The sequence below is a fragment of the Electrophorus electricus genome, chromosome 13, assembly GCF_013358815.1.
Source record: "Electrophorus electricus isolate fEleEle1 chromosome 13, fEleEle1.pri, whole genome shotgun sequence".
Lineage (NCBI taxonomy): Eukaryota > Metazoa > Chordata > Actinopteri > Gymnotiformes > Gymnotidae > Electrophorus > Electrophorus electricus.
Window position 1 is genome coordinate 1,065,805 of NC_049547.1, and position 142,364 is coordinate 1,208,168.

The window sequence follows — 142,364 nt, forward strand, 5'->3', positions numbered from 1 at the left end:
CTGAATTTGAGCATGTCTGCAGCCTGTGTGCCGCAGTGTTCACAGGGCTGTTCGGGACGCCTTCCCAGGCTTCGGTGATCACGTTCACCTGTCCAGTGACCCGTGGCTATTAGTCCAGGGCCCTAGATGTGTGGAAAGGCAACAGTGACACTTCCAGGTGTATAACACCTGAGCAAAACCTTCAAGGGTCCTAGACATGTAAAAAGCTCTCAGTTTAGTGGCGTTCGTGATGAATAACTGTCTACTGTGATTTTGGCTCTGCCCCTGGGTCTTCTCCGTAAGAATGCAAAATAAGATCAAATAATCTATAATCATATGGTCTTTTATGATCACTGGATATTCCAGTACCACTAATCCAACTGTGAAAAACACAGTAACTACAGCCAGGGCCAGTGACGTCAAACAGGCGAGGAAGCTGTTACTCATTAAAGATGCCAGTCTGATGCCCTCCACTGGCAGTTTGAGGGAACTGAATTCAATGCAAAGATTTACATTGACTCGGGAAGAAAATAAAAGAAGAAAGGAATTGAAAGTTAAAAGTGGCGCCTAATTTTGTATCACGTGTAAAGTGACAAATACTCTGATAGTATATGTATAAACACTGAAAGGTTGCCTTAGTAACACAAAGATGAACTTGGATTGAGAATTGAAAGTCACCCAGGACTGAAGAGACGCCTCAACAGAATACACGCTTTAAAAAAACTTAAAAAGTGACCACAGAAGCTAAACATCATTAAAATGTCCCTGAACAACCACCAAGCGACACTGTCCGTTAGCACCGTTTATTGACTGGTTGCTAATGAAAACACATCTCATCTGCTGTCATGAGTACACATGTAAGACTGTTGACTCACTTGTTCTTTTCTCTACATATGCATGGAATTGTCTTTTAAGGGAGTTTGCAACCCTCAGGCCCTGATTCAAAGTATTTAACACAATAGTGGGTCTGTTATTCTAGAAGAATAGTCTGGTTTCTCTCTAGAAATCGTGAAGAACTGCTCTGTAGGACGGTACCGAAGCAGCTCCAAAGCTCAAGAGAAGTTGGACTGTTAATTACTGGTTTATCATGCTGTGTTTGTTATTTTCTGTCCTTGTATACTTGGCTTTAACGCTGTCAATGCAGAACACTCTGGAGTTGCCCACAGAGCCTCTATAGTTGTCCAAAACTGTGTCGCTAACGTCCCTTCAGACCTGTCAGTGGTGTGTCCTTCGGGCGTGTGCAGGTTACAAACACACAGCATGTTAGGAACCTTCACTGGTCTGCATGTGCTCTTGGAGGAGTCAGGAAGCTACGGGTTTATGTTCAGACATTCCTGTCACATTAGAAACACCATAAAACACACACACACACACACACACACATACACACACACAGACACACACACACATACACACACACAGACACACACACACATACATACACACACACACACACACACACACACACACACACACACACACACACACACACACACACACAGACGCACACACACAGACACGCACACACTCATTTATCAGGCTGTTCCTCAGCACATGCTATATTTCCACACCAGAGGAGCTGCTGGGATGTTTAGTGTCTCCATGTAAGTCTTTCTGTCTAGATTATTGACCACTCATAAAACCACCCTTAATACTTACATACATTAAATAAAACAACAATATGAACATCTAATTGACTTCTAGGCTTGATTACTGCTGTTCCAGCCCTAAAATGTGAAGTTATAGGAATTTCCCTGTGACAGCATAATTTAGTCAAAGAGGCTAAATTTAACCTGGAAAAATGGCAGTATGGTTTAGTTTTCGGACTGCAGCCAGATTACACAGAGGCGTAATGGGTTTGCTGTGCTGCCTGGAGCAGACTGTGTTCGCTCTGTAATCTGAGTTTGTGTCAATCAGATGCCCACAGAGAAGGCCACAGCCCCAGCCTCGGGCAAAACAAAACCGGTTGGCCCTTTTTTCTGCCGCGTTGCCATGGTCACTGTTGCCACAGTCAGTGTTACCACAGTTACTTCCTTGCAGGGCAGGCTGGGGGGGGTGGTGTTAACTACATCGCCATTGTTGAAGGTTTTGTTTCAGAAAAGAAAAGGTCACATGCCAGCTTTATAGCCTCTGCAGCGCATTATCACGAGCAGGCCTACGGGACAACATCGCCTCCGTGTGGACAGTTTATGCTGTTGCCAACACCAATGGTTCCTCAGAGGATGGGAGCGATGCCACACCTCCACACAGCAACATTTCAGGAGAAAAGTGCATTTGCGTTTAATCGTCCTTGTAAAAGAATTATTTCAGTGCTGTTAAAACAACTCGTGGTGTTTACAGGTATTCTTTAAAATATTCAGACTTTGCCAAGATGAGAGACAGCTTTCCTTTTCAAGATGGAACATAATAACACGCACAAACCACAAGAATTGCAAGGCCTTGTACCTTACAGCAATGTATTATAATCACACACATATCAGGAGGGGATAATAGCTTTGACAAGCTGGTAAAACTGAACTGCTGTACTAGTTGTACGAGTTGAAGCAAAGAAACCTTCGACTCTGTAAAAGCTCTCCTGGATATGTCCTGCCCTGGTCCACAGCCATAGAGCCTAGACCTGCTCCTGCCAAGTTTACTTCACTCCCCAAACCTAAACCCAGCAAGGTGGAGAGCGTCAGGGTCAGGAAACATGGATACGGTATAAGTTTTAGCCTACTTGGTGCTAACCAAAAGTCAAATGCCACACATCATCACTAAAGTCATTCACTATCACTGATCAAAATGTTAAGCGCTACATGACACTGCTAGACTGTTGATGGTGTCTACTGGTAAGGGGATATGCAGCAGTTTCTGTGGCGTTAAGACACATTTTAATAAGCCACATCCGTTGAAGAAGCTACACCACTGAATCGCCCTCTCTCTCCACACGGATCTGTGTTCTTGTCTCTTTCCTTGGACTCAAGTTTGGACCAGCAGTTGGAGAAGGCGTGTTGGGCCTGGCTGAGCACAGCGTACCTTCTTGTGTCTCTGGGAAGGGGAGGTTGGGGTAGAGCTGCTCAGATCCAGGCTGATCACAGACGTCGCCTCGGACGGAAGAATCATGTTGTCCTCCGTTTGGATGCTCAGCTGGTCGAAGCTCCTGTGAGCAGGACAGGGCATGAGCACAGGGCATCAGCAATATCAGGTGTGAACACTAACTAAGACCTGGAATTGCAGGTGACAGCCCTCACAGAAGCGCGAGATGCATTCGGCTAACCTTTTCTCACCCTAGTACCCGTGTTAAACACCTGGATGGATATGGAAACCTGTTTTAAAAGCAGCTGGAGTAATGTGGGTTGCTTAGGCTACCACCAGTCACCAATAACAAATGCTTAATAAGGTCTATATCAAGTTAATATTTTAAGTGACTGCCACTGTGAACTGAACACATTGTACCTTCTTTTAGCCTGTGATTGACATGAACCTTACACTTTTATTTTAGCTTAATGATTCATATTGTTTGAAATGATGATATTTGACATTCCTTCTTTAAAGGTGTGTCACAGGTGTTTCAGAAATTTTCTAAGGAAAGCTGTCACACATTTTACATTTTAAAACAACATTCAACAATGAGCAAAATAAATTTGATGGCTTGTATGTTTAAAATGTCACTTCTATTGTACTGTTTTATTTACTGCATTCGATCTCATTCCCATCACTGTAAAGGACGCCTTACATAACCATTCGTCAATTGAAAGCCATGCTCAGTAGAGGGCACTGGAAGCTTGTTGATGTGTAAAGCACTGCTGTTCTCTGTGGAAGTTTACTGAGGCGTTTCGATGTCATGCTCCTCTGACTGTTTGGCTGCGTAGGTTGAATCAATCCTTTGGACTGGAACAGTGCCTAATTCCTGATGACTTCCACTCTAGGAATTTCTTTATAGCAGTTTAATCCTAACTCTGAATTAGCAGAATCACAAGAGTGTACATGAAAATCCCTTTGTTGAAAATACATATTATTGCTATGTATTATTGCTAGGTAATACAACTGTTTTCCTGTAAAGAGCTACCAGGGCCTCTTAGGAATATTTTGGTTGAATTTATACGGTCGTACGCCGACCCTCCATCCGAGACCACAGACACTATAACAAAACGAGAAATAAAAACTCTAACTAAAATCCGACAGAGTTTGCTGAGAGCACGGGGCTTTAGGTAAGCCGAGCTGTGCGTTAGAGCTGAAAAGCCCTCATCAGGCTGTCCAAGTCTGGCAAAAAGAACAAGTCATCACGTGCGTTTAATGCAAGCTGCAACACCGAAAACCATAGAATGTGTTATCGCAGCAAAATATTGGAATAAGATGCCCCCAAATTAAATGTCAAGACAAGTCAATACTTCAGTCGGCACGTAATTACTTAAATGACATGTTTGTGTGTTTGGTCCTTGAAGCCAATGAATCTCTTCAGAGATGCGTTTCTAGTCTTAGAGTTAAGCATGTTCTAACTCATGAAAAACTTTACTGCATAAGGTGACTCAAGATAATTTCAACTTTTTTGGGGGGGTGCAGTTTCACTTTGAACTTTTTCCTGTTTTGGATCATATACAGGCAATGGCTTGTCAACCTGTCTAGCAGTGAAACACCGAATAGGCGCCATACATCCCACCAGCAGTAGCAATTTAAACCTCTCATTCCATCATTCGGATACCTTAAAGGAACTTAAAGGAACTCCAACGGCATTCTCTGTTAGAATCATTTGATGGCAGCACATGTTGAATTAAATTCAATTAGTTCAATTATAGCCTAGACCCTCACCCCTCATGGGAAACGTTTTCCTGTGTTTATGTTGCTGTGTTCAAAAGCTTGTGTTTAAAAGCTTGTGTTCAGCTCTCTAAAACCACCAGTGTTAAATTAGGAAACAAGCCACTCTGGTAAGTAAATACATCCTTTGAACTGGGAAAGTGGTTAGATAATGACAGGGGTGTAACATAAACTACTGTCGAATTTCAACTGCTGTTTTTGATCAAGTCTCACTTTAAACTGAAAATAAAAGCATGATCTTTAAAAAACTCTTTATTAGTGTCCTGTACCATGCACACTCTCTTTGACTCAAACACGGCTCAAACTTTATTAATCTACCTTAGCACACTCTCTCTGACTCAAACACAGCACAAACATGGCTCAGTCACTCAGTGCCATGCCACAGTGGTCTGGTACCGAAATAGTTTCTTGCCAAATGGCAGACAAAACAGAAAAGCTACTCTCAGCACTCTGTGAATTACAAGTGTAAGTAACAGAACTTCTTTAAAAGCTCTCGTGATTCCCTTTGAAGGAGTCTCTGTTTTTATCATCCCACTCTGTGAATTACAGATGTAGGTAACAGAACTTCTTTAAAAGCTGTCCATGTTCCTCCTAAATGACTACATGACTCCTCAGATGCTGAAATGGACAAAACAGTATAAATGCTGAACAACATAAGACGGCCCTCCCATAACCACCCGGTTACCCCTCGATTACATGGTAATCTCTGACAGGTTTCAATCAGGACACAGAACATAAACAAAAGACCAGGTGAAGCAGTAATACACAGGGCAAAGCTGTAAGAACATTTCGCTGTTCTTTCTATCCACACGCATATCTGAGTGTTATTCACAGATTTGGATTAGTAAATAAAATAGGATGGTCTTAATGATAGAACACACCCACACACGCACATAGAGCCTGCTTTTGTCTGTATAACTACAGATACAGTCAAACATGGATAACTGCTGATGCCGGTTTATAAGCGCGCGCACACACACACACACACACACACACACACACACACACACACGGGTAAGATGCGAAGTAAGCAGAGTTGTGAAACAAGGGCTGGAAGGAGTCCAGGCTATGACTAAGGCTTTTCCAACCATGACTCACCCCATAAAGCTAGCAGGCACATGCAAGCACAACCAATCCCCACTAAGACCTGGTGGGACCTCACCACGGCATTGGCGAACACACAGGCTTTTGTTTATTTAAGATTCTGGCTTCCATGCGGTTGACTACTCCTGCAGACCAGAAGCCATCAAATGCTTGAGGAACATTTCAAATCAGCTAGTGGACAGAGAACCAGGCTCTGGCACTGACAACATGTTACCAAACCGCTTAGACTACCCAGACATCCAACGGACTTGGTCATAATACTCTGTGCAGTAGTACCTGCATGCTGGCATTATTAATCAAAATGTGATCTAGAGTCTTGCTATCTAGATAGAATATCAAAATTCACTAAATATAACGACACAAACGCTACTACATACCATTTACAGTTAAAGAAATAAACACACGCATATAAGTACACAGAGGCTATTTCTGCTATTCTACTTTTATCACTCTTGTACTGACCACTTTGTTAACCCTTTGCTCACTTTAACATACAAACATGAACGTGCACACGCATAAATATGTTCCCACTCATGCACCTGTGAGCAGTAACTTAGAGCAGTGGAGCACAAGCTTTTTCATTCCGTTATCCTTATTTTGGAGCAGTGCGGTTGCCAGAAACACAACTGGAACACAAGCGCTGTTTCAAGCTGTTTTCTTTGGCAGTGTTGTGGGTTTTTGAGCATGGTTTGGGAAGATATGCACATGCTCTCCTGTCATGTCTTCCGTCTTTGTGCACCTCGGGGAAACCATAAGGCACATGACAATTGTGCAGGCGGCAGTTTCACGCGCACACGCATCAGCGTGACCACGTGCAGGTGACCTTAGAAAGGTCACAGTAACGTTTAAAGTCTGACACATTTTAGATTTTGAGGTCAACACCCGATTTTCCATATTTCACATAATCACATTTGACAGAGGTCCCATTATATACTACACCGAACGGTTTGGCTCAGGAAAAATGAGGACAACAATAGCATCTCCGTTCAAAATAGCATAACCATGTGTGAAAATGTGATTTATAAAACAATGAGGCTGAGCTAAAACAGTGTAAAATCCTGAATTGTCTGATATAAACCTTACACAAAACACGAGACCCTCAAGAGAGACCAAGGAGATATCAAAAAAGACCAGTTTTTAAAAAACTTTCCACTGTTTTCCTTTTTTCGATACAGCGTTGAAATTGTTATATACAACTTGAAATTGTTACACTTTGCTTGCACAGCTGATGAAACACCTCTGTCCTAAACATCTTTTATCACACGCTTACCAAATAACTCAAAGTCCTAGTCTGGAACAGAACTACACCCATACACCCACCCCAAGACGTGCACTAACGCCCCCCACAGTTATCCTGAGCAGTGTACCTGGTATAAACAATAAGAACATTGTTAGTACTCAGAAGTATACATTACTGCAGTACTCACACGAGAAGCCGTGGAGAGGGCAGAACCTGCTCTAAGCACAGACTGACATAACAATATGGAATTTTTTTGAGACCACTGTTGCAAAAAAAACAAAAACAAACTGGGAATTTTTTAAAAGTGCAACAAGTATTTTTAGATTAGTTTGCTATACACTGCTGGCTTGCTGGCGGTCAGGCACATGCTGTGTCATGTGACCTGAAATGGAGCCAACCTCCAATGTTAAGATAAATACAAATATAAAGCTTCACAACACATCAACCTTACTGCCGCCTATCACTGTCAGGGAACTCTGACATTTCCAAAACCTAAATGTTAAAAAAAAGAAGAATTTATTGTATCTTTAAGGTATTTACCACTGTAAAGGACCAATAAAATGCTCACCTACAGATAGTCTAGGAAACAGAAAGCCTGACTTACTGTAAATGTGCAACAAGAGAGTCTTTGTTTCACAGGCTTCCCACGATGGTAGGGAGTGTGTCCTAACCTGCAGAGATGTTCTCAGATGGAGTTGTTTTAGGATCTGCTGGTCTGGATATGCCAGCTCCACACATCTCCTTTACTGTAACCAATATGTATGAGTGGTGGGAATGTCACTGTCCATACGTGCAACTCTTCAGCTGAGACAGTGTGTGTGTGTGTGTGTGTGTGTGTGTGTGTGTGTGTGTGTGTGTGCATAGTCCTAATAAGCAATGTAAAGGCATAAATACTGTCACATTTATATCATTGAAAGTGAAAGTTGATTGATTTGGGGACGATTGATTTGCAGATTGTCTGTGTAAATTCCCATATCTCAGGAAAACACGAGCAACACAGGTCAACACAGGTCATTTCACTGTCCAAACAAGGACCCAGTGCAGTCCACTTTGGTCTGGCAGAGAAAAGACAAGGCAACACTACAAAGAGGGTTTGTTAAGTTAAAAAAGTGGAGGAGAATTTGTGTGAAAACACAGCAGTAGCCTGGAGCATTGGAGCCTGATCCCAGCAATGGAGTGTTCCCCGGAGAGCATCTCCTGTCCCATCCAACACACCACACAGCCCTCAGGACATCAGTCAGAGCAGAGAAATCAAAACAAAGACAAATGTCAGTCTCATCACTTCCCCTATATGACCTAATGTGTGTAATTGTAGTGAATGTACACTGTAATATACAGTAGATTATCATAAATACCTTTGAATTTAGTTGATATAGTTGACCAAACTATTGTCATTGAGCTCCGGCCCAGATCTGCCCTAATGTGTGTCATTGGTCAGGTTATGAATACTTTCCCACAACTATTCATTTCTATTTGTCTATTTGTGAGATAATTCAGTGTTTATAGCGATTTACTGGATGACAGTGCACACAAACACCCGAAGCTAAAAACAAAGTCTGGTCCTGAACCATGTGGTTGTCACCAGAGATTTTAAAAATGAGTTCAGATGATTACTGCATGCTATCAGGATTATTTAATTAGCACATTCCGCTTTGACAGGGTTCATTAGTGTGGCCGAACCAGACCGGCCTCAAACAGGTGAGAATAACACACTACTGTGCATGTTTCTCTAGAAGTTCACTGGACTGTCCAAGTATTTATGCAAACTAACCACATTGCGTATTTTCATTGTCACATTGAACTGTTGCATTCTCACCCTGAAGCCTTAATATTTTGAATAGTTTCCAGATGACTTTAATAAGTCAAATACATAATGAATTTATTTGCTTTGAGGTGGTTTTATATTTGAGGCCTGTTTATATTTTAACTGCTGTTTGTTGATCAGGTCTGACTTTAAACTGAAAATAAGAGCCTGATCGTTACAAACACGTCTCAAACACGTATCAAACGCGTCTCAAACACGGCTCAAACGCGTCTCAAACACGGCTCAAACACGGCTCAGTCACACAGAGGCGCACTACCTTACTGAGCTTCTTCATTAATTGCCATTCACATGCTCCACATTTGCCACCTGTGAGAAAGGCAACACCAACAAGCCCAGGCATGTCTGTTTAGACCCCAAACACCTGCATTTCCCTGCTTCAAAGGTCCCTGCGCTAAAAACATGTTTCCTGATTAGTCAAATGGAGCTGGCAGGATGTTTCCATAGCCTGACAGGAGCAGAGACACGCAGGACAGGTCCTACAGACACAACAGGATCTTCAGCCTGTCAAAGCCGTGCCGACATACATCACAAAGCCCTGGAGAGTTCATTGGTACACACAAGGCCATTTTTCCGAGCATTGGTCTGGATGGGTTTTTTTGTTGTTGTTTTTATGGACAGGTAACAGGTTTATCAAAAAAAAAAAAAGAAAAAAAAGAAAGGTGTTCATTTCTTTGTTTGTAACAGACTAACCTGCACATTCACACACACCAGTGCACATGGTAACATTTACGAATGGCATTATAACTGTGAGCAGATGAGCTAACACACTCCACCTCATGACTCCTTGTTTCACTATAAGAACAAAACACCACACACTTCCTGTCTTTCACAAGGCATGTCATCACACAATATTACAGACCATGTTTATTTAAAAAGCAGTTGGGGGTTTTTTTTGTTTTATCTTTTGCCTAGGGCCACAGTGGCAGATTCAGAACCGGTTTGGCCTCCCAGTGTGCCTTGCTGAGTTCTCAGTCCCTCTGCACTGGGCTGATATTGTGAACGGATGATGAAGTTCTGGATAAAGGTTTCATTATTCAGCACTATAACAAAAGACTTTCTGCATTGCGTCGGTTTTGGAAACTGAGAAAACTGACATTTTAATAAACAAAAATGCTTCATTAAACTGCCTCAACATAGAATATATATATTTATCTTTGCATATATATATTTCACATATAGAGAATATCTATATTTCTCTATGCACCCCTGTTTTCTTTTCCTCAGTTTGGACAGAGCACTCTCCACCATTTCACTGCGAGTTATACTGTGTATGACTATGTATGTGACGAATAAACCAAACTTGAACTTGAACTTGGACTCAACTAAATCTCGACAACTGCTACTTACTAGGTACAGAGCAGACCTACATAAATAACAGACTGCTACAGCACCTGGCCAGTATCAACAACACCATTTTATATGAACTCTTAAGTATGCTCAGTGTGAAGTTACAGCGTAACAGAATACCTCATTAATCCCACCTCAATAGAACCTACACCTTTGCAATAAATACATAAATAAACCAATGAAATGTTAGTATAACGTTCAGCATCTTTTGCTTCCATGTAAGAAGCAACACTGCGATCTCTGATAATCTGATGCTGTGTTGAGAATTGCCATCGTTGCCATGATGATTTGTCCTAGCTCAATCAATTTAGCCTTTCTCCGTGGCCACGTTCTGACTAGGACGGCAGCTAGTGGTGATATGTATTAAAGTACTTAAAAGCATCACACCTGATAAACCTGTGTCACCTCAACACCCACAACCATGCTGTTACTATAATTACCATAGTAATGTTAATGCTATGGTGAAGATAAGTCTGCCCTCGAAACGATGTCCACACAGCAGTGGTTCTGTGGTCAGAAACTGACCCAAGATGTGCAGAGGGTGTTTGGAAACTGTGCATGATAACGTGTAAGGTGTGCCACTGTTCATTTATAAAATAGGAACCTATCAGAAACCTAGTGAAAGGAATCCCATTAGATGAATGCCAAGTGTAAACCCAAGGTCTGAATGGAGTGGCAGGTGTATATGGTACAGTGCACAGGTGATCATCATGGCAGCCACAAGAAAGCATCAAGTGTAGTCTTGTATACATTTTATGGCATTTATCTGACACTTTTATGCAAAGCAACTTACAGTTCTGACTGAACACAACTTGAGGGTTAAAGGTCTTGTTTAGTGGCCCAACAGCGGCAACTTGGCAGTGGTGGGACTTGAACTGGCAACCCTCTGATTACTAGTCCAGTACCTTCACCACAGAGCCACCAACCCTCTGATTACTAATCCAGTACCTTCACCACTGAGACACCACTGCCCCGTATAGTAAAAGCCATCAGCCTCACGGTCCAAAAGACATTCTAATGTAATGAAATACTACAGCAAAACCAGGAGACACAAACACAGCCCAATAATGCAGGTAAACACACGAGTCTTCACAAAGTAAACAGACAGAGAGATGCACACACAGATGACATCAGAAAGAAGATACAGACAAAACCGACCGGTGCAAATCCGGACTGCAGTGCCAAGGAACCATTACGTAGCCTACAAAACACCAAACAGAAAAATACTCGACCTCAGCGTACCAGAACCTTCCGCAAAGATGCGTACATTGTCACTTTAAGTGTGCTGCGTTTTAATCCACCACTTTTACTGTTTGTTATGACTCACCCTTATTGTTAAAGGTTTAAAACATTCCAGTGGCGTTATTCTGAAAACAATAACCAGGTCATTTCATTATTTCGAGAAAAAAGTACCATATTGTTATTTTAATGGCTGAAATGTTTTGGCAAACATTACCTTTCCTCCTCATCTACCCTTTCACTGACAAAAGGCTGACGCATTTGTGGAGTAGCTTAACTGGTCTGGAGATGACGGACATTTCTCCGAGACCTCTCTGACAACTTAAATGCTTTTCAGTGTTCTGACCTGTTCGTTCTTACCTGGTAAAGTTAGCACACGTTTGTCAGAGCGCTTCCTTAGAATTTTCAAAGAGGATTTATTACAGAATTTATCATTACACACACAAAATGAATCTTACCCAATTGAAGACAGGTCCTTACAAGTTAAGACATTGTAACCATGTTACTGGTTTTATTGCATTAATTCTATTAAAGTGCTCAAGCCGATCTACTCTATCTAGATTTCATATGCTCATTTAAATCCTGAGGTATTAAGGTTCTGTAAAACAATAAAACTCAAGCATTGAGCTGGATTAGCAGCAGATCAACAAACCTCTTCAAGGTCATGAACACATTTCTTTTTTCTTTTCCTTTATGTCCTTTAATGAAAGAAAGAAAAAGAAAAACTTCAAAAGATTTTGTTGAATATTTGTGTAATTGTTAATGAACTAATAGAAAGTAGACAACAATTAGTAGAAAATAATATGACTAAAAGATTTTGGTAATATTTTGTTACTCCAAATACTTTTCGGATCTCAAGATTTAAATACAAGCAATTAATGAAATAACTTTGGCTCAGGGGACACGTTGGGTTGTTTGAACTGAACGGTTGATGATGTGACCTGGGAGAACCAGAGGTCTGGTAACATGTAGCACACACTCACCCCTGAGATGCTCCACACCTCCTAAAGCAGGTGTGGTTGACAGAGCAAAGACAGTTCTGGCCAAGGAAAATAAGACAACCCCTGAACCTGTAAGATTCTGGCGCACGGACACACACACACACACCAAACCTAGTGAATCTGTTTGCTCTGATTGTTTGTCATGTTGAACCATGTGTTGAACCTAGATGTGCTCTGATAATAGAGATGAATCTAGTGACTAATACAAGTTATGATGTTTGTTGTCCAGGTAGCTAAAGGTGGAGCATTAACGCAGTTGAATTACCCAGAAGGCCACACTTCTCAGACACCATCACTACTTCCTCTGTGTTAATTCAAGGTTAATATGACAGATGAGGCCTCTACATAGCTGAGCAGAGTACTAGCAGGACTGTGCTGGCATTTGTACACTACTGCACGTAAGAAAACCGTCCACCGTTACAGTCACTGTCATTTTAATGCACTGAGTAAACTGCAAAATCCCAGGAGATTGCCATTAAAAATCCTGTTAATTCTAATCTGGGTCAAGGAAACCGCATTTGGACATATTAGCAAATGTGACCATGCTGCACAAAATCTCAGCACTAATTACAACATGCTGGACAATACATTGAGGCATGTTTTATCGCGATATGACACCGATTATGGTTTGACTGTATTATAATGTAACCTGCACTTGATCTGTTCTTGGCCTTTGATGCTGGATTGCACCACATGTTGCAATCGAGCTGAGTCTTGCTGTGGATCTCGTTGAGGTATGTTGCAGATAGAAACACTGAACATCGACAACAACAAACGCAAGCATTATCTTCCTATACTGAAAAGTCAGTGTTCTGAAGAAACCAGACATTCTATGTAGCTTGTGTATTTTGTGAACTCTTTCTATGTAGCTTGTATACTTTGTGAATTTTTTTCTACATAGCTTGTATTGTTTGTGAATTTGTGATTTTTTTTTACTGTGTAACTCTCATGAAGAACATTGTGCTAAATATTGGCATATAAAGAGCTAAATCATCAAAACCAGGCATGCCAAAGTCTGCATGTCAGCAGACTAGGAACGTTTTCCTTGCTAACCTTCCCTTCACAAAGCAGTTCAGTCTGTTTGCAGCTGCAGTGTTTTAATGCGATTGCATAACTGTGCGATACCACAGTGGCCAAGTGGAAAAGATTAGCCTTCGCCCTCAGTTTGAGGGAGAAACGCAACTGCAGGTCCATTTCTGCATTTAACGGCAGTCTCTGATCCTCTGATTTTCAACCCATTACAGTAATTCTGTTTAAGGCCAAGCCTTATCTGGCACCAGACAGTCAGCCCAGTGTTTTTTGATTTGGTCTGTAACTAAAAGTGCTATTACCCCGCCCCGGCTACCTGACAGGTACTCATGAGTGAGACACTCAGTGTGGGTAAGTCTCTGATAAGCCTCCACATGGCTCTGTCATTTGTCAAACTCACAGTAAGTGCATTCCAGTAGCGTGACCGGCTGGCTGCAGATGGGAACATGCAGAGCACAGAGTTCCCCAAAAGACAAAGAGCTGTTTCAGAAAGCACACACCACAAGGGTGCGACCTAGCCTTCTTCCTGCAAAGCTTCTCACAGACAACACTTTGATGCTTGCTGTTCGCTTTGTGCTGAATTCACATCAAAGCATGTCCGTTAAACCAAAAAAAAAAGAAGCAGTTATAATATTACAATTTCAAAAGCACACAGAATTCAACTTAAACCAGCTGAGGCCACGCTCTTGATTACAGGTACCTGACAGAAGTGTGTGGCAGCATGTGATTAAACTATCTGACCTTCATCTAAGCCAACTGCTAATGTACCTATGCAAAAAGACAACGTAGGCTTGCAAGAAACCTTTCAGAAGTGCAACATGTTGGCTCTAGTCAGCATAGCTGACAACCTCTGTCCTCAGGCAAAGCTCAGAGTGTTCAGGAGGTATGCGGAGAGAACCAACACAATTGGCATCCATACAGATTTGGCTTTATTCCCTGTTGTTACCTTGGCCAGCGGAGAACAAAACAAAGCGCTCAAAGCCGGAGCATTTGCAGAGACGTGGGAAAATGTTTGTGTGTGTTTAACAGACACGTGTGAACTAGGAAGTGCTGAAACATTTTTTAATGAAAATCTGTTGGTGTAGTTTGTGCAGGCCTTTGTCACTCAGGGCTGAGTATACCAGGAAATATTTCCTTTTGCATGTCCTGCTTTTTTCATCGCCAAGCTGCCAGAGTCTGTTTATTAGGGCATTTCCAGCTGGTGTGTGCAGTCCCCTGGTGCTGACAGACCAGGCTTTGGGTATTTTTTAATTTTATAGGTGCGTATCGACTCTAGACTGCCCACATATTAAGGCACTGATAAGCAGTGTGGCAGCATGTCCTAAATATGGTAGTCAGGTTTGAATTCCAGCTCTGCCATGTACCTACCGGGGAGGACGATAACTAGGTCAGGTGTTTGACAACTTTTGACAAAAAAAATCCTGGTTTTATCTGAACACACGTGTGTGAATCCTTCTGTTTCTTATTAGTACGTGTTACATTGGACTTCCGTTCCTTTTTGGTGCGCATGTGTTTTCAGGCTTTTGTCTGGTGGCCACTTTGTTCTTGAACAAGGCCAAGGGCTGCTCACTTTCTCCCTGGGGAACATTTGAGCAGTTTAGCCGCTAACTACAGACTGCCGCTACTGTGTCACATGGGTGGACCAAAAAGAAAGAAAGAGAAAATAATTCAATCAATAGACTTTCAATAGACTTTCAAAGCTCGTGTTTGCAGTGATGGCAATGTTTGATTTCTCATTTTCTTGTAACCTGCCAGTATTGTACACATCATACCAGGATAGCTATCTAAGTTTTCCTGAAAGTTCCCCACGTCTCTCCAGGTGTGAATACACTTGTGTTCTTGTAGTGTACTGAGTACCGTTTCCTAACCACGTGGACAGCTAGACAGACAGCTGGGGGGCTGTTATGTTTACACTATAATTCTATTATATTGTGTGTGTGCCACTTTTTTGGCCAGAGACTCACCTGTCCAGCCCTCTGTGGGATGGCTCAGGTGTGTTAGAGTCAAGAGACTCTAACAGGAGAGCAGGTGAAAACCCAGGGTGCATGTGTCAGCACAGATCTGGAATTCCATAGACATCTTGCTTTCGGGACTCACTAGACGCCTTGCTGAGGGATAAATGTGAATAATACTGAGTCTCATGATCCTGAAATTAAGTTTTATTTGTTGGGGATTGGTAAGGACTACATGAAATGCAGGGACTGAATATTACAAGTGAAACATTCCTTGGACATATTGATTGATCTTCTGACTTCAGTAGAGAGATAAGATTACACCTTTTCTCAATGAAGTGTCCGAGCTTCTGCAACTGTACTGCAGTCTGCTCTGAAATCTCAAGTGTCGTGCTGAAGGACCATGTGTGTCAGCGAGCGGTTTAGCAAGCTACCCTCTCGACCTAATCCCACCTGGCAAGGTCCCAGAGCTTCTGGCAAGATCCTGAAGAAGTCAAGCTGCATTTCAGCCCATTCCCCCGACCGCACACACCACCCCCACCCTACCCCCCTACCCCCACCCTAACCCCAGGCAACTCCAACGGTTCTGCCATAGTCATACACTTCTAGAATATTCCTGTCTCTCAGATGTGCATCTGGTGTCTGCTCTGGCAGAAAACTTTGAACAGCAAGGAGAGAATAAGTTTGGCAAAGAGGCACTGCAGGGAGAGTGACTGCACAAATATATTGTGTTTCTCTAAATGACACACTTGCTCACTCTCTCTCTCCCTCTATCACTCTCTCTCTCTCCCTCTATCGCTCACTCTCTCTCTCCCTCTATCGCTCTCTCTCTCTCTCTCTCTCTCTCTCTCTCTCTCTCACACACACACACACACACACACAAGGGGGTGTTTCAGCGGTGTTTTGACAAAAGTTCAAACACTTACTGCTTCTGATACCGTTGCTTGACCGCTTTGCCTTACACACCGGTTCACTCCTAGATAAGTCTCTGTGGGTAGGTTTCTTGAACACTGCTAAAATCTAACAACAGTAACATTTGGGGACACTAAAGGTTGAAGGGCAACCAGCCCTCCATGCAGGTCAGTTTTCTCCATTTCCAAGTCCATCAGATGGAGCGAGGTGCTGAGATCATGCCCACATCTACACTTCATGCACATGTGCACACGCTCACATCCCCCCCCCATCTTTACATGATGTGGCTCGGGTTTTCTCAGCTGGTCCTGGATCAGCCCTATGGACTGCATCATTACAGCAGCAGGTGCAGATTTACAGAGCACTTCTTCCCCAAATCGTCACGTCTGACACAATAAAAAGTGACTACATCCAATACCAGTACACGCAGGAGCAGATGTGGAGAGCTCAGTATTGAGGTGAGCATTTAGCAACATTACAGGCTACAGGCTCCTCAAAGGCTTGATGAAGATTAGGACAGCCGTAGACTCACAACTGAGTTGCAAATTGGTTTAAATGTCAATTCTCCATCCACTTTTATTTAGAAACATCTACACTGCACACACAGTCACATCTTCTACTGAGTGTACAGGTACACACTGTAGTTACTCTGCTGTCATGCACTGTTCCTCAACAGCCAAGGACACCATTCATCACGGGTCAGTTTCTGACCACAGCACCACTGCCCTCTGGACAGTGTTCGGGTGGCAGACTATTTTCACTGTAGCATTAACATTACCATGGTAACCATGGTAACAGCATGGTTGTGAGTGTTGAGGTGACAGGTTTCTCAGGCATGATGCTTTGATTGGGCTACATATCACGGTAAAAGGTAAAGGGTCGGGTTAGGACAAACTGGAACGGTATTCAGTGGGCTGAAAAATACTGAAGTTCTTCTGGATATTGGTTTTTGTCTAAATGCTGTTAATGTAAATGTAATGTAAACAGTATGGACTCAAACTATTCTTCAGTATTATTGGGTAATCCAGTGTTTCTACCCTGTAATGCTATTAGCTTCTATGCACCAGTTAATTGGGGTGAAACCACTCATTTGATTAACTAATTTAATTAATTTAAGTAGTAAGAGCATCAACTAAATGCTATAAAAATGTAAAACTAATGTGAACCAACAGCCTTCAAATTACAAGTCAAGTACCTTAACCACTGAGCTACCACTGCCCACCAAATTACCCAAAGGTGTCATTTGTAATGCAATTTATAGTGTTACTCTACATCAACAATATATTTTAATAACTTACTGTTAACATGGAATGACTTTCATTTTAAAGGGTGCATGACCAATCATAATTGGGATGGCTTCTACTGGACTTCCCCACATGCTCCATTCAGACTTAGCAGAGTTCCAGTGGGTTCTTCTTTTGAACGCATCATGTTTACATTTTCCCTTCAGCAAACATTTGCCTTCAAACTGAAACTGAATCTACCACAAACATCAGAACAATTTGCTTGGCTACATCACCTTCACAGTCCTGGTCCAAAAGTGTAGTAACTGGAAGGCAAGATTAGGTCTCTCAGCAACTCTATGTGAGCATGAGGCGAGCAGTAGGTGAGCACTCAGTGAGACGCACACCGTATACGTTACCCTGCTCTCAGTGTCAAATCGCCCCATATCACTGTACCTGGGATGTCACGGTTAAGTCATGCAAACAATTAAAGAAACGTGATACGCAAACCCGGCATCTGTTTTCAGCGGATCTTCTTCAGTGAACCTTTGTAAACAAGAACTGTGCATTTCATAAACACGCAGTATGCCCGCACAATTGCACAGAAGTTGGTTCAGTAACCACAGACAACAACATACATGGAATATTAACTGCTAATAGTTTTATGAGAACATCAGGAGTTACAGGCCCCCATTCTGCCCCACATTCCACTCCTTTAGCCCCATTCTGAGAATTATTTTGCTTTAAAGATCTGCATATTATTTATGATGCTTCTTTTGCAATGCCACATTATGTTAATTACTAAAACTGTAATAATTATTCATAATTATTCACAAATATTCAGATATTATCTGTGATGGACACTGACTGAAAGCTGACCTCTTTAAAGTCTAAATGCTAAATGTAAACTGCACATTACAGTATATGAATTCCCTCCAGGTGCCAAGTGCCTTATAGGCAGCTCTCCCTGGAGCCCCGACACACTGCTGCACAGAGCTCAGCGTGGAGGGGGACCAGCGGTCTGGGCTTGTCTGCTGTGTCAGAGACGTTAGGAATTTAACGCCAACTTAAGTTGCTTGTGGGACCCAATATCCATGTGTGTTTTATACACCAAGAGACCAAAGTCAGTTTATTTTTCCCTATAGGCTTGACGCGCTTTTTAGCAAGCTTTGTCGAGCCAGAATGCGATTTGTTGACACCTTTCCCTGTCAGGGTTTTTATTAAAAATGCAAATGTAAAACTGTTAACAGCATCCGTTAGTGTTCGTGTTTTGTAGACAGCTATTCTACTGTAGCCAGTAAAAAAGTGGTGACCGAGAGAGATTTCAGTACTCGTGTATTATACACGTTAAGCAAAAGGCTCCCCGGAGTCTGAAACTTATCTCGTCCCACGTGTTTGAGTGCAAAGCGCGTCTCTGGACCACTAACTCTGCGCTCGGGAATCTGGTACCGTTGCAGGTCTCAGCAGGTTACAGATTTACACAACACACAGAGCGGAGCGGGGGAGCTCGCGGCGCCGCCGCAGGCACCAATGCTGGTGGATTCTCAACACATCATCAGACGCAATGGCACAATAGAGCGCGTGATCAGACCGACTTTACGGGGAACCGCTATGCACTCTTCCATTTTTGAGCAGTTGAACGGTTATTCTGCACCGGACACGTTAGGATTTCTCCGGTTTGAAGCACCGCATACGGTCAGATAAACCCAAACCTCTCACGGGTAGAAACAAGTGCGCGGGGAACTGAAGAGCCGGCGCGTGCCAGAGCAGGGAGTTTAGCAGGTGCTCGTACTGGGTTCGTTACAGTATTTACTTTAAGCAAGACATTCCTGTGCCTGAACGCTGCTTCAGGGAGTCGTCACATGGAGTTTCTGTGACCGCGGGCCCAAAGGCGTCTGCAGCGCGCAGCTCCGCGTACGCGCACAAAACACTTCCAAAGGCATCCACCGCTGCTAGAGCCAGTGTCTCGTGCCCGTAGAAGCACTTATTGATTACCTGGTAGTAGTAATGACAGTTTGATCCTCTCATACAACTTCACTTCCTCTATTTACTGACCAAAATACCTACATACGTACAATACATTTTATTGGTAAAAGTTTTGTTTAAAAAACCCCAAAAAACTTACACTTCGCAAGATACGGTATCATACTCTTCGGTGCTGTGGAAAAAAAGACGGTCTCGCGTTTCCTTAGGAGATTTCTTTTTGGAGCGCCACGAGCCGAATCTCCGTTTCTTTTTGTGACTCGGGCTCGTGGTCACGGAGTCCCGGCAGGATGCAGTGTCCGTCGAGCCGCGCGCCTCTGGGCTCGGTTCTGAACCTTCGCGCTTGTAACTCGGTGAAGTCGCCCGGGAGCCCTGGCACGTGTCCGCCTCTCTGTTCTCCTTTTCCTGTGACTTTTTTAGGAAAAGTTTCCTAAATTTGGAAGCCTTGGACAAGCTCATGACTCCGAGTGCGGGCAGCCAGTGTCTGAGAGCGAGATGCGGACCCCTGGCAAGGCAGAGGCGCGAGTATCCAGACCCGTCACAAACCTGAACGTGCGCACGCTTTGACTGGCGCGCGGAGGACGCTCCGGTTTTCCAAAACTTCTGTACAGGCGCGTGCAGTGGGTTGGGTTTTGGCAGCGCGTTGCATGTGCACTTAAACTTTTCCCGCCAGCTGTCTCTGAATACAAGTTCTATTCATGTACAATACGACGGTATGAACAGCAGCCTAAGTCATAGTTTTTATGTCTTTCAGTAATTATGGACGGATCATAATGAGTAAAAGCATTAATCAGTTAATCACAAGTAAGCCACAAATCTTAAGTAGACCAAGGCGATCTAAAATAGGCCTGTGAGCGATGAAAAAGCCCCACAGCACCACCCTGTGGACACATTAGGAACCGCAATTCTTTTAACTTCGCGATTATGAAATTGGCAGCTTTTACCAATTACGACTGGTTAGGTTCATGTCAATACGTTTATGGTATACAGCATGTGCTAACATTTAGGCAGTCCTTTTATGTCAATAATTAACGGCTAGATACGTTATGTAAAAGATAATCGTAAAATAAATCCAGTCTACATGAGTCATAGCTGCCAGCAGTTTATTGTCGAGAGCAAGATGGCAAAGGTCAAACATGCAGCGTGCACATTGAGTCTTATTCCCACATAGGCCAGGGGAGGCTATGAAGTTACATTAGAACAGAGAAAGACACAAAACATGAACATTCTGCATCTCGGGCAGACAGACGGATCAGCAGAAGGGAGGAGGATGCAATCCTGCACGAGAGAGTCGTGGTACCAACATTCTCAGAAGGCACGTGCTTCATAAACAAGCTCATATTAGACTGCCCTCCTTTGCGTGACGAAGATGAGGAGGAAGTGAAGTGAAAGTAAGCTGACATCTGGGGAGAAATCCTTCATGGACACATCAGTTACCTCACTGAACTCAGATCAGCGGCTACTGCTGTTCCTGTCAAGCACACAAGCTCAGTGCACTTCATTCTGTATGAGTGCCAGTCATGAGAACCACAGCTGAGGTCATGTGGGGGTTAGAACCCGTAGAACTGCGGCCCTCTCTGGGTGAACTGGACCCGGCTCCCAGGACGGAGTTCGTTATCAAAGTAAGGGGGGACAGACAGACAAACAGACGGACAGCTTCTCAGACCCATTTAAGACAAAACTTCATTTTTTTAAAGAAACTTCAGACTGTCAGGCTGGGTCACCATGGGTTTTACTCCAAACGGTTCCACGGTTTTCCTCTTTTCCGATGCCATACTTTGTGCACTCTTGAGAAAAGGATTAAGGCCTCAGGATGTGTCTTCTCTTATTAAATCTCACACCCCTAAGAAAAGCCCTCAGTCCACTACAGTCAGATCCATGGATATATAAAATGTACATGTCAGTTTCTGGAAAAAAAATATATATTTACAATTCTGCTATTAAATTTGTCTTAAAACAGTCTTTAAAAAATTACACCAAAGGGGAAACAAAACCCATTCACTTTTGTCTTGCATTCAAACTAAAAATGTATTTTTATAGGTTTACATTCTCTAACTAGTATTCCTGTCATTAAGCAAGAAAATCAAAAACTGATCACATTCAGTTCACTTCCTGGTTCAGAGGTCATTCTCCCTCCCCTTTTGTTGATTGGCCAGTGTTTTAGCTATTAGGAGAAATACTCAGACCAAAACACAAGCACATGACATGAACATCCACTTATTTTGAAAATGGTTAATGCTCCTTCATTTGAATGTCTATGATTGACCTTTGGCCCGACCGTAATTGTGTACTACAGTAAAACGATGTACAAATATTAGACACTTCAGATTATTCAGATCTGACATGAATATGTCCATATGCGATCCTGCAAGATTTATTCTGGTCATGGCTGGATCTTTATGTGGTGTAACTTAAGGTTTCTGCCAGTGTCTCTTTTCTTGAGACTGCCTGTTTCCTGATTGTCTGATGTCAGACCTTCATCAGTTTATTGGATAATGTGCCAATTGGGTGGAGTCTAACAAAACAGTTTGTAACTGTTGAAAACCAAAAGTTGTTTTGAATTTCAATTCAAACAAACATTTACCTTCATGTGATGTCAGAGTCTGGAAGTCTAAAGAAATCGGCGCTCAATCTTGCGCTCTCTGGAAATAAACACTGGCACGTCCAACACAATGCATACGCACGATCAGAAAATTAACCAAAACAAACAAACAAAAAAAACACAGCTTCAGAAATGCAAACTTGGAAAAGCAGTTTCTATAAAGCATAAATCCGTATTAGGAAAAGCAGCTAGCGGAGCCCCTCCCCCACTGCTACAGAGGGTGGATGAGGGGAGAGGGTGGAGGTGCGTCTCCATCCGTGAGCGTGCCGGAGCAATACTGGTTTAAACCAACAAGGCGCACAAAACAGCTCCGGTCTCCTGCATGTAGCATTTCTTGTATTAACTCAAACCTTTCAGAAAAAGTTAACCAAAAAAAAAAATAAATCAAATAAAATGCATGATATAGAAAAGTTTGCCAAGGTCCACTTTTGTGTTACATTCACAATAAATGTGATATCTTAAAGAAATGTAGATATGGGACTAGAGGGGAAATTCATGCAGTGGGGCTTTACTCTAAAGAATAAGAGAAGAGGAAGAAAAGAAGACTTCAAGATTTTCTTTCTCAGTCACAAAAAAAAAGGTCCCAGTGTTGGGACTGGATTCGTCACGATGCCTTATTTGACGAGCCTCTTGGCTACGTCAGCGTATGCAATCTCAATCTCCTTTTCGCTGGGGCAGGTGTTGGTGAACTCGTCACGCGTGTACGCTTCACTCAGGTACTTCCAGATGCCACTCATGTCCTTGGGGATCTCAAAGCCCCGGTATTTCTTAGTCACCACCTACCAGGGAGAGACACAGTGTTAAAGACGGCCCCCCCGAGAGAGACACAGTGTTAAAGACGGCCCCCGAGAGAGAGACCCATGAGCTCATCAGTCACCTTGACGATGTGCAGTTTGGGCAGCAGGTTACAGTCGGCCAGGGTCATGTTGTCACCATCCAGAAACTTGCGGCGGGACACCTTGATGTCGTCCATGCTGTTGTGATCGATCTCATCGGGCAGTGGTGAACACAGGTACTCATCCAGCTTCTGTAGGGTCTTCAGCAAACCTCTCTCAAGAGCTACAGGATGCACACACACACACACACAGAGGAATTCAGACACGACAGGGCATAACAGGAGTCCACACACACACACACACACACACACACACACACACACACACACACACACACTTTACATTGAGCTAAACTGCACTGGTTAGACAGATGTGTGAAACATTTGTTTCCATCATGTCCAAACATTTATTGGACGTCATGTGTGACATTTGTGCATATTTAGTTTGGTCTTCTTTGCTGAAGACACTGAGAATTGCAGTGGGATATTGCCTGTAAAAATGAACTTCTTGAGAGGTAATCACAAAAATAATTAAATACAATATTATTTGAAATGCAAATCTCAAGAACCTGCCCAAACACTGTAAAGCCCCTTATAATACACGTTTTCTCATACGCAGGATCTCATAGTTGCCAGATGAGGGCGCTGTTCTGCAAGGCCAACTCCTTATCCTTTACCTCCACTAAGGGACATACGGTGACGCAGGGAACACTAACTGGGCTGGTGCTGCCCAGACCGCATACTTTTCACAGCTGTTTACGGTCGTGTTTCAGTGCGACGGGAAGCAGCGCCAGCGTTCTCACACTCACCCTCATTGGCGTCAGGTTTGGAGTTCTTAATATAAGCAGAAAATTTGGCGAATATGTCCATTCCGGCTGTGGTGGACTCTGGGTGCCTTGCGCTGAGTTTGGCGTACCTGAAGGAAGACGTGCAGGACACTAGACTAGCAACCAGGCAAACAAACACCAGGGTTGTGCGATACATTGATCATCATTATCGCAATACTAGCCTCTGCCAATAGAATGCTGCGATCTGCAAATGAGCTACACTCACTCACTCACTCACTCACTTGGGTGGACTGAGAACGTCCTCGAGGAACTCCTCAATCTTGTTAACATCGGTTTTCACCTCCCCGTTAAATGTGATGAAGGGAGGGGGTGTCCCAGGGGCCAGGTTCTGAAGATCTGCTGGTTTCCTAAAAGCACACACAACCATCAACAACACACACACACCTGGTCAACAAAACGGCACACGCACACACAACGCTGCCATCCTTCTGAATGGACGTTTATTATTGCAATGTTTTGCACGACACTTTCTGCAGTTGATACAATGCTGCAATTATTCTGACCATCATTCATTTTCTTAATAAAGACATTTTTTTTTTGGTAGCCTAGTCCGACTGAGCCTCGGCTGGATGACCTAATGGTGTATGCATGTAACTCATTATTCTAGAGAGCCCCTCCGACCGAAAGCCCCACCCAGCAACTCATCTCCACCTTCAATGTTTCTGGGCGATAATACAACGCACACAAGTACGCGAGATGTACATGCGAAGTCATCAGGACGTTCTAACGCAGTCATGTAGAGACATTAGCTACACTGTCACATACCTCTCGCCTGTGTGTATGTGTGTGTTGTTTTACGTGACACTGAATTAGTCTCTTCAGGACTCCAGTAATCTCACCTTCACGTTTCTCAGCGGTCTGCTTCTTAAAAACCTCTTATTGTACTACAAATATGATGACAAATCACCCCCAGATACGCAGGTATCACAGTAAACAGCTAACTTGGGTGACCCCGGATGCACCTGAATGACCCAGTCCTGGACTGAGCAGAGATCTTGCAGACTAGAACATGCTGATCTTACCAGCCTGCTTCAGGGCATAACAGGAAATTACCTCAGAGCTCTGGCATGAGCACAGGAAGTTTCCTTGGCAGCACTCAGGAAAGAGTTTTTTTTGGTGTGTGTGTGTGTGTGTGTGTGTGTGTGTGTGTGTATAATTATATATATATATATATATATATATATATATATATATATAAAGAGTAGAAGTGTTAACTCTCGTGCAGCCACACAACCAAACATTTTATATGAAAAGAAAGAAACCCAGCCAATCTGAGCACAGTGCTGTCAGTGCTGTCGGTGTTGTCAGTGCTGTCGGTGTTGTCAGGGCTGTCGGTGCTGCTGTTTACTGTTTCCTTGTCCTTCCCAGAACGGAACTAAAGGATTTAATGGTCGAAGGGGCTGCCGAGTTCCGAACCGAAGCCGCGTCATCTGAGCTGTGAGCTACACAGAGAGACGTTTGATATGAGGGGCAGTAAAACGCAGAAGGGAACAAAGTCTTTCTGTCTGCCACAGCACCATTAATGTCTCACCAACTGCCAGAGGCTCATATGTGGAAAATCTCATTCAAGCCTGAAGGAGGGAGAGAATGTGAATGCCAGAGAGGGGAGAGATACAGAAAGAGGACGAGAGAGGGGTGATATGGTTCTTTACTTGACCCCTACAAACCTTTAAAGAGGGAAGAACATGTTAAAGTTATGGAGAATATCTCTACAGACCTCTTCAGGTCCACAGTGGTTACGTTGAAGACCACACCCTTCAGCCAGAGAATCATGAAGAGACGCTGAGAGAATGGACAGTTCCCGATGCTCTCTCCATCGCTTCCTGCCTGGTACAAACATGCAAAAACAAACCAACATATAAATGGACCAGTCTTCGAAAAGGTCAGAAAGGTCACCAACTAGAACGGCAGGCCCGCGTCCGTTCCTGTTGGTCAGAGGAAGGCCGCGTTCACACACCTTGGACTACATCTGCTCCTTCAAAACGTGCCATCAGCACAGAAATATTCACTGAGAGGAGTCTGGATTGGTAGAAACGTGCATGCGCGTGCGCTGAACATCTGAGGCACAACTTTGTGTGCACACTCAGATGAACTTGAGTTAAACAGTGGTACATTACATCCTACAGCAGAGAGAGAGAGATCTTTGCATAGTCCCACAGGGAAGTAGGAACTGACGTAAAGAAATCGCTAGCTGCAGTATTGCGGTACATAATTACATAAACTATAACCAATATTATTGATAAGAAAGCTCAACTATAAAATGTCATCCAATCACAATACTATGCAGATTTTAAATTTGCCAGCGTAGCAACACTGGTTCTTGTTGTTCATTGGTCCTCTGCGCTGAACCCTGAATGATTAACTGATGTGGTCAAAAAGGCTTCAGTAATATAATGTGACAGAATTTCTCTCACAATTATGCCATATTACCCAATGCTGCCAAAGTTAGTTAACTGAGCGCACACACACACACACCCCAGGGGGGGTTATTGCCAACAGCACCATGTGTGTTCTAATCACTCCTGCATACCTTTGTTATGCACACAGAGCCAAAGAGTCATGTGACGTGACGTGGGTGCCCCCCCCACGGATGGACACTCCACCACACTTTCACCGTGACATGGAATGATAAACAGTAGCATTTACTCTCCTTATTCAGTGAAACTCTGTCTCCCTTCTGCGCTCCCTCAGTGTCCAGTACGCCCCCCTGAGAACCTGGGGCTCGTCCTGCACTTTCGGGAACAAAGACCGACACTGGCTCAGTGCTGCACGCCTGACCTGGAGACATTTGTTAATCTAGAATGTTCTTTCTCTCCCAAGCACCCTCGGAGTCTTTAGTTTGCAAACAAATTCACACACACATGCTTTCCACTGCAGCAGTGGAAATACAATCAGCATGGTATGTTTGAACCTCTGCACCCCATGAGTGTGTGTGTGTGTGTGTGTGAGGGAAAAGAATTAAGAGAAAGTGTGAGTACTGCGTAGAGAAAGAAAAAGGCCCGTCCCGCTCACACGCTCGGGCGAATGGGTTGCCACATTCCAAGGTTCCTTTGTGTATAAATCACCTACGAAATTTCCTGCGTTTTGCTAAACAGAACTGCAGTCCAAGCTGTGTGCGCACACGTGTGCGTGTGGCTGGCTAACTAAAGCCAACAGAAAACTTTTAACCCTGTTAGCAGCAACATGCTGTAATAACTCCAAGCAAACGCTGTCACACGCTGCTGCAGACTTCTCACTCAGATGAGTCACCGTAACTGGGACTGGGACGAGGGCGAGGTTGAATGGGGACAGGGTAGGCAGTGCTGGTCCACAAGCAGCTCCACACCACACAATCTAACCAGCTAACCAGTTTTAACCAATTCAAAACACTCATTTTAAACGGACTAGAGGCTTTCCAGTGAGCTGATGAGATGAGCCAGGTGTACTGCAGGTGTATGGGGGGGGGTCAGTAGCCTTGGTCACACTCCCAGTCCTCCCGTCTGAGACGGCCGTCTGGACACGCAGCTCACGTCACTGGCGGCCTCTCTCACCCCACCCAACCGGCACAACAGCTTCCAAGGCAACCGTTTCCGCGGCAACGCGCATCCACTGGTCTTTAGAACGTGAAAGATTACAGAATTGAACACAAACGGGGCCACGTTGTATGTCCCGCGGGACGGCCGCATGACGCCAGACCAAAGCACAAAGAGCCTGGGAGGAGGAGACAAGAAGAGCGTCAGAGAAGGAGGACGTTGTCCCACACCACCACAGGACAGGCGGGACCGAGTTCGTCTTCCTTCTGTGCGCATCTGTATCCATGGCAACCTCCATTCACCCCCAGCCACCCTGGCAATGCCTCAACTCCCCCCACTCAGCATGTCGGTCTCTCGCTACCACTCCACCTCACCATCAGGCAGCTGCTGTCCTGACTGAAGACGTGCTTTCAGTCCTCCGGTCCAGACTGGGGACTGTGTGAGACTGAATGAGTCATTGGCTTCATTTGCTCAGGGATGATCAAAAAGACTGAGCACAAGCGTACACAGACACACACACACACACCTGCTGAGACCAGACCTAGAACCCTGCACATATTCGACTGCAATGTAACGTCCATCAAGTTTATGAAACTGCACGTGTGCCTGAACTGGAACACGGACCAGAGCCGGGCTGAAGAGCTGAGGGATAGCAGACTGGGCCTCTAGCGTGGACTTACAAAATAATAATATTAGGATTATTTATTGGAAAAAAGTGCATTAAACAGCCGTCACCCGTAAGAGGTCACCGAACACGGCCGCAGCCAGACAACTGGGACCAGTAGTTCTGCCCTCTGCCTCAATCGGCTCTGCCAGTAGTCTCTCAGAGAGAGAGAGAGAGAGAGAGAGAGAGAGAGAGAGAGAGATGGACACCATATTCACACTTCCAGGAAAAGCACACACAAACACTGCCATCTGGAAGGGTATTCATTAGATTATTTTTTTTTCTCTCTCTCTCTCTCTCTCTCTCTCTCTCTCTTTCTCTCTCTTTCATTCCGAGAGAGAGCGTGAGAAGCAGATCTGAAAACTTCTTTATTTTCTTGCCTTATTATTCAGCCTGAATCATTTTATTTATTTTTATTTCTTGTAATAGATTTTTGATGTTCTTTTGGATTCTTTGGTCTTGTTCTGGATACTCGTTATTAAAACCTAAAGGGCGTAAAGAAAGAGGGGGAGAGAGCGCGAGACCCTGGGGCAGGCGGAGGAGCAGAGGGCAGTGTGTTTTTAGGGCTCTGCTCGCCTTATATGGAGAAGACTGGACCAACAGGGGAAAGTTTACCGCCGGTCCCCAGAAATAATCAGTGAGGCAGGAAGGAGGAGGGCTCAAGGAGATGAGGAAAGCGTCTCCTGGAACCCGACACCTCTGTGGGGGTGAGGAGAGCGTTTCATGGATCCTGACGCTTGCATAAGAGGAGACATTTATACCAAACTTACCTGGTATAAAATGTGAAAAAATGAAATAAACACGCAACGAAAAGCCAGAACATCATGAATATGGACGATAGAATGTGTGAGTCAGCGGAGAAGCAAATTCAAATTCCACTTCGATATACTCAGATGGAACACACACACACACACACACACACACACACGGAAATGAAGTCATGAAACCCTGTTGTTGGATGCGTATGCAGCAGAGTACACACTCACACTTGCTCACTCAGCTGTCTGCTAGAGACAGTGGGTCATACGCAGCTGCTGTAGTGTGTGTGCGCGTGCTCTCTAACAAAAGGTGTGAAGACCGAGGGTGTGAGCTCATGCAATCTTCATGACCCCATACAACAGGCCTGACTGGAGAGATCCAAATGATATTGTCTGCTGGGATACTCGTGCACATATTCAAATGAAAAACCCCTGGCAACCACAATCACAGCGCTCCAGACAGGACCACACCACCCCACCGTTCCAACGTTCAAAAGCGCTAACGATGCCATCAAGTTGAGCCTTTAGTGTGTGTTTGAATGAATCATCTAGCAGTGTTTAAGTGCAGCGTTCCTGTGGGAGTGTGCTTGGGAAAGGGGAGGTTTACTGAAGTGTGAGCTAAATTTAGCTTCTCCACCACCAAACGGTTCAGAACAGCTCTACGATGGAATGAGGCAGACATTTACACGGCCGTGCGATTACCCAATAAGGAGAGGGGGAGAAGGTGAAGTGGCAGCATGACAAACACGTGTCCTCTGATCCTCGGAGACGCCCCCAACAACAGCCATGCGTCAGAATGAGTCGGAAACAGCGTTAGCCTTAGTTTCCAAACCTCACGCTTGTGCGCGCACACACACACACACACACACACACACACACACACACACACACACACAGCCTGGCGAGAAGTGGGCGTGTGTGTGTGTGTGTGTGTGTGTAATAGCATGGGGCTGTCAATATACAACAAAGGTTTCACAGGGGCCAGTGTGCATGCAGCTGTTCCCATATAACCCCGATATTTACATGAATAGAACTCAACAGATGTTCTCATGCAGAGAGACTAACTACACTACACTGATGTGTGTGCTGTGGGAGTCAAACCCAGCACCCCGCCCTCCTTCACTAGACAGCTGGTGCAGATCTGCCCTTTTCATTCCAGCAGCAGATTTTCACACACACTCTCCAAATTTTGTTTCCCAGTGCTTCTGCCCAACAGACACCCACCTCGTATAGGGTAGCTGTCGTTCAAATGCCTCTGTGGCCCCACACAGCAGGAACAGGCTCTATAACCCTGTATCAGTGTAGCGCTCGTTTAACGTTTGGGACAAACAGCCCGAGATGTTTAGTCTACAAGTGTGTGGCGTCTGTTGGTCGACGGCACACACAGACGAGGAGGCAGTGAGATCCAAGCAGTGCCTGGCGCGACAGTAGGACTCACTCCTGGACTTCCACCCAGACAGCGAAGCCACACTCAGTCAGCACACACTCCCCAAAAAAGGTGGGAACAACTCCACGGAGGTCCCATCGCACAGTCTGACGCAGAGATAATCACGTGGCAGACAGACAGCTCGCTGACACGCTGCATTCCACGCTCGTGTCCAACACTCACACCCACAAATGACCTTGTCTGAGCTACAACAGTTTGCAGTGAGACCAGCTGAACAAACATCAGGAGAGAGAGAAGTCCTACAAAGCGACCACATGCTGATACAGTGTTTGGGACTTGCAGCTCAACCTTTAACATGACTCCCCCCCATTCACCCATGATGCACTGGGGAGGGGGTGTGGCTTCTGAGTTGGGCAACACCCAAAGCCTACAGGACTGAGCCTGTGAAAAGCAGCACAGTCATGATGACTGACGTTCTGTTGATTATTGAGCAATTACCAAGACAACAAAAACAATCAACCAAATAAAGCATCAGTCTGCAGTCTGTTGGGGCTCTGAGGACACACACAAAGGCCCAGACATGTGTGGTCCCAAAATCCCCAGAGCCAAGACGCCACTGGCATCTACAGGTCATGTGGACTATGGCATTCTGACATTTGGTCTGTCTGTCCGTCTCTGTGTGTGTGTGTGTGTGTGTGTGTGTGTGTGTGTAGTAAAGGAGCATCTTTCTCTTTATATCCCCATATATGCCAGCTCACCGTCAAAGGGACATAAAGGATTTCTGCGTTTTCAGCATTTTTCATAAACTCGCTTTGAGCCTAAGCCAAAGCCACAGAGACACAGCCTTCCTGCAGACGAACAGCAGAGTGTAAAGGTCACACTGTTTGGTTTACTGACTTCCAAACGATCCCCACAGACACAGCAGGCAAGTCATGTGTAGATCACAAGATTGGCAGCAGTGTCACACACACACGGGTCCGCCTGGTTAGGTTAGGACGTGTGGCCCATCACAAAGCACAGCACGCCCTGTTTCAGGTCAACATCACACGTAGTGTGGCAAATTCAGACTAAAAAGGTGCAGGAAAGAACTTTAGGAAACAAACTTGAGAAAATCCAGAAGAACTCTTAAAAACATTTACAGGGAGGCAGAAACTTCGCCGTGTCCGTCCGACGTGACCGGGCCAGGACGAGGGCCACCACGGAACAAAGCTTCTCAGTCTTTTAGAAGGTTGGCGGAGTGGTAAAGGTCAACCGTCAGCCAGCATGTAATGCATGACTGACTGACACACACACCCCCAACCAGAATGCCTGACACACATGCGCGCGCACACACAGCAAACCAGAGCCTGTAGTCTGCTGTCCTAAAGATTAGTCCAGACAGCCTAATGAACCTTCAGCTAATATTGATGCATGCATTCTCTCTCCCCACTCCTTCTTATCCAATCTCTCACCTCCATATTTGATTCATTCACTCCCCCACCAAAGTTCATTTCCTGTCACTGGCTCTACAAGAAATGCCTCATTACGAGAGAGAGTGAGAGATCTGAACGGGGACTTCAACAGGATGGACAGGACACTGAGATGAGATTGATGAAGCTGTCTGTCCTAACACAATCCTACAGCTTGTCCTCAAACGCCAGCACGCACCGGATCAGTCAGGACTGAGTACACGTCACACGTTGGTCTCGGACATTTCAATCAATCACACAAAGTCAATATAAAACAGTGTCATATGGGCACAAAATATTGTCTCTAAACAAAAGACCCAGAAGATGAGAACAGAACGGATCATGGCGGCCGTGATGACAAACACTCAAACTTCAAAGCCCATGAAAAAGCCACATGAAGTGTATTCATAGCAACAGCTGTGACAAAAGAGGAGTGTGTGTGTCTGTGTGTGTGTCTGTGTGATGTTGGCACACTTCTCTAACACACCTGCACCGGGCCCGTCATGACTCTCAGTTTCTGGAAGCAGACGAAAAACTCAGAGAACCTTTAAAGAAATAAGGACAAAACAGATCTCGTGGGAGAGGTGAACAGAGACAGACATCTGGAGCTCAGCCTGAGATGGAGACCACCACAGCAGCCTGGAGAGAGAGGGAGAGCGTGGGTGTGTATTTATATTTTAAATATTTAAGGACAGACTCCCTGCTGTGGAGCAGACAGAACCATCCAGAGGGCCATGTCACTCTCACAGCCATCTCTGTCTCTCTCACACACACACACACACACACACACACACACACACACACACACACACACACACACACTGTGAGACAGTAATTAACACCCAAAGTCTCCTTTGGGTCTCTCTGAGCGTTTATGAGGGCATGGTGCTGAGGAAGACTTTCCTTCAGCTCTTACCCCTGACCCGATGAAGAACACGGTTAAAGCCACAGCCAGAGCAGAGTGGGGCAGGGGCCTGGATGATTCCTGGAGCAGGCGAAAGAAAAGCTACTCAGCAAAACACACTTCACACCCTCCCAACTATACAGCCATGTAAGACTTACACACAGGGGCAGCCATAACAGAACACTGTGGTATTGTTTTCGCAAAAACATAAAAACATACGCCTTTTGCTCTTTGCGTGCATTGCGGTGGTATCCCAGGTATTTACCCTTCCAGGTATCCCCAGTATTTACATCACGGCGGTATCCCAGGTATCATGGTGGTGTTCAAAACTACATGTACAAATGATTAGAGTTAAAATATTACAATCCACCAGATGAAAGACATCAAAACATACCAGTAACTGAACAGTTAAGAAAACACTGTAATAATTCAGGGTGATGATGGACAGGGAATATTAGACAAGCTCAGGATTTCGATATACAGCGATCATAAAAGTGATCTGTAGCTCTCCAGACGATGGCAAATTTATTCACCCATTCAAATTAGGTCTCCACGACTAAATATATAAGTCACAAGTAAATATTTTATTACACATTTAAATGATCACATACAGAACAAAAAAAACATTTTAGGGTAACAAACAAACAAACGTACTCATGTCCTGACAGACTAGCATCTCTGTCCCCGTCCATGCACACAGCAGGAGGCGGATAGGTGATGTCACACCAGCGGCTGCTTCTTATAGGCTGCAGTGCCAACAAAGAACAGTCCAGCTATCTTGCTAGAGAGAGACATGGGAGCCAAACGCGGCCCACGCCGGGTTTTCCATGAGGAAAGAAGGTTTCTGACTCTTCAATGCCTAATGCCACTTCACAGAGATATCGAATCACACCACATTATGCAGAGGACTGTCAACAAACAAAGGTTTATTTGTTTTATTTGTCACGCCTTGAATTGAGCTCTTTTTTAAAATCAAGGTGGTGTTTTCATATTCAAAAATAATGGCCTAGGTATCTGCACGGTCATTACACAAAAGCCTCCAGGTGTACAGCGACTAAGTGTCTCCTCACTGAGGCTGGATGACTGTCACTGATGTTTAACAAATCATCTCTACCTTTCAGCCACACTGTGTATATTTCCATCAGATGCAATTTCATTACTACAGATAAAAACTTTTATTGTTTTATAACTCATTTGTAAGGTATAATGAGTACAATGTATATCTGCATATTACTTAAACTTATCAGAGTAAAACACATTTTATTTCATCTGGTGCATCTACAGACTGTCGAAAGCTAAGAGTCAAGGTTGAGCACTAGGATTTCTGTTACTGTCATGGTGTTTTCCTTACACAAGCCAGCCCTGTGACTCAGACAACCACACAGGAGCAGGGGTTACTGCCCCACCCTGCCACCCGGATCAATAAACACTCCTCTTCAATTGCCCGTTTCTCGGAGAAGTAAACAATGCGGTTGTCGTGGTGACTTGGTGAACAGACAGAAGCGTCCTCATGACCACGTGAGTCAGCAAAACTTGAGCTGTTCTTTGCCCTTGTATTCAAATACACACACACAGGCAGGCCATCGCAAAACCACAGCCATGACTGTCATGACAGCAGCGGACGTGTGTCACTTTCCACTGGTTTGGTCCGATTATACAGAAGCTTCAAGAAGGACGTTCCCTGCAACCCCAAATCTCCCAGAAGCACAGGAAAATGTTCAGAGGACATAAAAGGAACCTTTCAAGGGTGATAAATGGAGACTGTCTCCACAGTCACAACACCTGATGGACACGACGCAGTGGAGCACCGCAGATCACAGGAAATTAGGAGCCAGATGCCATGTTGGCCTGTAATCCAGAATTTACTCCAGTACATGCGTCACCCACCAATGATGCACTTTCATTTCTTGTCACAGTACATACATGATTTGTGAAAGGTGGGAATCGAGCTGTGTTTAGAAGTCACATCCTCTGGCCTTTAGGAGACAGGAGTTAGGACAGCAGAGCCCAGAGTGGACCAGTCCACAGACTCGGAAAGGGTCGCAATAAAGAGTCAAGAAGAAAAGCTTTTTGGCAGACAGTAACAGTGTGGCAGCCAACCCTAAACCTGCTGGATCTGAACTCAGGAAGTCTCTGCCAGCCCCGCCCATCTGCCTGCATTATCGCCCGTTTCCAGGGGTAAGGTTTGTGTGGTTTTCATAGCAACGGGCCGGCCCACCCCACGGCCCTGAGCGATGGCAGGGTCTGAGGCCGAACAGCGGCAGGAACAAACGTGTTCGTGTATTATCCATTGCTAACGACAGGCCACGAAGTACATGTGTACAAGAGAGATATACTGAGAAAGAGAGAGAGAGGGAGAGAGGGAGAGAGAGAGGGAGGGAGGACTGTGATCACCGTTACAGTTCCACAACAGCAGATATGTAAACACAGAACCGGTCTTCTCTGTACGCAAGCAGCAGAGACACAGACACAAAGCTACGATAAACTGAAGGGTTTTGAGTGTAATGGCTGCTTCCTGTTCCAGGACAATTTAGCCACAAGTAACGACTGACTTCATTCCTTCATTTCCAGTGTATTCTCTTATATTTGCCTCTGGCCTTTTGCAACTTTCTCGCAAGGAGAAAATATTTTTAAAATAATGTAGCAACCGACAACTTCCTATGTGAATGTTTCTCAGTCCGATGTAACCAAGCCACCAGCAATGACTCAGTCCAAGCTGTCCGCGAAACGTCACGAGAGAACAACCAGGGAGAGCCAAACCGATGCCACGGCCAAGTCCCGTAAACCCAGTCAACCCAGGAGGCCAGACTGGAATCCCATGGTGCTGATGTACAGATCATCGTTAGCGCTACTGTGGCAGACTGGTTAACACTCTAGAGTTCTCCAGACTGCCACCATGCAGGGAGATCTCCAGCCAGCAAGGCGGAGTCCGAGAAGCCTCCGTATAGCAGAACAAAGGGGCAGCCAACTCTCCACAGCTCAGATTAACCCATGCTCCAAACCCCACGCGAGACCCCTGAGTCTGAGGTCATCAGAGAGGAGCTGTGGTCCAGAATACATCAACGTGCAAGGAAGCTCGTCCTATAGTGTGCATGTGTTGCACTTTTCCTAATTCAGTTCCACCTCCTCTCCTCCTACGGCTCCTCCCCCACCATCCATCTGTGCCACCACCCCCCCGCCACATTTTCTCCTTAGGCATTTTCCCGCTCTTCCAAGTGACATGTTCCTGAAAAGCAAAACAAAAACTGGACCAGACTGTGCCTTACGGGAGTTCTGGCTCAAAGATCCCAGCAAGGAATCTCAAAAGTTTCTATTATAACCAGGTAGCAACAGACAATTGGGCCTCATGAGGGAAAAAAAAAACAAAACAACAACAACAAACAAACAAACAAACAAACTACTAAACTTCTTTTCACTGCACATTTCACATCACCCCTCCATCTGTTTATTTTTTATTATCCCTGTTTAAAATGGATGATTTAGATGAGAAGTAATAAGAGCCCTTTTCTCTATTCTACAAAAAAAGCAAACAAAAAAACCACACCTCTTTCTCTGTGTGTGTGTGTGTGTGTGTGTGTGTGTGTGTGTGTGTGTGTGAGTGAGAGAGAGACTTCACAAATTAAATACAAGAGCACAAAACGCAAGGCTAAGAAGGTCCACGTCTTGTGATCATCTGCTGACCCAATTTGATCGCAAATGCTTGTTTTTACGGTGCTGCACACGCGCACCGTTAGGTCTGCCTCTTGAACGGAGAGACGCGCACCGGTCAGGACCCCCGCCGCGTCCCCACCACACCTCCCAGTTTCGCTCTGAACACAATGACTCTCTTGATTCGAGGTTTTCAGAAGTGGGCCAGAACTTCCAAGTGTGCTGCGTATCCTGTAGCAGCCGGATATTCTGTGTGATCCCAGGCTAGCGCCACACACCTCGAACCTCTTCGCCCCTGTTAAATATAAGCGCGTCCGGATAACAACGTGTAATGATAATCTGATCCGGAGTCCGCCGAGCGAGGCCAGTGGCGCCGGACATACACGAACACATGGCTACGCCTGCGGTCTCGCGTCAGTCTCACCATTTCACTTTATCTATCGGCTGTAGCACCACAAAATATCCCAACGACTCATGATCCTGTTCAGCAAGCCACGGCTGAAACGCTGCTGCGTCGCATAACGGTTTAACCACTCCGCAACAGCGACAAAGCTGCATGTCACCAAATGACCGGCCAGTTTAACCAACACATCCAAATACGACCACAGGGCTTCATATTAGTGGAAATAGATCGCAATGCAGCGCTTTTCTTCTTAGGATTAACGGTTTTGAAAAACGGTTGTTACCTACCTTCACAAAAAGCTCAATGACCGGTTCGTTATCTCCCCGACCGTTCTGGGGTACCGAGAGAGACATCCCGAGTTCTCCGTTTTCAGCAGACACGTCCAAGGAAAGAAGGTCTCCGACTCCTTGCCAGACGAAAACTTTTCCGCCCGCCCGCGTTACGCCAGCAACCGAACCGCAACCTTTCCACCAGTGTGTCGGGAAACGGCGGCTTTCCACCCACCCTTAACTCACTTGGACAGTTTGGGGAGGTTGTATTTACGCAAGCACGGGATTAGTACTTTGGCATGGCCGAGCAAACGTACAACCCTTTCTATCCTGTTATAGTCTGCTTGGGATGGGGCGGCGAGGTGGAAAGGGGAAAAAGCAACTAGGAATATTTCTCATGTGATGTCATCCACAGAACAAAAAAAAAACAAAAAAACGTGGACTGGATTTGGGTGATCCGCACAGCTCATATCGCTAAAGAAATGCCTGGTACAGACAATGTAATTCAGTCTTGCCTCTTTTTTAAAAAACTGTGATTATGTTTGTTGTAAATAGGTTTTCATTGTTGTTTTAGCTTTCAAGAAATATTGTATAGTGCACGGTACTTCGGATGTTCAATTGCTGAATTTACATAATAATCATCATAATATTAAAAAGAACTACTTATCCAGTAAATAGTTTTGAGTTTGAGTTCTAATTATCGATCATTTGTATTGTTATTTCCACCAATATAAACAGTTTCCTGACCACTGACTTTAGAATTAGACAAAACAGAAGGGTAGGGGTGTGAATTGTTTCTGTAGACTGTCAAAAAAACCAGCAAAAACAATTAAACCGTTATGCCATAACCAGATGAATCATTTTAACCAAAACCAGCAGGCTACATTCGATTATCAACCTGGAGTGGCGTAACTTTTTGCCTTAATGTGACAAAAATCTGTTTTTTCATGGCTGTTTGGACGTGTAAATCGGATCTTTTTCAATCGGATTTGAGTCACATTGTTTAATTTACCGTTTTTTTTGTTACTTAAATTTATCTTAGTTCCCCTTAGTTCCCAGATCGGCTTCATGGCCATGGGACTTGAATGAGATCGGCCAGATCGTGTATTTACGTGGCTGTTTTGCATGAAACCAGAAGAGCAACAGCACTGAAAAAATTCTCTTTATAAAGCTTTTTTTCGGCTTCTCGACCTGACCAGGCATAGTGGACGAACTGCTTGCCGTCCTCCAGAGCAAAAACACAGGCTACCCTTTTGCCTGTTTCAATACCATGACCATGTCTCAAATTTGACGGGTTTTTCTTGGTGGTGACGCAGGTGAACATGCGCAGTTTCGCAGGACAAGGTAATTTACATTATAACCAGATACAGGTCAAATATGAATGTGAACAGTAAAGATCTAGGCAAATTTGATCTGAGCAACAAAAAAAACCAACCTAAACTTAACAACGTGACTTGTAATGTGTAATGTAGCCGTAGACTCCATTTTAAGTTCTAATAGAGTTTACTCACTGAAATTTCATTTTAGGCCCAAATTAAGATGCAAGAAGTCAGTTTAAACCAGGATATCAACCAAAGACCTTTTCTAACAGGTTCATCCAATACTTGAGCTCCCTGAGCCACAATTATTGACACAATCATAAACATGTTGCTCAAATGCATAATTGCCCAAAAACAGTGATTTCAAAATATTACACCAGAAAATAAGCCAGCTAACCTCCTGTCAAGGTCATGGTTACCCTTATTGATAGCGTTCTGTCCTGTTGCTTTGTACATATTCTTGAGGATGTAAAAAGTGAAGGGCGGTACCAGTATCATTGCACTGCCACTGCAGATTCAGTAGTTGCTCTCCAGGTGACACCAAGGTGACACACCCACACCTCCCCATGTGGATTATCTTTGTGCTCATCTGACAATCTCAAATATATCAGAGTAGTAAAGCCCTGATACCAAATACATTTTACACATTTGTAGTAAAACAAAAAATTAAACAGATGTGTGAACACCATCGTGCACACAACTAGAGCCCTGGCTGTATACGTGGAGAGCATCACACCAATGGCAGTCAGCATGACTAAGGACTCCGTGGTGGAAAAACAACCAGGAATGTATAAACATGCCCTTGTAGCAATTCAACACAGTTGAAGTAATGCTGCATAAGTTTCTGATTTTTAATTTCTCTGTACTTGATGTATGAGACAACAGGGTTATGACTTTTCCTAACAAGGGGAGATGCAGCATATTCAACCCAATAAAGACATTGTATGTATTCTTTTGCATGTCATGTCTCTATGATCCCCATCAATAGATCAATATTAACGATACAGTCCATGATAAACTGCCTGGGTTCACCTCTAACAGAAAACTTGCTAAAACGTGCACACCATGAAAGCGTATCCTTTCTTTTATTGAGACTTTTTCAAAGCCAGAATTTTCAGTGAGGTTCAACAACTCGAAACAACTTTACAGTTACAAAAAAAATATATGGGGCTGAGAGAAACCAAAGAAAGTATGCAAATAGGTGTGGTTTTTTTTTTTTCTTTTTTTTTTTTTCTTCAGTGTGACAGGAAGCTGCATAAAAGTTGTCGCTGACCAAAGCCACGGCAAGAGGCAGCTGTAGGGTGTGTGTGTGTGTGTGGGTGGGTTGGGTGTGTGTGTAAATGTACAGGTGCATGCACACAGGAGCTCACACACAATGGTCATCTGTTGCTCATGCGATGGCCACCCGTGACCGCCCACACCCCACCACCCACACAATCCTGTCACTACGGAAGTTATGATCAAGTCTACAAAGGGATCTTCAAACTACCAAGGTCAGTTAATGGCTTCCCTTCATTTAAAAAAAGAAAATAAGGGTCATGAAAAAGGCGAGGGGAGGGAGTCACTTTTCTGTAGATGCATGTAATCATTGCTGTGGGTGAAGAGAAAAGCAAAGATCATGCTAGAATAGGAAGAAAAAAAACCCATATCACAAAATTTTAAAAAGGAAAAAAACCCAAAAACAATCCTATGAGAAATTTAAACAATTTGTACATTCTAAAGCTGAACCAACATTAAACATTTTTAAAAATAAGGGGGAGTGGGGGGTGACTTTCAGGACTGGGGCGGAGATAGCTGGGCTTTGCGCATGGAGCGTAGCGCTTTCTCTCGCAGGTGTTTCTCCAGGTCATCCAGACTGTCCTCTACTTCGCTCTCTGATTCCTTCAAGAAAGGTAGCATTAATCACAGACTGCCCCAGCACAGGAGGAAGACGAACACTGAGTATTCACTTACTGGACTCTCCAGAGTATTGAATCTGTTCTGATTTCAGTGAACACACCCCCCCACACTAACTACTTTATCAGATACCCCAACACTCACTTTAATGGATGCACACGTCTTACAGGTGACATTTAACACGTACTATTACTTGGTGGCCAGAGGGTTGTCGTGCTCAGTTTTGTTAATCAGTTATAGGGTGATTTAATCACAGGTCACTTTCTGTCCACACCACATTTTGGTTAATCACAGCAGTGGGTGTGATGTGTTAAGTGAATGTTTCTGCAGCTACCCACCTAGCAGTTGACAGCAGCTTAACACACATCCAGTTCTGTGGTTATTAAAGGACCGGTAAGGACTTACAGGACGGCTACAGTATCTACTTGGAGGATTATTGTTTACAGGATGCTTAACCAGTCACATATGGCGGAACTTGAAATGGAGTTTCTAAATGGACGCATACAAAGTCCATAACTAACCCAACATTTTCTTAACTAAGGGAGACGTAGTAACTGGTAAGGTCAATCTTAACGCACAAATCCATTAAATGGATCACATCTATGGCGTATGTGTATGGCTCTACTGGACCGCCAGCCTTCAGCAGATGAGAAACGCATACTTCACCTTTTTCTGGTCAGATTCGTGGTCCTGCTCGCCCGCCGCTGGACCCGCCCCGCTCTTCTCCTTCTTATGCTTCTTGTGTTTCTTGTGCTTTTTCTCTTTCTTGTGTTTCTTCTCCTTTTTCTTCTTCTTTTTCTTCCCACCATCTACATCAGAGTTCTGAACAATAATCGGGGTGGGGTTAGAAACACTGCTTAGCTCATTTCCTCCCCAAGTCTTCAGATAAGACAGAATTGAAACCAACCAACCAACCACCCACACCCACACCCACACACACACACTTATTGGAAGATAAAAAATAAATAAATAAAAATCTTATTATTTGGTTGAAGTTGGGGGTGCAGGCAAGGATGGCAATTGAGTCCGTCCCGTTTCTTATGAAGCCAATTGAATAAGCCAATAGAATAAATCAAACTGGTTTACTTTTGGTCCTTGACCTTTCCTCACCTGGTCAGAGGGACCTTACCTTGTTGGGGGAGGGGCTTGGGGAGGCACTGCTGGCCTTCTTGGCTGGGGGTGGCGGTGATCCGCTGGCTGAGCGGGTGGGAGAGGGAGAGGGTGACCGCGAGGCAGGGGCTGGCCGTTTCTGAGCCCCAGAGGTTGCCAACGAGGCTGCTGGGAAAGGCGGCGGGGAAGCGGAGCGCGAGCAAGACGCGGGTCTCCTCATCGTCCGCGGGCTCTCAGAGTTTCTGTAGTCGGAAGGAGAGAAGGAAGAAAACTTACACAACCACAAGGAATTAAAATAAGGCACACCCATATTGGTTTTATGAACAAAAATGTAAATATATTTGTACACACCAAGAGGAAAGATTACATCAGAAAATAACCAGACAGCCTCGCTGGTTCCTTGGTCATGCATATACCTTTGCATCTTGTGTGACTCTGGTGTGCGGGACACCCTGCGTATGGGTCTGCCGTGAGCAGGGGACTGCTGTCGCCTCTGTGGGGGAGAGCTGGAGGGCGGGCGCCTGGCCAGCGGGCTGGCTGAGCCTCGGGCTCCGTGCCCCAGGGGTGGGGAGGAGCGGGGCTCCCTGGTCTGGCGTGCTGCAGGGGGCAGCAGGGGGCTCCGGCGATGGCGTGGCGGCGGCGAGGCCGAAGAGGGTGGGCTGCGACGTTTCCCGGGGCTGCATGCACGACCGCGCTTGGGAGAGCGAGAGGGCCGGCGCTTGGAAACAGGGGAGGGAGAGGGGCGGCGCTTCTGGGCGGGGACAGGGGAGGGGCTAAAGCGACGCTGGATGGGAGGCGAATAGCGTCTTGGGGACGGCGAGCGACGGCGAGGAGGAGGGGAGGGAGACCTGTAAGAAGACAAAGAATAAAGCAGGAAAGTTAAACGAGTTCTCAGAGATTACTAAATGAGTACTGAACAGCAGAATGCAATTCTGAGTATTTTTTGCTGGACAGTTCCCCCATATTAAGCCAGCTGAATCAAAGATGACGAGGTTTATGGAACGTTCCAGAATCAAAAATGAGCAGCGCACCTGCGTCGAGGAGGAGGGGACGGAGTCCTGCGACGTCTGGCTGGAGAAGGCGAGCGATGACGCCGAGGTGACGGAGATCGTCTCTTCCTGTATGGGGGAAAAAAAAAAAAGTCATATGAAGTTAAGGAGCACAGTGCTCAATATAAGCACACAAGCACAATATTTCTGTACCAGTTTTATTTCAATAAAACCTTTCTGTTCTTTCTCAGACTCAGAGTGAGCTGAGCATAGTACTAAAAGTGCTAAACAGTTCTTGGCTTACACATTACTCTAATGCATGTAAACCAATAGGAAATGCTGCATTCGCCATTTAGGACGACAGCCTCTTAAAACTCTATGGTCACGTAGCATCTTAGACAGGGACACCCAAGTCTCAGCCTGGAGATCCACCTCTCTTCAAAGCGAACACGCCTGATCTAGTTCAAGCCCTTCAAATAGCATTTGAATATTGGAATTGGGCGAGTTGGAACTTCACTCGGAGTGAAGTTGGGATCCTCTGATTTCGAGGAGTCTTTTCACGCTGCCAATCTTAGCAGACACACTGATCATCTGGGGAGGCGCAGGACTACATCGTTCCTGAAAACGGAGATGTGCCCACACTGCCCACTTTAAACGCCTGGCACACTACCTCGGCGACGGGTCCCTGTGCCGTCTCCTAGGTGATGCAGGAGAGTGACTCCGCCTCCTCCTGATCTCGCCATTTCTGGCAGAGGGCCCTCTGCCTGGCCTCCTCGGGCCTTCATCTTCTGAGGATGAGGATGAGGAGCCTGTCTCTGCAACCAGACAGGAAAAGAGGCAGACAGCATGCATTACTACCTGGGTAAGGTACACAGAAAGAGGCCATCAGCCAACACCCGTACTATCAGGAGATAAGCACACGCATACGTTAACACCGCGTGCACGAGCGAGTGTGTGAAGTGACACGGACTGAGGCAGGCAGCGAGCACCTGAAGACGACTGCTGATTCTGCCGGCGGTACTGTCTCCTCTGCTGGACAGAGTCTGCTGTAGCTCCCTTCCCCACCTTATCCTCCTCTGGAATGCAAGGCAGAGAAGGACATTTTCAGTGACTAAGAAAACGCAAACACACACGCGCTCCTCTGTAGGAACCGAAGAGTATCAGAACACCTGTAACGAACACCTGTAAAGGCTGCAGTCTTCTATAGACCAGATGGGAGTGACCATGGGGTAGTCAAGGGGCATAGACAGCTCAGATTTACTAATCCTGCCCTACAGCAACATAGTACAAGCCCTCAGTCAATATTTAATAGATCGATCGGAGCTTTGGTCACAGGTTGCCCAAGTACTGACAGGGTGAATTAAGAATTTCTGCACACTGAGCACTTTTTTCCACTCTTATGGGAAATACATGCTGCCAGTTTATAGCAAAGCTGGAACCAATCATAAGCAAGGTGGCTTAATTTAAGGTGGTCTTGGACTTAACAAGCACTACCTTAAATATGAAGACAGTTCATGGGTTTATAATGGCAAAGGCCTTCTTCCAAACAATCATCTTTCCTTGAATCTGTCAATAGCTTTAGCCAGTGAAAGGAAGTCGTGAACTCTGATGGCACACCTACAGGGCTACACACACTTCTAACAACACTACATACACCCACTCACCTGATTCCGATACATCCGACCGTCTGGGTTTTGGAGCGGGAGACGGTGATTCGTTTCTTCCACTAACTCGACGCTTTGAACCTGAAATTCATACCATAAGCACTGAAGCTGATTCATGGCACAGTGAAAACACGACATCTATAAAAGTCAACAATCAACAGGGTCACCGACGTAAAGGAGAGCTACCGCATACAAAAGACAGTGCCGTCCAGCTGCTCCTTAAACGGCAATGTTACACACGCAATCAGTTTTACTACACTGGACAAACAGAGCAATCTCTCCCAAAGTAGTGAAAGTAACAGAAAAGGTTTGGACTGTCAGAGCTGATTCAGAGCTCGGTCCCTGTACCATACAATCTGCACTAACTCCAGTGTCCAGGACACTGAAACCCCCTGAACCCACATAAGTGGAACAAACTGACAAAACGTTGGTCCAATTGATCATGTAGGTATGGGTTCATGTGACTTAAGTTGAGCATTTCACTGTTTTAAAACAATTTAGGCTGCTGTATGCCTGACAGGCAGGAGTTACCTGAGGGGCTGGCATCAGGGCCGGCAGGGCTGCGGTGTCTGCGAGGCGGGCTGGAGGGCGGCTCAGGGTGACGGGGCTGCTTTCTGGGTGGCGTGCCCGACGCCCGCTTTGCTGGTCTTTTGTGGGGCGAGCGCGAAGAAGAGCTGCCCGAAGATGACCGAGAACGAGAGCGCCGCCTGGTGGATAGAAAGTGGATGGCAGTGAAAACACAGTTGGAAAGAATGTTTTGGGTAAGAATCCCAAAACTAAAACAAATTAGTTTGCATGCCCCATATAATCATATACATTAGGTTATGAAACACCGATGCTCTGAGAAGTCTTGCATGCTGAGACAGAAAAATCTGAAACTCAGTAAAGTAAACAAGAGGGTGCTTACCATTCACCAAGTTCTCTTAGGCACACGGTCAGTGGATCTGAGATTAGTACCCCAGAGCGCACCCCAGTCACACCACATAAACAGACGATAGCGTACCTGCGGGCAGGTGAGCGGCTGCGCCTGTGTCTGGGGGGAGGGGGTCGTCTGGGAGGACTCCTGCGTCGCGGGGACACACGCCTCCGTGGGCTTGATTTGCGGCGGGGGGAGTAGGACCTGGAAGGAGGACCAGATCAAATCAGCAGTTCATGACTTGCCTCAAGTAAAGTTAACCACAAGGTCATACACAGAGTGTTCATTTTATTAGGCACACTCACTCTACAGCTGTAACTATACATTACCAGTCAATTATATGTACTCAGAGGTTAACCTGAACCATACCTTAACCATTGAGGCATGTTTACTTTCATGAATGCCTCGTTTTGAAAATAAGGCAGGCAACAGCAGCTCAAGCCGTTTTCTGCATACAGTATGTAAAAATGTATTTATATACACTAAAAGTATCCATGACCACTGAGTAAAGTTGCCACAATACCAATTTTTCTGTACTGATCCAAAACAAAATCCTTGCATATAAATATCACCCAATATTCATATTCACCAGATACCAATCCGATATTTCATTACATTAAAAGCCACCATCGGAGTTGTGGTTCAGCTGTTTGTGTGAAACTTTCAGGCTTTTTTTTGGAGCGAGATGTTTGCTAGATTTTTTTTTACAGAGATCAAGCATGTATATGAAATAGATAAGAGTATTAAAAAAACAAAACAAAAAACAACAACAAAATTTTGCGATCATAAATACCCAATTTCAGTACATGGTATCCAATCAGTACCGTTTCTACCACTGTTGAAACCCTGGTCAGTCATGGTAGAGGCCAATAGATTACCAGCATCCAGAGGATACAGGACTCCATCGCAGTCAGCTGATTTCATCTTACTGCCAGAACTTAATGATAATGTAAAATGTATAGCAGCCTATGGCACAGGTACAGAACGCCAATGTACCTGATAAGGTGATTACTGCGTGTGTTGGCCCTACCTGGAGCGGGACCTGGGGCGTCGGCGGGACCGGGGCGAGCGGGACCGGGTGCGATGGCGTGGACGATCTCGTCTCCCTTCCTTCTCATGCTCCCGTGGCTTCACTTTGTCCTCAGTCTTCGCCACTTTCTCCGGAGACACAGCCTTTGCGATCTCAACCACGGAGTCCGGCTTCGCCTCAGGTGCGAGGTCGCTGGACAAGGAGAGTGGACATGAGAACCGTGCTAACAAAAACAAGTCCCCAACTAATAATGGGCACTAAACTGGGTGACGAGGCTGGAGTCAAGATATGGGATCTGGGAGCTGTTATCACAGAGCTTCCAGACAGACCACATCAGTTAATTGAGTTCTGGAATTTTCTGATCTGTGTGTGTGGAATATTTTTAATAATATTATATTTTATATATCTGAAAATTATAGGTGAATATATACAGTTTACTGTAGTAAGAGATGTAGAGATATTCAAAAGTGAAGTTCAAAGAGTTTCAGACAGAAGACAGAAACTGATGAACCGCAACTGTTCTGTTTCTCTGGAAACTCTGTACGTTATATTAAAAATTGTATCTCATTTTATATATGTACCAAGACTGTGTATTAACATTTGCTCAGATCTAGAAATTTGTACATGCATATTTCATACTTGAGTTTCCTGATCTGAGCAACAAACCTGACATTACACTAATAATCAAATGCACATTACTTGACTACCTCTCACATTCAAGAAAATGAAGAGTATATCTCAAAAAAAGAAAAGAAAATTTCTATAGTCACCTGGTAGAGGAGGCCTCCTGGATCATTGGTTCTGGCTTGGAGCTCTCCGATTGGTCAGGCTCTGGCTGTGGCTCATTTTTGTGATTGGGTGGGCTGGGGGTGTGCGTGGCTAGAGGGCTGGGTTTGCGGCGAGGTGAGCGAGAGTGACTGCGCTTCCTTTCCCGTTTCGCCGGAGAACGAGATTTCCGCCTGCAGTCAAAAGGCAGCAGCATTAGAACAGGGTGAAGCCAAGAAAAGCAGAGGCCTATAATATAGAACTACAGCACATTAAAAAAGAGCATGTTGGAGGGAGAAACCCACCGCTTGGGACTCTTGGACTGAGCTCTCTCCTTGAGCTCCTTCTCCTTCTTATCTTCATCCATCTTCTTCAGAGTGGCCAATTTCTCCTGTTCGATCTAGCAGGTCATGAACCATGTGTCAAACAAAGCATTTGCCTCTTCATAAAACTACTACAAAAACACTTAGGAACATGCTGCAGGAACTAGTTGATAATTCTGTTTACTTTTTTGTGAAACCTATGAGACCAGGACTGGGATCTTTGCTTAGTGCTGGTTGTGTGTGTCTGTAAAAGCACCCGTTTCCCCATGCAGGTAAGTTTCACCTGTCGCACCTGTCTCTGCTTGATCTCCTCCTTCTTCTGCTCAAGGAAGGCCGAGGGGATGCCGGCGATGTTCTCCTGGGCACTCAGCAACAGGGGCCAGAGGTCCTTCATGAACTCGCGAGCGTTCTTCCCGTTCAGGAAGCCAGTCAAGTTTATCTGCATCATTTTACCATCTGGATTCTGCAACATACACACCAAGGACAGAGAGAAAACTTAACGCGGCCACAGAACGAAAGCAACAACTGAAGGATGGGCTCTGATGGCCAAGCCTAACATTTACCCTTCCTACACACAATCAGGGAGCAAATACTTAAGGAAAAGACAACACTGGGTATAAACAGGCACTGCTGCTGCCTTCTATGCTTAAGAGTCTGATTTTTGACTGATGGTCCGAGTGTCTTGATTTCAAACTCATTTAAAAACAAAACTAAGAAACTAATCAACAGGTTTCCTGAAATGCATGCATTACTTTTGTCTGGTCCTAAATACCATCCTCCTTGTAGACAAAATGAAACAAATGCAATAAATCAAAACTTTTTCTCTTGCATTGCAAGGGCCCCTCCCCCACATCTCCTACTCCCCTACTGTTGAGACACAGCAGTAAACCCACAGTACAGAGTGTGTCAAGACCCCACAAAGCAAGTACAGTCCCGATGTCTTCAGAGTGCGTGTCCTGCAGGCCTCTCTGGGCTCGGGGAGGGGGACCGGAGCGCCCGCCACTCCGGAACACGCACGGACGCTCCTTTGGCTCGCTGCCGCCTCCCTACTGCTTGTGACTCAACCACCTTGAGTTTAATGTTATATCATTTATCTAAATTGCAAGAGACGAACAAGCAATAATGAGTACACAAGGCATTTCAAAAAATGTCTTTTTTTGCAATCAAAATAAGTCAAGAGCAGACAGAAATAAGGAGGTAAACTGACCAATAAAGTCCAGAAACGAACGATACATCGCTGACTTTAACATTACAGGAGCTATTAAATGCAGGAAAAGGTTGGCGTCAGGCTACATTCAGTTTTGTGCTTGAACTCCTGTTTGTTCTGCCTCGACACATCCAACCGAGGCAAGATGGTATTTTTCTGGAAACTTCTCCACAGCGCCTGCGCCCTCCCACCCCAAGATTCAAAACCACTCATAGGACACCTATGACTACTACTAACCATAATCCCTGGGGGTTGGTAAAAACCTCAATGTTTGTGCACTGTTGTGGCCTACTGCAGTGCTGTTCCTCCACTGTATAATCAAACCCCACATTAAGAGTAGTTGATTAAAATATGGAGCTCTACAGGAAAGGGTTTGAGATTTCCACATAATTTTCAGGGGGGGATAAGTTCAAATTTGCATTTAGAAGTGTTGTGCTAAATTTAACCTTTGTAATAAAGAGCAAACAACTGATAAAGTTGACACGATTCTATCACTGAATGTCAATCCCTGTTCATAACTCACCTCCAAAAACAAAGTTCATCATCAAGGGAGAGTTGGGTTCAGTGAGACTTTGGGCTCAGGTGAGATCTAATTAGGTGTTGGTGCTATACTTCTGTTGCAAGGTATAACATCCATATTGGTTCAGGCCTTTTAAATCATAAATCACATCATCATTAGAAAAACTGTTGTTCAGAAGACACGTTGTTACATATTACAGCATCTTCAGAAAGTCGATATGATTGTTTACCCATTTCTACCAGACAGAAGACACAAATCGTGTCTCACTTTTTGTTGCTACAGAATTTGTTCCAAATAAGACTTTAAGCAATGTCTGATGCATTAACTCTCCTCCAATCCCTCCAACACCCAGTGTTCAAAAGAACTACTGCACACTGTCTTCACATAACCAAAGAAAGGGGCCAGAAAACAGAATCAATGAAGGCTACCTTCTCCTCCAGCTGGTTGAAAACGAACTCTATGACGACATCGTCCTCGAAGCCAAGGATCTCCGTCACTCGCTGGGTGATCCAAGGTTTGATGACCTCCAGGTTTACCTTGGTCATATCCACCTATAATAAACATTCAAATAACAAAAAGTGGGATCAGATGAAGGGATCAAATCAAAAAGCAACTTTATATTATAACTAAGTCCACTTAAACACAGTGCAAGATGATCAATGACAACAGCATGTTCAGTATATATAGTTATTCACAAAAGCCAAAGTAACTACACTTTCACAGGAGAGAAAAAAACCCATACCTTTTTCTCCAGACATTCTGCAAACTTTAGCTGCTTCAGCAACTTCTTGTGTTTGTTACTGAAACGATTATCTTGCTCTGCGCTGGTGCCCTGGAAGAAAGCGTTTAATTATACCAGTATACTGGAAACAATCGAATAAGAAAACCACAAAATGTTCGAAAGAGGCGATTAAAAAAAATGCTTTGTGTACGCTGAACCTTGTAGTGAAACGCCAAGGAACGGCCACTGCGCAACAGGAATCCAACTCCAGCTAGCTGACTACACGCTAACTGAAAATACAACGCTGAACTACGCAGCTTGCCACCTCAGCTAGTCTGTGACTAGTGTCGGGAAAACATGTTATGTTAGACTAGGTAGCTAGACGGAGACAACAGAGCAGATCAAACGTACAAGAGAGTTCGTTAGGTTAAAGTCGAGCTAGCTAGTTAGCTACACGTATTAGAGTGAGCTAACGCCAGGTTATCTTACCACGCTGACGAGGGAACAGCCGCCTAACTAACCTAGCGTTAACTAATCTGACTAATCTTAAGTAGTTAGGAGCGGTGCTTAACCAAACAGCTAGATTTTAGTATTTGCAGTCAAACTCGAACATAAGCGGCGTTACAGTAACCCTTTAGGCCTGTGGTGGGACGTCGCCATGCTAGGCTAGCTCATCCTGCGGCATCACGGGCGAAGCTAAGATAGTTAGCTATTAGTTTGTTAGCTATTAGCTTGTTAGCTTAGCTACAGGCGCCATTTTCCCCTCGCGTTAGCCGCCAGGCTAAACCAGTTAGCCAACCAGCTCGACCCAACTAACCCAGTTAGTTAAGAAAGGTGACAGAAATTAAAATATATATGCGATCCCCAAAAAAAACTCCAAACCAAACCGCAAACAGACTGTGTTGTTCATTTGAAAGGATAACGGGATTAAAGGAAACGTTACTTACGCGGAAAAACCCCGCGTCCATTTCAGTGGAGGGTAATGAACGACTACAGCGGTGACGAGCTGCCACTTCCGCTCCTGCACTTCCGGAAAGCGCAGCCTTGTGCGTGATGCCATTTACAAGAAAACTCCTGATTACTACTGATATAATAAAACTATCGAAGCAGTTATTTATTTAGTTAGTTAGCTAGTTATTTATTTATTTGTGATATTGAACAACAAAATAGATGGGCTAAAGTTTACTGATAACCTGAATATAAAATGGTAGCGCTGTAATGACAGGTGCAGTTTCGGGTGTGCAGCTGAACCTAAACAAATGTAGCTCCCAGTTGTGCTTTATTTGATGCATTTCCATTTTATTTACCTTTTAAAATGTATTTACATTTTCATCCAGTGGCAATCATTTCGACCTGACAGTAGTCCGACACCAGCTATTCGCTTCTGCCTGTGCTGGGCAAAGTGTTAAAAATTTATACCGACCTGTTTTTACGGGGTCATATTATCTTGAGTCTGATTCTTCTCAAACAGGCATTAATGGCAACTGTCTACTCAGTCGGTGGAGGAATAAAAAGAGCCCGTTGTTTTGAGTCAGGTTTCCTTGCAAGCCCATAACTGAATGGAAATCGTAGGCACAACAAATGACAGGACAGAAGAACATAGTTTAAAATTTACTTTGAAAGGGTTGAATTTTTAAGTGAAAGAGTGATGAGGATGTCCGCACCTTTTGATGCTTACCCAGAGAGACGTGACATTACACATCAGACGGGGACTATTCAACCAGACAACCCTGTTTACATCATTCCATTAAAGAGACATACAATTATTTTGTTTTGCCGGTATACTCAGAAAATAATGTATTTAACATAAGAACTTTTATGTGGTGTTATATATAGATGTTTATGTAGGTTCCACAGAACAAAAAATGCAGGCCTGGTCTCTCTAGAAATTATGGTTTACTAGAGCTTACATCCGGATAACTCAAAATATGTCACCAAACTTCACCAAACAAGATGTTCTCCTTCTCTACTCTAAACATTCTAAAAATGTCAGGCATAGTACTGTGTCGTTTAGCTCCATTATTCATTTCACATCCATAAATAATCAATTACACAAAAACATACATCATCAACTCTTACAAGGTTGCTTATATATATAGGAACAGGTGTGACACATGGGAGGGGTGTAGCCATGCATATGAACACACACACACACACACACACACACACACACACACACACACACACACACACACACACACACACACACACACACACACACTCACACACACACACACAGGAAGGCGTCTAGGAGGAGGGGGCCATGCCGTGACAGTTGCTTTATTATCATCATTAATTCTAAATGTAATAAATAAAAAACCTTCGGGCCATTGCACTTTGTGTTGTACTTTGTGTCCAAATATCTTATTTACATAATAGGTTTGAGAATGACACTTGACATGTGTACAGTAAGGAACCACAAAATAGATATACCACTCTGCTATGCTTCAAATCCCCTGTGGAGAAGCATGTATTTCAGCATGGGTTTCAGCATACCACCCCGTAAAACAGTGTTGAGAAATATGTTGTGCAGTGCACTTTTAGATGTTATCAACTACATATTCTCTGCATAATATTTTTCTAGCTGCATCTCTGAATGTTAACCTGGTAAGTTTAACAGTTCTCCACAACAGTAAAATTAGGATTACAATGTTAAAATATCTTGTAAAGGTTTTGCTGCCATTCCATATCACAACTGTTGCTGTTAGGTTTTCCATTTCATGGTGCCAATTTTTTTACACACTACATAGCTGCCAAATGTCCTGTACACAGAATAACAGACTCGCCAAAAGAGCAACACTTTCCAAATGTGCTCAAGCAACTACGTTTAGGTATGTCACGAACGTCATAGGCTAAAAAGATTCACTTTGCTTGGCCCAAGCATAACACTTACTGGTATGCTTAATTTTTTTTTCTCACATTGGTCTAAGATACAGAGGCTGCCCAAGAGTTGAAAGGGAAGGAAGTATGTAATTAGACTTTTACTTCATCAGGAGTTCTTCCACATCAAAGCCACATCCTGCCATCAGTATACCAAAGTCCCCAGAGAAGATCACAAGCAGACCGTACCATTCCTTAAAATGCATAGGCCAGACACACACACACACACACACACACACACACACACACACACACACACACACACACACACACACACACACACACACACGTGCGCGCACGCACGCGCACACACACGCACACACTGCATGAGAGAAGCCTCCTATTAATTTGTAATTAGTATTGTATTTATTGTGTTTTATAAAATGTGATTGAGTGATTCATATTCATGAGTATGTTTTGTGTGCTTTTATTCTGACTTTAAAGAAATTCTCTTTGCCCCAGGGTGATCTGTTAGCTCTGATGGCTGACTGTGTTTAAGGAGTATTAGAGTGGATGAAGCGTGCTTATTGTGTTGGGAGTTCTCCGGTGGCTGCCGTGATGTTCAGAGTTTTTTGGTCCTGGATTCACTGTCCCTGTGTGACCCACACAAATCGAACAGGTCTGGAGGTGTAGCTGCAGGAGACATGTGGGACTTGTTTTTTGAACTCTTGTACAGCTACTGTTGAGGCCTTAATTTTCTGACATCCTATATTGCATTTAAATGGGGTTCTGTTTATATTTGTATGTATTTTGTGATAAATTTACATTTGCTGCTCCCACATCTAACGGAACCCGCGCTGCCTTGGCTAGCAGAATCCTGGTTGGCCACTGGGTGGAGTAGTGAGTTAAATATCTGGGCCACATACACGCCAACACACCAGAGCAAATGTTAACGTCTTTTCGATAGTCTTCAGCAGCGTTGCTATTGTCAGCTGTGTTTCACACCCATCTGTATTTTAATCGTGTATATAGTAATGCCCGCATCAGTTCATCACTTCATCCCTGCATTCATCCAAACAGCAGTCATGCTGACCAATTCTGGGAGTGCCATGAAAGATCTGCAGTGTCGTCTGAACGCAATGAGGAAGTACACAGGCAGTTGTAAACAAAAAACCCAAAATTTTAGCACTGCTAATAAAGAATAGAAGTATGCATAAACAGTTTATGGGACTGGTTAGAATATGCAAATTAGTCTTTTGCAAATTAGCCCCCACTAACTGGTCCATTTAAGGTTTTGTACATTCTAATGCAAAGCCATTGTCAAAAAATAAAATGTCTTTTTCGGGTGAAGTATTTGTTTAACCAGTGGTGGATTGATTAGCTTACAGTAAGCTAGCTCATGGCTATCTAATATCTGCTTAAATAGATTCCCTCTAAAGTTCTCTGCATGCCTCTTAGTAACAAACGAAGCAATGCATTGGTGTTAGACCTTTTCTTGGAGGAAGGAAACCTTGTCCTGGTCACCATTCCACTAGCTCATTTAACTCTGCTAATAAATATATTTTTTTAGAATTGTGGAGTGAGTGGAAGCAGGCATTTACACCCTTCATCTTTCAGTGTTTCTCCTTTAGGAGTCTTTTGGATCCTGTGACATCACTGCCTTATGACATCATTGCTCCATGACATCATGGCCGTGTACCTCACTGGCCTATGCCACCACTGCCCTATAAGATCAGTGAGTTATGCCATTACTATATTACCCAGAATGGCTCATGTCTTCACTGGTCTGAGTTAATTGGTGATGAGCTCACCTTCATTGAGGCTGAGATCACATAACACAGACAAACGGAAATCCAAGCCATATTTATGGTGGCGATACTAACAGCAAGATTTTGGTATCACCGTACCATTGACTATTAAAAACTGTTAAGCTCATTACATATGAAATCTAAGGAACATGTGTACGCAATATTTCTAAAACCTCAGCTGGGTTGGTAAAAGATGCCATATAACGATGTAAAGATGTGATGTAAAATCTCTGACCTCGTCCGCTAGCTCTCCCTGGACTTTGGTAACACCATATTCTGAGACTGTTAACTAACATTATCTAACTGGAAAAGTCTTCCCAGTCTCCTTTGACTGGTTTTGTGGACTCCCCTGTGAAAAGTACATTTCTAGTTATACTTGAATGAATCACAGATGTCAAGTGAGTTATTATTATTATTATTTTTTAATAATAATACATTCTGTTTACAATGGTTATTTTTCACAAACCCACATGTTGGGCCTAAGTGATCACAGTGCAAAGAGGGGCAGGAAATAAATCACAACTCATCTATGGTCAGAAAAATACGTCCTGAGCGAACTGGACAAAGGATCATCAGCTCTCCTAGTAATATTTAACATTGTACAATTCCACAAACAGACTTTAGATCACTGTAACGATGTGGCCCCTCCCTCCTCCTCAAACATCTCAGTGTGTGTGTGTGTGCATGTGTGTGTGTTAGTCAGTAGTGCCATGCCCTCTCGTGTCGTCCACCTGATCCTTGTTGTGTGTAATTGTCTTGAGAGTGTGTGTGTGTGTGTGTGTGTGTGTGTGTGTGTGTATATATATATATATATGTCTGGTGTGGTGTTGTATGTTTGTTGGTGTTTGATGTACTTTAGCATGTGTGCCAGAACAAGCAAGCTGCCCTGGGTGGCTAGCATAGAGGCATCTTCTTCAGAGGAAGACACTCCTCTCCCTAAGGCGAGAGCCCCCAAAGCGCAAGCACCTACGCCTAAGCCTCGTGGAGGCAAAAAACCAGCGACACCAGTGCCTGCACCAGAACCGGGCAACATGGCTGGTGCGCTTCCCAGCGCGCATGCACCAAAATCGGGACAGACGCCGCTGCCCAAGCCAGCAAAGGACAGTCCTCTCCAGGCTGGTCAGCCGATGACTGGTGGACTGGCTGGGGTGGCTTCTCCCTTCCCCGGACTACTGAACATGTGTGGTGGTGTTCATGTGTCTTTATCTTAGTCCCGGTATTCCCCCCCCGCGCTCCTGCTCGCGTTGGCCCGTGGCGGACTGCCCAGTGGTCTCGGGTCCGCAGCCCGCTAGGCTGGTGCGCCGGGAGTGGCGCCCTTGAGGGGGGACTCTGTCACGATACGGCCCCTCCCTCCTCCTCAAACATCTGTGTGTGTGTATGTGTGTGTGTGTGTATGTATGTCTTGTGTGTTGTTGTATGTTTGTCGGTGTTTGATGTAATATAGCATGTGTGCTAAGTGTAGGTGGTCTGTTACTAAAATGTTTGTTTCAACATGCCTCGTCCCCACGTCCTGCTTAAGCCTTCTAACATCACACACTGTCATTTCAGCTAGTCAGTTCCATTTCCTGGAACATCAGAGAGGAGAGCAAAACGTCCTCCTGTCTTGAGATCATAATACAGTTAATTCATCCATGAGATTCTCCACATTAGTGAAGGAGTCATGTCGAGAGAGAGTTGTGTGTGCGCATCCCTTGGGTCTGTCTGTCTCTTTGCGCTCTTTCACAATAGTCCAGATCTCTTCTCGAGCCTCGTCCATGGTTTGGGCATATTCTGTCCACCTGAGGAACAGGCCTGCACGGAAACCAACAGAGAAACAGTGAAGGCCTGCTTTAGCCAGCCTACGATCTTACAGACATAATGTTACTCGAACCGGCCTCGTCGCAGTCAGCTAACGTGTAAAGGGAAGAAAACGCAGTTTCCTCACCACAGAAAAGAACAGTTGCATCACCGCAAATGTTTGGTAATTTCAGTTAGGCACAGAAACATTGTCCAAATTCCTAAGGCAAACTTCAAATCTAACAAACATAACATAAAATCTAAATGTTAACATACAACATATCAAGCCTGAATATATCACACCTCCATTCATTAACCTTTTCCTCAGCTGTCATATACCTGCTTGTGTGAGTCTTCATTCCCAGCTCACATATCCTAACAATTCTAACACTAATAGGAATGAAAGGTAGTGAGTGTGTGATGTTTCAGGCACATACCAGTCCACAGCTGTAGGGACTGGGGGTGCACAGAAGGCCAGATAGCCAGATCTGTGGCCTCATAAAGTGGGTTCACATACTTCTCTCTCTCTTCACGCCGTAACAAGAACTGGAACAAACAGTGAGTGTTTTCCTTCACCTGCAAAGCACATCTTCAGAGGACAAGGACAGAGCGGGAAAGCATGGGAGAGAGGAGGGAAATCAGAAGAACTGGTAGGCAGCACTCCCAGGACACGTTTCCACACCTTCCACACAGTTAACCAATTTTATTTAGCTGGCAGGAAAATTATAGTTCTATGATGATAATTTGAGAATCTACCAAACAAAAACCCAGACACCAGAGTAGTAAAAGCAGACAATGGTTCAATGGAAGATGACGGAGAGAGTGTGTGTGAGACTGCTAAGAGTGACGCCCCCTAGTGGCTGACCGCTCCTGCTCGCTGCTGCAGAGGAAGGTGCCATAGTCCGAGGCGTAGGCATCCTGAGCCAGACGCAGCAGCAGGACCTCACTGAACTCCAGCGCCAACGGGAACTGACGGCCCAGCTGCCAGGTGGCGTCCAGTAGCAGCAGGAAGGCCGGGCACTCCTGCCTCAGCCGGGCGTGGGAGTGGGCGGAGTGGGCACAGCGCTGGCGGAACGGGTGGCCCGCCTGGCACACACACAGGTGGGGGGCAAATGAGGGCATACACACCTGGGTACTACACTCATCATGTGGTAATGAGCAGATGAACACACACGTTTCATTTTAATGACTGGAAAAGGTTATAATGTGTATATGAACTAAGATGTAAGGGCTACAACATGTATTCTAGATTTGTAACATGTCTTATATCTTACATAGTTTTAATAATACTTTAATAGGTCAGTTTGGACATGCTTCTACCTACCTACACACACACACATGGACATACACGCATAACATATGAAATTATAGGCAAGCACATTTGTCTAGCTGGTAAATCAGCCTTCCTAAGTCACATGTACCTCTGCAGGTGTCTATGCAGTCTCACACACACACACTCACACTTCCTCACCTGTACCCACTCTCTTTCCAGTAGCTGGAGGAAGCCCCTGAAAGTTCTGGAGGCGGGGTCTAGGATGAGTTGAGCCAATGAGGTCACAAGCAACGTGGTGTCCGTCCCCTCAAAACCATGTACAAGCACTGAGTGACCATCCCTACAAAAACGTTAGGTTAAGACCAGTGCCATGGGTCACAGAGCAAGATGTTAAATCTTAGTTTGGGGTACCAGGTGACATTCTTATTTTCTTATTTTGTGGTCCATTATTTTGGCACACTGAACTAAAAGGTTTGGCCAACCCTGAGGAAGACTACTGACAACAGGGAAGTGAGACCAGAGGCCAGACCCGATTCACAGAGACCAGACACAAACAATAGCTTACAGAAAAGAGGTGAGTTTTTCAAAAGTGACGGCGCACAGAGATCATCACATGATGGTAATACAGGAGCTGTATAAACTCTAGAGTTTATGCTACGATAACGACACATCACAAGCAAACAGCTGATAGTAGCATTTTCCAGACCAGAACAACAGATCCCAGATAGAGCTCACCTCTCCACGCACTCTGCTACCAGGCCGGCTGTAGACAGCGCGCTGTGAACGTGCGACAACCATTTTGAGTTCTCCAGCTTACTTAGCCAGCGGTCCATATTCTGAGATGGGTCACCACATGCTTCTACCAGCTTAATTAAGCTCTCCTGCAAAACTTTACCTCTGAAAACACACAAGCACACAAACACACTGTGACACTGATCACTACTCATCAATATTTGCCCCATGAAGGTTAATAATGTAGACGCAACATAGCTTGACCAAACAACCGTGGCTAACACTGTTACTTGGTCTTTCCATCCATGTTAGCAATATGAATATTTTTTAGGTAAATCTGATCTAACAATAGTCCTACTCAGTTAGGTGCACTTCTCTAGCTGGTAAACGGGCCTTCCTGAGTCACTCGTACCTCTCCAGGTGCCTATGTAGTCTCCTCCAGTGATGGTAAAAGGCTTTGGACTCAAACCCTCCTCCTGCCATCCTGGCCTGTTGGGCCTGCTGGGCGGAGCGTGTGTCTATGATGTAACCCATCTCTGATTCGTCGATCGCTGCCTGGAGGAGGAGCTCATCTTCCCTACACCGCTTCCTGTTGGCTCCCGTCATAGGCTGGCTGCTACGCATAATCACCTTGGTGACAAGTTTAATGTTTTTTAACTTCATGGCTTGTTTGAATAGAATAAATCCATGTTCTTGATTTGTTTTTTGGAAGGTTATTTTCGTTTTGTTTAACTGGCCCTTTGTTCTTCTGGGTGTGTGGCCATTTGGTGCACCTAGACTGCACATTAGGTCATACCCCCACGACTCTGCCCCTCCACCTCACCATCCCGTTGCTGCGGTGATAGTAGCAGAGCACGGGGAACCGGCCACCCTGACGGAAGCTTGCCGCCTTCGCCAACGTGATGTCATCGATGGCGCAGGGCACGATGACGGTGCGCGGGTATGACATGCACACCGAGAAGTTCCTGTTCACTTTACTCAGCCTCCATCTGTCCCACTGACCAACAGGAACACACGGAGAGGTGAGCTTGCTTTCGATTGTACAAGAAAAACAGGCAATAAATGATAATTTACACAAATATCAGGCATTATTGGAGGATATAACTGCAGTGGGGTCTCAGTGGTGAAGGTACTGGACTAGTAATCAGAAGGTTGCCAGTTCAAGTCCCACCACTGCCAGGTTGCCACTGTTGGGCCCCTGAACAAGACCCTTAACCCTCCATTACTCAAGTTGTGTTCAGTCAGAAGTGTAAGTTGCTTTGGATAAAAGTGTCAGATAAATGCTGTAAATGTAAATGTGGTGTTTCCGAGTAAAAGAGGAGGAAAAGTGAAAGGGAGTAACAGAGAGAACAGGAGTAGAGAGAAGGGAGGGAGGACAAGAGGAGAATGACAAGAGATAAAGACACACACGCACACACACTCACATACACACACACTCACGCACACACACACACACCAACACACTCACGCGCACACACACACCAACACACTCACGCGCACACACACTCACACACACACACACTCACGTGCACACACACACCAACACACTCACACACACCAACACACTCACTCATGCACACACACACTCACACACACTCACACTCACCAACACTCTCACTCACGCGCACACTCACGCACACTCACGCACACTCACGCACACGCATGCGCACGCACACACACACTCACACACACACACACACGCGCACACACACACACACACACTCACGCGCACACACACACCAACACACTCACACACACCAACACACTCACTCACGCACACACACACTCACACTCACCAACACTCTCACTCACGCGCACGCACACTCACGCACACACACACACACACTCACGCACACACACACTCACGCACACACACACTCACACACACTCACGCACACGCACGCGCACGCACAGGCACACGCACACTCACGCACAGGCACACTCACACACACTCACACACGCACACACATGCACACACACGCACCCACACACACCAACACACTCACTCACACGCACACTCACGCACACACACACACCAACACACTCACGCACACACTCACGCACACACACCAACACACTCACGCACACACACCAACACACTCACGCACACACACACTCACGCGCACACACACACTCACGCACACACACACACTCACGCACACACACCAACACACTCACTCACGCACACACACTCACACACACCAACACACTCACACCAACACTCTCACTCACGTGCGCACACACACACACACACACACACACTCACACCAACACTCTCACTCACGTGCACACACACACGCGCGCGCACACTCACGCGCGCACACACTCACGCGTGCACACACTCACGCGCGCACACACTCACGCGCACACACAAAGAGCCAATAATTTCTAACAGAGGATGATTCCCTAGCAGCAGAACACACAGAAGCAGTCAGAGCACCCAGCTTTAGCAGGGAGTGCTGACGCTCACATAATGCCTCTCTTCCTGTGGCAGTGTCACAGTTGGTCTCACACATAGCCCACACCAGGAATCATTCACTTCCTGTGCCAAGCAAACTGCTTCCTGTTTGTCTTCCTTTAGGAGTTACAAATCATGTCTTAGCTAGCATCTGCATGAGTGTATGTTTGGAATGGTGTTTATGAAGGTATGTGTGTGTGCATGCGTGCGCGTGTGTGTGCTGTAGATGAACTCACCAGTCTCTCTGTTTGCGCATACTGCTGCTGTGGAGAGGACAGGCCCCAGGGCTCACTCAGACTCAACTCTCGAGGGCGGTGGAAAAATGGATACAACTCTGTCACGCTCTCCAAGGAGGAAAGAGCCTGAAAAATCACACACACACACACACACGCGCGCGCACACACATACACACACACGCGCGCGCGCGCACACACATACACACACACACACACGCACACATGCATACACACACACACGCACACATGCATACACACACACACACACACACGCACACATGCATACACACACACACATGCATACACACACACACACACACATGCATACACACACACACACACACACACACATGCATACACACACACACACACACACACACACACGCACACACACATAAACCCAAGGAAAACATTTTGGGCTAACAGTGGCTAAGGGCTGATGTTTTGTGGGTGTGTATGTGTTATAGGGCCCCACTGGCAGCCCAGGCTAAACAAATCATTTTAGCACAATGTGGTTAATCTGCACTTATTTAAATACAAGTACAGTTTAAATTATAATATTATGGGAAATGTCTTTCACTAAAACAAAATGAGGGAAGGACACTAGAGGTTAGTCATACAGGACAAAGTTAGATGCTCATTTCAACCTTCCAGAGCTACTAGCTATGATAGAAAGTGAATTCTGGCTGATTCCCGGCCGACCTCTATGGAGCTGGCAACGTTGAGGCACTCCTCCATGCCTGGAATATCGAACTGGAGAATACGCAGGTCCTTGCACTTTATGACGATTGTTCCTGAAGACCCAGATAACCCAGTCATTCTGCATATTACACACACACACACACACATCATATCTTATATTAAGCTGAGAAAAGTATGAGGAAGCAGAAAAGTCCAACATCTTATCTGTACCATCATGGCTTTGTTTCCTCCCAAAGTACACAGAATGCTGTGGCCAGTTTAACGCTCAGCCTACATTCAGACAGAGAGAAGCAGGAAAGCAGCACACACGTGGTTTGGCCTTTGTGTGAAACAGTCTTAGCACAGTGCGACAGACAGGAATCCTCAACCACCGTATGCAGTCTGCCTCACAGCGGGTGCTGGGAGACACGGAATGCTCTACACGTGTCTGGTTCTGTAAACACGCAACAGCTGGGGAAGAAAAACACATTTCAGTCCAATAACGTGAACGAGCATTGCATTGCTGCTCTCAGCACACATTAGTCTTTAATACTGACCGAGGCTCTGCCCCACCGTGGCCTTCCAAACACCCACTTATCTCCAGTCAGCCTCAGGTCAGCGGAAAAGGATCATGCTCAGGGACACAGACGCGGTATAGCGCGAGGCACGAACGCTCAGGCGGACAGACGGGAGGCGCGAACGCTCAGGCGGACAGACGGGAGGCGCGAACGCTCAGGTGGACAGACGGGAGGCGCGAACGCTCAGGTGGACAGACGCGGTGTAGCGCCGAGTCAAACCTTTGGCCTGGGCCAGCGCTGGGGTACTGGGGGTATCCTAGTAGGTTCTCAACGCTAACATGGACAGAGAGGTGAAAGTGGCGTTAGTGAGGAGGGTTAAAGATGTGATACACAGCACTTATCTGGTTTGGAGTTTGTTATTCTGGGTGCTGCTGTTAGTGCACACCATCATGGTAGTTAAAGCAGGCCTGGAGCTGTAAGTGCCCTCAGTAGCAGGTCATTCATTCTCTACAGTTATAAGTTCTTAGACAGAATGTGTCACCATGTATTATCTGGTTGTAGTTAATAGTCATTGTAGTCACTGTTTGAAAAAGCAAGCCGAGATAAATGCTACCCATACTCCAATCTTATTCATATTTGTACTTACTGTTTAATGCAATACTTTAGGAGTGTCTAGCTAATTAAAGATGCAAACATGTGAAACGTGCAAACAGAACCTATTGGTGAGTTGGTGAGCAAATGAGGAGTTATGGAAGGCAAAGAAGATCAGAAGTCCTGAACAGTGCAAGGTTTCGGAGACAGGTGCCAGCTCACCTCTTCTCGATGGCGTCTACGCTCCTGAGGAGCAACAGAAGTTGGTAAGAACCCTCCTCTTTTCTTTCGGAGAACACGAGATGGTGGGCAGTAACGCACAGGGTCCCTTTGAGCGCCGGGCGAAGAGGAAGCTTCAAGACAACGTCGTCGACGTTAGCCGTCTTGATGTGCTCGGAAAACTCCATTGTCATCGGCGCGACTCAAAAGCCCGACACTCGTCTTCCGCTATTCACTGGCTGCAGTAAAGTGGTCTTAGGCGTTCCGCCCCCCATCTCCACGCATGTAGGCTACATCCTTTTTTGGTATAGCCTAGATTGATCGAAATGAGACTAACATTGGTGCGACACGGACCAGATCTCCTTGATAGAGGCTATTACTCACGAGCGGTCACGAACCCCTCCGGTGCAGGCCAGCTGAGGCGCGGCAAAACGTTTGGTCAGTTGATACGCAGACTGCTAATCGTGGTACTTTCATTTTCTTTCACAAGCAGACCCATGCTGAACTTTACTTTGCGGTAGAAGAAGGAAATTAAACTGTTCAAACAACAGCCTGTTAGTAAACCGTGTTTTTCTAGCTGATAGGTTGTTCATCACAGTACTGATACAAATCTGGAATTTCCTTGTGAGATTTTGTTTTTCATAGCATTGCTACATAATAGAGTTATAAATAATAATGATAATCAAAATAATAATAATAATAATAATAATAATTATTATTATTATTATTATCATTATTATTATTACTACTACTACTGTTATTTTTATTATTAGTCACGTTACGCGCCCCCCCCCCCCCCCACGTCTCTGTGCGTGTGTTCGTTAGTCTGTAGTGCCACGCCCTCTTGTGTCGTCCACCTGATCCTTGTGTGTAATCGTCGAGTGTGTATATATCTCTCTTTCGTGTATGGTCGTATGTTTGTCGGTGTTTGATGTACTTTAGCATGTGTGTTAAGTGTAGGTGTTTTGTGTTAATAAAACGTTTGTCTCAACGTGCCTCGTCCCCGCATCCTGCTTAAGCCTCGTTCCGTCTTATTATTATTATTATTATTATTATTATTGTTGTTGTTGTTGTTGTTGTTGTTGTTTTAGGTTTATTATAATGCACTTTCCTAGTGTTGTTAAAACCGTGTCAAAAGGTTTCAGAGATTTTTGTGCGTTTAACCTGTATATGGACATGAACTAGTGATGTCAAACCCTAGTGACCCGCGCTCCCCACCCCATTTAAAATGAACGAAAATGCGGAATAATGTTCACTTTTCAACTACAAAAAATAAACACTTATAGAAATACATTTTAGAAAACAGTTATTTAAGGTGAAATCATACTCCCCCATGAAAGGAGTACGTAGCACCTTGCGTCATACCTCGCGTGTCCTGGAACTGGGCTACGTCGACATGACCTCATAACAAGGGTCTCCGAGCATTCGAAAGCGAGCCGACGTGGCTCAGGTTCATCATACGTCACCCCGGGAAGGTTCCTTTCTGCAGGACGGCGTCCCTCTAATCGGAACCTGTAGTCTAAGCTACAGGACTGCCTGTAAAGCTTTATCTTCAAATAAAGACGAACGAACATTCATGTCATCAGGGTAACCTTTATTTAACTCAAATAAAGACAAATGACACAATAACGCATCCACGGGAAACAAGTCTCGTGTTCACAATAAACAAAGCTATTAGCAATCAAATGGCATAACGTGCATTAATGAAAAGTAGAGACAGATCTCACAAATCCACGGCTGCTTCCAGTCACAAGCTGCTCGGGAATGAAGTTAAACGTGCGTCGGTTTTTTTTAAAAACATTTTTTTCTGCAACTACAACGGAATACAGACATTTCTTTGTATCCTGATTACAGAATGCGGTTAGAGATCACATTATTATCATGCCAAGGGTGCTTCTGGAGACATCGCTCTTGACCCAGGGCTCTGAGCGCTGTTATATTAACCATTAAATGGAGACATTTAGACAACATCCAAACCCACCTACGTTTCGCATTTGTCTAGGTTAGAAGGTATTTGACAGGGAGACAGAAAACAGGCAGAGAGAAAGTGCTGAGAAAGAGAAAACAAGAAAGTAGAGATTAAAAAGAACTTAGAGAAATATGAAGGAGAGAACAACATTCTTTTCTGTTAACACCTTTTTTTTCCTAATTAGTGTGACATAGATTTATGATTTTAAATGTTTTGACAGTTTGGTGGTCTAGAGTATTAAAATGTGCATTCACTTCACACAGAATGCTTAGTCATCAAACATAGAGTGCTGAATCATCGTACATAGAATGCTGATTCATCAAACAGAGTGCTGAACCACCAAACAGAGTGCTGACTGAGACAAATATGATTTTTTTCACCCTAGACTAACATAGCCCAAAGCCCCAAAGCCCAAGTGCAGACATTCAAAAATAGAGTAAACAGTGTAATGGTGATTATTTGAACTATGCTACTTTCTACCCTTAAAATAACTGATTGTAGTTCTTGTACATCTTATATGTGAACCCAAAAGAAACAGAAACAGAAACCTGATTGCCTGCATTGGCCGGAGGGCTTCCTGCTTAGAACCTTTGCTTGATTTTCATATTTAGTTTGTTATTGAAAAATGATTTAATTAAGTTAATAATTGTGTTCTTCAGAATTGTATCTCCTAAAACCCTCTCAACCAGGATATCCAGTGCCAAACAGACCAGATCTTTCAGCAGCTGTATGACTGCATTACAAAGTTTCACTTTCATTTCAGGGTGAATATTATTGAGGGTGTCAGTCAGAGATTTATAACCTTCAGACATGTTATACCCCAGCACACCTCCCACAGCAGCACCTAATCATTTCAAAAATAATAAGTTAGAAAGTTAGAGAAGTTTTGAGAATGAGAAGTTTTCATGATTTAAAATGTAAATATATTTATTTATTTTTAAATATATGTATCTTACCTATAATGAGTCCAGGAATACCGCCAAGTAGGCTTCCAGCAGCGATGGAGACGACCCCTATGATGGCCCCTGTGGTTGTTTTCTTCACCACTACCTGTAATTCCTCTTCTGCTGCCACTATTTTAATCAGCTGCATAATATTATCTTGAAGCGTCATTGTCCTGTCTGTAAAAACAGGGCCATTTGAAATCGCAGACACAAAAACATTTAGCCACATGAAATTAAATACGTGTAAATTTTACCCACACTGGGGTTTTTGTGTAGCTATCAGCCTGGCAGTGAGAGTTCTTCCTCTAACGCAGGAGAAGCCTGGTCAGTACGGCACACAATATTGGGATACTGGGATAACTGGGATGTACTTGAAGGAATGCTGTAACATATGAATTCTGCCTGAAAACCAAAAATACAAGCCTGATTAGCTAGCATTGATCTGTATTTACAGGGAGAGATGAATTAGCCTATCCAACCAATCAGAGCATTAGTGATTGACTAATTAATCCGTTGACTGATCAATCGCCACTTGAGATCATTTGCATCAGCCGATCTCTTCCCCCAGACATCGGCCAAAGGTGCTGTTTTTGTTGCTGCTGTTGTTTTTACAAAGCTTAGTTTTTTGATTACGTCTGGACATTTAGTTGAAACATTTTTATTTAAAATTAGTTTTTAAATGTAATTATCTTATTTTAGTTTTTAGATGTGACTTGGCTTGTAATTGACTCACTTATGTTTAACCACAGTTCATCACAAAGGGGTGCTGTTAGCACTGAAATAGCTTTGGTGCTTCACATCAGTCCTTGTGTTTAAAATACGTACACTGCAGACAGTGAGCAGATCTAGTTAAGATAAGACAGACCATGCAGACAGTGGTCATTTTTGTGCCTCATTTGTTATTAATATTAAATCGTTGTATTGTACCCCACCCCCAACATCAGGATTTTATATTGGCCATCGGCCTTCTTGCTCTCTAAATATCGGTATCCTGAAAATATCACCCATATTGGTCGATGACTACAGAGCTTGGCACTGCATTCTGAATCAGTTACAACAGTGCATTTATAAAATTCTGGTAAATACAGTACAGCATTGTAGTAGTTGAGCTTGCTGGAAAAAAAGGCATGCACAGATTTGTCTAGGTCTAATTTGGACATGAAATGTATATATTTGACTACATTTTTAGAATGGTAGAAGGCTTATTTGTTTGTTATTGCTTTGATATGACAACTAATACTGGCTTTTCACCAAATTACTTTTCAAGCAATTTCACTGTCACAGACAAAATTCCTGGTTTTCACTTTCCAATAAAATCAACTGTATTTAATATTATCATGATTTTTTAGTGCTGGCTCATGCAAATGATGACGTGGACATTGTCAACAACCAATAAGTGAGCTCTCTCCAGCATCAAACAGGAAGCAGCACAGAGGATACTCCAGGGAGGGTAGAGGAAGTCTATTATAACTCTGACATGCACAACTTCTAACCTTCTAACTTTCCTTTTTGGTATTTAGAGCCTTTAAGCTCTAAATATAATATTATTTATTATTTATTTTGTGACTGAAGAAGGAAGTCATTAATTCATTATATTTGTGCATAGCTAAAGGTGGCTTGAAAGTTGGTACAATACACATTGATGTGTGGAATGTGTTAAAGAGGTTTGAGTAAACTGCAGGTTGTGCAGTCATAACATCAAAAATCTGCACATCCAGTTAATCCTCTTAACCTCCTGTCTTATTACTTACTTATACATCTTAAAATCAAAACAAATCAAATAAAAATGTATTGCTATAGCGCTTTATACAACAGATGTTGTCACAAAGCAGCTTTACAAATGTCCAAGTCCAAGACAAGGGCGACAGTGGTGACGAAAAACCACTTTTGTTTTTTTGTGAGATTTTGTTTTTCATAGCATTGCTACATAATAGAGTTATAAATAATAATGATAATCAAAATAATAATAATAATAATAATAATAATTATTATTATTATTATTATCATTATTATTATTACTACTACTACTGTTATTTTTATTATTAGTCACGTTACGCGCCCCCCCCCCCCACGTCTCTGTGCGTGTGTTCGTTAGTCTGTAGTGCCACGCCCTCTTGTGTCGTCCACCTGATCCTTGTGTGTAATCGTCGAGTGTGTATATATCTCTCTTTCGTGTATGGTCGTATGTTTGTCGGTGTTTGATGTACTTTAGCATGTGTGTTAAGTGTAGGTGTTTTGTGTTAATAAAACGTTTGTCTCAACGTGCCTCGTCCCCGCATCCTGCTTAAGCCTCGTTCCGTCTTATTATTATTATTATTATTATTATTATTGTTGTTGTTGTTGTTGTTGTTGTTTTAGGTTTATTATAATGCACTTTCCTAGTGTTGTTAAAACCGTGTCAAAAGGTTTCAGAGATTTTTGTGCGTTTAACCTGTATATGGACATGAACTAGTGATGTCAAACCCTAGTGACCCGCGCTCCCCACCCCATTTAAAATGAACGAAAATGCGGAATAATGTTCACTTTTCAACTACAAAAAATAAACACTTATAGAAATACATTTTAGAAAACAGTTATTTAAGGTGAAATCATACTCCCCCATGAAAGGAGTACGTAGCACCTTGCGTCATACCTCGCGTGTCCTGGAACTGGGCTACGTCGACATGACCTCATAACAAGGGTCTCCGAGCATTCGAAAGCGAGCCGACGTGGCTCAGGTTCATCATACGTCACCCCGGGAAGGTTCCTTTCTGCAGGACGGCGTCCCTCTAATCGGAACCTGTAGTCTAAGCTACAGGACTGCCTGTAAAGCTTTATCTTCAAATAAAGACGAACGAACATTCATGTCATCAGGGTAACCTTTATTTAACTCAAATAAAGACAAATGACACAATAACGCATCCACGGGAAACAAGTCTCGTGTTCACAATAAACAAAGCTATTAGCAATCAAATGGCATAACGTGCATTAATGAAAAGTAGAGACAGATCTCACAAATCCACGGCTGCTTCCAGTCACAAGCTGCTCGGGAATGAAGTTAAACGTGCGTCGGTTTTTTTTAAAAACATTTTTTTCTGCAACTACAACGGAATACAGACATTTCTTTGTATCCTGATTACAGAATGCGGTTAGAGATCACATTATTATCATGCCAAGGGTGCTTCTGGAGACATCGCTCTTGACCCAGGGCTCTGAGCGCTGTTATATTAACCATTAAATGGAGACATTTAGACAACATCCAAACCCACCTACGTTTCGCATTTGTCTAGGTTAGAAGGTATTTGACAGGGAGACAGAAAACAGGCAGAGAGAAAGTGCTGAGAAAGAGAAAACAAGAAAGTAGAGATTAAAAAGAACTTAGAGAAATATGAAGGAGAGAACAACATTCTTTTCTGTTAACACCTTTTTTTTCCTAATTAGTGTGACATAGATTTATGATTTTAAATGTTTTGACAGTTTGGTGGTCTAGAGTATTAAAATGTGCATTCACTTCACACAGAATGCTTAGTCATCAAACATAGAGTGCTGAATCATCGTACATAGAATGCTGATTCATCAAACAGAGTGCTGAACCACCAAACAGAGTGCTGACTGAGACAAATATGATTTTTTTCACCCTAGACTAACATAGCCCAAAGCCCCAAAGCCCAAGTGCAGACATTCAAAAATAGAGTAAACAGTGTAATGGTGATTATTTGAACTATGCTACTTTCTACCCTTAAAATAACTGATTGTAGTTCTTGTACATCTTATATGTGAACCCAAAAGAAACAGAAACAGAAACCTGATTGCCTGCATTGGCCGGAGGGCTTCCTGCTTAGAACCTTTGCTTGATTTTCATATTTAGTTTGTTATTGAAAAATGATTTAATTAAGTTAATAATTGTGTTCTTCAGAATTGTATCTCCTAAAACCCTCTCAACCAGGATATCCAGTGCCAAACAGACCAGATCTTTCAGCAGCTGTATGACTGCATTACAAAGTTTCACTTTCATTTCAGGGTGAAGATTATTGAGGGTGTCAGTCAGAGATTTATAACCTTCAGACATGTTATACCCCAGCACACCTCCCACAGCAGCACCTAATCATTTCAAAAATAATAAGTTAGAAAGTTAGAGAAGTTTTGAGAATGAGAAGTTTTCATGATTTAAAATGTAAATATATTTATTTATTTTTAAATATATGTATCTTACCTATAATGAGTCCAGGAATACCGCCAAGTAGGCTTCCAGCAGCGATGGAGACGACCCCTATGATGGCCCCTGTGGTTGTTTTCTTCACCACTACCTGTAATTCCTCTTCTGCTGCCACTATTTTAATCAGCTGCATAATATTATCTTGAAGCGTCATTGTCCTGTCTGTAAAAACAGGGCCATTTGAAATCGCAGACACAAAAACATTTAGCCACATGAAATTAAATACGTGTAAATTTTACCCACACTGGGGTTTTTGTGTAGCTATCAGCCTGGCAGTGAGAGTTCTTCCTCTAACGCAGGAGAAGCCTGGTCAGTACGGCACACAATATTGGGATACTGGGATAACTGGGATGTACTTGAAGGAATGCTGTAACATATGAATTCTGCCTGAAAACCAAAAATACAAGCCTGATTAGCTAGCATTGATCTGTATTTACAGGGAGAGATGAATTAGCCTATCCAACCAATCAGAGCATTAGTGATTGACTAATTAATCCGTTGACTGATCAATCGCCACTTGAGATCATTTGCATCAGCCGATCTCTTCCCCCAGACATCGGCCAAAGGTGCTGTTTTTGTTGCTGCTGTTGTTTTTACAAAGCTTAGTTTTTTGATTACGTCTGGACATTTAGTTGAAACATTTTTATTTAAAATTAGTTTTTAAATGTAATTATCTTATTTTAGTTTTTAGATGTGACTTGGCTTGTAATTGACTCACTTATGTTTAACCACAGTTCATCACAAAGGGGTGCTGTTAGCACTGAAATAGCTTTGGTGCTTCACATCAGTCCTTGTGTTTAAAATACGTACACTGCAGACAGTGAGCAGATCTAGTTAAGATAAGACAGACCATGCAGACAGTGGTCATTTTTGTGCCTCATTTGTTATTAATATTAAATCGTTGTATTGTACCCCACCCCCAACATCAGGATTTTATATTGGCCATCGGCCTTCTTGCTCTCTAAATATCGGTATCCTGAAAATATCACCCATATTGGTCGATGACTACAGAGCTTGGCACTGCATTCTGAATCAGTTACAACAGTGCATTTATAAAATTCTGGTAAATACAGTACAGCATTGTAGTAGTTGAGCTTGCTGGAAAAAAAGGCATGCACAGATTTGTCTAGGTCTAATTTGGACATGAAATGTATATATTTGACTACATTTTTAGAATGGTAGAAGGCTTATTTGTTTGTTATTGCTTTGATATGACAACTAATACTGGCTTTTCACCAAATTACTTTTCAAGCAATTTCACTGTCACAGACAAAATTCCTGGTTTTCACTTTCCAATAAAATCAACTGTATTTAATATTATCATGATTTTTTAGTGCTGGCTCATGCAAATGATGACGTGGACATTGTCAACAACCAATAAGTGAGCTCTCTCCAGCATCAAACAGGAAGCAGCACAGAGGATACTCCAGGGAGGGTAGAGGAAGTCTATTATAACTCTGACATGCACAACTTCTAACCTTCTAACTTTCCTTTTTGGTATTTAGAGCCTTTAAGCTCTAAATATAATATTATTTATTATTTATTTTGTGACTGAAGAAGGAAGTCATTAATTCATTATATTTGTGCATAGCTAAAGGTGGCTTGAAAGTTGGTACAATACACATTGATGTGTGGAATGTGTTAAAGAGGTTTGAGTAAACTGCAGGTTGTGCAGTCATAACATCAAAAATCTGCACATCCAGTTAATCCTCTTAACCTCCTGTCTTATTACTTACTTATACATCTTAAAATCAAAACAAATCAAATAAAAATGTATTGCTATAGCGCTTTATACAACAGATGTTGTCACAAAGCAGCTTTACAAATGTCCAAGTCCAAGACAAGGGCGACAGTGGTGACGAAAAACTCCCTAGAGCATGAGGAAGAAACCTTGAGAGGAACCAAGACTCAGAGGGGGGTCCGTCCTCCTCTGGCCTGTCTTAAGGCATATTATTCATTAGTTACTCTGAATGATTCTGTAATTACATTTAAACTAAAATGAGACATAAGCAGTGACAGAAGAGAAGAATGAGAGTGAGGACTCATTACTGTGTCCTTGAGCTTCACTGAAATGTGAACAACCTGCACACATTTATATTGCCAGGGTTTCACCCCACATGTACAAGTCTTTGCCAAAGTCTGACAGACCTCAAGCCTGTTGTGTGCAGAGAGTGGTTTTTATTGTAGTGACTCTTCAGATATAAGGATTCAAATGACCACTAATGAGCTCTTAGCTTTAGTGGCTTCCAACTTCTCAGTTCTGTTCAGGGTTAAACAAAACAACAATGACATCAACAATTAAAATAATAGTTGTTATTATTTGGCTAATATTAGATTATTATTATTATTGTTGTTGTTGTTGTTAACATTAATAATAATAATAATAGTTGTTATTATTTGGCTAATATTAGATTATTATTATTATTGTTGTTGTTGTTAACATTAATAATAATAATAATAATAATAATAATAATAATAATAATAATAGTTGGCATTAACAGCCCAACTTAAAAACATTGACTTCATAGTAGCATAAAAGCAGTAGCATACACCTTTCTAATACTGACTCATATTGACATTTGATTTTTTTAAAAGAATTTTGATTTCTAAAATGTTCTTACCTGTTGGCAACATGTGATAGTGCTGACTCCTGTATCAAAGTGCTGTTGACCTCTCATAATACATAACTGGCATCAGTCCTGCCAATTTAAGGAAGCTGTGTAACTTTTCTATCCAATCAAACTGCTCCACACAAAAGGCAAATTTCAAGTCCCATGAATTCAGTTTCGTTTTTTCAGGTAATTGCTAGTGGATGAGACTGGGTGGACACATACACTCCCTGAGGCAGGACGCCTTTGCAAACATAGTTATGGCAAGCTGCACAACAAAGGTTCTTACATCCTTTACACGAAACTGTGTCACCTGCTGTGACATGAGTGTCATTGTGTGCTCAGTAACCTCTGAAATCTGAGCTTTTACAAATTAAAATAGTTCCCGTAACTGGAGCCTCTGGTATACCTTATGGATTTACTTTGTCATGTGTTACATCATGAAATATTGTTATTATTTTAAACAATATTCACCCTTCTTTACAGTATTACAGCTGAATAATTTTGGCCTCTTGCTATTATAAGATCCAATACTGCAGTGTACTAACTACTTCAAGTGAATAAATATATCCTTTAAAAAGCTGTCAAATAAATACATATTTTCTGTTCAAAGTCTGTACTCTATAATGCAGCAAAGATAACAGCATTATGACAGCTGTGTTCTCAATTTATTGGTGCAGTGTGTTGGGTGTTACAGCAATTTTGTATTTGGAATTTTGGTGTAAATATTTCATAGTGAGGACAGCGTTCATGGTTTTGAAGCCACAGTTTGGCCCATAATCTGTGAGGATTTGTAAAATGAATGTATAGTGCCCCTGTTCTGTGTGTTCTGCGTGTTCTGTGTGTTCTGTGTGTTCTGTCTTTGTGCCATTCTTGCGTTTATCTCACTCTTTGCTTTCTTTCCTTGAGGAAAATCAACCAGAAACACACACACACACACACACTCACACATACCACACACACATACACACACACACACACGCACGCACACACACACACACACGCACGCACGCACAAACACGCACACACACACACACGCACACACACACACACACACACACACACACACAGACAGACACACACAGACAGACACACACACACACACACACACACACACACATACACACACACACACACACACACTCACACATACCACACACACACACACACACGCACACACACACACACACAGATACACACACACACCCACACACTCACACATACACATACCACACACACACACACACACTCACACATACCACACACACTCACACATACCACACACACACACACATACACACACACACACACACAGACACACACACACACATGCACACACACACACACACACACACACACACACATACACACGCACACACACGCGCGCACACACACACACAGACACACACACACACACACGCACGCACAAACACACACACATACACACACACACACACACGCACGCACACACACTCACACATACCACACACACACACACACACACACAATATCGAATTGGAATTAAGTAATACAATTTTTCACTTGTATATACCAATCTGTTTCATTCAAATTAACTTTTAGTATTACAATTGCTGAGATTCAAATTCTGTAATAAGACAAGGCAGGATTATTTGTAGAACATATTTTATATACAAGTTCAGTTCTATATACAAGTTCAAGTTCAGTATTATTTTTTGCCAGTTAGCCTCAATGATAAGTGGTTTTCTTAAGGCTACACAGCTGTTTAGTCCCAACCCCTTGAGTTCCCTTCGCATTGTGCATGTGGAAATGCTCTTACTTTCACTATTAAACATCCCTGAGTTCCACTGTTGTTTTTCTACGATTTGATTTCACCACACGTTTAAGTGATCGCAGATCACGATCATTCAAGAGTTTTTTCCGACCACATTCCTTCCTCGAAGATGATGTTTCCCCACTGTCCTTCCACTTTTTAATAATGCGTTGGGCAGTTCTTAACCAGATTTTAGTAATTTCAGCAATCTCCTTAGATGTTTTCTCTGCTTGATGCATGCCAATAATGTGACCCTTCTGAAACAGATTAACATCTGTTCCACGATCACAGGATGCGTCTTTCAACATGGATGTTTAATAAATGAGAAGCTACTTACTGCATCGGTTAGTGTTAAATAACTTGTTGCCAGCTGAAACATAATCACCCATGCAGTAATTATCCAATGGGAGGCTCTTACCTACTTGCTTAGTTAAATCCAGGCGGTGACCTTTTTTTGGCCAGGCAGTGTATGTGCATGAGCATAAGCTCTCCAACACCCCTACACATACCAGAGTCCCTACTGGTCATGGAATGTTCGGAATATCATGGAATTTTAATAATTCTATTTCAGACATGGAGAGTCAGGGGATTTGACAGGGATTTTGGATAAAGTTGTGGAATAGCAGGGAATTTTGTATGTAGTATCTTTAAATTTAGTTTCCATCTGTCAAAATGTTACACAGGTTTACCATATTGTTTGAGTGGTTGTTATGGTTACTTGGCTTGTCCACACCGATTTAACAAAATGGCCTGTTTTTCTGTTCATTATAGGTCATGGAAATGTAGCTTTTTATTCAATGAAAGGCAGGGAAAAATCAGAGATTTTGACATTTGACAAAGTGGGAACCCTGACATACACGTAGTGAGAGCTTTGTACGTGTTGTTAAAAATTAGCTTGTTAGTCCTGTTTTCCAGTATTATTTAATTTTCGTGTTTTATGGTAGTCACATAATGTTATGACAACACAACTATTTTTTATTTTTACTTTTAAACTTCTTGTGAATATTATATTATGAAAAGCTGGTCAGTCCACCTCCAATCTGTAATGAATGCACACACATAGAAGAAGACCCAGTTGCAGAGGTTTTATTTTAGCAACCAAACTAATACATGCAGTCAGATAGTTTGGTTGCTAAAATAAAACCTCTGCAACTGGCTCTTCTTCTACGTTGGTCTGGGGTCGAAGCACTGGGTAGCGTTCAGGACGTGTCCGAGGGTCAGGCAAGAGACGAGGTCTAGAAAGCAGGCAGGAGTCAATAACCAGGAAAGCACACAGGATGAGGAAACGCTCGTACGCCACATAGGAGCAACACTTCACGACTAGTATGCGGGGAGGAGGGGCTTATAAGGGGGTGGGAATGAAGGTAATCAGGTGTGCGCTAGAACGAGGTGAGGCAGCTCTAGGGTGGGTGTGGCTGTGCAGGGCTGAGGCTGTTGCTGGGGTTCGTAATGCAAACAAAAAGAACCAGCATTCGCACAAGGAATTTAAAAATAGAAACGGTTGAGATACCTGTTCTGACAGTCTCTGCATAATTCGGAGAAAACAAAACTGGAATCTGAAAGTATTCCAAATAACCTCGAGGTGACCTACAAAAAATAGATTAAAACAAAAATAGCTTGTTAGTCCTGTTTCCCAGTATTATTTAACTTTTGTTTTCTATGTTAAACGTGACAACATAACTATTCTTTTAAATATACACAATATGACAATTAATAAAATGAAAAAAAACAACTAAGTCATCCATGGTTAGAGGGAATTATGGTTATAAAAACAGAAAATAGACAAACTGAATTGAGCAGAAAGTTTATACCTTTTAATTTTGACTCTTAAGCTTCTTATGAAAATTGTGATAAAGCTGGTTAGTCCACCTCCAAACACAGGAACAGTGTACTCGGAAGGAATTTAAAAATGGAAAACACTTGCCCTGATGACCCATTTTAGGAACCAATTTTGACATAAGGTGTCATTTGTTAAGAATACATAGACAATGTCTAGATACATCTGAGAAAATGAAACTGAAATATATTGACAGAAAAATAAGCTAGTGGTATTCTGAATATGTTCTCTGAATATTCTGATCAAATACCATCAGGGTCTTGTTTCAGCCAAAGCTTTTAATGGATAGAGAACAATGCATACAATATTTGTATTATTAAATAAATAAACCAACAATCAAGCCATTAATGATTATTCTATTCCTCCAGGTCTTAACAGAAACAGGTCCTCAAACTTCTGTAAGAAAATCCAGACCAGACACTCCACTGTGTGCGCTTAAACCTCTGCAGATGAATAGTGAGTGGGCCTACGGTTTCCAGAATGGTTGAAGCAGTTTATTTCCATCAAGTGCAATGAGCTCTTTCCCCTGATGCTGTCCTCTCCTTCACTCAATGCCACACGCGTCCTCAACTCTGTACCCCAAGTTTTCAAGCTAGCATTTGTTAAGCTTTTCCATTCACACTTGTGAAAAGCCTTAATGTCTCATTCCACTTCCAGCTTCATGCTGATGGCACTCATCTATCTAACCTTTCTGTCCTTTTACATCACATCATCACAAAAACCCACTTACTTTGATACTCACTGAATTTTCAAGACATATTATCAAACTTTGTATAAATATTCAAATAATGGTACAAATTATTGGTATTTTATAATTTAATATTAACATGTAAACTTATATAAAAAGTTAAAACTCAATGTTTCAAGCAGTTGCAACGTGCTTACAATATGTCATCTATTAATGACTACTAATTTAGTCCGTTTAACTATTCCCCAAACTATGAACTCGACATGTTCAATCTGTTCAAGAGACATCGAATCCGCAGACACCTAATCAGAAGTGTAATACAGCGACATCTAGTGGACACATAAGGTTAGAGCCGGTATAGTTGTCCGTGAAGTTTGTTTATACTTTTTTCCACGTACTTGACGCCGGTTAGCGTGTTTCCTAAATCACTGAATACGTCAGCAACCTCATACAGTTTGGGTTAGTTTATTATGCATATTGAACATCTCAGTGTAATTTAAGGTAATTCAAATATTTTCATTGGTATATTTCGCTCAGCCAAATTGTTAGCTAATGACTTTCCTTTTAAATGAACACCCATACAAGTTGGCTAACTGTGCCAGTACATGAGTGACTGTTAAACAAAAGTTGTTACACTAAGCAAAAAATAGGCGTAATGATTATTCACAATAGATATCAATGCCGCTGTAGCCTACTTTTATAAGTTGCTCTGGCCTGTGATTTGACCCTCCCTGTAGTCTTAACTTTGCCGATGTCTCTTAGCAGTTACCAGGATGCCCTTCTTGCGCACCTAGGCGGTATTATATCGGAAACCCCATCTGACAGAAATTGTATCGAAATCACAGCAACGTGTTTGTCTTTTTGCCTCAGTAGAGGGTAGATCTTCTTTTGTCCTTTTTTTCATTTCTCCAAGTAACGCGTCTGAAAGGTCTGGATGTTTTCTACAGTTCATGTACGAACGATGTACAGGATTTCGAGAGCAGGCCTGTCACGTAGTGAATAAACCGGCAAGATCACTAAAACTAAGCTGAGTCTGACTCGCATCTCCTCCACGTGCTTCATGTCTGAACTCTTCTAGTTCCCAAGATCTCTGCTAATCTGGGTTGTAGTATAAACTAAATTGGATTAACTCCAAGCGTTACAAACTATCAGGAAAGTTCTGAACTATGGCTCAGTAAAAAATCCCCTACACTTTCCCCTCGCCTATTTGTGCATTTAGCGCGATTAACTAAATTCTGATTAATAAAAAGACAAGAAAATGAAAGATAAAACACAATTAGACATGATACAAGCATTTCTAAGCATGTTTATGAACTACATCTTTACAATCAGAAATGAGACTGACAAGCAAGTGTTAACACGATGATAAGTTAATTTCTTAGGGCAGACTTAGCTAGAGCAAAACTAAGTTAAAAGCATGTATGCGTAATGTTTGCATGTATAGCACTGATAAATGTTAGTGATGCTTCTATGGGCACTTAGATGCTATCTGCCCTGCTGACACCATGTCGCTCAGACTAGACGACAGCTAATAATAAGATTTTGAATAGACTGAAAAGAAAAGAGTCAGCTCTCAAATACCGTTGGTAGAATCCACGGGAACCGCATAGCCATTCACTCCGATACGTAGGAGTATCAGCCAGGAGAGTTTTTAAGAACTTCAGAGGTTAAACAAAAAATACAGATAATGGAGCATTCTGCAAAACACAGAGCGTCTGTCCTTCTGTTTAGAATAATTACTTTAATAATACAACATTCTTCCCTCCATGTACGATTTCCCAGAAGGTGATGATCTGTTACTTATGCATCTTAAGTAAAGCTCACAAGAAGAGATGTAACCTCACAGAAACAGAAACTGTCATCTAGTTAAAATGACAGTTGCAACTTTTACAGACAACTGGTATTGTATGACATGAATCACAAAATGTGGTGTTTATATACACTGCTTATGTTTCTGATGGCAGTGCCCCTGGATGTAAATATGGGAATCCAAGCACGCCGTTGTAAGAACTCATAATGGTACAGAAGTTGGTTACAAACAGCGTTCTAATTTCCAGCTTCAGTGATGTAATTAGTACTGATCGTCACTGTTTATTCATTAGTCCAGATTAAAGTGATCACATAGATCTTTATTTGCATTGGACACTGATGAAAGACAACGCTGCTACTGTGATGCACCATAACTTTGTGGGTGCCAATTTTATTTTCACCACTCATGTTGATTAGCCAGGTTTATGCATAACCATGATTTGATTATTAGTATAATTAGTTTGTATTTGAAACATTCATTGTTGATGATAGAATTTTTGTTGGTACCTGCACTTAGCTTATATGTCTGCGTCAGTTTGTAAACACTGAAAGAAAGAGTAGTTGTTTGTTCATAGATTGGTTTGTACAAATTGTTTCTAAAACTGCTTCTATGTTAGATTATCATAAAAGTGTTTAAATATAGGATTTGGTCAAAGTAAACTAAAGCTATTGTATTTAATTGCTATCAGAAGACTATAAAACTCCTCTTATTGTAGTTTTTTACAATTAGGCTTTTTGAACTTTTGTTAAGCCAACTTAAATGTAGCTTGTAGTTGTCAGCTAGCTGCTGCAAGTTAGTGTGCTAACTACAGCTGTTTTGTAGGTGATGAAGGATGTTGGTTCCTGGATTGTTACAAGCTGACCTTTACTCAAACTCCACATGAATTTAAAATCCTTTAGTCATCCTTTAAAAAGACGGACAAATCAGAGAGGAATCTGATTGCTATAGCCTGGTTCAAATAACTCACTAATGCTTTATCTTAAATGTAGCAAAATTCATATATTGATTACTTAATCTCATAATTCTATTGATCCAGTGACATTTGCAAGAAAAAAGAATGTAGAACTAAATGTATCAGGTTTTAAGTATTCACAAGGTGCGATAAAGGTGATTTTCCAAAACAACATTATTAAAAAAAACCTTTAGACCCAGAGTTCTTAAAAAAGCTCCCACTGTTGGGCCCCTGGCTCTTAACCCTCAATTGCTCAAGTTCTGTTCAGTCATAATTGTAAGCCCTTTAGATCAAAGCGTCAGATAAATGTCATAAATGCAAATGAATATTCCTGTCCTCACAAGTATCAGCCACTTTTGACATCAAAAACAAGGAAGGGCTGTTCAAGGTTATTCACAACATTTGGAGTGAGGAAAACAACAAGCCTGTTTCCCATTTGGAGGCTGTGACTGACGGAGCATGACCGTGGTTTAACAAGTGCAGACAGTGAATGTAGGCATTTGACCGTGACTGTTTGTTCCAAAGTTTGAGGCACAACATACAAATATACTGTACTGCCCATAAACGAGGGTACTCAGCACTGAGGAAACCGCAATGTTGAAAGAAGAAATCGTGACAGTAATGTTAGTTTTTCTGAGTTAGTAACTGTGATGTGATTACAAGGATTTAAATTGTAATACCTTACATTACTTCATCGGAGGAAAAGGTAGTCGCATTACTGTTGGGTGTTACCCCAACACTGGTCTAGGTTTATTATTAGTGAAGTGAGTGGGTGGGCCCTGTGTGAAACCCTACTGGTTTGGCACAGGGTATTTGACATCTTATCCTGTGCATAATTATATGTCTAAATGATACATTGCTTGTACATTAAGTAATATATAATCCATATTAAATAAGTCATAGGCTCAGTCCAACTGTATTGCAACTTTTGGAAGCAATTGAAAAGTTTTAACTGAGAAGAACAATCACTGGAAAAAAATAGATATTGCGCCTTTAAATGTTTTAAATGTTTACCTGAATTAATAGTTAATAATTAATTAGCTATTAATAAATAATAGCTAATTAATTAATACCTAATAGCTAATTAGCTAATGCACAAATCACATTCAATTTCCAAAGCTAAAGGCTTTGCAGCTACTTCTGTAGAGGCAGAAGGAACAGAAACACCTTCCTCTAATATCTGAGATCCACCCCACGGCACACAAACTGAGATGAATACTGGGCAAGAAACTAGCAGTGGATGTCGGCAGAGTTCGAGTGGCCTCAGTGGAACGTCGACATGACAAAACCAGACTGGCATTCCCTGTGAGAATGGATATGGCCAAAAAAGCCATGTCTTTTCTGGGAATGTGCTCTTACTGCAGAGAATCTATCCCTGATTACACAATCCTCAAGGCACCCCTAAGTGCAATAGCACATGGGAAGGGTGCACAGGCCCACAGCGTGTTTAGTTGGACAACCAGAAGCAGAAAGGGCATTTGAAAATTTGAAAAGAGCTCCTCAAACCAACCCAACTCTGGGCATTTCAGATACTGATAGGCCATTTACAAACAGCTGATGAAAAGAATACCTGCATGACCTCTGTGTTACTGCAGGACCATGGTAGTAAGTCCTCCCTGTTACTGCAAGACATGGTGGGAAGATGAGACCTGCGGGTTATTTCTCAGCAAAACCTGACCCTGTGGCTCAGGGACTTCCCCTTTGTCTCAAGGCAGTAGCAGCTCTGGAAAAAGCTGTGACAGCCTCACATGACATTGTGGGTTACTGTAGATTGAATTTGTTAGTTCCCCATGTAGTTGCACAGTTGCTGCTAGAACAGAAACCATCACACATGACTGCAGCCAGATGGCTTTGATATCACACAGTTTTATTAGAAATGCCAAATGTAAACTTGAAACGATGAACAGTGCTTAGCCTCACCTCTCTTCTTCCCACAAAATCAGATAGCAAACCACATGATTGTCTAGAAGTTGTGAATGAACTTTGCTCACCTAGGTTGCACATGCCCGATTTGTGGACGGATCTGCATTCAGTGAAGCTGAGTCAGGCAAGACCTACGTGGGGTTTGCAGTAGTGAATCAAATCGAAACTCTCCTGGCGGATTCATTGCCAGGACATTTACCAGCACAAGCAGCAGAGCCAGTGGCGTTGACTGAGGCATGCAAAACAGTGGAAGGTAAGACAGTGACAATCTCCACAGACAGTAGACATGCTTTGGGGATAGTCTGCGAATTTGGTAAGCTGTGGAAACACAGAGAATTTTTAACCTCATCAGGTAAGTCCATTCCACACCATAACCTGATTGTGGCCTTCCTGAATGCAATCCTGCTCCCCTCAAAGGTGGCAGTGTGCAAATGTGACACTCAGAGAACTCACATGTTGCACCGCGATCCAGACTCTCTAGAGAATGAAAAAGCAGATGCTGCAGCCCGAGCCAGGCACAGAAACCCACCACAAGTTCTTAAATTCTACGCAAAACTAACACTTCCCCTTCTCATGAAACTAACACTCTTATCCCAACAGCCAAGCTCACAGAGCCTTCTACCAGAGGAGAAAGCTGTTTGGAAAAAGGCAGGCGCACACACAAAAGAAGGGGTACGACCCCAATGGTAAGCCTTACCTGCCAAAAAGAATGTTCCTATAATATGCTAGATTGACCCATGGCAAGGACTATGTGTCAAAAGGAGGAACATACAATAGCATAGCACATTAATGATTACTCATTAACCATTAATTACTTCTAAGTTTCATCCTAAAACCTATACAAATATAAGGGAATCAAATCTACAAACAGTGCGGTACCAACTAGAAAGTACAAGGACGATAGACAATAGTCCTTTCAGTAGTTTATTTAGGAACAAGAAGAAGTAACAACAGTAAACATGTAATCATGTTTTAAATGTCACTATACTTGATGTTATTATACTAGATTTTCTCTGAATAAGTCCAGTTGCTCTGAACATAACTAATATATTTATGCAATAGAAATATATAGTTCAATAAAACTGCAGCTGGAATTTGCTTTTGGCTCGGACATAACTTACTTCATTGTGATGTTTTTGTGTTTGCATGAAACAAATTACACATAATGAGAATATTTACATTTGTTGAAATATCCAATCCTCTCGTCTGTGGGGACGCTGTCAGCAATCCCGCCTCTAGCCACCAGAGGTCCTCATCTCCAGAGTAGTAGCCCAGTTGCCACAAAGGTTACAGCCTTTGTACTCTCCTGTTCCTGATTACCTATTCATCAGCTTCCCTGCTTACTCTCCAGTGGCTTCACTCTTTGCGAAGTATCGCCAGCTCTTATAGTCTAGGTATCATTCCGTATTTATTGCCCAGTATTATCTTTTTACTTGGACTCTTCCTGTATTTTCTTACCATTTCTTACTTTTCTCCGTGCCTTCTCTGGTTTTTGTCTCTGCACTTTACCTAGTCCCCTTTTTGCGCGTCTGTTCTTATTCAAAACTTCACCTGCACATGGATGCGTCTCACCTCGCTGAGCCTCATTTCTTATACTGCGCCATTACAGCCTACCTGCGCGTGTGCTGCACGCGTGACTAATGTCTCAGTCACCTTTATGATTTGGGTACTAAAATTTAGATTTTACACAGAAACGTAACGCAAGTAACTGTAACACTGAGTGGGTGGCGGTAGTCAGTAATTACTAGCTTTTGAACAGTCCAGAATCGAAGAACCGGGAAGCAATGAAACCTGAACACTTACCAAAACTAGAAACGAAAGTGAAACCAAGAACATGAACCATTGCCCTGACAGCAGAGACAGGAGAACGCGGTATAAATACACAGACCAACCAGGTGAAACGAGACCAATATTACATTCAAAACCCAGCGGAGAAAGAAAGAAACAAAACCACTGTGGGACCCGCGATGTCGAAGGAGGAAACCGTGACAGTAATGTCGGGTTTATTGAGTTAGTAACTGTGATGTGATTACAAGGATTTAAATTGTAATACCTTACATTACTTCATCGGAGGAAAAGGTAGTCGCATTACTGTTGGGTGTTACCCCAACACTGGTCTAGGTTTATTATTAGTGAAGTGAGTGGGTGGGCCCTGTGTGAAACCCTACTGGTTTGGCACAGGGTATTTGACATCTTATCCTGTGCATAATTATATGTCTAAATGATACATTGCTTGTACATTAAGTAATATATAATCCATATTAAATAAGTCATAGGCTCAGTCCAACTGTATTGCAACTTTTGGAAGCAATTGAAAAGTTTTAACTGAGAAGAACAATCACTGGGAAAAAAAATAGATATTGCTCCTTTAAATGTTTTAAATGTTTACCTGAATTAATAGTTAATAATTAATTAGCTAATTAGCTAATGAACAAATCACATTCAATTTCCAAAGCTAAAGGCTTTGCGGCTACTTCTGTAGAGGCAGAAGGAACAGACACACCTTCCTCTAATATCTCAGATTCACCTTTTAGTGAAGTTGCACCACAAACCAGAACCAGAGTGAGTAGAACTGTGAAGCTGGTAAACAGGTTCATGCAGAAACTGGCACAATAGAACTCAGTTCACAGCTTTGATTTATATTGTTATGAGTAACACAGTTAGTAACGTTAAAATCTGGTAATGAAGAGTCCATGTTTATTTGCACACACAGAGCAACTTTGGATCAGTTTTTCTTAGCATGAAAAAATGTGGACTGGACTGTGATCAAACTTGAAAAGCAGAGAGGTGAAGTAGAGGATGGGTGTGTTGGATATGTCACATCTTCACCTTGGTGCTTGTTCTCAAAGAGACACAAAGCACAGAAAATGGTCACAGAGACATTCAGAAAATTATAGAAGAACAAACTAAATATAAAACTAAATCAAAAACAATCACAAATGAAACAAGTGTATAAGATATATAGGAGGGGTGCATGAATCCCTTCAGTTCCCTTTTGATTCTCCCTAATCACAAAGCAAGCTTGGTCAGCCTGCGCCATTTACATGCAGGAGTGCCGACCAGACAAACCTGGCCTTTGACAGACAACTATGCAGACAGATGTCTAGATGGTCAAACCTTCATTCAGCATACCATGCTAGGATAAATTACGCAAAAATGTCTGATAATGTTACGAGTACTGACTCAAAACAAACAGCAAATCATTAGTTTAAATGGATCCCATAAGTCCTTTCAACGATCATGGAGCCCAGTCCTGTGAGTCAGTCCTGTAATGAAAAGAAGTCATTAGGGTGTCACTAGGGTTGAAAACATGATCATCATTTTGTGTGGTGACAGAGTGACTGTGATGTTGCCAAGACCAAGTGTTGTTTCGTTATTGAGTTGGTCGACCTGTTTTGATAAAGTACAAACTCGATCAGAGATTGCATGACACCACAGAAAGGTCCCAACCTCCAGGACAAGTCTGTCGGCATTTATAGTTTGTAACACAAGGAATACATTGTATGCTGTCATGTGGCATGCGCTTGCAGTCTCACGTAGATGGCAAGGATGCAGAAGATGAGTATGATTAGTCTCTTGATAGTTTACTTGATAGTTATCATGGTTTTAGTTTGTTGATCTTGTAGTCTAGACTCTCAGGCAAAAGGCTATGTCCAGGCATCTGGATCCTCATTTTGTGTCTGTTAAAAGGGACTGAGTAGCAGTAAGAGAGAGAATGACATAGAGAAATGAATGTGAACTTGTCATTTTTGCTGCCATGTTAGCGAACCTGTTTCCTTGTGCCCCAATTGAATCACTGTTAGTGAGTGCTTTGATTTTCACAATAGCTAGTTCATAGAAGAACCTGCACTAACTCAATGTTCTTAAGTGGGGTTTCAGCAACTGTCAAACACCATCTGTGATGCCACAGGTGTCCGCAATCACGCACAACCCCAAACACATAGCGAGAGTTAGTGGGCACATTTGTTTTAGCATCATTAGCCTCCGATTTACTGTTGCATCCAGACTTTTCTGAGGGAAAACAGTTATCAGAGGCTTCTCTGTATAGAGCAGCCAAATCTGGATACAGTCCAGTTTGAGCCAGCGGATTTTCATGACAATTTCTCATTCACAATCAGTGAGTTTCTGTTTAGACTCATTTAATGACCTCTGCATCCTCTCATATTTTCTCTGAGCATTTGAAGCAGATGTTTCATGCATTAGAAACTCTTTGATTAGGCTAGCAAATTGCTTGGCCAATTCAGAAATTTGCTCTACCAGACTAGCATTTTGCTGCTCTTGTTGTGAGGACTTGGACTCCATATAAAACTTAATAAAACATAAGCATTCTTCAAAAACGTTTTGTTTGACTGCATACCCCAAAGCCTATTCACTCTTATCTACAGTCCATGTTCTATCAGTGTGAAAACCTGTTCATGGATGTGTTTCATCACAACCCTCGCCTCTGAAATTGAACTGAAAATCAGTCCACTCAATTAACTAAAGTGCTGGTTCAGTAGTTAGGAACTTTCCAGGAAACCCGTCCATTAGTCCTGGTGAGGTAAGAGGACCACAAACAGCTGCAGTACCATGGTCTTCTCTCACCTCTTGACTTTGGGGCCTTCTTTCAAAGAGGCACAAGGCACAGAAAATACATTTGTACTATTTATCTGACACTTTTAGCCAAAGCAACTTATAATTCTGACTGAACACAACTTGCATAATTGAGGGTTAAGGTCTTGCTCAGTCATTAATGGACCACTGTGGACCACTTTTGGGACCCAGTAGTGGCCACTTGAACCAGCACCTTAACCTCTAAGCTACCACTGCCCAGCTCTCTGATTGGTGGCTAGTGTAGGGATGTTTTTGAGGGACCAGGACCACTGAGTTGGGTCAGATTGAGTTTGAGTTCTGATGCTGGAAATCCCCTGAAAGTGGTTATATGCTATTAATTAATGACTGACAATTTTTCTGAGTTACTTGTGTTTAAGTAGCATACGCCCGAGATCACAACGTAATATGTTGTTTTCTCTATCTCAAGATAATACAAGTGATTGTCTATAGATAAAAATATATTTTCTTGTGATCTCAACATAGCAAAATGGTTTTCTAGAGAGAACCTTTTTCCAAATTATTTTCTAAATGCCAAGGGAATACATAATTTAGCACAGGCTACATGCTTTAGTCTGCTTCATGGATGAGCACATCTGGTTTTACTCACAACCAATCGCTCCCACACACAGACTCTCAGTAAACGGGAATTGTCGCCCTCACATCAGTCGTGATGAAGTGCTTTGAAAAGCTAGTCAGAGACTTCATCACATCTTCACTGCCAGCCTCCATGGACCCACTGCAATTTGCATACCGCCACAACCGCTCCACTGACGATGCAATTGCACATCTGCACCAAACTACACTGACTCACCTGGACGAAGGGAGGGGAAATTATGTTAAAATGCTATTTGTCGACTACAGTTCAGCATTTAACACTATCATCCCCTCCCTACTCACTACTAAGTTGGGAGATCTAGGACTGCATACATCCCTGTGTGACTGGATCTCCAACTTCCTAACAGACAGACCACAATCAGTACGGGTGGGCAACTGCGCCTCATCCACCCTCACCCTCAGCACTGGAGCTCCTCAGGGTTGTGTCCTAAGCCCCCTGCTCTACTCACTGCACACCTACGACTGCACAGCCACTTCCAGCTCCACCATCATTGTCAAGTTTGCTGACGACACCGTTGTCGTGGGTCTGATCTCGGACAACGACGAGAGGACCTACCTGGAGGAGATTAAACACCTGGAAAACTGGTGCCAGGAAAATAATCTCCTCCTAAACGTCAGTAAGACAAAGGAGCTGATCGTGGATTGCAGCAAGAAGCAGGTGCGGCACTACCAACCTGTGAGGATCAGTGGAACCACGGTGGAGAGAGTAGATAGTTTCAGGTACCTTGGAGTTCACATCTCGCAGGACCTGTCCTGGTCCCGCCATACCAACTCCCTGGCAAAGAAGGCTCGTCAGCGTCTTTACCACCTCAGACGCCTAAGGGACTTCAGACTGCCCTCCAAAGTACTGCGGAACTTCTACACCTGCACTATCGAGAGCATCCTCACGGGGAACATCACAGTCTGGTTTGGGAACAGCACCAGGCAGGACAGACAAGCACTCCAAAGGGTAGTGCGTTCAGCAGAGCGCATCACTCACTCGGAACTTCCTGACCTGCAGACCATCTACTACAAGCGGTGCCAGACCAAGGCCAGGAGGATTGTGAAGGACCCCACCCATCCCAACAATAGACTCTTCACTCTGTTGAGGTCAGGGAGGCGCTTCCGCTCCCTGAAGACCAAGACAGAGAGGCTGAAGAGGAGCTTCTTCCCACAGGCCATTCGGGCCCTGAATCAGGGAAACTGATAAACTGTGGGGACTACCACCACCATGTAACATGACTGTATATCTGTACATCTGTATATATAGATTTATACTCAATTACCCTGTTACACAACAACAACTGTAGATATGTTATTATATAAAATGGATCTGTACATTCTGTAGATTGTGTACATATATACCCAACCATATACATTGTACATTGTGTATATAATCATAATATACATATATTGTACATACATTGTTAATATATTTTTGTACATACATAGAGTATATATATTTATCTTGCATATATACATTTTTCTCTATGCACCCCTGTTTCCTTTCCTCAGTTTGGACAGAGCACTCTCCACCATTTCACTGCACGTTATACTGTGTATGACTATGTATGTGACGAATAAACCGAACTTGAACTTGAACTTGAACTTGAATTTAAACACAGAACAAACTTGAACACACCATTGCTGATACTTTCTCATTGCTTAACAGTTTAATTTTAGAACCTCTTTGTTGATTTTCGATTTTGTGTGTGACCTTCTCTTTTGAGGTTATGGGATATAGCGATTGAAAAGGTGTCAAAACTTGATCAATTACAAGTATTTGTTTCACACAGTACTTATCAGTCAGAGCAAACTATTAGGCCGTATTAAACGCCATGCTATCGCTGTCGTTGAAATGTGACCGTGATTAAAATGATTCATTCTGTTTCTGTATGAGAGTTTACACCAGCAGATGATATTGTCTGACTCCACAGCCCAACACCAACAGTCTGTTCCTTTACCAAAACTTTAGATACAGTCAGTGGTTCTGTGGGTCATTATGTATGTAGGACAAATATTTTATTTCTCACTTCATCATGTGTTTCATCACATCTACTGTTACCTAACTGACATTATTTTTTCCCCCCTGATATGCAACAGATAATGGCTGCACCTCTGGCTGGCACCAGCATTGAACAAATTTCCTCCATTATAAACACAGGAAGAAATGTCAGCATTCAAATTAACAATCAAAGTGCAATTTATACCTTAAAACACCCAAGGCAAGTATCAATGAAGTTTGGAAACACTAATTAAATCCCAGTGTAGTGAACTGTTAAGAAACACTGGTTAGTGAAAGGGATAAAGCTCTACCACACTATTGTGAAAGAATAACTCATGCAGGGTTAATTCTTTATTTACTTATTAATTTTTAGGGTCTTCACCTCCAGTGGATATCCTCTCAGTCCTCCACCACCAACAATTGCAAGAAACAGCATCGGAGCATGCACCTTTACCAAAACCTCAAGTTCATTCCGGGGTTCTGTGGGGGTCCTGACTTACCAAATCCTCGACATTGAGGCGCACACTCCTGGAAAACTCGTTATAATGTTCTCTGTACCTTTTGACTATAATATGTATGAAAACTGGTTTGCTCTTGGCATTTTTGAAGAAAATATAACATGTGATCAGGATCTAAATGTATTATGAGAAGGGCTCATTTACCCGAAGCAAGGGTACAGGGAATGAGATCAGTTATTCCCAAAAAAACATGCGAGTGAACGGAACGATGTCTCCTGCAGGCAAATCTGTTATGAAGGTTGAATTTGAGGACCAGTAGTCTAGCGACCTTATACCAAAACCTAAGAGGCAAACAGACAGCCACATACAAACAGACTGTCAAACTAGTATGTGGACAAACTTGGCAACTGTTACTATGATGTGCAAACAATTCCCTATTTATCCACAGTTAATCATTATGTAAATTACTTTTTGTATGTTAGACAAATTTACTTTTTATTTCATTTTCCAACAAACTCTTATTCCAGTCACTTAATAAATTGCAACCGCTCTTCGGTGGGTAAGAAATGTGAGTAGAGGTAAAGTGTGTTTTCAAATTATTCTGTTCCAATGTACGTCTTTATATTAAAGTTACTTTTTCATTTCAAGCTATTAGTCAGATTTTTCATGAATTTTTAGGCTGCACATCATGGGCACACGTGCTTTGAAAAGTGCTGGGGGCAGAGATCTGGACCAGGTGTTGCATTCAATTCAGTCGCACATCAAATTTGTGTTTCCTTTAAGAAATCAAGTCACCGGGCAAACAAATACACTGATAAAACATGAGTGCTGGGATTGAAAGGATGAGGTTCACAAAGGGGTTTATGGCATTGAACAATACAAGAGGTCTCTGCACAATGGTTTAAAAATATACTTGTAGCAAATTTGTTTTAATAATAAGACAGAGGTATTCCACAGTCATAATCCACAGTTGTTATCCACAGAACATAAACCAAGGTCATAAATCCAGAGGAACAGCCAATGAGGTAAACCAAACAGATGAGGAACAGGCAAAGAGGGGCATCCAAGAACAGGTGGGGATCAAATAAACCAGAGAAACAGACAGAGATAAACAACGGCTCAGAAATGTACCAAACAATGACGAGACTTCGCAAACAGTGCATACAAACACAGGGATACAGGTGATACAGGTGAAGGCAATAACAGGCATTAGCTACTAACAATGGGGCGGAACAGAATGAAACCAAAATGAAGAAGCATCAGGAGTCAAAACCAGGAAGTAAACAAACATATCAGTGTTGCAGTGGGAACTGTGATGGCAGGGAGGGGTGAATGTGAGAAATACCCCCATTACAATAGTACACTGTGATAAAGTCTCGTCTATTTTTAAAGTGGTTCGAGGTTGCATAAATGTTTAATTTGATGGAAAATCAACTGACTTTTCAGCAGCTGTTCAGAACGTTTGTACAGGGCTCACATTCAATGACAGCTATTGATCACATGCCACATTATAGCCCTGGGCTGATCAAGTATACTTTTCTGAATAATCTTAAGGCCATTTTTACAGATTGTTTGGGCAGGAATCTGCAGTCATCTGTTATCTTATGTGAAATATTTTCAGAGTACACTTTCAAAAAGTTGCAGGTGACACAATCAGCCATTTCAGAAAGAAGTGGGGAAAATAGACCAGAGTTGATCGCAGTGTACTGTGGTAAAGGAGGTCTTGGAGAGACTTTGCAGTTTATCGGCAGTTGAACAGAACTGAGCGCTGTGCATGTGTCCTAACTCATGACAGATTATTCGCGTTCACATCACAAAGTATTGCTAACCCTATGTAGCGTACCAAGTGTTTCCGAATCTTACATGTCTTCCTGGTTATTGACTCCTGCCTGCTTTTTTGACCTCATCTCCCGCCTGACCTTTGGACACCCTGAACAATGTAAGACAATTACAATTATCATTCTTTCGCAGAACTCTAGCAAACGTTGGAATAAAAGTCTCTCAATCATATGTATTGCCCACAATATCACTCCACTGTTTGACACTACTGTTTGTCAACATGGAACGGGCTGGAGTCCCGTTACACCTTGTATAGGTTTTCACCTCATTTGTATCACCTGTGCATTGTTAGTCCTCATTACCCTGTGTATTTAAACCCTGTGTTGTTCTCTGTTAGTTTGCTGGTTGTTGTTAAATACTAGACTCTGTATGTTATTCCTAGCTGTTTGTATTCCAAGCACTGTGTGTAACGTTGAGCGGTAGGGAGGCAGACGCATGTGCAAAGAAGAGCGAGATTTAATTGGAGCAAATCCAGAATCAGAGTCATTAAGGCAGTCCAGGGTTGAAGAGCCAACATGTAGAGCACGGGGATAGATGATTAAACAGGACAAGGGCTAGGATACACGAGTAACTAAACACAAACAAAGGCTAGAACTAAACACACGGAAGCAAACAGGGGAGCATAACATAGACTAGGAAACAAAGGCACGGAGTACGAAGAAACAACCATTAGAATAAACATGAACGCAATGAACTAAACACATTCAAATGCACAGCAAAAACACTGGGATCCAGACAGGGTTTAAATACATGAACTTAACACTAGAAACAAGGGACAGGTGTGCAAAATCAAATGAGGGGAGGAGAAAACGAAACCATGGAACGGAAGAAAAAAAACACAAGCCAGGGAAACACAGAACCTGGGAGGGACGGATCGTGACATTGTGTTTTTTCTGCCTGTCTGTATTCGCTAGTCTTTGTTATTTGTTCTTATTGTTGCTTGTGTAATTGTTATAGCTTTCTTCCCCTTTTTGTCATCGTGTGCTTTAGTTTGTTTGTGTAAGATAGATTCCTGGACTCTGTGCACTGGCTCATGGACCCTGGACTGAACTAACAACCCTGTGGATTTGCACTTAAAAAATCCTGCTCTTCTCAGCATATGCGTATGCCTCATGATCACTCTCCCTTTCAATCCCAGCACTCAGGAATTTGAGGTGCAACAACTGAATGCAACACCTGGTCCAGATCTCTGTCCTCAGCACTTTTCAAAGCACATGTGCCTATGATGTGTAGACTATAAATCCATTAATAATCTGACTAATAGTTTCAGATGAAAAAATAACTTTAATATAAACACATACATTGGAACAGAATATTTTGAAAACACACTTTACCTCTATTTACAACATTTCTTACCCACTAAGGAGTGGTTGCAATTTATTTAAGTAAATGGAATAAGAGTTTGATGGAAAATTAAATAAAAAGTAACATACATTTGCCTAACATACATGAAGTAAAAGTAGAAAATATATTACAAAAATTCAATGTTATGGTAACATATTAGGCAAGTTTGTTAACATATTAGTTTAACAGTTACAAAAATAGAATTTAACATACAAAATATAATTTAATTTCCTTGAGTATATGCAAAGTTGAAGGGACATCAACAGTCTGTTTGTCTCTTAGGTTTTGATAAAAGATCGCTAGACTACTGGTCCTCAAATTCAACCTTCATAACACATTTGCCTGCAGGAGACATCGTTCCGTTCACTCGCATGTTTTTTTGGGAATAACTGATCTCAGTCCCTGTACCCTTGCTTCGGGTAAATGAGCCCTTCTCATAATACATTTGTCGGAATAGATCCTGATCACATGTTATATTTTCTTCAAAAATGCCAAGAGCAAACCAGTTTTCATACATATTATAGTCAAAAGGTACAGAGAACATTATAACGAGTTTTCCAGGAGTGTGCGCCTCAATGTCGAGGATTTGGTAAGTCAGGACCCCCACAGAACCCCGGAATGAACTTGAGGTTTTGGTAAAGGTGCATGCTCCGCTGCTGTTTCTTGCAATTGTTGGTGGTGGAGGACTGAGAGGATATCCACTGGAGGTGAAGACCCTAAAAATTAATAAGTAAATAAAGAATTAACCCTGCATGAGTTATTCTTTCACAATAGTGTGGTAGAGCTTTATCCCTTTCACTAACCAGTGTTTCTTAACAGTTCACTACACTGGGATTTAATTAGTGTTTCCAAACTTCATTGATACTTGCCTTGGGTGTTTTAAGGTATAAATTGCACTTTGATTGTTAATTTGAATGCTGACATTTCTTCCTGTGTTTATAATGGAGGAAATTTGTTCAATGCTGGTGCCAGCCAGAGGTGCAGCCATTATCTGTTGCATATCAGGGGGGAAAAAATAATGTCAGTTAGGTAACAGTAGATGTGATGAAACACATGATGAAGTGAGAAATAAAATATTTGTCCTACATACATAATGACCCACAGAACCACTGACTGTATCTAAAGTTTTGGTAAAGGAACAGACTGTTGGTGTTGGGCTGTGGAGTCAGACAATATCATCTGCTGGTGTAAACTCTCATACAGAAACAGAATGAATCATTTTAATCACGGTCACATTTCAACGACAGCGATAGCATGGCGTTTAATACGGCCTAATAGTTTGCTCTGACTGATAAGTACTGTGTGAAACAAATACTTGTAATTGATCAAGTTTTGACACCTTTTCAATCGCTATATCCCATAACCTCAAAAGAGAAGGTCACACACAAAATCGAAAATCAACAAAGAGGTTCTAAAATTAAACTGTTAAGCAATGAGAAAGTATCAGCAATGGTGTGTTCAAGTTTGTTCTGTGTTTAAATTCAAGTTCAAGTTCAAGTTCAAGTTCGGTTTATTCGTCACATACATAGTCATACACAGTATAACGTGCAGTGAAATGGTGGAGAGTGCTCTGTCCAAACTGAGGAAAGGAAACAGGGGTGCATAGAGAAAAATGTATATATGCAAGATAAATATATATACTCTATGTATGTACAAAAATATATTAACAATGTATGTACAATATATGTATATTATGATTATATACACAATGTACAATGTATATGGTTGGGTATATATGTACACAATCTACAGAATGTACAGATCCATTTTATATAATAACATATCTACAGTTGTTGTTGTGTAACAGGGTAATTGAGTATAAATCTATATATACAGATGTACAGATATACAGTCATGTTACATGGTGGTGGTGGTCCCCACAGTTTATCAGTTTCCCTGATTCAGGGCCCGAATGGCCTGTGGGAAGAAGCTCCTCTTCAGCCTCTCTGTCTTGGTCTTCAGGGAGCGGAAGCGCCTCCCTGACCTCAACAGAGTGAAGAGTCTATTGTTGGGATGGGTGGGGTCCTTCACAATCCTCCTGGCCTTGGTCTGGCACCGCTTGTAGTAGATGGTCTGCAGGTCAGGAAGTTCCGAGTGAGTGATGCGCTCTGCTGAACGCACTACCCTTTGGAGTGCTTGTCTGTCCTGCCTGGTGCTATTCCCAAACCAGACTGTGATGTTCCCCGTGAGGATGCTCTCGATAGTGCAGGTGTAGAAGTTCCGCAGTACTTTGGAGGGCAGTCTGAAGTCCCTTAGGCGTCTGAGGTGGTAAAGACGCTGACGAGCCTTCTTTGCCAGGGAGTTGGTATGGCGGGACCAGGACAGGTCCTGCGAGATGTGAACTCCAAGGTACCTGAAACTATCTACTCTCTCCACCGTGGTTCCACTGATCCTCACAGGTTGGTAGTGCCGCACCTGCTTCTTGCTGCAATCCACGATCAGCTCCTTTGTCTTACTGACGTTTAGGAGGAGATTATTTTCCTGGCACCAGTTTTCCAGGTGTTTAATCTCCTCCAGGTAGGTCCTCTCGTCGTTGTCCGAGATCAGACCCACGACAACGGTGTCGTCAGCAAACTTGACAATGATGGTGGAGCTGGAAGTGGCTGTGCAGTTGTAGGTGTGCAGTGAGTAGAGCAGGGGGCTTAGGACACAACCCTGAGGAGCTCCAGTGCTGAGGGTGAGGGTGGATGAGGCGCAGTTGCCCACCCGTACTGATTGTGGTCTGTCTGTTAGGAAGTTGGAGATCCAGTCACACAGGGATGTATGCAGTCCTAGATCTCCCAACTTAGTAGTGAGTAGGGAGGGGATGATAGTGTTAAATGCTGAACTGTAGTCGACAAATAGCATTTTAACATAATTTCCCCTCCCTTCGTCCAGGTGAGTCAGTGTAGTTTGGTGCAGATGTGCAATTGCATCGTCAGTGGAGCGGTTGTGGCGGTATGCAAATTGCAGTGGGTCCATGGAGGCTGGCAGTGAAGATGTGATGAAGTCTCTGACTAGCTTTTCAAAGCACTTCATCACGACTGATGTGAGGGCGACAATTCCCGTTTACTGAGAGTCTGTGTGTGGGAGCGATTGGTTGTGAGTAAAACCAGATGTGCTCATCCATGAAGCAGACTAAAGCATGTAGCCTGTGCTAAATTATGTATTCCCTTGGCATTTAGAAAATAATTTGGAAAAAGGTTCTCTCTAGAAAACCATTTTGCTATGTTGAGATCACAAGAAAATATATTTTTATCTATAGACAATCACTTGTATTATCTTGAGATAGAGAAAACAACATATTACGTTGTGATCTCGGGCGTATGCTACTTAAACACAAGTAACTCAGAAAAATTGTCAGTCATTAATTAATAGCATATAACCACTTTCAGGGGATTTCCAGCATCAGAACTCAAACTCAATCTGACCCAACTCAGTGGTCCTGGTCCCTCAAAAACATCCCTACACTAGCCACCAATCAGAGAGCTGGGCAGTGGTAGCTTAGAGGTTAAGGTGCTGGTTCAAGTGGCCACTACTGGGTCCCAAAAGTGGTCCACAGTGGTCCATTAATGACTGAGCAAGACCTTAACCCTCAATTATGCAAGTTGTGTTCAGTCAGAATTATAAGTTGCTTTGGCTAAAAGTGTCAGATAAATAGTACAAATGTATTTTCTGTGCCTTGTGCCTCTTTGAAAGAAGGCCCCAAAGTCAAGAGGTGAGAGAAGACCATGGTACTGCAGCTGTTTGTGGTCCTCTTACCTCACCAGGACTAATGGACGGGTTTCCTGGAAAGTTCCTAACTACTGAACCAGCACTTTAGTTAATTGAGTGGACTGATTTTCAGTTCAATTTCAGAGGCGAGGGTTGTGATGAAACACATCCATGAACAGGTTTTCACACTGATAGAACATGGACTGTAGATAAGAGTGAATAGGCTTTGGGGTATGCAGTCAAACAAAACGTTTTTGAAGAATGCTTATGTTTTATTAAGTTTTATATGGAGTCCAAGTCCTCACAACAAGAGCAGCAAAATGCTAGTCTGGTAGAGCAAATTTCTGAATTGGCCAAGCAATTTGCTAGCCTAATCAAAGAGTTTCTAATGCATGAAACATCTGCTTCAAATGCTCAGAGAAAATATGAGAGGATGCAGAGGTCATTAAATGAGTCTAAACAGAAACTCACTGATTGTGAATGAGAAATTGTCATGAAAATCCGCTGGCTCAAACTGGACTGTATCCAGATTTGGCTGCTCTATACAGAGAAGCCTCTGATAACTGTTTTCCCTCAGAAAAGTCTGGATGCAACAGTAAATCGGAGGCTAATGATGCTAAAACAAATGTGCCCACTAACTCTCGCTATGTGTTTGGGGTTGTGCGTGATTGCGGACACCTGTGGCATCACAGATGGTGTTTGACAGTTGCTGAAACCCCACTTAAGAACATTGAGTTAGTGCAGGTTCTTCTATGAACTAGCTATTGTGAAAATCAAAGCACTCACTAACAGTGATTCAATTGGGGCACAAGGAAACAGGTTCGCTAACATGGCAGCAAAAATGACAAGTTCACATTCATTTCTCTATGTCATTCTCTCTCTTACTGCTACTCAGTCCCTTTTAACAGACACAAAATGAGGATCCAGATGCCTGGACATAGCCTTTTGCCTGAGAGTCTAGACTACAAGATCAACAAACTAAAACCATGATAACTATCAAGTAAACTATCAAGAGACTAATCATACTCATCTTCTGCATCCTTGCCATCTACGTGAGACTGCAAGCGCATGCCACATGACAGCATACAATGTATTCCTTGTGTTACAAACTATAAATGCCGACAGACTTGTCCTGGAGGTTGGGACCTTTCTGTGGTGTCATGCAATCTCTGATCGAGTTTGTACTTTATCAAAACAGGTCGACCAACTCAATAACGAAACAACACTTGGTCTTGGCAACATCACAGTCACTCTGTCACCACACAAAATGATGATCATGTTTTCAACCCTAGTGACACCCTAATGACTTCTTTTCATTACAGGACTGACTCACAGGACTGGGCTCCATGATCGTTGAAAGGACTTATGGGATCCATTTAAACTAATGATTTGCTGTTTGTTTTGAGTCAGTACTCGTAACATTATCAGACATTTTTGCGTAATTTATCCTAGCATGGTATGCTGAATGAAGGTTTGACCATCTAGACATCTGTCTGCATAGTTGTCTGTCAAAGGCCAGGTTTGTCTGGTCGGCACTCCTGCATGTAAATGGCGCAGGCTGACCAAGCTTGCTTTGTGATTAGGGAGAATCAAAAGGGAACTGAAGGGATTCATGCACCCCTCCTATATATCTTATACACTTGTTTCATTTGTGATTGTTTTTGATTTAGTTTTATATTTAGTTTGTTCTTCTATAATTTTCTGAATGTCTCTGTGACCATTTTCTGTGCTTTGTGTCTCTTTGAGAACAAGCACCAAGGTGAAGATGTGACATATCCAACACACCCATCCTCTACTTCACCTCTCTGCTTTTCAAGTTTGATCACAGTCCAGTCCACATTTTTTCATGCTAAGAAAAACTGATCCAAAGTTGCTCTGTGTGTGCAAATAAACATGGACTCTTCATTACCAGATTTTAACGTTACTAACTGTGTTACTCATAACAATATAAATCAAAGCTGTGAACTGAGTTCTATTGTGCCAGTTTCTGCATGAACCTGTTTACCAGCTTCACAGTTCTACTCACTCTGGTTCTGGTTTGTGGTGCAACTTCACTAAAAGGTGAATCTGAGATATTAGAGGAAGGTGTGTCTGTTCCTTCTGCCTCTACAGAAGTAGCCGCAAAGCCTTTAGCTTTGGAAATTGAATGTGATTTGTTCATTAGCTAATTAGCTAATTAATTATTAACTATTAATTCAGGTAAACATTTAAAACATTTAAAGGAGCAATATCTATTTTTTTTCCCAGTGATTGTTCTTCTCAGTTAAAACTTTTCAATTGCTTCCAAAAGTTGCAATACAGTTGGACTGAGCCTATGACTTATTTAATATGGATTATATATTACTTAATGTACAAGCAATGTATCATTTAGACATATAATTATGCACAGGATAAGATGTCAAATACCCTGTGCCAAACCAGTAGGGTTTCACACAGGGCCCACCCACTCACTTCACTAATAATAAACCTAGACCAGTGTTGGGGTAACACCCAACAGTAATGCGACTACCTTTTCCTCCGATGAAGTAATGTAAGGTATTACAATTTAAATCCTTGTAATCACATCACAGTTACTAACTCAATAAACCCGACATTACTGTCACGGTTTCCTCCTTCGACATCGCGGGTCCCACAGTGGTTTTGTTTCTTTCTTTCTCCGCTGGGTTTTGAATGTAATATTGGTCTCGTTTCACCTGGTTGGTCTGTGTATTTATACCGCGTTCTCCTGTCTCTGCTGTCAGGGCAATGGTTCATGTTCTTGGTTTCACTTTCGTTTCTAGTTTTGGTAAGTGTTCAGGTTTCATTGCTTCCCGGTTCTTCGATTCTGGACTGTTCAAAAGCTAGTAATTACTGACTACCGCCACCCACTCAGTGTTACAGTTACTTGCGTTACGTTTCTGTGTAAAATCTAAATTTTAGTACCCAAATCATAAAGGTGACTGAGACATTAGTCACGCGTGCAGCACACGCGCAGGTAGGCTGTAATGGCGCAGTATAAGAAATGAGGCTCAGCGAGGTGAGACGCATCCATGTGCAGGTGAAGTTTTGAATAAGAACAGACGCGCAAAAAGGGGACTAGGTAAAGTGCAGAGACAAAAACCAGAGAAGGCACGGAGAAAAGTAAGAAATGGTAAGAAAATACAGGAAGAGTCCAAGTAAAAAGATAATACTGGGCAATAAATACGGAATGATACCTAGACTATAAGAGCTGGCGATACTTCGCAAAGAGTGAAGCCACTGGAGAGTAAGCAGGGAAGCTGATGAATAGGTAATCAGGAACAGGAGAGTACAAAGGCTGTAACCTTTGTGGCAACTGGGCTACTACTCTGGAGATGAGGACCTCTGGTGGCTAGAGGCGGGATTGCTGACAGCGTCCCCACAGACGAGAGGATTGGATATTTCAACAAATGTAAATATTCTCATTATGTGTAATTTGTTTCATGCAAACACAAAAACATCACAATGAAGTAAGTTATGTCCGAGCCAAAAGCAAATTCCAGCTGCAGTTTTATTGAACTATATATTTCTATTGCATAAATATATTAGTTATGTTCAGAGCAACTGGACTTATTCAGAGAAAATCTAGTATAATAACATCAAGTATAGTGACATTTAAAACATGATTACATGTTTACTGTTGTTACTTCTTCTTGTTCCTAAATAAACTACTGAAAGGACTATTGTCTATCGTCCTTGTACTTTCTAGTTGGTACCGCACTGTTTGTAGATTTGATTCCCTTATATTTGTATAGGTTTTAGGATGAAACTTAGAAGTAATTAATGGTTAATGAGTAATCATTAATGTGCTATGCTATTGTATGTTCCTCCTTTTGACACATAGTCCTTGCCATGGGTCAATCTAGCATATTATAGGAACATTCTTTTTGGCAGGTAAGGCTTACCATTGGGGTCGTACCCCTTCTTTTGTGTGTGCGCCTGCCTTTTTCCAAACAGCTTTCTCCTCTGGTAGAAGGCTCTGTGAGCTTGGCTGTTGGGATAAGAGTGTTAGTTTCATGAGAAGGGGAAGTGTTAGTTTTGCGTAGAATTTAAGAACTTGTGGTGGGTTTCTGTGCCTGGCTCGGGCTGCAGCATCTGCTTTTTCATTCTCTAGAGAGTCTGGATCGCGGTGCAACATGTGAGTTCTCTGAGTGTCACATTTGCACACTGCCACCTTTGAGGGGAGCAGGATTGCATTCAGGAAGGCCACAATCAGGTTATGGTGTGGAATGGACTTACCTGATGAGGTTAAAAATTCTCTGTGTTTCCACAGCTTACCAAATTCGCAGACTATCCCCAAAGCATGTCTACTGTCTGTGGAGATTGTCACTGTCTTACCTTCCACTGTTTTGCATGCCTCAGTCAACGCCACTGGCTCTGCTGCTTGTGCTGGTAAATGTCCTGGCAATGAATCCGCCAGGAGAGTTTCGATTTGATTCACTACTGCAAACCCCACGTAGGTCTTGCCTGACTCAGCTTCACTGAATGCAGATCCGTCCACAAATCGGGCATGTGCAACCTAGGTGAGCAAAGTTCATTCACAACTTCTAGACAATCATGTGGTTTGCTATCTGATTTTGTGGGAAGAAGAGAGGTGAGGCTAAGCACTGTTCATCGTTTCAAGTTTACATTTGGCATTTCTAATAAAACTGTGTGATATCAAAGCCATCTGGCTGCAGTCATGTGTGATGGTTTCTGTTCTAGCAGCAACTGTGCAACTACATGGGGAACTAACAAATTCAATCTACAGTAACCCACAATGTCATGTGAGGCTGTCACAGCTTTTTCCAGAGCTGCTACTGCCTTGAGACAAAGGGGAAGTCCCTGAGCCACAGGGTCAGGTTTTGCTGAGAAATAACCCGCAGGTCTCATCTTCCCACCATGTCTTGCAGTAACAGGGAGGACTTACTACCATGGTCCTGCAGTAACACAGAGGTCATGCAGGTATTCTTTTCATCAGCTGTTTGTAAATGGCCTATCAGTATCTGAAATGCCCAGAGTTGGGTTGGTTTGAGGAGCTCTTTTCAAATTTTCAAATGCCCTTTCTGCTTCTGGTTGTCCAACTAAACACGCTGTGGGCCTGTGCACCCTTCCCATGTGCTATTGCACTTAGGGGTGCCTTGAGGATTGTGTAATCAGGGATAGATTCTCTGCAGTAAGAGCACATTCCCAGAAAAGACATGGCTTTTTTGGCCATATCCATTCTCACAGGGAATGCCAGTCTGGTTTTGTCATGTCGACGTTCCACTGAGGCCACTCGAACTCTGCCGACATCCACTGCTAGTTTCTTGCCCAGTATTCATCTCAGTTTGTGTGCCGTGGGGTGGAACTCTTCACACAGTTGCTTTAGTTCGGCTGCAAACTTCTCACCCCTCTCTGGAATCGGATGTCTGTTCCATGATGTCCTCTATGTCCGATGCGGTTCAAGGCCGATGGACGAGGTTTGCATCTCTGTCTGGTCCTGCCACTTCAACCACTGGCACAGGTGTCATGGGAATGTCCAGAACCATCTACTTGGCCGTGTTTACTGTCATCATTGTCATCAGGATGTTGGTTTTGTAGCACAGTCTTCAGCCGTGTTCGGTTGGACATGAGGGTTGTGCCAATGTCATCATATGTAGGTGGTGTTGGTTCTGGGACTCCTGGTGGGGAATGATGGCTACCATGGTCTGGTCAGGCAGTGGGTTTGGGATTTCGACAGGGTCATCCATCCAGGTCTGCATCTGTGATAGACTTGGCACACTGCAAACTAGTGTCAATATTTCATCTTTTATTTGGCTGTGATCACATCTCCTATGCCCTTGCCTCAGTGACCCACATTTCATAGGCCTTCCAGTTTACTCTTTTTCCCTTTTTCATCTAAGTCTGATAACTTGCACTTTAGTATTTCCAAATGTCTCATTGAAAAACTGCCCTTGTCTGGGAAGCTACACCTATTTTCCCATTGGTCAAACTGGTCTAACGATTCCTGTCTATAATTTTTATACATGAACAATACAATTGATGATGGTATCGTTATTTTCTTTTGACTCCATTTCCAAGGGAATTTTTTTCTCGTTTGCTCTTGTTATTACCCATTGCGCCTCTGATTAGACTGTGTAAGAAATGTCTAAATCACTTTTTTGCCTCTGAGGTTCCCCTGCCATCCTCAATCACGGGGTCCCATCTGGGTTGCCTGGATGTGTGGTGGAAATCTCACTAAACTGGTCAGAAAACAGTCTGTCACTATTACAGCATGCAAACAACTACAAGGCTGGGGTAAAGCAAAGAGTAAAGTTTATTACTTCTCAGTCTGAGGGTGTCTCATTACACATACACACACAAGGGTCTGAAAAGGAGAGGCGACCCCTCCTCTTTCTCAGCCCACCTTTATACTGGTCTCCCCTCACACTACGGCTTTAGCAGTTGCAGAAACAACCCCATAAAAGAAGTTGTCTTCCTCATCTGTTGAACTCTTTTTCTAGCAACAGTGTTCTCTCGGCTTATCTGCTCACAGCTCCACAACAGGAGACCAGTCAAGGCTTAGAGGGAGAAGTATGCCTTCACCCTACTTGCACAACAGTTAGTTTTTCAACTCAGATACACACACACACATATATATAAAGGGAGAAGTATATGTTAGATATGAAAACTCCTTCTAAGCATTGTAACATAAAATTACTACCACAGGAATTTAAAGCATTTTAGTGTAAAGGAATTAATCCCAACAAGCCTTTGAGACATGTTCAAAGTAGACAGTTTTCCTACAGCAAGCATTCATGTAGACTAATATATCCAAATGAGATAGTTGCTATAGCCTGTGTAGGACATAATAACATGTTTGTTGTGTGTTGGAATACTATTTTCTACTTTCCCTACAGCTGCTGGAACTGGTGGTGCTCCTTTCACGAGGCTTGAACAAACACTTTCACGAGGCTTGAACAAACACTTTCACGAGACTTGAACCAGCACTTTCACGATACCTTCCACTGAATTTTTGGACTAGATATGGCCTCATTTTGTGTGGCATCCTGTATTGCAACTACCCCTTGACCCTCTGAAGAGCATGACTCCAGCCAGGAGTTGTTCCAACTCCAGTCTTTCTACCCCTCCTTTGTCTTGTTTGGACTTGGGTGGCATTTTTACCCTTGTCATCTTCTGTTAGAGCATATGTTCCTTGTAATGCCATTAATGGCGAGTCCACATCTAAAGCAATTTAGCAGGATCACTCCCGACATCCTTTAACGGAACCCCTTCATTCAATGGGACCCCTTTGGATGACAGAACTACTTCTGATACCATTTAATGTAACAGGATAGTGGGGGGATCAGACAGAGTACAATACAGGTGGTAGTGATGCAAATTATTTGGATTTTTAGTTTTTTCCAAAGTCCAGTGGCAGGGGCATCATGGCATAAAAAGAGCAAATATCAGAATTATTGATTCTAGAGCAGATCATGAGGATGGTGACATAGCAGTGTGGATTATAGGGCGCGATCCTGAAACAGCAGAGGAGGCAACCAGGCTGGTGGAAGTTTACATCTCAGTGCGAAGAAGCATTGTGACAATAGCTACAGCCAATGGATCCAAGGGCCAAGAATTAAGTCTGTTGGGGGTAGTGAAGGTCACGGTGACATTCAGAATAAAGCTAATGCATATAACCGGCAGTCAGATAAATCTATTAAGGAGGAGGTACACACCAATCTGTACTTTCAAGCAAGGAAATGGAACAATACAGCTATCTGTTATGCACTAAGGCCAAGCACGCCACAACCTGCAAAAACCCCTGAGAATATGGTTAAGATTCTTGTTAATGGGCAGGCAGTGTAGGCCCTAGTATATACTGGAAGGACGCAGTCTAAATGATGAAAAATATGTCTTGAGGAATGACATCTTGTATCAAGTGAAGGGTGAGGCAGAATCTTTAGCAGTGCTGGAGTCTCTCAGACATACGATCAAGACATTTGCACAATCAAATCCACGGGCTGGACATTTGGGCAAATATAAGACACTGGTGAGGATCATTAGTCATTTTAGTTGGCCATACAAATTAAATTAATTCTGTAAGACATGCATTGAATGTCAGTTGATGTCAGGGAGAAGAGTAGCACATGCTCAGTTGCAAAATCTACCACTGACAGAAACACCATTTGAGAAAATAAGTATGGATATGGTGGGGCCATTAGAAAGATGTAAAAGTGGTAATAGGTATATATTAGTGAAGTGTGATTATTTTACAAAGTACCTGGAAGCTTTTCCCCTTGGGTATCAGCATTAATTTCTGTATTTTACAGTATTCACTTTCATTGGTATGTTTGATTCTTACCTAATGTACTTGGATATATTGTATGAGTAAATGACAAAGCACTTTTGTAAGTCACTCTGGATAAGAGCGTCTGCTAAATGCCGTAAATGTAAATGTAAATATTAACTAAGACAGATTTGTTAATTTTCTGGTTCAGATATTTTCCTGAGTTGGGGTACCAAGAAAGATTATTACGAATCAGGGCACAAATTTTCTTTTTGAACTTTTTAAACAAGTCTATCAGTTGTTAGACATTAAGGGTATTAAAACCATTCCATACCATTCCCAAACAGATGGCCTGGTGGAAAGATTTGCAAGAAAAAGAAGATGGCGGCAGTGAGATCGGCTACCGTCATGACTGCTCCGTCCACACCTGGCACTTTTTTGCTCTTTTCGCTATCTTCTTTACTCTTTTCGCTCTTCCCGCTATGCCTGATTTCTCCGCAGCCCTTCTCTCTACACCATGATGTGCATCTTATACAGCAGAGATGCTCTTATTTCTCTTAATCTACATGGCACTCACCTCAAGCCGTCTCTAACCCCGGACCCAAGGTGGCCGATGGAGATCCTGAGAGAGAACAAAGGACGCGACGCGAGGAAAAGGCCTCGAGGAAAGCGAGCCGGCATCAGGAAAAAGCTGAGGGCTCGGGCACACCGAGCTCCCTTACTTAGCATCCTGCTAGCCAATGTCCAGTCTCTGGCCAACAAGCTCGACGACCTCCAGGCCAGGATAAGGTTCCAGTTGGACATTCGGGACTGCAACCTCTGTTTCACTGAGTCGTGGCTGAACCCAGTGGTACCGAGTCACGCTATCGAGCCAGCCGAGTTCTTTTTGGTTCACTACATGGACAGGACAGCAGATTCAGGAAAGTCGAGAGGCGGTGGAGTGTGTATGATGGTAAACAACAGCTGGTGCAATAATGCCAATGTTGTTACCTGGAGCTGCTCGCCCTTAGGTTTTGTCCTTTCTACCTTCCCTGGAAGTTCACTTTGGTCATAGTCAACACCGTGTACATCCCACCTCAGGCCAACATGGACACTGCACTGTGTGAACTTCATGAGGCTCTCACACAGTTTCAAGCACAACACCAGGATGCTGCACTTATTGTGGTTGGGGATTTCAACAGCGCTAACCTCAAACGTTCAGTGCCCAACCTTTACCAGCACGTAACCTTCCCCACCAGGGGAAATAGGACACTAGACCACTGCTACACTCCATACAAGGACAGCTACAAGCCACTAGCTCATCCACCGTTTGGTAAGTCAGACCACGCCGCCATCTTCCTCCTACCAAAATATAAACAAAGTCTGAAACGGGAAGCTTCGGTTCAGAGGGAGGTCGCGCGCTGGACAGACCAATCGGTGGCCGCTCTGCAGGATGCTCTAGATGACGCAGACTGGGACATGTTCCGGCGCAGCACTGATGATGTCAGCGAGTTTACGGAGGCAGTAGTAGGGTTTATTGGGAAACTGGTGGATGATACGATTCCAAGAGCCACCATCAAGAAGTTTCCCAACCAGAAACCCTGGGTGGACAGAACCATCCGCGAGGCTCTGAACTCTTGCACTGCTGCCTACAATGCGGGGATCATCAGCGGGAACATGGACGAGTACAAGTCTGCAGCATACGGAGTGCGCAGGGCGGTGAGGGAGGCGAAGCGGCACTATGGGAGGAAACTAGAGACACAGTTCCAGCAGAGTGGCTCTAGATCCCTGTGGCAGGGACTACAGACGATCAAGGTGTACAGGAGCCCACCCTCCGAACTGATGAGTGCGGATGAGTCTCTGGCGAATGAACTGAACACATTCTTCGCTCGCTTCGAGGCTACATCTAGCAGCGCTAATGCTAACAGCGCTAATTCTAACAACGCTAATGGTGCTATTGGCACAGTCAACGGCGCATGCACAGAGCCCACCATAGAACAGCGCCCTCTTATCATCACGGAGAGTGACGTGAGGAGAGTGTTTAAAAGGGTGAATACCAGGAAGGCCGCGGGACCAGACGGTATCTGCGGGAGGGTCCTCAAAGCCTGCGCAGATCAGCTAGCCCAGGTATTCACCGACATCTTCAATCTCTCCCTGACGCTCGGTATTGTCCCGTCCAGCTTCAAGCGGTCCACCATCGTCCCCGTCCCAAAGAAACCTCGACCCTCCTCTGACCTCAATGACTACCGCCCTGTCGCCCTCACATCAGTCGTGATGAAGTGCTTTGAAAAGCTAGTCAGAGACTTCATCACATCTTCACTGCCAGCCTCCATGGACCCACTGCACTTTGCATACTGCCACAACCGCTCCACTGACGATGCGATTGCACATCTGCTCCACACTACACTGACTCACCTGGACGAAGGGAGGGGAAATTATGTTAAAATGCTATTTGTCGACTACAGTTCAGCATTTAACACTATCATTCCCTCCCTACTCACTACTAAGTTGGAAGATCTAGGACTGCATACATCCCTGTGTGACTGGATCTCCAACTTCCTAACAGACAGACCACAATCAGTACGGGTGGGCAACTGCGCCTCATCCACCCTCACCCTCAGCACTGGAGCTCCTCAGGGTTGTGTGCTAAGCCCCCTGCTCTACTCACTGTACACCTACGACTGCACAGCCACTTCCAGCTCCACCATCATTGTCAAGTTTGCTGACGACACCGTTGTCGTGGGTCTGATCTCAGACAACGACGAGAGGGCCTACCTGGAGGAGATTAAACACCTGGAAAACTGGTGCCAGGAAAATAATCTCCTCCTAAACGTCAGTAAGACAAAGGAGCTGATCGTGGATTGCAGCAAGAAGCAGGAGCGGCACTACCAACCTGTGAGGATCAGTGGAACCACGGTGGAGAGAGTAGATAGTTTCAGGTACCTTGGTGTTCACATCTTGCAGGACCTGTCCTGGTCCCGCCATACCAGCTCCCTGGCAAAGAAGGCTCGTCAGCGTCTTTACCACCTCAGACGCCTAAGGGACTTCAGACTGCCCTCCAAGGTACTGCGGAACTTCTACACCTGCACTATCGAGAGCATCCTCACAGGGAACATCACAGTCTGGTTTGGGAACAGCACCAAGCAGGACAGACAAGGACTCCAGAGAGTGGTGCGTTCAGCAGAGCACATCACTTATACAGAACTTCCTGACCTGCAGACCATCTATTACAAGTGGTGCCAGACCAAGGCCAGGAGGATTGTGAAGGACCCCACCCATCCCAACAATAGGCTCTTCTCTCTGTTGAGGTCAGGGAGGCGCTTTTGCTCCCTGAAGACCAAGACAGAGAGGCTGAAGAGGGGCTTCTTCCCACAGGCCATTCGGGCCGTGAATCAGGGAAACTGATAAACTGTGGGGACTACCATCACCATGTGACTGTAAATCTGTAAATTTGTAAACTGGAATTGTACATTGTGTATATATACATATTATACATATACTGTACATACACATATATATATTTTTTTTTTATATGTTACATATTATATATTTTATGTATATGTATAGATTTCCTTATCCACCCTTGTTTCTTTCCTCAGTTTGGACAGACACTCACACAACCACTTCACTGCGAGTTATACCGTGCATGACTGTATACGTGACAAATAAGCCAAACTTGAACTTGAACTTGAAGTTCATCGTGCAGTCAGGAAAAGATTGGGACCAGTGATTACTGTACCTCTTGTTTGTATATAGAAAGGTGCCACAAGCGTCCAAAATATTTTCTCCATTTGAGCTTCTGTATAGACAATAAGTACAAAGACTCCTTGAATTGTTAAAGGAGTTCTGGGAAGGTTCACAAGGTGAGCGAAAGAATGTTGTCCAGTGTGTTATCCAGATGATGGACCGTTTGAGGCAGATGACATCACCAGATCAGGAGAATATGTGAAAAGCCCAAAACAATCAGAAGGCATGGTATGATTGGAATGGCAGGGAAACATCTTTGTTCCCAGGGCAACAGGTACTGTTGCTCTTACCAACCAGCAATAACAAGTTGGGGTAACAAAAAAGCACGGTTCATACGAGGTACTTCACAATGATGGGAAAGTGACTTATCAAATCTGTAAGCAGGAAAGGAGTAAACAGAAACAAATCTTTCATATAAATCTTCTTATAGAGTTTCATTCTAGTTCAGGGCCAGTGGAAATGCAGCTGTTTGTACAAGCCATGGGGGAAGAAGCAGAGACGATGAAAGAGTATTCCCTATTCCCAGCAACAGCTGAAGGAGTTACTTGATCTGGATTTGTTCCAGGAAAGACCAGGATATACAGATATATTAGTTTAAATGAAGATGCCCCAGTGCAATGAAAGATGGTACTACTAGATTTGGCATCGACATCAGGCATAGCAACGCACTGTCGAGTTTTGATCGCTATCTGATGCCACGTATTGATGAGTTAGGAAAAGCTAAGTATAATACATCTGTGGATTTATGTAAGGGCTATTGGCAGGTCCCACTGAGTGACAAAGCAAAGGATTTGACAGCATTTGAGACTTCATATGGACTTTATCATTTTAGGGTTATGCATATAGGCCTACAGGGAGCACCAGCAACTTTCCACAGACTTATGGATAAAGTGTTGCAATCACCTTCCTGAGCTATAAGATGTTTCCCAGGGTGAAGGAGTACTATACAGTTGCAGAGGAGAACCTTGCCATTAAGTGGGCACTAGCCGTGTTTCAACGACTACAGTCCCATCTCACTCACATCCATCATCATGAAGTGCTTCGAGAGACTCGTCATGAGACACATCAAGACCCAGCTTCCCCCTTCTCTGGACCCCCTGCAGTTCGCGTACCACCCCAACCGCTCTAAAGATGATGCCATCTCTACCACACTTCATCTGCCACTCACACATCTGGAAAAAAAAGGGCACCTACGTAAGAATGCTGTTCATAGACTTCAGTTCAGCATTCAACACCATTGTTCCTCAGCATCTGATTGGAAAGTTGAGCTTACTGGGCTTTAACACCTCCCTCTGCAACTGGATCCTGGATTTCTTGACTGGTAGACCTCAGTTTGTCTGGATTGGAAGCAGCACTTCCAACACCACCACACTGAGTACTGGTGCTCCCCAGGGCAGCGTACTCAGCCCTCTGCTGTTCACACTGCTGACTTATGACTGTGCAGCGATGCATAGTTCGAATCACATCATCAAGTTTGCTGATGACACGACCATGGTGGGTCTCATCGACAAAGACAACGAGTCAGCATACAGAGGGGAGGTGCAAGAACTGGTGAGCTGGTGTAAGGTCAACAACCTGTATCTGAATGTTGACAAGACAAAAGAAATGGTTGTTGACTTCAGGAGAGCAAGGCGAGATCACTCCCCGCTTGTCATCAACGGCTCCTCAGTGGAGATCGTCAAGAACATCAAGTTCCTTGGTGTTCACATAGCGGAGAACCTCACCTGGACCCTGAACACCAGTTCCATCACCAAGAGAGCACAGCAACGTCTTTGCTTCCTTCGGAAGCCGAGGGAAGCCCATCTCCCGTCACCCATCTTCACTACCTTCAACAGAGGTACTGTAGAGAGCATCCTGAGCAGCTGCATCATTACCTGGTTTGGGAACTGCACCGCCTTTGACCGCAAGACCCTCCAAAGAATAGTGAGAACAGCTGAGAAGATCATTGGGGTCTCTCTTCCCTCCATCACGAACATCTACATAACACGCTGCATCCGGAAAGCCACGAACATTGTGAAAGACCCCACACACCCCTCACATGAACTGTTCACCCTTTTGCCATCTGGAAGAAGGTACCGCAGCATCCAGTCCCGCACCTCCAGACTGTGCAACAGCTTCTTCCCAGAAGCCATTAGACTCCTGAACTCTGGCTAACTCCAACTCCAATTCAAAAACCAAAATGGGCACTTCTATACATGCTTATAGACAGTCACGCACACACACACACACACACACACACACACACGTACATACATACATATCTATACACACACTCACACGTTGTTTTGCATCGGACTAGTGCTGAAGTCAAACCTCACACAAATAACTATGCACTCCTGTTGCAGTCTTGCATATTATCCTACTTGCTGCTAGAGTACTGTACTAAACCAGCACTGTACTCTGAACTGTTCTGGCTGCTACCGGTGACTGCTATGTTCAGGGTAGCATGTCACTGACTGCTATGCACAACTCGCTTTACATATGCCCAGTACTGTGTACTGTACTAAATTGCACTGTCTACTCATTTTGTATTTTGTATTTGTCCTGTCCTGTATTTATTATTGTTTATTTAATGTTTATTTAATGACATTTTGCACTAGATTGGACTCTTTGCACTTGTGTAGCATGTTGTCTGTTGCACTGTTGTTTTTATGTTGCACCATGGTCCTAAAGGAACATTGTCTCATTTTTGTTGTGTACTGAAGTGACAATAAAACCTCTTGAACTTGATTCACTGAGATATTGTCTCTTGGGGAGGTCATTGCAATGGCAAAAACGAGAAGATGCATGACTCTAACGCAAGGATTAAACAATGGTATCTGTTTATGCAGCCTTATAAGTTCACGGTTTGTTACCGGTCTGGAGCCATGAATCAGGTCACAGACTTTCTGTCGCGCATTCTGAAGGATGCAGACTAGATATGTGTCTTTTTTTTTTCTTTTCCATTTTTGTGGATGTATGGATTTTTTAGTTTTAAGGACAATATTCAGTCTCCAGAAGAGGTAGGAGATGTAACATGATTCTCACCCATTCCATGTTGAGAACACGGACAAACAGTAGAGCAGGAACAATATTGCAGACAATGCATATGGTTTAAAGAATTGTTTAACTCAAAAGACTGTTATGAGGTGGAACAAATTTACCCATTTCAGGAATTCTGGAAAAAGAAAGATAATTGTAATTGTCTTTATATGTGACGTTCGGAGGCAAAGCAGAATGCGGGGACAAGCCGTGTATGACACACCGAAACGTTTTATTATAAACATAGACAAAGACGTGGTTAGCAACCTAACCTGGTTCAAACAACGACAAAACTAGCATGTAGACAAAGGACTTATATACATACACACTAATGACACAACAAGGAGCAGGTGTGAAACACAAGGAGGGCGTGGTCATGCAGACGAACACACACGCACACACAGGGAGACATTTGGGGAGAGGGGCCGTAACGTGACATTATATATATAATACATGTAATTGTGTGTGTGTGTGTGTGTGTGTGTGTGTGTGTGTGTGTGTGTGTGTGTGTGTGTGTGTGTATATATATATATATATAAATATATATATATATATATATATACACAGTTAAATTGTAATAATGTAAAGGTAGTTTGATTCCATAGATGATACTTAGCTGCTTTGTCCAGTGTGTCGGCAGGGGTTTTAATTGAAGTTTACCTAGTTTAATTATTATTTATTAATTATTATTTAAATATTACCTAGTCATACAGTCAAATGAAATTACACTGCTGCTTAGTCGCGGCCAATGGGAAGCGCTCGAATAGCTGTCGTCATGACTGTACTGTTGATACCGTGGTATAACAGGCTGTGTACTGCATATTGCATTGAATAACATAAAGGATAGTCGGCGTGCACATTTGCCAAAATCGAGGTGCGAATCCTAGAATTTGTCCAGAAAATACGGTCGTTGTCTTGACCTACTGCAGATTACTAGTAAGTACCAGTATTTCAACATACTAAATATTTAGGAAAGGGCTATGTGGTGTGTGCACAATGTTCACAAAGTAATTAGCTTTTTTTTAAGTATATGCATTCAGTAATCAGATGTAAAGATAAAATATCTAAATCACACTTGCGTGACTTACAGAATTTGTGTACTCACGACTGAGCATCCGTCACTGTTACTAAACCATAGACCTCGATAAAAATAAAAGCCTTTACTTGGCTAATTTTCAAATGTAGCGTATGCATCGTTTGTGCTAAAGGAGTCATTAGATAACAGTCGGAATACTGCTGGCTTGCAAGAAACAATTCTCAAATGATAACTTGAGCAATCTGGCGGGCAACACTATAAACATAGCAAATGTTCGGCAATACAAAGACAAGAAAAAATCTAGAGAGGTTACTTATTTGTAAGCACTCCAGAGATCAAAACGTAAGTAGTTTCTAGAGAGCACAACGTATTTTACTGATGACGAAGAAATATATAAATGAATCACAGTCCTACATGCTGTAATCTGTGGATTACTCCCAAACACGCAAGCGCTCACACACACACTCACAGCAAACGGAACTTTTAAGCAAAAGAAACATTCAGCACTTTACTTGAACACACCATTGTTGATACTTTCTCATTGCTTAACAGTTTAATTTTAGAACCTCTTTGTTAATTTTCGATCTTGAGGTTATGGGATATGGCGATTAAAAAGGTGTCACAACTTGATCGACTACAAGTATTTGTTTCACACAGCACTTATCAGTCAGAGGAAACTATTAGGCCGTATTAAACGCCATGCTATCGCTGTCGTTGAAATGGGACCGTGATTAAAATGATTCTTTCTTTTTCTGTATGTGAGTCTAGAGAGTTGATATTGTCTGACTCCACAGCCCAACACCAACAGTCTGTTCCTTTACCAAAACTTTAGATACAGTCAGTGGTTCTGTGGGTCATTATGTATGTAGGACAAATATTTTATTTCTCACTTCATCATGTGTTTCATCACATCTACTGTTACCTAACTGACATTATTTTTTCCCCCCTGATATGCAACAGATAATGGCTGTACCTCTGGCTGGCACCAGCATTGAACAAATTTCCTCCAGTATAAACACAGGAAGAAATGGCAGCATTCAAATTAACAATCAAAGTGCAATTTATACCTTAAAACACCCAAGGCAAGTATCAATGAAGTTTGGAAACACTAATTAAATCCCAGTGTAGTGAACTGTTAAGAAACACTGGTTAGTGAAAGGGATAAAGCTCTACCACACTATTGTGAAAGAATAACTCATGCAGGGTTAATTCTTTATTTACTTATTAATTTTTAGGGTCTTCACCTCCAGTGGATATCCTCTCAGTCCTCCACCACCAACAATTGCAAGAAACAGCATCGGAGCATGCACCTTTACCAAAACCTCAAGTTCATTCCGGGGTTCTGTGGGGGTCCTGACTTACCAAATCCTCGACATTGAGGCGCACACTCCTGGAAAACTCGTTATAATGTTCTCTGTACCTTTTGACTATAATATGTATGAAAACTGGTTTGCCCTTGGCATTTTTGAAGAAAATATAACATGTGATCAGGATCTATTCCGACAAATGTATTATGAGAAGGGCTCATTTACCCGAAGCAAGGGTACAGGGAATGAGATCAGTTATTCCCAAAAAAACCTGCAAGTGAAAGGAACAATGTCTCCTGCAGGCAAATCTATTATGAAGGTTGAATTTGAGGACCAGTAGTCTAGCGACCTTATACCAAAACCTAAGAGGCAAACAGACAGCCACATACAAACAGACTGTCAAACTAGTATGTGGACAAACTTGGCAACTGTTACCATGATGTGCAAACAATTCCTTATTTATCCAGTTAATCATTAATTATGTAAATTATTTTTTGTATGTTAGACAAATTTACTTTTTATTTAATTTTCCAACAAACTCTTATTCCAGTCACTTAATAAATTGCAACCGCTCCTCGGTGGGTCAGAAATGTGAGTAGAGGTAAAGTGTGTTTTCAAATTATTCTGTTCCAATGTACGTCTTTGTATTAGTTATTTTTTCATCTCAAGCTATTATTCAGATTATTAATGAATTTATAGTCTACACATCTACACGTGCTTTGAAAAGTGCTGGGGACAGAGATCTGGACCAGGTGTTGCATTCAATTCAGTCGTACCTCAAATTTGTGAGTGCTGGGATTGAAAGGAAGAGTGTGACGTGGATGCCGAGAAGAGCGAAATTTATTAAGAGCAAATCCATCAGAGCCGTTAGTTCAGTCCAGGGTCCATGGACACCATGGTCCATGGTCATAACACCTTTCACATGACCAGACTGAACATGATTTTTTACCCCTTTTTAATCCGTGAAAAAGACTGACAAATCAATATTTATATTTTCATTTTATTTATGTTTATATCTATTTATTTTTTACTTTTAAGATTCTTATTCATATTATGATAAAGCTGGTTAGTCCACCTCCAAACACAGGAACAGTGTACTCGGAAGGAATTTAAAAAATGGAAAATGCTTCCTTTGATGACCCATTTTAGGAACCAATTTTGACATAAGGTGTCATTTGTTAAGAATCAGTATGTAGACAATGTTTAGATTCTTCTGAGAAAACGAAATTGAAAGTGCGGGCCCTTCGGCAAGGCCCTCGCCCGCCTACCTCATTAACAACGAGGCACAAGAATAAGAGAGGCCTGTTGGTCCACATCGGATGTTGGGGGATCAGGGCAATCTGATGAATAGTGGGTTACTCAAACAAACACAGGACACCCACAGACAAGAGTGGAGAACAGAGGACTGGTGGGCCACTACATGGGCCACCCCAGTGTGAGGGGGTATACGCAGAGGATGTGGGAACTATAGATACTTTGAAACTAACATCTAGACTAACACCAAAACAACTAGTAGCTCAGCTTTCCAACATCCGCAAGCGGCAACTGCTGTCACATCTAGACTTGTGAAATACGACACATATGATACGCCAAGGCTGAGCCAGGATGTCAGGTCAGAGGGCAGACATTAGCATCCACTGAGGACCAAGTACATGAAAGGGAATTGAAACACTAAGTACATACTACGCTAGTGTACTAAGTACACATTAGTAAGCATCAGAGCCACCAGGATGAACGATCCAGGCTGTCATCCATCAATGACTAATCTAGTCACTTTAACTATGCCCCAAGCTATGAAATTGATCTGCTGGATATGTTCAAGAAACATCAAATCTAGAGGCACTGAATCAGAAGTGTAATACAGCGACAAAGTGAACAAATAAAGTTAGAGCCAGTTTAGTTGTCAGTGAACTTTATAAATTTTTTATCTATGCATGTAACGCAAGTTACCATGGTTTCTAAGTCACTGAATATGCCAGTAGCCTAATACTGTTTGGGTATTATGCAAATTATTTGTTATTTTTGCAAACTGAAATTCAATATTGCACCAATTGCAACTTTGGTACCATTATCTCCAAGTGGAAGATGTCTGTGAGATGAAGTTGCAGGTCAGTATCACTCATCTATCACAGGTGAACATCATTCGTCAGTATCACAGGTCAGCATCCTTGGTGGTAGGATAATGAAGCTTGCTTAGTTACAGAATTCTCAGAGGCTTTCAAGTCTTTTAAAAATAATGATCTTTCCCAATACAAATGAAGTTATTTTTCACGTGAACAGTCCAGAACAACACACCCTAACCTGTGCTGTACACTTTTATTAATGTTTCCCGAAGTCAATAGATGATCAGTATGGAATGTTCAGATAGTAGGAAAGTATTTAATAATGGCAATAGTCCTTGGTTACATAATAACGACTTCTGTATAATGGCATGCATATTACAACGCAGGCAAAAGAGTCATGTTCCTAAACTCCAGTCTTATTTTGACACCAGACTCTCTTTATAAGTCCCTTTATCTTGCCAGGAGAACGCAAATATGTTTATCCTTAATAAACATGTCCAAATAACCATGCTTGAGAAACATGGCTTGCTTTCATTATTACAGTGTCCAACGATTGAGCAGGGAAATTCCAATTTAAGATAGGTTGTGAATAACTGACTGCATATTAGACTGGTTTGTGTTACCAACTCTAGTCATTTATCAGTTCTTAATTGTTATTAAATATGTGCATTTTCTTGAGTCTCTTGCTGAATACAGCATGCAACAGGAATTGATTTCACTGCCAAATTCCATATATATTCTATAATTTCTATACATTTTTAACAGAACAAACAATTAGTGAAGTGAAACAAATGCCATATTAACTCTTTCCCGTAAACTCATCTGATTATTTTTGATGCAGATTTATCAGGATCAGCTATGCGCAGCTTGTACGGTTAATCCATCTATCGGTCTTTGGGTGGATTTCTTTTCCTGCGTCGTTTATGATATCTGAAGAGAGAGAGAGTGAGAAAACAGAACCAGTGTAAGACCTTTCCAGCTTTTGTTATGAAAGAATCCCCTTTTTCAGAATAACTGCTTGCTGTTATTCACCAGATGCATGCATGTCAAAGGCTGGGTCTGTTTTCACAACAGCCTAAAAACTTGTACCAAAGCCTGTAAACTCTAAATACACCCAAATGTCTATGCATAGCTAACCCTTAACATGTGTAACAAACAGCCTCTTAACAGTACAAGGAGGAAAAGTAGTGGTACAGTCCTTACAAGCACAAAGACTGGCAGTATACTAAAGACTCTTGTTGTTGAGAAAGATGTACAGAAGTGCTTACTCTCCAACAGGGTACCAGCGGTGCTTTGTGGTGTAAAACATCTTACTAAGCTCCTCTATAGTCGGCCCGCGTTCCTCCTTTAAAACGGCACCACTAAGCCGAGACTTCAGCACCACATCATGTGTTTCCGCAGACGCAGTGATGGGGTCTACTTTAGGGATGGGCTGTACAACAAATTAGCATCACAGGTGAGCATCACTTGTCAGTAGCACAGAGGAACATCACTCTTGCATTAGTACACTTCAGGTGAATGCTTGGGGATTGAGGAAGAGTGGTGAGGAATGGGAATAGTGTAAGAGTGGGAAAGGCTGTTGTTGGGTTTCACTGGTATTCCTAGATTTATACTCATGGAATCAAATACTTATTTGATGTTGAACTGTGCTTCTAAATGACAACACATTTTGATGGAAATGTGCACAAGACAACAAGCTGTGTCTAGCATTGTCCTCCAGCAAAACAGAAGGCACTAAAGGAACTACACATGTCATGCATATGGGCAAAATTAATTGCGGATTTTTAAAAATGTATTTATTTTTAAGCAGCATGTCTTATTTTGATGATTATATTCCATCTACTGTGGTAATAAAATATTTACAGTGAAGTCTGCACCCCAGTGAACTGTGTGGAGTGGCAAAACAAGGACAGTTATTATGCCAAAATATATTTGGATATCTGTTCATGGAAATCAACTGAAACAATCAATATATTCATTACAGCTCCACTAAACTGTACCTCAACAAATACATTTGCACACCAAAAGTGCTCAGTTAAACGAATACTCAGTACTATTTGGCTACCATGCTCACCTGAGTCATCTCATAGGAAATGTTTGGCTCAGGATGGAAACACACTACAGTCTTGCCATCACGCGTCAAACCAAGGTCCACGTTACTAGGCAAAAAGAAAACAAATTCACCAGCCATCACTGTCAGACCAGTGTGCATAGGTGGGTCAAGGTGGGCCGTTAAAGGCATTCCTGTTCAGGCTGATACAGTTATCAGTTAACACAGCTACACAAATTGGCTGCTAAAACGTACAAGACTGGATGAGCAGAGAATGTCTTATTTTGAACCTTAATACAAGGTTTGGGTGTTTTAGCTCACTGCTACCAGTCAGCTCATCTGAGGCAGGGGTTACTGGGAATCCCAAGGGGCAGTTGTAACTCAATTGGTGAAAGACGTTTTTAAATTCAGAATAAAGGATTATTTAGCCTAGCCTACATGCAGTGTGATTGACCCATTTCATTTAATTTGCATTTTATATAAAATGATTTGTAGTAGTTTTACTTAATTAATATTTTATCACATTTTATGGAAATTATGTTGACATTTGGGACTAAAAACAAAGAGGGTGATTAAAAAAACATTAGCTATTTCTTTAGTGTCAGAATAAACAGCATTACTATTATCGAGAACAACAGAACAACATTGGGGAGTAAAAAAAAAAAAACCACGCAGTTTGAAAGCAGACAAACCTGCTGAGAGCCAACTCTAACCACGCTTACCTGGGTTTGACACAACGACTCACTTGGTGAGTTGCTGCGGAATTGACTGGCAAAGCGCCTGTGGGGGAAATAAAATGAAAATCGCGACCATAACATTGAGCCTTAACTATATTAGTAAAGACTTTAGCACATCCAATACAACTGATAAAGTTAAGACGACAACAAGCAATCAAACAAACCCCAGCCAGCCTAGCTAACATGTTAGCCTTCAGAGGTAAAGCTATAGGAAAATCTACCTCATAATGCCTATTAATGTACTATTAATATATGCTAATATAGAGTTAGGAATACATGACTGGACTACTACACCAACCTTTGGCGTGGCTTAACAGTCTACTACACCGAACACAAGTAAGTACAGCAGACAGCCAGTTGCCATGACCCCACGGCGCCATGGCTCCCTGTGAGAGACGCGTCTTGTTCGTTGGCGTTTATGTGGCGGCAGGTTTGGCGCGCTAGCGCCCTCTGCCTGTGTGGAGGCGAAACGCTTCAGCGCCTGGCTGGGGTTGGTCAGAGGGGACGCGAGCTGCAGCGGTGGAATAGCGACACTTGTATCTGCTCGGGATTAGAAATACGATACAGCGCCATCTAGTGGAATTATTAGAGCTACCTTTGTCTTTTTTTGGCTTGAAACATTTTAACATTTATTTGTTAAAAATAATTAATTTTACTCTGTATTTGTCAGTTTAATTTGTATTGCTGAACTGAATTTCTTAAGGTGCTCTAATGTAGGCCTCAGTATATAGCCTACAAAAATGCAGTTTTACCACCCTCACCCCTGACACTCCTCACTGCACACTCCTCACTCACCACCCTCACCCCTGACACTCCTCACTGCACACTCCTCACTCACCACCCTCACCCCTGACACTCCTCACTGCACACTCCTCACTCACCACCCTCACCCGACACTCCTCACTGCACACTCCTCACTCACCACCCTCACCCGACACTCCTCACTACACTCCTCACTCACCACCCTCGCCCCCTGACACTCCACACTCACCACCCTCACCTCTGACACTCCTCACTCACCAACCTCACCCCTGACACTCCTCACTACCCACCACACCTGTGGCAACTTCACCCATTTCAGAGAGCTCACGGAAAGGTTTAAATGTCATTTAAATATACCATTCATTTTCTGCACTGTGGTAGCCTAACAATTGCTAAATATTCCAAAAACAGTATCAGAAAAAAAATATATATAAAAGGAGAAACAAAAAAGAAAACAATTTCCTTTGCCAGTGTTTTCCTGTATTTCAGTTTTTGTTAGCGGCCGGTACGAGTGGTCTCCTCGGCCCCTGCTGCTTCAACCTGAAGGTGTGAGGGCTGCCTGCTCTTCTCCTCCTCCAGCGCATGTACCCGGGCCTCCACCTGCTCCAACTGAATCAACAACGTCTGTTGGAGAGCCAGTGTCTGCTGCAGCTGGCGCAGGAGGACCTCCGCCATGCCACGCATCTCCAACCGCCGCTGTGACACAGGGACAGAGGTGAACTTCACCAACAGCACAGTCTAACAGGAGAACTTCACCAACAGCACAGTCTAACACAGGTGAACTTCACCAACAGCACAGTCTAACACAGGAGAACTTCACCAACAGCACAGTCTAACAGGAGAACTTCACCAACAGCACAGTCTAACACAGAAAAATGAGGTGAATTTCATCAAGAGCACAGTCTAACACAGGTGAACTTCACCAACAGCACAGTCTGACACAGGAGAACTTCACCAACAGCACAGTCTAACACAGAAAAATGAGGTGAATTTAATCAAGAACACAGTCTAACACAGGTGAACTTCACCAACAGCACAGTCTAACACAGGAGAACTTCACCAACAGCACAGTCTAACACAGAAAAATGAGGTGAATTTAATCAAGAACACAGTCTAACACAGGTGAACTTCACCAACAGCACAGTCTAACACAGGAGAACTTCACCAACAGCACAGTCTAACAGGAGAACTTCACCAACAGCACAGTCTAACACAGGTGAACTTCACCAACAGCACAGTCTAACACAGGAGAACATCACCAACAGCACAGTCTAACACAGAAAAATGAGGTGAATTTCATCAAGAGCACAGTCTAACACAGGTGAACTTCACCAACAGCACAGTCTAACACAGAAGAACTTCACCAACAGCACAGTCTAACAGGAGAACTTCACCAACAGCACAGTCTAACACAGGAGAACTTCACCAACAGCACACTCTAACACAGACAATACAGAGAGGACTGTAATGCAGCTCAGCTTTAGAGTCTAAAAAGGAGTGTGAGCGGTCTACAAGCCAAACACTAATAAAAACACACCACTGTATAATATGGCAAACAAATACACATACTGCATATTTCCATGTAAACAATATCAGAGAGCTGTGGAAAACATCTCGAGTTTCAGATCTTATGCACAGAACGCATATAGTTTTCCCCTGTAGTACACATAGTAGTAAAATTAAATATACTATATTACTACACATGCTACATATACTAAGATTGGATTTTTGCATCCATTTTGTGCACATAAATGTGCACATACTAAATGTACTGAGTAGTAAGTTTTTGCTCAAATATGACAAATTTCCCACTGCGACCTGTGACCTACTTTATAACAAGGAAGAATAATCTACAATTAAAAAAGTCTTACTCGTTCTATGGTAAGTTGTTTTCTTTGGTAAGAGTTGTAGATGTAGAGGGTAACAGATCCCAGCAGAAACACAGAGAGGTACGGTAGCAGGTCTTCTATAGCCCAGTAAAAGCCCCTGTCCAAGACGCTCTGTAATAAAGCTCTGAACTCATCCCAGATGAGGTCCAGCCCTTCGGTCACCCAGCTGTGTAGGCTGGAGAAAGCAGAGGCCCAAAGGCCAGCCAAGGGCCAGGTGTAATTACACATCTGACCTGACCACAGCACAGTAAAGAGCAGCACAGTTCCCCTTGTTGTTTCAGTGTGTGGGGAAATCTGTCTGTGACCTCACCGCTAAGCATCTCTTATGACATCAGAACATTCCAGGCCATTTATCCACAGGAAATGATGACAGATCACAATTTTTCTGACCACCTTGATCACACTACAAGCTCAGATTTCAAAATAATTTTATTTTTCATTATAGAATGCAAAAGAAAACCCATTTAACCACTCCAAACTGTAGTCCTAATACATACATACATTCTGATAATCCTGTCATAGCAGTCACAGTACACACGGCTCATTAAGGGAAGGGACGTATCAACTTAAAAACAAACAAACAAATGTGGATTTTGAACTCCAGATCTGCTTTAAACAGACCGAACTTTAATCATCAGCATACATATCCATAAACAACAAACACACTTCACAAATGTACAAAAATACATGACTTGTCCTCCTGCATTTAAATACCCCGAGACAACCGTGTCTTGACATCAACAGTGTAACTGCACTAACAGTGCTTGAAAGTTCTTGCAGAAAAAGCAGATTCTGATAAATATGAACAGAAACATAAAAATCATTCCTCTAAAGAGATCCCAGGATAGCCAAGGTCGTCTTTTTAAACATAATTAAGAAAAGAGAAATGATTCATGCAAAATTAGCATTTAGTTATTATTACTTTAGTAGTGACTGTTTTAGAATTCTGTTATTTCAGAACAACTTGTTAGCTAACTAGCGTGATTTGCTATTAACCTGAAGGAAGGACGTCTATGGCATCACCCTGGAGATATGAGCTTTGTGGATCAGTATTTCTCCTTGTAAATAGCAGAATTCTTTGGCTACACTCTTAATTCCATGACATTTGTTTCCGTAACAGAAACATTTAGTAAAGTTTCTGTTATGGCTTCCTGATTTTGTTTTTCTTGTTCACAGCATGTTCGCACTCCAGAGACAGGCTGCAGTTTGGAACACAATTTGAAACACACCTGTGCCAGGTGAGGGAACACTGTAGAGTGTTGTGTGTCAAGCAGAAGCATCAAACCAAGCTCTCCCAGACAGGAAGGTCTGAGGGATGAGGAAGGACTTCAAATTCTCTGTCCTGTGGGTGAAGTGACCTAATCTTCCAGTCACATGTTGATCTTAACGACATCAGCACTACATATCTTCATCATCGTCTGTGAACTTGTATTTTGCATAAATGATGAGCATGACCATCGCCATGACGATGCAGAGAGAGCCAATAACCAGGTAGGCGATGCCCAGGAACTGGTTCTTGCCCCCCATCCAGGAGACATTGCTCAACACCACCTTTTTAGTGCCCCCAAAGCTAATCACTGGGTAGCCTGGATGATTGATTAAGGGCCAAAACAAGGAAATTCTCAATCTGTATAAAATTCTCCTTTATGCTGCCTTATGCTATATTAACTAGTGCCACAATCACTAATTGTAGCTCAGCGGTTTAAGGAACTTGACTAGTAGTCAGAAGGTTGCCAGTTCAAGTGCCAGGTTGCCATTGTTGGGCCCCTGAACAAGACCCTTAACCCTCAATTACTCAAGTTGTCTTCAGTCTTAATTGGAGGTTGTAGGATAAAAGATGCAGTAAATGCAAATGTTTTAGGAGCTTTAAGTCTGCAGTGACCTTCAAAAGGTGTTCGTTCACACTGAAACTGACAGGTCTTTTGACTAAAATGCCCGTCTTAACCTGTGTGAATAGGAACAATTAACATATTCAAAGCACACGCGCACACACACACGCTCTCCTTCTTTCTTCTGACCCCCTTCACTTCTCTTATTTTCTCTACCTTGGTCTCCATTCCTCCTGCAGTACAACCAGACCACACCTGGCCAGCCAAACCTGTTTATCAGGCTTTTATGCCGATAACCCTGCAGCAGACAATATGAAGCAGGAGGTTGTAAACACAGCCAGACGGAAGCCCTGTTCTGCCAGGAGGTAGGGCTATTTGAATCCGGTAGTAGAACCACTGAATATGTAGGAGCTAGAGAGCATGAAGACACCCCCCTCCCCCCCACCTTTGATCTAGCCCACCCACTTGTTGAGACTGGGGCTCTGGAAGCAGGTCCAGGCTCTGAGGTCATCTCTTAGAAGGATACTGTAGTTGATCAACAGCGTATAGTTGCCGGCAGGAAGTCCTTGGGCATAATCCCCCTCTGCGATTCGTCCGTACAGCTTCTGGAATTTAGGCAGGGCTGCCTGCCTCATCCATACCAGGAAGTTCTGGTTCAGGAAACCGTTATTGGCCTGGTCGGTGGGGTCCAGCTCGTATACTGGCTTGGACCAGTTTACAGGTTTCACGGTACCTGGGAGACAGATTTCAGCCTTCACCTCCTCTACACATACAGTTCACTGCTACCTGGATTACAGAGTCCAGTAGTGCCTCCAGTTGGAGCACTATTCCAGCTGTACATCTTTAATGCACATACATTTTTAAAGACAATAAAATCACAAGCCCCTTCTTGGGGAGCCAAACTGTAAATCATACCTTCAAACTTCTAGTCAAAGCCAACTAATTGCCTTAAATGAAAACAATGCAATAAAAGCTGACCAAGTACCTTGATCAGGCAGGTCACTTAATAAAAAGCATTGGGATGTTTTATAGGGAAAATTGAACTGAACGGGGAAGTACCGCTGAAGGCGTTGGCAAAGGAGCCATTGACAAGTGCAGGATTGCTGTATTTGATGTTGTAGTCAGTCCACCACGCGATTCCTTTCCCATCCAAAGGAACCTGCTTCTTCATGCCATTAACGACCTGATACAGCTGGAAAGTATCTTTTTTTAGGGATAAAAAGATAACGTGACTAAAGGAATAGTTCAGCAAAAAATCCATGAATCAATAAAATAAACACAATTTTCCCCCTTACTGCAGACATAGTTGACCTGCCATTGTCCTTGGTCCAGAGCTTGCCTTTACACTGAAGCTATGCTTATGTAGCCAACAAGCGAGAGACACTTATTCCCACCAATCAGTATTTGGGGTAAGGGGAAAACTGCACGTTTTGATTCTTAACTAAACTATTCAATGAATGAATGAATGAATGAATGAAGTTACACTTATATAGCTCCTTTCTTCAAACCAAATAAAGCTTTACAAATCAACACACAACTTTTACATCCAATTAACACACCGGTGAGAAGTGGCAAATAATTGTACATAGTGCACTCTCCCTCAGAAGCCACAGACCCCTGGGGGCCTGCATCAAACACAAGAAGAGAAGAGAGGGTGACAGCCAGGACAGAGTGCCATCCATCAGTGGGCATGCAGGCATACACCCCCCCCCCACCCCCCACACACACACACGGACTTTAAGCGTAGCCAAAACCCGACACCCCAGAGGAAACCCACACAGACACAGTGGGGGAAATACGGAAACACCAAGAGGAGTTTTCACATGGGAACTTTAAAGTTACTGTTTTGCTCACATATTCTGTTAAAGATAAAGGCTAATTGAAAAAATTAATTACAAGTGCAGAACACACCATCGCTATATAATATACACCATCTCTATATAATTCTCTATATATTGCCTGCCTTGCATTTAAAGCTCAGAAGATCCAAGAGACCATGCAGAAGTCAAGGAAAACATAAGACAGAAAGATAAAAAAAATAAAGTGTAGATTTGGTCAGTTGGGAGTGTACTGTTTGTGTCAGAAGTGGTACAGTACCACTGAACATGCTGTTGGCTATGGATCCACAGGGCACGATTGGGTTATTGTTAGAATCATACTGGTAAGGCGCGCAGCTATCTTGAGGATTCTGCATTGGGAGGAAAACAAAATAAAGGGAATTATGTGTTTTAGAATGAAAAATTAGCAAAGTGGTATCAGACAATTCAAGGACAGTTTTCCTGGACAATGCTGTTGAAATTTCACTGCTTTACATTCACATTGTTGTGTAATCTACACCATGCTCTTACATTGAAGTAGTAGGTATCTCCTGACAGCTGGTAACCATCTTTAGAGACACCATAGGTTCTGAAGTTCTGATAATAACTGGTGAGGCCATAATAGAAGAAAACAGGCCCCTGAAAAAAAAACAAAACAGCATGTGTATCCCCTTAGTGGACATCCACCCTACCCAGCACATGGTTCCACCGTGGGTGACCCAAAGAAAAACAAAGCACGCTACCTCAAACAGGGTCGTTAAGGTGAATTCCATTTGACACATGCAATTCTCTGCAGCAAAACTGGTGCACTTGAAGCACGGTGAGGTTGCTGCAACACCTGTGTAGTCAATCTGTTACACACAGCACACAAGTAACATTCATATTTGATGAGATTCCATCATCCGGTACACTCCACAACACAGGGTTTTAAGTTACATGCAAACATCTGAATACTTAGGACCTGTGTAACGCACATTGTGAATTGATTTAAATAAGCTCAAAACAGCAGACAACACAAACAAACCTTAAGAAAGCTTTAAAAATCTAAGAGTCTAGATTGTCTAAATGAGCAGTGTAGCTGAGGCCAGCACAGTTCACCTGTGTTATTACATAACCGCGGGTACCTTGTACCTGTGAATACTTTCAGGCCACTCGGTAATGCAGATTCATATTCATACTCCTACTCTTCCCCCTCACCTCCAGGTCTGTGATCTTCTGCGAAGTCACGAAAAGTGCGACCCCGACGCCGATGAAGGCCAGTCCGATGAGCGTGAACCCGGGGATGACGATACCAGCGGACAGAATAGGCTGCCAGGCAGGGAGCCGCTGCTGCGTAAACGCCGTGTTATCTGGCCTGTTGGTTCTCGACGGTCCGGCTTTCATTCTGAGGGCGTTCCAGAGACACGAGAACGCGAAAGGTTTGTCTTAAATGAGAGAGAGAGAGAGAGAGAGAGAGAGAGAGAGAGAGAGAGAGAGAGATATGCTGAGGTTAAACATGTCTCAGCCAAGTTATAAGAATCCTTCTGGGTGGCCAACGTTGCTTTTTCTGTTATCTAGTTTATATTTTGTGACTTACCCATATTTGTTAAACTACACTGTACACGCTTGAAATGCCAAAATGATACTGCAAAACTGCTCATCACTTTTGATGCTTTACACGCATCAAAAGGTTTTACTCATGTCCAGTCACATAATTATGTTTGTTTAAACACGATGCTGCCAAAATCTTATTTCCTCGGTGCAGTTACCAGCGACTCAGATACTCCACAGCCAACCCTCCAACTCACCTGGCTAATGATCTTGGCAAAAAATCGATTGAAGGTTTGATCAAATTGTCCAAGAAAGCATAAATGAATATGTCCTTCTATTACGAAGTCGTTAGCGAACAGTGGGAGCGGATTTCGCATACCTGTCGAATAGTTTACCTGTAACACGTCCCAACTTCCTGCTCTTCTCCGCTTTTAGCGCCGCCTCGATTCATTTGTGTGACTCCACACTAAAGTTGTGTAACTTTTAGTTTGGCGTTTCTTGTTGCGAATGGGTTAAAATAAGTATTCATTACCAGTTATGACCCGTGTTCATCAATCTAGAAATAGTACTGAAAGACCATTATCAAGTAATACATAATTCGCACAGAGAATATAAATCGGGCTATTCAGAAATGATTAAAGATGTTATTGATCACGTTTCCATCAAAGTGATTTTTTATACTAAATTTGCTTTATCGTTTGAAATATTTGCCGATATAAGATACATTTGTAACGTGTTAAACTAGAACTTTACCGACAATTCCCTTTTACATTGCCTGTATTGAGAAATGTTAAGCACTAAATGGTCAGCCATTGTGTGACAGCCTTACATATGATTATTCATGTAATATTTGTAAGTACTTGTAAATTAATAGTGAAAGACAATTAAGATACATTAAATAATAGCTAAATTAATAATGAAGTACATTGTCAACATAATTGTTTTTTTTATTATTATTTTTTAAATAATATAATTTCCCAACGTTTGTAAACGCCACGTCTCTGCCCCCAAATTTGATCGACAGGACTTTCAACCAAATACTGCCTTAAAAATATTAGCCCCGCCCCGTCTAAAATAACTGGATTGTGTGATTGGCTGTTTTTTAACTGCTATAGAAACCTCTGGTTCCTTTGTGCCGGACGGTAGCTAACAAGAGGTAAATAAACATTTATTTCCTAGATAACATACAATACGCGTATGTTGGTTTAATGTGCCTTTACGTATTGTAATATGGACGGTGACTGCTTAATGAATGTTAGCACAGTCTTTGCTAAATAGCAACCACAAATTGTTCAAGATAGCCGTATAGTCACTGGCTACTTATAGCTAGCTAGGCTAACTGCTCTAGCCGAATTGATTCAATATCGATTCTTGTCGTCAGATAATATTATAGTCAACAGAAATGTCGTTGCATTCTGCCATAGTTTGACAAAAGCGAAACAGTTCACCGAATTCTAAGCAGCTTTGAGTAGTTTAGCTAATCCAGCTAATCTTTATTGGTGTCGGTAACTTGTCGGTTCGTTTTAAACGGCTTTTATCCAGTCAGGCATGCTGGCTAGCTCGTTAGCTAACGCTCGCGAGTTATCTTAGCCTATCTTAGCTTAGCTTTCCCCGGAGCGAGCTAGCGGCAGCTGACTTATGTGAGGTGGTGTTGTGTGTTGTGTTAAATCGCTGCGTTTTCGACCAGGACGGGCCATCGCAGATTTGTTATTTCACAGCGCACTTTCTTGGCCCTCATGTTTGTTTCTGATTCTTCCTTTATCTCCCAGCGATTGAATGGATATTTCCCGGTGCACCGAGAAATGGGTAAAACAAAACAAGGTTACGTTAATGTGCAGCCGACACGAATTTACCATCACGCACATCTTCCAACGCATTAAACCGACATCTTTTTGTTCATCTTTCTGGCCATTCTTAGGGCTAACCATTAATAAGTTAGTCGTAGTGGGAGCAGGACTAGCCTATCGTACACATTAGAGAAAGGTACAGTTCAGAATAATCAAAAAGAGAGCCCACCAGACATAATAATCCAATTAGGTGTGCAGCTATGGTTTTAACCGGCGGTGCATTTTCAAGCACCCATCAGAGAGCTTCTTGTGATATGACATTTTGGGGTAATCGTCCCTTTCGGAATGTGGCTTAGTTAGTGAGTACATAGCATTTACAAATAGTACGTTAACGTGACGGCATTAATTTACCGCCATCGTTTGTTCTGTAGGCAAGAAATACGCTTTTCTCAGACCATCGAGATTGTGAGGTTCGGCTTTAAGTCCTTGGTGAGATTGTCCCATATGTTAGCTGCAGTGGTTTGAAAGTAATGTCTGTTTTTTTAAATGAATGAATGCTAAGGGACTTTACTTAAATGTAATATTTTATTCAACACCCGAAGCACAAAATGAATATTTTGAAGGCTACAACAATGCGCAAAATTGAAAGTGAATAAGGGGAAATATAAGTATTAAACATAAGTATTAAACATGACAATTTTACTGCAATAAGCGTTAATTAGTTAAGGTGTGTAATATTACTTTAATGATCTCTCCAATTAGTTGACCATAGTTCAGTGTAAATTATTGAGCAGAGGATTAAAACCACTCTGCCTGTATGCTTCCTTAATCAGATTGTAAATTGAGTCATGTATTAGCCTCAAAGAGCATTCAGAATAAATTAGAGCCAAATGTACATGACTATAGATACCAGACATGTGTACATCAACTCCAGAGGTTTTCAACTCTGCCCCACAAAGCCCATTCTGGAACTTTGTAAGCTCAGCTAGCTAATCAAATAATTATTGTAACACTGAGCTATTCAAGTCTTGGCCTTCCTGGTCTGTAGAATGGATTTTCCACCCTCCTTTTACCTACGAGTAAGTCGTGGTGGCCAAGCAGTTACATTAGATGTTTGATTACCTACAAGTGATTACAAAATCCACAATGTGGTTTAGATAATCAAGAAACTGTTCAATCCGTATACAACCTCCATACTGTTTATGTGACACCAGATGGAAGCAGAGATGCTAATGTGATATGAACAAAAGCTTTGAGAGACTTATAGATGTTGGTGTCTGAGGCAGGAGCAAATATGTATCAGTCAGTTTTCAGAACACTGCCAAAAGTCTGTCCTAGAGAAGGCACCAACTTTTTAAACAGTGGCATTACAGAGCCTGCCTAATGTTTTAACAAAGTAGAGTTATCAAATGGGAGAAAGTTGAACTCCTATTTAATGTGCCCAGCAGTGGCGATGTTGGCTGTAGGCTATGGGTTTCCTAGGCAACGCCATCCCTGCCGTGAAGCGGCATTTTGTTGTGAGGTGACTTCTTAAGAGTAATTACTGGGAAGATCGAAGATCATTAAATTCAAAAGGCAAATGCTCAAAGAAAAGTACTGGCAAGCATTTAGTTCCATCTGACATGGATTTAAGGGCTGTCAGAGATTGAATCAAAACACCCAAACAAAAGACAAAACCCTCCGTGAATCGACTTTCTTTGCTGTCTTTTAGTTGCCTTGTGAAATCCCCGATTGGACAACCATTACGAATCCGCGTTCAAAACTGCTATGTGGTTTTGAATAAAATGTTACATTTCAAAATTATGAATAGGTATGGTCTGATTCATTTGAAAAGCCACTGTATCTTGTGTCTTAATGGAGCTAGCATTTGAACTGAAACATACTTTCTTTGGAAAGGGAGTATAGGTCAGTGTGTGTAGGGCTGGGGTGGGGTGGGGGGGTAAAACTGCACTGCCATGCACACACATTTAACTCCTGCCCATTCTGTGTTGACTTAAGACATGCAGCTCAACTCCAGACATCTCACATCTCTCTCTCAGCTCAGGTCCCTGTGACATCATTCACGGCTTCTCACTTCTCATCTTTGCACCTGTTGTTCCAGGAGAGGCCTCTGTCTTCCTCCATCATGCTGTCAAATAAGAAAGACCCCGGTTCTTCGTCCTCTTCTTCCTCGGGGGGCAGTGGGGGTGATCGGGCATTGGACACCCCCGCGGGGTCCCAACCGGGCACCACTGGTTCCGCAGCCTTGTCCGCGGATGTGAAAAAGAAGGAGAGGGCATCTCCCAGCGGTGAAGCATGTGGGCCACCTCTCCCCCACCCCTCTGGCCCAGGAGGGGCAGAGCAGGACTCGGCCGAGGGTCGCCGCACTAGCCGCCGCAAGAGAGCCAAAGTGAACACCTACTTTTTCTGCACCTATGGACGCCTGCCTCGCCATTAGTGTAGAGGGACATACCTGTGTCTTTGTTAGCTAGTACTTGTTGCTCATTCATAGGATTTTGTGCTGTGTATTCTATCAAGCATACTTGCTCTCTGGTGCTCCAGGTTACTGTGCTGTATAAGTTTACTGTGTGTGTGTGTGTGTGTGAGAGTGAGCGAGAGAGAATCTACCTTCCCCTTTGTGGTTGTCTATGGCATGGTATTTTCAGTAGAGTGTGCGTGGGTGGGTGGGTTTTGTTGTGGATGTGTGTTCACTGGTGGGCCAGGGCACCATGCCAGTGTGTGTCTGCAAGTGTGTATGTGTCTATGAGCATGTGTGAGTGCGCACAGGTGCTGGTGGGTCAGGGCATGTAGTTGCCAACAGTGTGTGTGCGTGCGTGCGAGTGAGTGAGCGATGTTGGCCTACAGCATGGTGTGTCCCCATTCATGCTCCGTGGGTCTGGTTGTAAGGGACATTGAATGTTCCCACTACTGCAGGTGGAGTACAGGGAAATGGACGAGAGCCTGGCCAACCTGTCCGAGGACGAGTACTATTCAGAGGAGGAGAGAAATGCCAAAGCAGAGAAAGAACGAAAGCAAGTGCTCCCTCCACCTGCACCACCTGTGGAGGAGGAGAACGACAGTGAACCCGAGGAGCCTTCAGGTGAGCAGGACGTGCCACAGGACGGAACATGTTGGCATCAGGACACGCCGCAGGGCGGGGCATGTTGGCGCCGATACGGGCTGAAATCTTCACATGGGGGCGCTATACACTCTGAAATAGCTTCAGTGAGGGAATATGAACCCACACGAGCAGGATTTCATGAACTAATGTATTCTCTGAATGCATAAATTATATACATGTTGTGTAATAACCAGAAACTTGGAAGAAGCAAAATCATGTGGCCTGAGAGAGTTTACACGGATGGGGCAGTGGTAGCTCAGTGGTGAAGGTACTTAATGTGGGTTCACATTCCCTCACTGAAGCTATTTCAGAGCGTATATCACTCTGAAGGTACTTGACTTGTAATCGGAAACTTGTGGGTTCAAGCCCCACCAAGTTGCCACTGTTGGGCCCCTGAGCAAGACCAACTGTCACTTAATTGAAAGTCGCTTTGGATAAAAGCGTCTGCTAAGTGCTGTAAATGTAATGTAACCAAACAGCAGTAACCAAATGTTGGATTTTTCAAACTATGCTGTGAAAGGCAGCCAGGGAACAAATTAAGATTTCACAGTGCCAGGTGAAAATAGTCATCAAATTATCACTACACTAAAATATAATCTCATACTTCCTAGTCCATAGCCCATCTTTTTATATATATATATATATATATATATATATATATATATATATATATATATATATATATATTTATATATATATATATATATATATATATATTTATATATTTATAGATATATATCTCTCTCACACACACACATATATATATATATATATATATGTATGTATATGTGTGTGTCAGAGAGAGCATTAAGAGTTCTGTTTGAAAGCGGTGCTGCATACCAGAGACTCTTATCACTTTTCCACCAATCCAGTGTTGGTGTGTTCATGCAGGATCTAGTGCCAGTTCCTGTGAACTAGCGAACCTTTAAGGGACGGACCTGCGTTTGCCCTGGTTTGAGAGTCCAGTGATTACGTATGAGGAAGTGGGTGTTCCATCATCCAGAAACAGCTGTCATCAGCTGCATGGCAGAACATGCTCTACTTTTGCCAGTTTTGCGCCTTTCTGTGACTGTCCAGAACTTGTCTCCTCCACTCGTGATTCTTTGCTGCTGTTTTTGCTGCGGTTCTTGTGCTTTTAGCTGTAAACGGTGGAAAAGCAGGTAAAGGACTTTAGAGTGTTGTCAGGACCCCACAGGACCCTTTGGCCACTTGCCACATAGACAAGTAAGATTATGGGACCAGAATGGCACCAAGTTTTCCGGCCAAGAACCTGTGATTTTGTGGTGTTAAAGTGCATAGGAAGATGGCTCTGAAAGACAGTTCTAGGCAGAATGTGTCTGCAGGTTATTTGTATTGATTTAGTGTGTGTGTGTGTGCATGTGAATGTGTGTGTGTACTCGCGCTGCATTTTTCTTGCAAATTACCCCCACTGCTATGCTGAGTGGGACCGTATGTGACCATGTGAGGTCTCACCTGTCAGCTGACCTTTTCTCAGGGTTAGAGGGGGCAGCTTTCCAGAGCCGCCTCCCACATGACCGCATGACCTCACAGGAAGCAGCTTGTTTCCCTGACATCATCAGTGGTCCCCAACAAACTCAGAAGGTCTTCCTCTACATCCGGAATCGCACGGTAAGACAAGGCTCCGGATTGGTCAGAATGTTTTTAAGACAACAATCACAGTCTGAAAGGTCAGATCAGGATCTATGCAGCTTTTAGTGGAAACAACCAAAAGGTTTCGGTCCTTTTGAAACATGTTTCCACTTGGAACCAAACAGGTCTGGCCCAGACGTTCTCTGGCCTGTGGCTACTGGAATGTCTGTAGAGAGTGACTGAGTTAATGACGTGATGTGGCCTGTCACACCAGTCTTATCAGCATCACCAGTGTCACTCTGTGAATCCTGAATCATTTCCTGAAATATTTCACCAGTGGTAGATGGGTTCAAAGCTGAATCCCTTCACCAATAAAGAGCCTGGACCGATCTGATGGTCCTTCCACCAGCAGCAGGCTGGCGGAGTCCTGAAACGTTCTGCACACAATCTTGAATCATGTTTCTTTTCCATCGTCTGTGTTTCTAGCTTCAGCTCTGGTTGGACAACCCAAAGGTCCAGCTCACCTTCGAGTCTACCGTGCAGCAACTGGATGCTCCGTACAACAGTGAGTGCATCACTGGACTTTAACTCATCTGCGCAACGACTTACTAGTCACTGTTTGTTAGTGCGCATCGTTGCAGTCGTTTAATGTTGTCACTTCACTTCTACAGTGTCAAGGAAATAAAAATCCTTTAAAAATAAACTTGTCATGTCATTTGGATGGTTTTTATTTCTTATTTTAAGTAATTCTTTGATTGCTAGGGTTTAATAATTAGATCTGTATCTCGTGCCTTCTAAAGATCCTCTCACTGCTAACTTTGATTTATGTTATATGCATGTCTTTTCTGACACAATCTGCTGTGGTTGTGGTTGTGTTTTGTACTTTTATTGTGCAGCTGCTGTGTGTAAAGGCCAGTTGTGTTTGTGTTCCCCCACAGGTGATGCCGTCCTTGTGCACAGAATCCACAGCTACCTGGAGAGGCACGGTCTCATCAATTTCGGCATCTACAAGAGAGTGAAACCTCTTCCGAGTAAGTTAGAGGTGTTGCGTTACCAAGGAGAAGCCATGCTGGTGTGGAGAGAGGAGCGTGTGTGTGGAGGCGGGTCTGATTTGAGAGGTCTGTGTTTAGGTAAGAAGACAGGGAAAGTGATTGTGATTGGTGGGGGCGTATCTGGTCTGGCAGCTGCGAGGCAGTTGCAGAGTTTCGGCATGGACGTGACCGTGCTGGAGGCCAGGGTGAGAAACACATACCACATAACACACACCGGACACGGGATTATAGTAGCTGTAAGGATTTGCTATTCTGTGATGTTTGTGTTTTACATGCAACCTGGTCTCTTGCTGCTGTTGACAGGACCGTGTTGGAGGGAGAGTGGCCACCTTCCGTAAGGGGAACTATGTGGCAGACCTGGGGGCCATGGTAGTCACAGGCCTGGGTGAGCCCACACTTCACCTGGACACTAGAGATCGCAGTAAAGGACTGCATGCTCCTGTAGGCTTGGTGTTGCCAAAATTTTCTTGATCCTGCAGGGGGCACTGTTTCACAACTTAACTGCTAGTGTGTGTGTGTGTGTGTGTGTGTGTGTGTGTGTGTGTGTGTGTGTGTGTGCGTGCGTGCGTGCGCGTGTGCATGTCTGTCTCTCTCTCTGCCCCTGTCTCTCGCTCTCTCTCCCTCCCTCCTGCTCTCTTTCTTTTTTCTCTCTCGCTCTCCCTCTCTCTCTATATGTCTCAGGTGGCAACCCCATGGCTGTTATTAGCAAGCAGGTAAACATGGAGCTGGCCAAGATTAAACAGAAATGCCCCCTCTACGAGGCTAATGGCCAGGCTGTAAGTACACACGCTCAGACACCCAACACACAGAATATGCGTATAATGTAGCTCAGGGCAGGTGGTGTTACACAGGTCTCCATAAGAACCTTACTCCTCAGGAGAGAGGGTCTCCTCATGTTTCTCTGATCCACCTGGTTCAGCCCCTGCAGGTCCTGGATTAGGTGGTGTGTAGTGGAGTCTGAGCACAGCTCTGCATCTGCACAAGGTCCAGTGCAGCCCTGCAGGGGGTGCTGCAGTATGAGCTGGATATGGAGGAGAGCTGTGGCCTCCTCAAAACTAGCTAAAGACAGTTTGATGATAAATAAATAACTACAGATACATGGATCAAGGGTAAAACAATAACAACAAAAAAATAATGAACAATGAAACATCTCAAAGGGAGGTGTCAGCTCTCTTGAGAACATGGTTAGTCTTCAGGCTCCTGTAGCTCACCTGGTTGGGCAGGTGCATCAAGGTGCTACCAGCTACCCAAAAGTAAGGCAGCTTACCCATTCAGTGGTCTCCGTGACAACCTTGTTTAGTGGTATATAAACGTGCCGTCAACACACTGTCTATTGGCAATTGTCATGCTAGAGGTGGGCGTGTACATTAGAGGCCCCTCCCAATTCTTGTGCAAAAATCCAGCCACCCCAGTCAGGAACGGTAACAATGACGCGACCGTGGTTCTGTGTTGAATAAAGAGCTTGTTTTGTGTTTGTCATTTATCTGTCAATGTCTACATTGTATTCTCATGCACACATTCTCTCTCTCTCTCTCTCTCTCTCTGACAGGGCGAGCGATGCACTAGTGTGAGTATTTAATTGATCCTTTCAGTCCAATTTGGGGTGGGGCATAATACCACTTAGTGTTGTTGTTTACCTGAAAAGCTCTGTAATGAACGTCCTGTAACGGCAGCGACCAGTTAAAGATGATAGGTGATTCCTCTGAGCAGCACCAGACTTCAGCTCAAATGGGTGGAGCCTGATCTTCTAACAGCTGAAATGTCTCTGCTAAGTTCTTCTAGTCTTAATTTTTTTCCCTCCCCACGTGTTAGTTTCCTTATCTCTTCTGGTGTTGGGGTGGTTATTGTTATTTGCTGTTGATTGTCATCTTGTCGTGTGTGTGTGTGTGTGTGTGTGTGTGTGTGTGTGTGTGTGTGTGTGTGTGTGTGTGTGTGTGTGTGTGTGTGTGTAGGTTCCAAAGGAGAAAGATGAGATGGTGGAACAAGAGTTTAACAGGCTCCTGGAGGCTACCTCATACCTTAGCCATCAGCTTGACTTCAACTTCCTTAATAACAAACCTGTGTCTCTGGGCCAGGCGCTCGAGGTGGTCATTCAGTGAGTGCCCTCCCACTAGTTGCATTTCAGCCAATCACAGACTCACAACCAGCATCTCAGTCACTCACTGTTTCTCATAGTCCATACACTATAGAATCAAAGTCCTACTAGAAATGTACTCAGTCAGGTACGTTACCACTACCTCCTCCAGAAACTCACTACTGTAAGAAACCATGTATTTATTTGTGTGTGTTCAGGCTACAAGAGAAACACGTGAAGGATGAACAAATTGAACACTGGAAAAAGATTGTGAAAACACAGGAGGAGCTCAAAGAGTTGCTCAATAAGGTAAAGCTGGAGTAAAGTCTCCACACACCGCCCCACACACAGATGAAGAGAAATTCCCTCATTTCTCTCTCTCTCTCAGATGGTGGCTACTAAGGAGAAAGTGAAGGAGCTCCATCAGCAGTATAAGGAGGCGAGTGAAGTGAAGCCTCCCAGAGACATTACAGCTGAGTTCCTGGTCAAGAGCAAACACCGTGACCTGACGGCCCTCTGCAAGGTGAGACAGACACACACACACACACACACACACACACACACACACACACACACACACACACACACACAGAGCATGCACATTCACGGACCACACACATACTGCTTTTGTGTTTGTATGGTTGTGGTTACCCACCAAACCTGCGTTCACATATGAGAAAACATCCGCCCACAGTGAGCCAGTCTAAAGGTAAAGATAGACCAGACCACACACAGGATTTTATAAAGTCCTAATGAAGCTTATTTAAACTGCTAACTGCAGTCATTCTCCCAGCCAGTTATGGGTGGTTTTAATATTTAATTGTATTTCCTTGAAGCATTAATCTAGGCAGATTAAACCTTAGTGCTGAAATGAGGTGTTTTATCATGTGAAGTCATGCTCTCCACACCTTCACCTAGTAGGGCAGACCTAAATATTTAACAGTGTTTAACAGCTAATTTCAAGGCCATATCAACTCCCATGTGAGTGAAATTTAGCACACAGCACTTCATTTTTGGGGCTTTTATCCTTTAGGGCTTCCTAACGTAAGCCCTGCCTGGCCGTGTCTACCTGGTAATAGCCAGGCTAACAGTACTGTGAGGTTAAAAATAAAGCCATACTATCATGTAATCTGACGTGGAACAACCCTTTGACTGCGTTGGCTTGTAGTCAAGGGAAGACGTGGTGTTGGAAAGCCAGTCGTAACTGAGGAGTGAAGGCCTTCTGCTCTGTACGAAATGCAATCCAACAGAACGATGGGAACAGTGGCACCCTGTGTGTGTGTGTGTGTGTGTGTGAGAGAGAGCGATTCGGCTTTGAAGTGGCTTCTGGACAGGTGAGGTAGGGTACTCTCGGCTTCCGTCTGCCTGGGCTTGATTCAGCCGTCTACCTCTTTTACTTCAGAACAAAGCTGTATTTGGCCATCTACACACACACACACACACACACGAGGCTGATGAGAGCTTTGTGATGTGGTGATAAGCTTCATATGGGGTAAAGGAACATGCTTAGTTCTGTGTAGCCTGGCAGACAAGGTAGGTGTGTGTGCATGCGTGCCTGCGTGTGGGGAGGGGTGGGGAGTTGTTCTGGTGACACAGATTGTGTCTGCTTTTTGCTGAAGGCTCTGATCTCTTTAAAATCCTGTTGTTGTATTGCTCTTAGTGTGAATGTGTAGCCATTTTATTATTATATGATTACAAGTGTGTGTCTGTGCGTGTCTGTGTTGTAGGAATATGATGTGCTGGCCGAGCAGCAGGCAAAACTTGAGGAAAGACTACAGGAACTAGAGGCCAATCCTCCCAGGTATCTATCTCTCTCACCTCCATTCCCCACATGCATACACACTGTGCGTGACCCTAGATGTAGCTGTAGCTAAGGGCACCGTGACTACGGTACAGTGGTGTGGTCAGCTCTTAGCTCTGGCTGTTCAGTTGAACACCTCCCCCTCTGTTACTGCCAGCTGATGACTTTACTGCACTAATTCTCCACTCCCTCCCTCCTCCCATCCTCCTCCGTGACTCCAGCGATGTGTATCTCTCATCACGAGACAGACAGATTCTGGACTGGCACTTTGCAAATTTGGAGTTTGCCAATGCCACCCCTCTCTCCACTCTGTCTTTAAAACACTGGGATCAGGTAACACCATCTGTTTATAAGTGTGTATGTCTGCACACACATGGTTCTGTCTCTCAGTGTGCGTGTGCGTGTGTGTGTGTGTGTGTGTGTGTGTGTGTGTGTGTGCGCGCGCGCGCACGTACAGGATGATGATTTTGAGTTCACAGGCAGTCACCTGACGGTGCGGAATGGTTACTCATGTGTTCCTGTGGCGCTGGCCGAGGGCTTGGACATAAAACTCAATACAGCTGTCCGCCAGGTGCGCTACACCTCCTCAGGTAAGTCCTGGCATTTACACAGCACCTGCACACACCTAAAACAGACACACACACACCTTCAACTGACCGACTACATTTAGGAAAGTTACTGACTGTTTATGTAAATTGGATTTCTGGTGAATTCATGCTCGTCTCTCTCTCTCAGGCTGTGAGGTGATAGCAGTGAACACGCGCTCCACCACCCAGACGTTCATCTATAAGTGTGACGCCGTGCTATGCACGCTGCCTCTGGGGGTGATGAAGCAGCAGCCCCCTGCAGTGCAGTTTGTGCCCCCCTTGCCTGAGTGGAAGACCGCTGCCCTCCAGAGAATGGGCTTTGGGAACCTTAACAAGGTGTGTGTGTGTGTGTGTGTGTGTGTGTGTGTGTGTGTGTGTGTGTGTGCGTGCGCCTGCGCGTGCATCTCTGTTACTGGATTTGTGTGTAATAGAGGGCACTGTACAGTCCAACATCAACTTTCACGGGTTTGACATCCAATAATCGGAATTCTTTTGGAGTCCTGTGGCCTATTGCAGAAAATTGCAGACAAATTTTCTACATGTAGACTAGAAAATGTAAAGAAAAAAAAAAAAAAAAAAAGTAAGCCATAAATGTATAGTGCTGCAATATTCATCCATTTTATCATTTACTCCCATAAACATACACAAGTTTATTAAAAAAAGTTGAAGGGAGCTCGAGAAGTGTGGATGACGGCAGGCACTTTGTGTTTACACGGAGGGCATTTGATGCAAATCAAATGTCGCGTGTGTGTGTGTGTGTGTGTACGCGCTGTAGTTCCTTCACTGCATTTGCGTGGAGTTTGTGTAGAGGGCAGGTTAGCGCAAGACTGAGATGAGATCTTATTCTGAGACTACAGATACATGGTGTTTCCTGGCTGAATAAATAATGTGTGGGCTGTTTGTCATGCAGGCTAAGGTGGGGATGCAGGTGTGTGTGTTTGGGGGGGGGGGGGGTAAATGTTGCAGTGTAAATGGCAAAGGTTCCTTGCTGAAAGATATACCACACAACCCAAACACAAACGTTATGGGCTTCATTGTCCTTGGTACAAGGTTACCATCATCTGAACTAAAGAATCTGCAGAGCCTTTCCCTCAAAAATGAACCAGAGTGGTTGTGGGGTGAGGAGGAGAGGGGGGTGTTGCCATTGGGTCAGATCTCTATTATCTCCTTATGCTGCAGTGAATCACTCGACACACAAACACTCGCTCTCTCCCTCTCTCTCACTGCCCCCTTTCAGCTACAGTAGGAATGCTGCAGTATTATGCAACCTGCAACCGTTTTCTTCCCTTGGCCAGCAGAGGGCGCATTGCACTGTGCAGCCCTGCCGCATCTGTGATGCCTGCATAACCTTCTGCTTAGTAACTAACTTGAATGCAATCTAATTGTTTTTTCACAGTGGGGTTTTTTTTCCTCTCTTCTTCTGAGACTTAATGTTGTGAGGATTCAGAACAGGGCTGGGCTGTTGGTGTGTCATTTTAGGGTTCTTGTTTAAGTTGTGGGATCTAAGGCAAGGTTTCAGGGTTCTGCTTTAAAGTTTGCGTGTCTGAGTTCAGGTGTTCATTTATTGCCAGTGTAGGAACAGAGAAACATTTGTGGGTTGTGGGATTTGGACAGGAGTTGTTATGGACCACATTCATGAAGTACTGAACATGAGACCAGACCGAGACCTGAAGCAGTGTCATGTGGGCCACTTGAGGTCTGATGCAGTTTGTCCTCCGTGCCATTAGGTGGTGCTGTGTTTTGACCGCGTGTTCTGGGATCCCAGTGTGAACCTGTTTGGCCACGTCGGGAGTACCACGGCCAGCCGCGGAGAGCTCTTCCTCTTCTGGAACCTCTACAAAGGTTAACAACCAGTCACAATCTGCCCTAAGGTGCCTTAGATTGGGGAAAAGTGAAATTTGAAGCCTTCAGCATGAGGGTGGCCCTGCTCCTAGAGATCTACAGTGACATTAAGATTTAGAATAAGCTTCAGCAAATACATCAGGGCTTGTTTTGACTGTAAAGATGCTTGTTGGATGTGTCATGGCACTTCTTAAGCCTGACTGGTTTTTGGCTCTGTTTACCTATCCTTAGCCCCCATACTGCTGGCCCTCATGGCCGGAGAGGCCGCAGGTATTATGGAGAACATCAGCGATGACGTCATCGTGGGCCGTTGCCTAGCGATCTTGAAGGGGATCTTTGGTAGCAGTGCGGTCCCTCAGGTAGGCTTGTATGGCCAGCATGTGATTACCAACACAGTGTTAAATAAAGCTCTCCTACCCAGATTATAGGGCACCTTGTGTTTTTTGTCTCTGTGTTTATATTGATAAAGCACTGTTATGTAAGTGTGTTGTATGTAATGATGCGTAGATTTTCCTTTTGGAGAAGCTCTTTCACATGCAGAGCAGTAATGTGAGCTCAGCCACGCTGGGCCCTGCTGACTGTGTTGAAACTCAGATCTAATCCTACAGCAGAAACAGAGGAAACGTCCACCCAGTTTAATGGCTTTCAGGGTAGCCAAGTGAAGCCCACTGTAACTAACACACACACACACACACACACACACACACGGCAGCTTTGGCTCTGTTCCAACACTAACATCGGTGTAATTGTTGCTGGGTGTGTTGCCGTGGCAGCCGAAGGAGACGGTGGTGACGCGTTGGCGCGCTGACCCCTGGGCTCGGGGGTCCTACTCGTATGTGGCAGCTGGTTCCTCTGGCAACGACTATGACCTCATGGCCCAGCCCATCACACCTGGGCCAGCCATACCTGGGGCTTCACAGGTCAGACACACCCACACCGCCGGGCTCCCTAATCCGTCTAGTAACTTAGCAACCAAACACTAAAAGGAAGAAAGAAAGGAATGTGAATGAGGTGTTCAGGTTATCTGGGACCAGCAGCTCTAAAACTGATGATGATACATGGAACTGCATATTTCTGCTGTGGCCCGTTGTTTGTGGTATGCTGTAAGAGAAGGCTGTTTGAACGTGCTGAAGATTACTGAGTTTGGTCACTCTTATTTGCGGAGTTTAAAATCTGAACAGCGTGGCTGGTGACCTGATGTATCTCATTACTGACAGCTCATGGTGGACAGATGTTGACATCAGTCATCTGACTGCACAAGTCATTGAATTGCAACCACAGTGACTCTTTACTACCTGTTCTTGTACCTTTTTCATTTTTTACCAGTAGTCTGGCTTAAGCAGAAGCAGTCAGTAATTAACTTAGTCCTCTCTAACTATCTAATCAATGGAAACAAAACTACCAAAAGTACAACATGTGTAAGAGAACTGTTGGTATAGCTAAGGAATACGGAAGTTCTAGTGATTTCTCTGTCCAGCTGTTAGTCACGGTACCTTCAGTTCCTGTGCGGTTCTGTGTTTTGCAGCCAGTACCTCGACTCTTCTTTGCGGGGGAGCACACGATCCGGAACTACCCGGCGACGGTGCACGGGGCCCTGCTGAGCGGCCTAAGGGAGGCAGGCCGTATCGCGGACCAGTTCCTCGGCGCCATGTACACACTGCCTCGGCAAAGCACGCCCACCGCCAACCCACAGCCCTCTCCTAGTGTGTAGAGAGAGTCTCTCACACACACCACAGCCCTCATAGAGCATGTAGATAGATAATGCCAATCCTCAGTCTTCACCCAGAATGTAAATGCATGCACACACATGCCTGCACCCACACCAACCTGCAGCTCCCTCCACAAACTGTTGAGAGACAAAGAGAGAGACAGACAAAGATTGGAGGGAGGGATGAGGCACAGGAAGTCTGGGAGTTATAGCCAGTGAGATGATTCTGAGTCTAGGAGTGTGTGTGTGTGTGTGTGTGTGTGTGTGTATGCGCATATGTGCAAGTTATAGGAAAGGAGGGAGGCTGGATAGACAGAGTGGGAGACAGCAGGAGATGAGTGCGGATAAGCAAACGGAATTAATGTTAACAAGAAGTCAGGAAATCTCTGGTGAGTCAGACTGTGTGTGTGTGCAGTCAGTATTGTTCTTGCTGTGGAAGCTGGAGTTTAAGGCAAACTCAGGGTCTTCCTGTTAGCTGTGTTGTGGCTAGCTTCACTCCCTGCTTCAGATGCTCTGCTTCTTTTGGGGAATTTTCTACAATCTACTAAAACATTCCCAGTGACCTCATGTCAGGCTAGAGGTTAAAGTTTGGAATTCCTCCTTTTGGGAGTTGTTTATGGGATGATTAGAAAACCTGAACTAGATCAAGTGAACTTCACAAGCAACATACAATCAGACACACACACAGCTGTGTCCAGGGTCTGCATACCATGAAGAGCGAGCACTAATGAAGTTCAACCCTAGTGGAGATGTTTGTGCTGCCTCGGTACATTCATGTGAACCTCCTACATGGCCTACAGATCACACCCATGGCTGTAGGGAAACGCTACTCAGACGTTTCTCAGAGCCAACGGCGGAGGAAAAGGTGCCTCTATCTACGTTGCCAGCGCCGAGGATTAAAACAACTTCCTAGCACATGTTTCAGAAGGGACTTTCTCTCTCGTCTCATAATTTAACTCGATCATGGACTGGAGTCAGAATCACAAACCTCTGCTGCACCAGTTATGCATGCTCCTTCATTTTTTTATTTTTTGTTCTGTGGTGTGGAGGAGAGACCCCGCGCTTGGTGAAAGTGGGTTCCTGCAGGCGTCCCGTGTCCATCGATA

The 142,364-nt window shown here is 43.3% G+C and overlaps 10 protein-coding genes and 3 long non-coding RNA genes across 28 annotated transcripts in view; 3 read left to right on the plus strand and 10 right to left on the minus strand.

Moving 5' to 3' along the window:
• crybg1a (crystallin beta-gamma domain containing 1a) overlaps nt 1-20,179 on the minus strand; it is a 46,170-nt gene extending 25,991 nt beyond the window's left edge. The window contains exons 1-2 of the mRNA XM_027028771.2: nt 19,771-20,179; nt 2,995-3,118 (exon numbers count right to left, since the gene is read on the minus strand). Coding sequence (XP_026884572.2) covers nt 2,995-3,118; nt 19,771-20,087 — 441 coding nt within the window. The 5' untranslated portion in view covers nt 20,088-20,179. The remainder of the gene's footprint in view (nt 1-2,994; nt 3,119-19,770) is intronic.
• A 535-nt stretch (nt 20,180-20,714) lies between these two features.
• Nucleotides 20,715-37,269, minus strand: clic4 (chloride intracellular channel 4). The gene is made up of 6 exons (XM_027028774.2): nt 36,925-37,269; nt 25,631-25,740; nt 24,135-24,260; nt 23,875-23,981; nt 23,108-23,289; nt 20,715-23,009 (listed from the first exon to the last, which is right to left on the minus strand). Exons 1-6 carry the CDS (start codon nt 36,988-36,990, stop codon nt 22,845-22,847), a joined length of 756 nt encoding a protein of 251 aa, XP_026884575.2. The 5' UTR covers nt 36,991-37,269; the 3' UTR covers nt 20,715-22,844.
• Nucleotides 31,203-35,659, minus strand: LOC113589226. The gene is made up of 3 exons (XR_003411940.2): nt 32,806-35,659; nt 32,599-32,667; nt 31,203-32,227 (listed from the first exon to the last, which is right to left on the minus strand). It is a non-coding gene; the product is annotated as an uncharacterized LOC113589226 (long non-coding RNA).
• A 2,022-nt stretch (nt 37,270-39,291) lies between the features above and the next one.
• On the minus strand, nt 39,292-50,397 carry srrm1 (serine/arginine repetitive matrix 1). 6 transcript variants are annotated; one of them, XM_035532730.1, is made up of 17 exons: nt 50,314-50,397; nt 49,388-49,477; nt 49,074-49,196; nt 47,202-47,381; nt 46,901-46,995; nt 46,601-46,789; nt 45,831-46,022; nt 44,888-45,004; nt 44,416-44,591; nt 43,885-43,965; nt 43,210-43,296; nt 42,891-43,035; nt 42,263-42,349; nt 41,648-42,079; nt 41,251-41,473; nt 40,788-40,943; nt 39,292-40,099 (listed from the first exon to the last, which is right to left on the minus strand). In XM_035532730.1, the coding sequence occupies exons 1-17, from the start codon at nt 50,332-50,334 to the stop codon at nt 40,088-40,090; spliced, it is 2,406 nt and encodes an 801-aa protein (XP_035388623.1). In that variant the 5' UTR covers nt 50,335-50,397; the 3' UTR covers nt 39,292-40,087. The 6 variants fall into 6 exon arrangements, with proteins under 6 accessions (XP_035388623.1, XP_026884576.2, XP_035388621.1 ...); XM_027028775.2 differs by having other exon boundaries at nt 39,292-40,106; nt 47,211-47,381; nt 50,314-50,396; XM_035532728.1 differs by having other exon boundaries at nt 39,292-40,106; nt 50,314-50,396.
• Nucleotides 50,398-54,770: 4,373 nt separating this feature from the next.
• Nucleotides 54,771-63,051, minus strand: zgc:154055 (uncharacterized protein LOC556036 homolog). 5 transcript variants are annotated; one of them, XM_027028766.2, is made up of 11 exons: nt 62,482-63,047; nt 61,948-62,001; nt 61,172-61,289; nt 60,470-60,595; nt 58,599-58,772; nt 58,188-58,405; nt 57,779-57,940; nt 57,242-57,383; nt 56,636-56,856; nt 56,208-56,359; nt 54,771-55,785 (listed from the first exon to the last, which is right to left on the minus strand). In XM_027028766.2, exons 1-11 carry the CDS (start codon nt 62,670-62,672, stop codon nt 55,604-55,606), a joined length of 1,740 nt encoding a protein of 579 aa, XP_026884567.2. In that variant the 5' UTR covers nt 62,673-63,047; the 3' UTR covers nt 54,771-55,603. The 5 variants fall into 5 exon arrangements, with proteins under 5 accessions (XP_026884567.2, XP_026884568.2, XP_026884570.2 ...); XM_027028768.2 differs by having other exon boundaries at nt 55,620-55,772; nt 62,482-63,050; XM_027028767.2 differs by lacking the exon at nt 61,948-62,001 and having other exon boundaries at nt 62,482-63,046.
• Nucleotides 63,052-64,057: 1,006 nt separating this feature from the next.
• On the minus strand, nt 64,058-65,861 carry LOC118242357. Its single transcript, XR_004776796.1, has 3 exons — nt 65,650-65,861; nt 65,404-65,568; nt 64,058-65,291 (listed from the first exon to the last, which is right to left on the minus strand). It is a non-coding gene; the product is annotated as an uncharacterized LOC118242357 (long non-coding RNA).
• A 2,376-nt stretch (nt 65,862-68,237) lies between these two features.
• Nucleotides 68,238-78,184, minus strand: LOC113589221. The gene is made up of 7 exons (XR_003411939.2): nt 78,094-78,184; nt 75,498-75,574; nt 72,208-72,285; nt 71,735-71,846; nt 69,830-69,973; nt 69,584-69,748; nt 68,238-69,471 (listed from the first exon to the last, which is right to left on the minus strand). It is a non-coding gene; the product is annotated as an uncharacterized LOC113589221 (long non-coding RNA).
• Nucleotides 78,185-81,271: 3,087 nt separating this feature from the next.
• LOC118242354 (bryoporin-like) lies at nt 81,272-89,437 on the plus strand. The gene is given in 5 exon segments (XM_035533009.1): nt 81,272-81,450; nt 81,798-81,883; nt 88,488-88,609; nt 88,763-89,023; nt 89,025-89,437. Coding segments are annotated over 4 exon segments (528 nt in total). The 5' UTR covers nt 81,272-81,450; nt 81,798-81,880; the 3' UTR covers nt 89,167-89,437.
• Nucleotides 89,438-92,071: 2,634 nt separating this feature from the next.
• Nucleotides 92,072-100,237, minus strand: LOC118242355 (DELTA-sagatoxin-Srs1a-like). Its single transcript, XM_035533015.1, has 4 exons — nt 100,059-100,237; nt 99,626-99,711; nt 92,900-93,021; nt 92,072-92,746 (listed from the first exon to the last, which is right to left on the minus strand). Exons 2-4 carry the CDS (start codon nt 99,626-99,628, stop codon nt 92,335-92,337), a joined length of 537 nt encoding a protein of 178 aa, XP_035388908.1. The 5' UTR covers nt 99,629-99,711; nt 100,059-100,237; the 3' UTR covers nt 92,072-92,334.
• Nucleotides 100,238-111,521: 11,284 nt separating this feature from the next.
• Nucleotides 111,522-113,635, plus strand: LOC113584968 (DELTA-sagatoxin-Srs1a-like). The gene is made up of 3 exons (XM_027022235.2): nt 111,522-111,633; nt 112,694-112,815; nt 112,969-113,635. Exons 2-3 carry the CDS (start codon nt 112,697-112,699, stop codon nt 113,378-113,380), a joined length of 531 nt encoding a protein of 176 aa, XP_026878036.2. The 5' UTR covers nt 111,522-111,633; nt 112,694-112,696; the 3' UTR covers nt 113,381-113,635.
• Nucleotides 113,636-115,342: 1,707 nt separating this feature from the next.
• On the minus strand, nt 115,343-118,296 carry mrpl42 (mitochondrial ribosomal protein L42). 2 transcript variants are annotated; one of them, XM_027021679.2, is made up of 5 exons: nt 118,189-118,296; nt 117,876-117,933; nt 117,178-117,262; nt 116,418-116,535; nt 115,343-116,033 (listed from the first exon to the last, which is right to left on the minus strand). In XM_027021679.2, exons 1-5 carry the CDS (start codon nt 118,268-118,270, stop codon nt 115,960-115,962), a joined length of 417 nt encoding a protein of 138 aa, XP_026877480.2. In that variant the 5' UTR covers nt 118,271-118,296; the 3' UTR covers nt 115,343-115,959. The 2 variants fall into 2 exon arrangements, with proteins under 2 accessions (XP_026877480.2, XP_026877474.2); XM_027021673.2 differs by having other exon boundaries at nt 116,372-116,535.
• Nucleotides 118,297-121,006: 2,710 nt separating this feature from the next.
• Nucleotides 121,007-126,070, minus strand: tmem30b (transmembrane protein 30B). The gene is made up of 8 exons (XM_027021792.2): nt 125,975-126,070; nt 125,385-125,611; nt 124,931-125,038; nt 124,719-124,826; nt 124,468-124,558; nt 123,430-123,573; nt 122,897-123,103; nt 121,007-122,127 (listed from the first exon to the last, which is right to left on the minus strand). The coding sequence occupies exons 2-8, from the start codon at nt 125,568-125,570 to the stop codon at nt 121,940-121,942; spliced, it is 1,032 nt and encodes a 343-aa protein (XP_026877593.2). The 5' UTR covers nt 125,571-125,611; nt 125,975-126,070; the 3' UTR covers nt 121,007-121,939.
• A 755-nt stretch (nt 126,071-126,825) lies between these two features.
• kdm1a (lysine (K)-specific demethylase 1a) overlaps nt 126,826-142,364 on the plus strand; it is a 16,185-nt gene continuing 646 nt past the window's right edge. The window contains exons 1-22 of one of the 6 annotated variants that reach the window (XM_027021764.2): nt 126,848-126,873; nt 127,487-127,523; nt 129,606-129,893; nt 130,415-130,583; nt 132,100-132,233; nt 132,681-132,759; nt 133,133-133,225; nt 133,325-133,431; nt 133,550-133,631; nt 133,928-134,022; nt 134,796-134,813; nt 135,199-135,341; nt 135,539-135,629; nt 135,709-135,843; nt 137,048-137,121; nt 137,343-137,454; nt 137,579-137,711; nt 137,857-138,044; nt 139,436-139,550; nt 139,782-139,909; nt 140,324-140,470; nt 141,076-142,364. The exon at nt 141,076-142,364 is cut by the window's right edge and continues 645 nt beyond it. In XM_027021764.2, the coding sequence (XP_026877565.1) occupies nt 127,494-127,523; nt 129,606-129,893; nt 130,415-130,583; nt 132,100-132,233; nt 132,681-132,759; nt 133,133-133,225; nt 133,325-133,431; nt 133,550-133,631; nt 133,928-134,022; nt 134,796-134,813; nt 135,199-135,341; nt 135,539-135,629; nt 135,709-135,843; nt 137,048-137,121; nt 137,343-137,454; nt 137,579-137,711; nt 137,857-138,044; nt 139,436-139,550; nt 139,782-139,909; nt 140,324-140,470; nt 141,076-141,261 (2,547 nt within the window). In that variant the 5' untranslated portion in view covers nt 126,848-126,873; nt 127,487-127,493 and the 3' untranslated portion in view covers nt 141,262-142,364. Of the gene's footprint in view, nt 126,874-127,486; nt 127,539-129,605; nt 129,894-130,414; nt 130,584-132,099; nt 132,234-132,680; nt 132,760-133,132; nt 133,226-133,324; nt 133,432-133,549; nt 133,632-133,927; nt 134,023-134,795; nt 134,814-135,198; nt 135,342-135,538; nt 135,630-135,708; nt 135,844-137,047; nt 137,122-137,342; nt 137,455-137,578; nt 137,712-137,856; nt 138,045-139,435; nt 139,551-139,781; nt 139,910-140,323; nt 140,471-141,075 lie in introns of all 6 variants that reach the window. The other 5 variants (XM_027021772.2, XM_027021756.2, XM_027021743.2 and 2 more) reach the window with 5 other exon arrangements.

Excerpts from the sequence above, each read along its gene's own strand:
- tmem30b (XM_027021792.2), bottom strand. The coding sequence starts at position 125,570 with ATGAAAGCCGGACCGTCGAGAACCAACAGGCCAGATAACACGGCGTTT. Across the intron at positions 124,827-124,930 it reads CCTTAACGACCCTGTTTGAG|GGGCCTGTTTTCTTCTATTA; the intron begins GTAGCGTGCTTT and ends TTTTTTTTTCAG. Across the intron at positions 123,104-123,429 it reads CTTTGCCAACGCCTTCAGCG|GTACCGTGAAACCTGTAAAC; the intron begins GTACTTCCCCGT and ends TCTGTCTCCCAG.
- zgc:154055 (XM_027028766.2), bottom strand. The coding sequence starts at position 62,672 with ATGACAATGGAGTTTTCCGAGCACATCAAGACGGCTAACGTCGACGAC. Across the intron at positions 57,941-58,187 it reads CTACATAGGCACCTGGAGAG|AGGTAAAGTTTTGCAGGAGA; the intron begins GTACGAGTGACT and ends GTGTGTTTTCAG. Across the intron at positions 56,857-57,241 it reads TGGAAAGAGAGTGGGTACAG|GCGGGCCACCCGTTCCGCCA; the intron begins GTGAGGAAGTGT and ends TGTGTGTGCCAG.
- mrpl42 (XM_027021673.2), bottom strand. The coding sequence starts at position 118,270 with ATGGCGCCGTGGGGTCATGGCAACTGGCTGTCTGCTGTACTTACTTGT. Across the intron at positions 117,263-117,875 it reads AGTCGTTGTGTCAAACCCAG|TAACGTGGACCTTGGTTTGA; the intron begins GTAAGCGTGGTT and ends CTTTTTGCCTAG. Across the intron at positions 116,034-116,371 it reads CGCTGGTACCCTGTTGGAGA|ATATCATAAACGACGCAGGA; the intron begins GTAAGCACTTCT and ends CTCTCTCTTCAG.
- LOC113584968 (XM_027022235.2), top strand. The coding sequence starts at position 112,697 with ATGGCTGTACCTCTGGCTGGCACCAGCATTGAACAAATTTCCTCCAGT. Across the intron at positions 112,816-112,968 it reads TATACCTTAAAACACCCAAG|GGTCTTCACCTCCAGTGGAT; the intron begins GCAAGTATCAAT and ends ATTAATTTTTAG.
- clic4 (XM_027028774.2), bottom strand. The coding sequence starts at position 36,990 with ATGTCTCTCTCGGTACCCCAGAACGGTCGGGGAGATAACGAACCGGTC. Across the intron at positions 24,261-25,630 it reads ACCACTGTGGACCTGAAGAG|GAAACCAGCAGATCTTCAGA; the intron begins GTCTGTAGAGAT and ends GTGTGCTTTTAG. Across the intron at positions 23,290-23,874 it reads CAAACCTGACGCCAATGAGG|CTCTTGAGAGAGGTTTGCTG; the intron begins GTGAGTGTGAGA and ends TGCATCCTGTAG.
- LOC118242355 (XM_035533015.1), bottom strand. Across the intron at positions 92,747-92,899 it reads TATACCTTAAAACACCCAAG|GGTCTTCACCTCCAGTGGAT; the intron begins GCAAGTATCAAT and ends ATTAATTTTTAG.
- srrm1 (XM_035532728.1), bottom strand. The coding sequence starts at position 50,334 with ATGGACGCGGGGTTTTTCCGC. Across the intron at positions 46,996-47,201 it reads AGCAGAGACAGGTGCGACAG|ATCGAACAGGAGAAATTGGC; the intron begins GTGAAACTTACC and ends ATGACCTGCTAG. Across the intron at positions 42,350-42,890 it reads CACAGGGACCCGTCGCCGAG|GAAGAGACGATCTCCGTCAC; the intron begins GTAGTGTGCCAG and ends TCCCCCATACAG.